Below are 116,917 nucleotides of genomic sequence, written 5' to 3'. Positions count from 1 at the left end.
GGTCTGCATTTAAAGTCACACCAGAGGTGTTCAGCTGGGATCAGGACTTTGCTTTATGCAGACCAGTCAAGTTCTTCCACACTGACTGAATAAATCATTTCTTTTTGAACCTTGCCTTATACACAGAGGCACTGTCATGTTAGAATAGAAAAGGGTTCTGTCCAAACTGTTGCAATAAAATTAGAAGCACACAATTCCCTAGAATATCATTAAATGCTTAAACATTAAGATTTGTACTCAAGGAAATTACTAAAGTAGTCAAACCTGTTCATTAGAAGGGGGTGACCCAATACTTTTGGCAACATAGTGTGTGTGTGTGTATATATATATATATATATATATATATATATATATACATTTAAATAATAAATGACCATTATTCTCTCTTTCACTCTATTTTACAGATCACAGTAAAAAGTCAGTCTAAAAAGACATTTCGAAATCTCGAGTCTGTACCTTTAAAGTTAAAGTGAGCTGTTATATCATTAGGGTCAAAGTCTAACTTGATTTCAAATACAGCTCTAAAAATATTTAAAAGGTGCAAGAAAAAACCCTAGAGCTGAAGAGCTGTAATCAATGGAAATTCCAGTATTTACTGTTGATGCTTTCACCAATGTGCCTTTTAAAGGTAATCCTGCTGCAGTATGTCTCATTGAGAATGTAAGTATTACACTACATAAATAAGACAGTCTTCTATATGTTATCTACACAGTGTATAAATAATTTATTCAAAATCTGAATGCACTAGCACTGTATAATATTATAAAATGTTTCTCTGTTATACATTTAGGAGCTACGAGATGATCTTTATCAGAGCATTGCTGCTGAGATGAATTTATCAGAGACTGCTTTCATTACAAGAAGGAATTCTATGGATTTTTCTTCAGGTCTGATTTACATGTCTGCTTTATGGCGTTATTTTACTGCAAATGTCGAGAGCGCATTTTTGTAGAGCGAAAGTAGATTAATATAATGCGCGAGCTCGAATCTTCCTTTGCTCTCGCACAAAACCGGACGCCCGCTCTCGGATATAGACCTGCTCTCGCGCAGAGAGAGTGCACGCACTTAAAACGTGTCTCCTCTCGCTCAAGTCAGAATCCGAATCAGAATTAGCTTAATTGCTAGGTATGTTTGCACATACGAGGAATTTGTTTTAGTGACAGTAGCTCCACAGTGCGACAGAATGATAGCAATACGACAGGACACAGATAGTAAAAAAAAATAAAATTTAAAATAAAATAATGTACAAATATACAAAAATGGACAATGTGCCAAATAGCACAAACACAATATACAAAATAGGCAATTCGGTAGGTACAGGTATGTTAGGTGCAAATTTGAAAAGTAATAGGCTAAGTATGTGTGTAAAATAAACATAAAAAAGTATGATAGTGTTATGAAACATTAACATAAATTATGATAGTATATTTCATGTTTATTGTTAAGAGTTCAAGTGTTCATGAGATGGATTGGCTGCGGGAAGAAGTGTGCGTGTTCAAACTTTGTCCTGTGCACTCGCACATCTCTCCGTGCTCATGCGCTAGATATTATTTTCACACCTGGATTAAACGTCAAAAGTCATCAACCAATCAGATTTTTCTACGACTGACCCGATGAAAATACTAGGCCTATGTGACGAGGGAACTGATCCTGGAATTTCTCTACAATTTAATAATATTTAGTCATATGAAATGTACGTATATTAGAAATTATGACAGTTATAAAGAAAATAATATCTAGCGCATGAGCACGGAGAGATGTGCGAGTGCACAGGACAAAGTTTGAGCGCGCACACGCACACTTGAGCAAGAGGAGAGACGCGTTTTAAGTGCGCGCACTGGAGCAGCGTATATCCGAGAGCGCGCGTCCGGTTTTGTGCGAGAGCAAAGGAAATCCGCGTGCGAGCGGGGAGATTCGCGCTCGCGCATTATATTAATCTACTTTCGCGCTACAAAAATGCGCTCTTGACATTTGGCAGTAAAATAACGCCATATGCTTTAGTATACTTATACGTACCATTTAGCATCTACAATAGTTCCACTTGGTGGAAAGCTATTTCTTTCTGTAATATACATGCAAAAAAAAAAAAAATTGATGTATTTTGAAAGGTGCAAGGTTTGGATTACGCTGGTTTACTCCCACATGTGAGGTTCCACTTTGTGGACATGCAACACTGGCCTCAGCAGCAGTGCTCTTTTACATGAAAAGTAAGAAACACTTGTTCTTACATTAATATGTAACCAAAGACAACCAAAGTGACTATTCTAAAAGCACAATATCATCACACAGAAAATGTCAACCCTGTACTGGTGTTTGAGACGTTGAGTGGGGAGCTTTATGTGCGTCAGCGTGAAGAATCTCTAATAATGGACTTTCCCTTAAACAAACCAAACCCCCAGGTATGACCAAAACACACCTTGACCCTTTCTTCAACAAAACTCATAGCCTCTCATGATAAATTAAGTAATTTTGTATGTTTTATTTGCAGGATCAACATGAAATCAAGGATCTTTTGAAAGTAAGTTAGCCAGTGAGTAAACTAACATTATCAGAATCAGAATCAGCTTTATTCGCCAAGTGTGCGCAAACACACAAGGAATTTGTTGTGGTTTTTAAGAAACTCTGGTACATACATGCATACATACATACATATCTGACATGAGAACAGAAACATTTAAATAAGACTTAATAATAATAATAATAATAATAATAATAATGTGTAAGAATCTGGAACAGAAGATTTATGTACAGATTTGTGCCTCATTTACTCTATATATACAGCGGTTTAGGAAAAAAATATGCATATATATTTACAAAGTACTAGGGAGAGAGTCAATAATTAGAGATGGGGAATGAATTACAGGCACCAGGTCCCAGGTAATAATTCCTGTGTTAGTTGTTTAGGCTGGAGATGGCATGGGGGAAAAAACTGTTTTTATGCCTAGATGTTCTAGTGCACAGAGATCTGTAGCGTCTGCCTGAGGGTAGAAGCACAAACAGTGTCCAGGGTGAGAAGGGTCTGTGATGATGTTACCTGCCCGTTTCTTCACTCTGGAGTAGTACAAGAAGGCTGGGCAGGTGGACACCAATGATCCTTTCTGCTGACCTAACAGTCTGCTGCAGTCTTCTTATATCTGATTTGTTGGCTGACCCAAACCATACAGTTATAGAAAATCACAGGACCAACTCAATAACAGCAGAGTAAAACTGTGTCATGTGCGCCTGTGGCAGGTTGAACTTTTTCAGTTGACAAAGAAAGTACAATTTCTGCAGAGCCTTTTTCACGATGGAGTCGATGTGAGTATCCCACTTCAGATCCTAGGAGATGGTGGCGCCCAGGAACCTGAATGACTCCACTGCAGTCACAGTGCTGTTCATGATGGTGAGTGGGGGGAGAGCAGGGGGGTTTCTCCTGAAGTCCATGATCATCTCTACAGTTTTGAGCATGTTGAGCTCCAGGTTGTTGTGACTGCACCAGACAGCTAGCTGATCAACCTTCTGTCTGTAAGCAGACTCGTCACCGTCCTGGATGAGGCCGATGACTGTAGTGTCATCTGCAAACTTCAGAAGTTTGACAGAGTGGTCTTTAGATGTGCAGTCGTTCGTGTAGAGGGAGAAGAGCAGTGGGGAGAGAACGCAGCCCTAAGGAGCTCCAGTGCTGATGGTGCGGGTGTTGGATGTGAGTTTTCCCAGCCTCATTAGCTGCTGCCTGTCTGTCAGGAAGCTGTTGATCCACTGACAGACAGAGGTGGGGACGGAGAGCTGTGTCAGTTTATTCTGAAAGGTGTCCGGGATGATGGTGTTGAAGGCGGAGCTGAAGTCCACAAACAGGATCCTTGCATAAGTCCCTGGTTTGTCCAGATGTTGGGGGATAAAGTGCAGTCCCATGTTGACTGCATCATCCACAGACCTGTTTGCTCGGTAAGCAAACTGCAGGGGGTCCAGCAAGGGACCAGTAAAGTCCTTCAGGTGAGCCAACACGAGCCTCTCAAATGACTTCATCACCACAGACGTTAAAGCAACAGGTCTGTAGTCATTAAGTCCTGTGATTTTTGGTTTCTTGGGTACAGGAATGATTGTGGAGCATTTGAAGCAGTAGGGGACTTCACACAGCTCCAGTGACCTGTTGAAGATCAATGTGAAGATGGATGATAGCTGGACAGCACAGGCTTTGAGGCAGGCTGGAGAGACACCATCTGGGCCTTTGGATTTCCTTATCTTCTGTTTCTTGAAGACTTTGCTTACATCTTCACAGATCTTGATTACAGGCTGAGAAACACTAGGGGGGAAGGAGGGGGAAGGTGTTGATGGCTGTGTTGTGAGACGGTCAGAGTGGGTGTGGGGTGTCAGACCAGGCTTTTGTATTTCAAATCTGCAATAAAACTTGTTCAAGTCTTCAGCCAGTTGTTGATTGGCCTCGGTGCTGGGGGGAGGGGCTTGTAACTGGTGATGGCTTTCAGGCCTTTCCACACTGATGTAGAGTCGTTGCTTGAAAGCGTCCTGGTGGGTACACACATGTCCTCACAGGAACCAATGTAGGACGTCACGGCGTCGGTGAGCTCATCCAGATCAGTAGCTGCAGCCTCAAAAACACTCCAATCAGTAAGTTCGAAGCAGGCCTGTAAATCCTGCTCTGCCTCAACAGTCCATCTCTTTACAGTTTTTTTTCTACAGGCTTAGCAGATTTAAGTTTCTGCCTGTAGGCTGGTAGAAGATGAACCAAACAGTGATCAGAGAGTCCCAGTGCTGCACGGGGGACAGAGTGATACAAGCATCCTTTAAAACAGTGTAGCAATGGTCCAGTATATTGCTGTCCCTGGTGGGGCACGTGATGTGTTGTCTATATTTAGGCAGTTCGCGGGTGAGATTAGCTTTATTAAAATCACAGAGAATGATAATGAAAGAGTCCGGGTAACGCTGTTCTGTGTGTGTGATTTGGTCGGCCAACAGTTCTAGCGTGGCACTCACGCGCGTCAAGAGGAATGTACACACTCACCAGAATAAAAGAGGAAAACTCACGCGGCGGAAAAAAAGGCTTGCAGTTAATAAAGAGAGCTTCCAGGTTTGGGCAGCACATCTTCTTTAAAACTGTCACGTCTGTACATCAGCCTTCATTGATATAAAAAACATAATCCATCGCCTCTCGTTTTCCCTGACGACTCTGTGATGCGGTCTGCTCTGAATAGCTGGAATCCATCTAGATGTAGCGCGCTGTCCGGGATAGAACCGTTCAGCCAGGTTTCCGTGAAACAAAGCGCAGAAGAGTTTAAAAAGTCCTTTTTTGTGCGGGTGAGGAGTTGTAGTTCGTCTGATTTATTTGCAAGGGAGCGGAGATTCGCCAGGTGAATACTCGGCAGCGGAGTCCTTAAACCGCGCTGTCTGGATTTCACGAGCGCACCAGCGCGCTTCCCTCGCTTGCGTCACCTGGAGCGCTTGTATAGAAACGCAGCTCCTCCAACTAAAATGTCCAGTAAAACATCCGAATGTTCAAACGTCGTCAAAAGGTTATCTGGTGTGCTATTTCTTATGTCCAAGTGTTTGTTTCTAGTGAAGCTGATTGGAAAAACGTTGCTTAAGACAGGACAGACAAACAAAAACAGAAAAAGTACCAAGGAGCAACAAACCGAAGCGGCCATGTTCGGCGCCAGTCAGATATAGGTTTTTATGTTAGGTTTTGTTATGTTAGGTTTTTAAAATGACAAAGAAAAACAAGCTTTTATGTGCATTATCAGGCCGTAGTAGGAGATGTACCCATTCAGGATGTGTGCTACAATCCAAGCACAAGGAACCTGATGATTCGTCTTGCTGACATATGCGACAGGTATTTCTGAAAATAACAAGGAAGAAAATTATATTAAGAATGGTCTTGTATTTGTGTATATTAAATTAGATGAAAAATGTCAAGAGAGAGAAGCTAATTTTGTGCCAAGTACATTTAAAACTTTTTTTTAAAAGCAACAGTCAAGAGACAACAATTCATAGTATGTTGGTAATATTGTCCAAAAAGGCAGTTGATTTTTGTATCTAAATCATCACGCAAGGTTGTTGACTGGTTGTTGTTTGTAGATCTGAACTTACATCTTTGAAGCCTGAAGCTGAAGCCCTGCTGAAAAATGAATCTACTGGGAAGTTTAATGGTGTTATTGTTACAATGAAGGGAGCTCCGACCGCACAACCTGGATACGACTTCTATTCCCGTTACTTTGCTCCTTGGTTAGGGGTCCCTGAAGATCCAGTCTGTGGTGAGCTGAAATAATCACATAATTCTCAAAATGCAGCAACCTACAAAACATGTGGAGAATTCTGTAGAAGCTTCCTCATGTGAATGTAAAGCCATGAATTCAAATAGGTTAGAAATGGAAATGTACAATTATAGTCACCATACATTTCATATGAATTCTCTTCATGCTTTAAAAGACTAATAATTATTTCTCAAAGGGTCTGCACATACAGTTCTTGCTGCCTACTGGTCTGAAAAGCTGAACAAAAAGAAAATGTTGGGTAAAGGACTTTTCTTTTTTTCCCCCTTTACTAAAAAGGACCCATTAGTTCACATAAATGGTTTAATTAAACAGTTCCCCCCAAAAAACTAAAACATTTAAATGCACAAAAAGGTTCTATTCTCTCCTGTTTGTTTTTCCAGCATACCAGTGCTCCAGTCGTGGGGGAGAGTTGGGGCTGGAGATTAGGGATGATGGTCGACTCAACATCATTGGTCGGGCACAAATCATTCTCCAGGGAACTTTTAAAGTCTAGACAACCTGCAAAACCTTCTCACTTAATGGAGCTTAATGGAAATAAGTCCAATTTCTTTCTCAAAGATCTGCAAACTGATGTTTCGCTCACTTAGTGGACTTATTGTATGTGCTAAAATAGAATAAAAAATTATTTGGTTTTAAAAGTCTGCAAATCCGAATGCATGTTTTATAAATTTATTGCAGAATATTAATACAATTGTCTGTTGGGCAGAGTAAGGCTAGATCTTCTGATATTGATTCAGGATGCAGCAAACCAGGGTTATAGTCATAGGGAGAAACTGAAGCGAGAGATCAGAGGTGATGGTTGACTGAACATCACTCATCATTTTCAAAGACAATAAAAGACATTTACAAAAAAAAAAATAACAGGTGAAATTGCAAATGCCATCAACAAAGAACAATATTGCAACTAGTTCATATGGGTAGATGACAAATAGGCAGTAAAAAAATGCTTTTTTGTAAAATACCTTTTTTGAAAAAGAAATACATATTTATGTAGTGTGAAGTCTGATCTTTGAGAAAATATAAATGGTCACGAACTTCGTCAATTCTTTCACTGCTTTTATTAACATTTAAAATGAACTGTACCATACATTTGTCCTATGGTGTGACATAGTAAAAAATAATGGGAAAAAAAAACCCCTTTTAATAATACACAAACTGAGTGAGAGAGATTTTCATATGTTATTTATTTAATATGCAGTTATAATTAACAATTTTTTTCCCTATGACTTGTTGGATCATTTCAAGACAAACTTTGACAACAAGACAAACGTTGCTGTCATCTGTTCAAAACTGCTAAAAATTATACCATTTTAAGTTGTGTGATATTTGTATCGCCCCTATTGCAATACACAATTGTTTTTTTAAGATATTTTGAGATAAAAACAAATCTGTGGTTCTTTTAAGTGCCACACCATAGGACATCACGTCACACTAAAGGACCGAAATGGTAGTTATTAAATTAGTTCTATTTAATTTTGAACATGTCAAAGGAAAAGAAAGTTTAATTTTGATACAAACGATATCACCATGTTTTTTAAACAAAACAAAAAGTAATTTTCATCAACAAAATTCAGTCTCTTAGTCAATCAGTATGCTACTGAAACTCTTCTAGCCTTTTCTCACTGCATCTTGAATAATTAAATGATTTTGATGGCGGATTGTAATCCAGAAAGGATTATGTGTTTATGAAACGCATGTGAATGAAATTAAATGATATTCCAATTTTAAATGTGCTTCTGATTACAGATAGCCTAGTAAAACACAAGGTTTGTATTTTAAAGAAAACCCGTTCGAAGGGAGCATAATTTGCTTTTTGGGTTAAAGGAATTTCTTAACATGAAATTCGAATGGTATGACAATTAGATTAGACTGTACAGAAATTTAAATCTACATGTTAATACACACTATACTCATAGTCACGCAATGCTGATGTTGTTAACATTAATAATTTGAGAATAAAAGTATAACAATAATAATAATTTGCACGGTTTGATGTGATATGAGCTAACAGATAGTTAGATTTAAATCACCATTGGTAGTGCAATTTACCGTAATGCTTTTTTCCTCAGTTGGTCAGAACAAACGTGGCAGACTTTTTACTTGTTCCGATGACAATATACGTAGGGTGACCATACAGGCCGTTTTTACAGGACGCGTTCTTGCCAGGATTTCTATATTGCCTAAAATATCCAGGTTTTGGCTGTTTGCACTGTGCAGGTAGATCGTTGTGTGACATTCAAGAGAGCTATAGAGAGCAGAGCAGATGGCTCCTTGTGCTTTCGATTCGAATCGCTCTCGTCTACCTGCGTGTAATTGGTCAAACTACGTGTTATTGGTTTTAGGCAATATTCAAATCCTGGCCAGGATGTGTCCCGTATATATGGCACATATGGCCACCCTAAATATACGGTGAAAATTCTTATTTGGGTCATATATTCCAAGATGTAGGCTAGAATCTGTGATTGCGATGTACAGTAAACATCCGCACCGGTGCGGTGACTGACAGCCACACATACTCCTCAAAACATTAGATTAATCCGCGCTGGAGTCGTGCCGGATCACATCTCATGCAAGGAAGATAATTCCGCAAGCAGCTGCAATTCCAGATTTTCAAACAGATATGGCGAAAAAGAGGCAAAACTATGTAATTATTGCATTTAAGAACACTGAAAATGATCAAAAAAGAATTGTGAAGTGACATACTGCCAAGTATGGTGACCCATACTCGGAATTCGTGCTCTGCATTTAACCCATCCAGCGTGCACACACACATCAGTGAACACACACACACCGTGAACACACACCCGGAGCAGTGGGCAGCCATTTATGCTGCGGCGCCCGGGGAGCAGTTGGGGGTTCGGTGCCTTGCTCAAGGGCACCTCAGTCGTGTTATTGAGGGTGAGCGCTCTCTCTTCGTGGAGAGAGCGCTGAACATTCACTCCCCCCACCTACAATCCCTGCCGGCCCGAGACTCGAACCCGCAACCTTTGGATTACAAGTCCGACTCTCTAACCATTAGTGTATATTCAAATAATTTAAGAATATAAATTATTTGAATAAATCTTACTTAATTATTTAAAATGCTTTTTAAAGAGACCTTGTCCTGTGGTGTGACAATACAGGCGTTACACCGGAGGACATTTTCTGTCACACCATAGGACATTTCAGCCTTTTTCTGTCAATTAATGACCTTGTTATTCAAAGCTAACCTGTCTTTAGCGGTAAGCAAGACACATTTGCATAATTTTCCATGATTATGTAGTTTAACATGCAGTTTTTAATTAATAAATATAATTTAGGGGTGTCACACCAAATGACAACAAAACGTAACATGTTAAACATGACCATGTCACGGGGTCCTTCAACTAATGAAAGTTTTCTCTGGAATTGGCCAATTTAAAACCAGGATATGGTGTTACACCAGAGGACATGGTTCCTACGCTTTCGGAAATATATGGATGAAAACAATTATTGCCATTTACTAAAATAGACACTTGTACAATTATGCCAGAGGTATTTATTAACATTTTTATGCTTTTCTTTTTCATTTATAAAAGTTGTAATTTATTAACGATGCTTGGCACAGTCACACCATAGGACAATTTTGAGATTTAGCTCAATTTAAAAAAAAAATTAATTACACTGCAGCTTTTACAACAACAGGTCCACGTAGGACAAAGAAATGTTTAACCATTTACTGCATTTTAAATAACGACAATATTAATTATATTTATTATAATTATAATTCATATTTGTCTTGTGGGACAGTGAAAATGCCATGTTACGTTCAACAAATATATACAGTATATATATATATATATATATATATATATATATATACACACACACACAAACACACTTATATGTCCATCCCTACAGTATAAATTCTGGCTATCGCTTGTTCTTTGAAACCACAATAATGGGGAAGACTGCTGACTTGGCAATGGTCCAGAAGACAATCATTGACACCCTCCACAAAGAGGGTAAGTCACTCTTAAGTGCCTCAGAGTAGCTCATAGTGCCTCAGCAGAGCCACAGGCTGATCGCTTCCATGCCACACCTCACTGATGCTGGAATTTGTGCTAAAGGAACCCCGACCAAGTATTGAGTGCATAAATGAACATACTTTAAAGAACTTGAACATTTTGGTTTTGCAAATCCTTTTTTTGATTGATTTTAGGAAATATTCTTATATTTTGAGATACTGAATTTTTGACTTTCATGAGCTGTAAGCTCTAATAAAAAAACAAAAAAAAAACCTTTGAAATTTTTTACTTTACATGTAATGAATATAGAATAAAGTTTCACTTTTTTAAACAAGTTAAAAAAAATAACTTTTCACGATATTCAAATTTTTTTGAGATGCACCTGTATATATTAGGGATGTGCATCTCCATAACATGCAATACGTGTCTCGATGCATAGCCAATGATACGATACATTGACGATACATATGAAGCAGCTAGCGATGCGATGTCGATTCGATTCAACACAATGCGATTCGATGCAATACGATCCAATGAAAAAAAATATGATCGCTTTTATTTCTTTGGTTCAGACAGACAGCAAATCATAAATTAACTTGTGTCTTTAATAAGGCCAGGCTTATTTCAGTTAGTCTTACTCACTGTCAAATTATTTGGTTCCATAAAGCAAATTTAACAAAGATCAACCTCAGCCACTGTGGCTACTTATGCTGGAAAGCTAACCTGGTTTTGGGCAGGCAAACTGTCAGGCTAAGCTGAGCTCCTCTACCACTGACCAATAGGAATGCAATAATATTTCCACTGACTCTCTCACATACTATCATAGCCATGCAGCCTTTCTCTCTGGTTTTATAACAGATGTGCCTTTTATAGTTCTGTATCTTTAAAGTGAGCTGTTATATCATTAGGGTCAAAGTCTAACTTGATTTCAAATACAGCTCTAAAAATACCTAAAAGGTGCAAGAAAAAAATCCCTTGAGAGCTGAAGAGCTGTAATCAATGGAAATTCCAGTATTTACTGTTGATGCTTTCACCAATGTGCCTTTTAAAGGTAATCCTGCTGCAGTATGTCTCATTGAGAATGTAAGTATTACACTACATAAATAAGACAGTCTTCTATATGTTATCTACACAGTGTATAAATAATTTATTCAAAATGTAAATGCACTAGCACTGTATAATATTATAAAATGTTTCTCTGTAATACATTTAGGAGCTACGAGATGATCTTTATCAGAGCATTGCTGCTGAGATGAATTTATCAGAGACTGCTTTCATTACAAGAAGGAATTCTATGGATTTTTCTTCAGGTCTGATTTACATGTCTGCTTTAGTACTTATACGTACCATTTAGTATCTACAATAGTTCCACTTGGTGGAAAGCTATTTCTTTCTTTATTATAAAAAACTATGGTTTGACAAAAAATGATTTGATATATTTTGAAAGGTGCAAGGTTTGGATTACGCTGGTTTTCCCCCAAAAATGAGGTCCCACTTTGTGGACATGCAACCCTTGCCACAGCAGCAGTGCTCTTTTATCTGAAAAGTAAGAAACACTAACATTAATATTTAACCAAAGACAACGGACTGTGACTATTCTAAAAGCACAATATCATCACACAGAAAATGTCAACCCTGTACTGGTGTTTGAGACGTTGAGTGGGGAGCTTTATGTGCGTCAGCGTGAAGAATCTCTAATAATGGACTTTCCCTTAAACAAACCAAACCCCCAGGTATGACCAAAACACACCTTGACCCTTTCTTCAACAAAACTCATAGAGCCTCTCATGATAAATCTAGTTGTCTGAATTTATTAAGGCAAGGCAAGTTTATTTATATAGCATATTTCATACACAGTGGTAATTCAAAGTGCTTTACACAGAAGAAAGTGAAATAGTCATTAAAAATAATAATCACAGCAATAAAAACAAGGAATTTATAATAATAATAAAAACAAGGAATTTTAAAATGATATAGAAATTGATTTAAAATTAATTTAAAACAGTTAAGAATAGAAAATGATTATACATAAAATACAGTGCAGTCAGTTCGGACATAACGGTGCTCATTCAACAAATGCACAGCTATACAGATGAATTTTGAGACTGGATTTAAATGTGGCTAATGTTTTAGCACATCTGATCTCTTCTGGAAGCTGGTTCCAACTGTGGGCTGCATAATAGCTAAAAGCGGACTCCCCTCGTTTTGTGTAAACCCTTGGTATTTCTAACCTTCTCGATCCTAATGATCTGAGTGATCTGTTAGGTTTATATTCAGTGAGCATATCAGCAATGTATTTAGGTCCTAGGCCATTGAACGACTTATAAACGAGTAAAAGTACTTTAAAATCAATCCTAAATGTAACTGGAAGCCAGTGTAAGGACCTGAGGACTGGTGTGATATGCTCAGATTTTCTGGTTCTAGTCAGAATCCTGGCAGCATTGTTCTGGATGAGCTGCAGTTGTCTAATGGTCTTCTTTGGAAGGCTGGTGAGGAGACCATTACAGTAATCCACCCTGCTGGTGATAAAGTTTCTCCAAATCTTGACTGGAAACAAAACATCTAATTCTTGCAATGTTTTTGAGATGATAGTATGCTGATTTAGTTACTGCTTTGACATGACTACTGAAACTAAGGTCTGTCTCCAGAATCACCCCAAGATTTCTGACTTGATTTTTAGTTGTTTGACCCCTAGAGTCAAGGTATGCATTCACCTTGAGAACTTCATCTTTGTTTCCAAATGCAATGACTTGCAAAATGACTTCCAAATGCACTTTTCTCCTTGTTTAACTGAAGAAAGTTTTGGCACATCCAACTGTTTATTTCATCAATGCATTGGCAGAGGGAGTCAATGGGGCTATAGTCATTTGGAGATTAAAGGTAAATCTGGGTCATCAGCATAGCTGTGATAGGCAATTTGGTTCTTCCTCATTATCTGACTTAGTGGGAGCATATACAAGCTAAACAAGAGCGGTGCAATAATTAAGCTTTGTATGTGTTATTTGCAGGACCAAAATGAAATCAAGGACCTTTTAAAGGTAACACTTCCATGTGCTAATTCTGGTTTTAGTATGACTAGTAGAAACTAGCATTTATTCATTTATTTTCTTCATTTTGTTTAAAATTTTCAGGCTGCTGTAGGAGACTTACCCATTCAGGATGTGTGTTACAGTCCAACCACAAAGAAACTGATGGTTCGTCTGGCTGACGCTTGTGACAGGTATGCTGCTGGACTTTTCTTAGGCATTTCTAAAAAATAACAAGAAAGAAAATTCTATTGATGATAGCAATGCGTTTATGGGCAATAGGAAAACAGCTTTGCAGAGAAAAAAAAAAAGAAAGAATAATCTATTGCAAATTGTATGTGAGGTACATTTAAAAAAAGACATTTTAGTACAACATTCAGTCGGAGAAAAAATAATTGTCAATATACTACCTATTTACAATGGTATTTTCCCTTTCATTCTGCAGTGTTAACTCTTAATTATTGGCAGGTCTGAATTTGTGTCTTTGAAGCAAGAGGCAGAGGCTCTTCTGAGAAATGAAACCACTGGTAAGATTAAGAGTCTTATCATTACACTGAAAGGAGCAGAGAGTACTCAGTCTGGATATGACTTTTACTCCCGTGTCTTTGCCCCATGGGTTGGGGTCCCTGAAGATCCAGTCACTGGTGAGAAGAACATTTAAAAGATGTTTGAAAAATGCATCATGTCAACTCAAAACATTTACATGCAGAGTAATCAATGCTCACTGGCAATCAAAGCATCATAATACAACTTCATTTCTAAAAGGGTCTGCACACACAGTTCTTGCTGGCTACTGGTCTGAAAAGCTGAAGAAAAAGAAAATGTTGGGTAAGGCCTCCTTATCTTTCCCTGCATCATGCCATCATACACAAATTGGAATAAAATACATCAGAATCCACATTAAAACGGAAGTTAAAAAGCAAATGTGTAAGGATGATTAACATAAGTTCTGATGACATGAACAAAGGCTCTTGGCTCAGAATAAATTAAGCATTCATCTTTGCAATATTTGTTTTTGCAGCTTACCAGTGCTCCAGTCGAGGAGGGGAGGTAAAGCTGGAGATAAGAAATGATGGTAGACTGGACATTATTGGTCAGGCACAGATCATTCTTCAGGGAACTCTTAAAATCTAGACAAACTCAGAGGTGTAAAGTATTTGAGTAAATGTAATTAATTACTGTACTTGCATATCTTTTCAGATACTTTGTAGTTTTACTGAGTATCAAAGGTATTAGCAACTTTTACTCTCTACTTCACTACATTTCTGAATGAATGTCTGTACTCTTTACTTCATGAATGTCAGTTATACACATTACATTCTGCATGGCACCAAGCTTTTCTGCAGCAGTTTATTTCTGCTACAAAAGACATGGTACTGTCTACAGGGCACCGGAAGTACTATATCTTATGACACTTACTCAACCAAACTCGTCAACAAGGCTACTTTATGTGAATGCGAGCTCCTTCGCTTACCACAGGTGTTTTACATGAGATGAGGACATGATGACTGCAGCCAGCAATGAGGCCCAACTCAGCACATGCAGTGCAAGAAGGCTTTGACTTTTTAATTTTACTTAACATTGCAGTGAAGAGGATGTGTTTTTGTTGTTGTTTTGCAATTTTAAGGTGCCCAGTTTTATTTTGGTTTTAGAAAATAAATGCGATTTCTCTCCTCACAAATCAACTCTGTTTTTGTTACATGCTCTCTGTGCCTTGTCTTGGACTTTTGTCACTTCCTGTCTCATGTGGTGTTTGTAGTCAGTTTGTAGTCCATTTGTTCATTGTTTCCCCTTGATTAGTCTCCCCAAGTGTGTCTTGTGATCTTGTTAGCCCCCTGTGTATATATATGACCCCCTTGTTTCTTTAGTTCCTTGTGAGATGTTGAATGTAATGGTTGTCTGTTTGCTCATCATTCCATTATTCCCTGTGGTTTTTGTTTCTAGTTTTTCCATCCTTGCCTCTACCTGTGTTTTCCCCAGATTCTACACAACGTTACATTTTTTCACTGGAATGTTTCTTTGACTAGTGCATCTTTGTGCATATAAAATCCTTAAGTACTGTTAAAATCAAATACTCTAAGACTTTTACTCAAGTTGTTTTGGAATTGGTGACTTGTAACATGTAGTGGACTAATTGTCACTGTACAGTATCTGAACTTTCACTCAAGTATGGGTTTCAGATAATCTTTACACCTCTGGACAAACTTGTGGTTTTGATGGAAATCAAGTGCATTTAATTGCTATTTAAATTAATGTGTAGGTGCAAGTTATGTGTCATTTAATAAAATCCAAGTTCACGGACCTCCAAACTGTTCTTTTTATTATATTTAATTTTAATTCAAAGAGAAAGTCAAAGAGAATGTAATATTTTTTATTATATTTAATTTTAATTCAAAGAGAAAGTCAAAGAGAATGTAATATTTGTTGCAACTTGTTATTAAACAAAACTTTAAAAAAAATTATAAAACATATACACAAAACCCTTACATGGATAAAACTGTATTGAATTTAAAAAATATGCAACATGAGGTAGGAATTAATTGAGTAAAGAAACTCATGAGTGTAATTATGTACTAGGGCCTGTCAGCACTGATTTATTATTATACTTCACATCTGTTATTAAAACAAAATAAAAGGCATCTATAGACATCTGAAGCATATGTATACAATTTCACTTAAATTTTCTTCAAGTAAAAGTTTCTCAGCATTATCTTTTATGTTCACTATGGATAAGAAGAGGTTTTTGTTTTTAATCACAAGTGGATTCCGGGTAGTGCCTCATGGGCAGCAGCAGGCAGCTGGAAGATGTGACTTAAATTAAGGAGAATTTCAAAAACACTGTTTCACAAAAAAAGGTTATTAATTTATTACTGATTTTATTAACTAATTTCAATGACAGAGTGATAAAAAGTCCCTGAATGAACCTGCAATAAGATTCTCATAGATAAACACAGTTGTAAAGGATATCATATCTTCCTTTTGAAGGTGGCAGAGAAGTTTCTCTAGCGGTGCGTATCGGCGAAGGGTGGGTGCTGAGCCCAGCATGACGAGCTTGTGTTTGGCTCGAGTGATGGCCACATTCAGTCTGCGCCAGTCTTGGAGCAACTCACCCAGCTGTAAAATGATTTTACACGACATGAAATAATCGAGCACATAATGGCCCATGCATCATAAACTCGATCACTGCAATAAGCAGTTAATTGGCTTAAATGTTAAATATTTAGTTTGTTTAAATTCAGGGGGGGAAGGACACTTACGTTGCCTTCAGTGTTGCTTCGAACAAAGGACACAATGATAACGCTCTTGTCACGTCCTTGGTATTTGTCCACAGTGTTGACTTCCAGAGCTTTAAAGGCATCTCCCTGCAGCAAACTGGAGATGGCTTTTAGCTGGTGTCGATATGGAGCAATGACCCCAATATCAGACGCTCTGCATCCAGCCTACAACACATTTAAAATTAAATATAATTTCAAGTACTACAGGGGGAAAAAAAATTCTGCGTGTTTCACAACAAATGGTATGTTCGGACCTTGAGCAGCAGAGTGACAATGGCTTGTACCAATCTGGCTTCCGTGTGGTTGCTGATACCACTTTTCTCCACCGTCTCAGGGGCGGGAACCTGAAGAAAGGTACAGTACATAATAAAATGTACGAAAAACTAATTTAGAAATTAGATGAAGACTACGAAAAAAAGGAAGTCAGACTGACCTCAGAGGTGTCCAGGAAACAGACAGGACTACTAGGCTCCAGTGTAGCCTGGACCCAAGTGCTATACTGCGGCTGACACAAAAACAGGTCCAGCACCTTCTCAACCTGAGCTCTACAGGGCAGCTGCAGCACTGCGCTTGCCGTCCTCTCAGAGCCACACTCCAGTCGGCCCTCATACATCAGAGCATTGCTCAGGGACATGATCGCACTGCAGGAAGGAAAATGGCAAGAGTAAGTCCGAGGCGTGTGCTTGTGATCGACTCAGCCGGAGCGTGGACGGGACGCGGCTCAACTTTGCTCACTACTGCGCAGATTCGGGTCCCGAGTTTATGACCTATATTGGGACCAGCCACCTGGGGGGCGATCGAGACGTGATGGCTTCACTTTTGAGGACTAGTGTAGCACACTTGTTCCAAACCTGTAAGACCTTTGTAAATTTTCGGAAAACAAAGAGAAGTTATTTTTTGATGAAATCTGAGAGCTTTCGGACCCTGCATAGATGGCAACACAACTACCACATTCAAGGCCCAGAAGTACATCGATGAAATAGTCCATGTGACATCAGTGTTTCAACTGTAATTTTATGAAGCCACGAAAATACTTTGTGTACAAAGAAAACAAAAATAATGACTTCCTTCAACTATTCTTCTCTTCCGTGTCAGTCACTGCCGCGCATTCACAAGAGTACCACGCATGCGTGTGGGCATACTGATGCACGGATCCGGATGCGCTGCAGCTTTTTTAATAGTGGAATGCACACGCATGCGTTGTGGTACTGTTGTGAACGTGTGTCAAAGTCTGACACAGAAGAGAAGAAATTGTTGAATAAAATTGTTATTTATGTTTTCTTTGCTCACAAAAGGTATTCTAATAGCTTCATAAAATTACGGTTGAAACACTGATGTCACGTGGACTATTTTAACAATGTCCTTACTATCTTTCAGGACCTTGAACATGGTAGTTGGTTGCTGTCTATGGAGGGTCATGCTCTTGGATTTCATTAAAAATATCTTAATTTGCGTTCCAAATATCGAAGGTCTTACGGGTTTGGAACGATATGAGGGTGAGTAATTAATGACAGAATTTTCATTTTTGGGTGAACTATCCCTTTAAAGATTTAGTCAAAATTTTTAACTCCTTATATCAAATTAGACTTATATATTGTTTTTTATTTCCATTTAACAAATCGCATATATCTTAGTCTGAATATCTGACTGGTGTAACTCCCACCTGTTCATTCGGTACTGCACATTCAGCTGAACAACTGCATCACTATGGTGCTCCAGACGTTTGAACAAACTCTCATCCATGCCCAGTGTTCTGATTAAAAATTAGAGCAATGGAGAAAAGAGAAAAAAATGGCTGAATGAGACGCAATTTCACTCTCTGACAGCAGGTGGCACTTATGGAACAGTGATACAGAATTTTCTTGGTTGCTACTGTAAACACAGCAGCGCTGCATTAACACTCATTTAAATGCATTATACAGAGGCAAGATGAAAAGAAAACGCCATGTAAACTTTTCTGAAAACAACCAGTTCCCTACAGAAACACATTCATATAAAATTCTATATTTAGGATTCCTATATTTCACGCATCATGAATCTTGTTCTGCCTCTTATGATATTTTCTCCTCTTAGCGTCCGTCTTCAGCATCTCTGGCCTCTGTTAATGGCTGTTTACAGACTAATTATAATAATAACGTAATATTTCCACAAATGGCATTTGGGAAAATGACTGCAGTGCAGTTTGTGTGCACAGAACAGAAGATGCTCTAAAATAAAACTCATATAGTCCACTTTAAAAATGTAATATTAATTAATTGTTCATTGTTAAAGCTACAAAGTTGCATGCCAAGACGGGTTTTTTATACTTTGCCCATTCAGGTGCAAGAAAGACGCTGAGAGAAACTCAATTCAGGGCTGTCTGTACACGCTGTTTACACAGAACACAGAATGCGAGTACTGAATGGAGTTGACGAACAAAAATTCCTGATATTCCATGATTTGGACAAAAAATATATAAAAATCCCTGACTTTCGATGTCTGGAATAGACCTTTTAAAATTCCACGATATTCCAGAATTTCCATGACAATCTTTCAAAAAGTTCTGAATGAGTATAGATGTGTACTACCTGGCTTCAGCATTCTGTACAATCGGAGGAAGTTGCTGGTGGTCTCCCACCAGGACAAAGCGCTGGGCGTAGAACAGCGGACCCAAACATACAGGTTGACTGATCTGAGATGCCTCATCCACGATGCAGAAGTCAAAGCGTCTACGGCTGAATATTGGGTGCTTTACACCCATACAGGTAGTGGCCACAATCAGCTACAAAGAAAATGGGGTAAGCTTTACAAAACAATTTGGATTTAAAAAATGTAGAGCAATCAATCAGAGTTTGAACATTATCACTTACATGTCATATTTGTTACAGTTCAAAAGTTTGTGGTCAGAAAGAAATCAAAACTTTTTAGATCAAAAGTGACAGTAAAGATTTCTGTAACCCAAAAATTTCAAATAAATGCTGTTTTGGATATTTTGGATATTAAGCAGCACAATATTTCAACATTAATAATAAATTATTCTTAAGCACCAAATCAGTATATTGGAATTACTTCTGATGGATCACGTGACACTGAAGACTGCAGTAATGACTGCTGAAAATGCAGCTTTGACACCACAAAAATAAAAACATTATAAAATACATTACAATAAAAAAAAAAACATTATTTTTAAATTGTAACAATATTTCACAATATTACTCTTTTACTGTATTTTTGATTAAATGCAGCCTTGGTGAGCCTAAGAAACTTCTTTCAAAAAGCATTAAAGACTAAATAACTGCATTTTTTATAAACTCTAAGATTTTAATTATTTTATATGATTAATATTTTAATTTATACTACGGGGCCGTTGAATGCTTGAATCTGATTGGCTGACGAACGTTCTGAGGTGTGCAATTATTTTCAGGGAAACGCACGGCGAACGTAGTTCCAGGCAGCTTTCTTGACCGCATTACAGTTCCATATCACTTCGCATCGTTGTCAGCGCTGCCCTGACGATTTTATCAGTTAGCCTAGTGTAGCAACTTAAAGGCTACACATGACATTTCTCACTAGCGAGGTAATAACAGCGCTGCATCTTAAAGCAGACTTACAGTTTAGAGACGGTGCTTCAGAACACTGTTGAGGGACACACAGAGGTAGCCTAATTCATACAAGCTCTCTCTCTCTCTCTCTCTCTCTCTCTCTCTCTCTCTCTCTCTCTCTCTCTCTGTTTCTCTTTCTCTGTGTCTCTGTCTCTCTCGCTCTCTTTCTAATAACTTCATTATTAACTGCATTAGTCTGCTATCAACGGCACAAGCCTCCATTGCCAGCTTTAAAATGACGTTTTGGAACTAGCAAAAGAGTCGTTGGATGAGATGCGGAAGAAATAATCCTACTCACAATAGCGATTTAAGTAGAAAAACCGGACGAATCCCTTGAAATATATAATCTGATCGATGTCTTGAGGTGTGGCAACCGTAGTATAAGCGGAATAATTGACTCCGGACCGTTGAATTATTAGAAAAATAATGCACACCCGAGGTGTAACGGCCACGACGCGACACCTCGGGTGTGCATTATTTTTCTAATAATTCAACGGCCCGTCGTCAATTATTCCTTACATATCTTACTTCTTTGTTATACAGTTGTTCCAGCTCTTCTAGTGTTTGGATGCCTTTGGCCCGACATGACTCCTCTGTGAAGGGCAGGATGTCATGGTGCACTTTTTGAGAACGACCCAGTCGCAGGAAGCCAATCTTAAACCTCTTTAGTTTCAGGAGGATGTTGTCCACAGCAGAGTGGGTGTAGCTAGTCAGAAGTACACTGAAGCCACAAGCATGGAGTATACGCACCTGTAAAAGGAGGAAGTGTAAAATAAATGTCAGATTAATATTCCTTTGTATATAGAAACCAGTAGCAAAAACAATTTCACTCGACAGGTCAGAAAAATAATGCATACAAAATTATGACAAGAAACTGATTACAGTTGTCCTAAAACTCAACTGGTTTTCAAAATTCATTTTTTCTTACCAGTGTACAGATGGTGGTAGTTTTCCCAGTACCTGGCATTCCCACAATAAGCGTGTAATCTTTGGATAGCAGCACTTTTTTCATGGCTTGTTTCTGGGGTTTGTTGAGTCCTAAAAGGCAACATGATTAAAACTCATCAAGTAGGAACAGAGAAGTTTTGTTATTCAAAGAACACATCAAGGGCATGTTTTAAAGCAACTCACTGCAGAAAGAGTGAGATTATGGTTCAATGTTATCAGGAGAAGGCAGCGTTTGAACACACCTTTCAGAATGTTGGCCACAGTGTCCTTGGAATCTCGTGGCAAAACACTGCTGAGGCTGTCAATGAACTGGGGAGGGCTGAATTCCACAATCAACTTCCTCAGTCTTTCACTGCAGAACAATATACATTTTATAGCTTTTAATATAGGTCAAAAAACACTATCAGCAAGACATTTAAAGTCAAAAGAACAACAAGAAAATTATGATCAGACCTGGTTGGAGTGTTTTCCATTAACATAGACAGGTTTCCTAAATGGGTGCCAAGACCACCTACACCTTCATCCTGGTCCAGTCGGAAAACTGTGTTTGAGGAATACTTAAAAAGGTTTCTGTAAATGATATGAATGTGGAATTAAGCTTTGAAATACCCTTGGACATTTCAGATTCAGTAATATTAAACAGCATTATGAAAAGCATCTGCAAGAGACTTACTTGTCCAAAGAGCAAGTCACTCCACTGACAGTTATTTCTGTGACATATCCTGTGGCAAGGCCTATAAGCACAGAGTCCTCATCACTGACCACAATCCTGTCACCCACTATAAGCCCAGTGATTGTCTGATCACCCTCCTTCCTCACAAAGCTGTGCTTATATACACCATCAGACAGGACGCTGACGTCTCCAGCTAACTGCATGTTTCCCACGCAGCCACCACTTTTCTCCCTGAGAATGACCAACATAAGAACAGTGATGCAACAAGGACATTCATTAAGGCCAAACGCATTCAATTAATTCAAACAAACACTGTTAATCTTTTATTTAGTTAGGCTTTTTACATATAATACAAAGTAAACGTGTCTCTTCAAAATTAATATAAAAATTGCTTGTTTTTTAAGTATTATGTCTATTTTTGGTGATACTGTCTCACAATGGAGGGACAAAAATCTCTAGACATTACAAATATCACCATTTGTGTTTGTTTTCGGAATGGGTTTGAAATGACATGAGGGGGAGTAAATGATGGGTGAATAACACAATTTACAGTAAAAGTCATATTTTATAAAACACCTACCTCTGCTGGGCAGTCTGAAGCCAGATATTGCGCCGACCTCCTTTGTTCTCCATGGTGAGAGCCTCCAGCTTGCAGAGCAGCAGCCAGTGGCTGAAGTACTGGAGGTGCACATGGCTGAGGTGCTCGCTTTCTGACTGCACAAAGGCCTGTGGATCTTCACTAAAGTTCTCCACAGGAGCTCTCTCTACCGCTCTATACAAAATGGTGCATTTCAGCTGAAGCTCAATAGAATTACAAAACTCTGTTTGAAGTTGTAATGGAAGATGATGCATGAAGAGAGAGAAAAAAAACAGTACCTGTTGTAAACTGCACAGTTCCTTTTCTGAGGACAGTACTTGCAAGTCTGCTGGTCAGATACAATGACAGGCAATGGGGCCATTTGACTTCTTCCATCCACCTTAATAAGTTTGTTGCCGATGTGATGGGCCAATGAGTTTCTTATTTTAATCAGCTCTGTGATAGAAAAATATATTAATCAGTACAGTCATAAGCAGGATGTAAGCCTATCTTAGATTTCAACATTACTCTGTTATGACTAAGTCAATTGGCTCTTGTTTGCAACATTTGTTTTTAAGCTACATGATTCAAAGCGATAGTTTCACCCAACAATGTAAATTCTGTCATTACTCACCCTCATGACACTCCCAACACATAAGCCCATTGCATTCATTTTTGACACACAAGTGAAGATATTTTTGATGAAACCTAAGGGATTTCGGTCTCTGCAGTCAACTACTTCAAATGTTTCATGCATCAAAATGTTCAGAAAGACATCTAAATGACATCCATAAAGTAATCCATGTGAATCAAGCAGCTTGATCCAAGTCTTCTGATCCTGAGCAGATTTAGTTTAGGCTTTTAATCGCAACAATAAACAATGAGCATTGTGCTTTGAGGACAGAAATCTCTCAGGTTCCATTAAAATAGCTTAAATTGTGTTTTGAAGATACATGAACTGAATGACTTGCGGGTGAGGAAATTATTACAGAATTTATTTTCTGGTGAACTATGCATTTAAAAAAAAAAAAAAACAACCAACCAACCAACCTCTCCTGTCCATGTGGTTGCCCACAACAGGATGTAGACTGACAGTTTTCAAGTAGACAAGGAAACCTGCCTCTGGGTCACAACGTCTAGCTGAGTTCATCAAAGTGTACAGAATAACCTTAAGAAAAAAAGGTCAAATAATAAGCAATATTCAGTAGTGACATAAATGGTAATATTTTTAACATGTGACATGTCTACACAGTTGCGTTTTGTACCTGACTGCGATGCTCAATGGAGTTGGACTCCTTGCCGGTTTTCAGCTCCAGTGGCACAATCCTCTCTGTGGGCTTTCTGCCTCTCCGATGAATCCTAACTCCAGCTGTGACATCTATCTTCCCCTTCAAGCCAAAACGTGGACACCAGATGTTCTCCTCGATGTCCAAAAAATCTGTGACTGTCACGCTACAGGTGGCATCTTGATTGCTCAGAGCCCCGTCACTAGGGCTGATGGTAAATAACCACACAAACCATTACATTTATTCACAGTATTAAAACTGAACCCACCATGTTCTTAATGTTCTTTGAATAAACACACACACACACACACACACACATATACATACACACACAGACACACACACACTTACAGTTTGAGAGTGATCTGCTTTTGTCCAGCCTGTGGTGAAGTGTGGAGGTAGTGTTTTGACCACTCAGATAAAGAGGGAAGATATTGTTCTACTTCCTGTTTCATGTCAGCCTGGGTCAGCTTTAGACTATACCTAAATAAAGTAAGTAAAAGACAAGCACAGTCCTTATAAGACACATAACAGATCTTTACCGCTGTCATCAAACACTGTATTGGAGGTTTAAGAAAACTAGAAAAAACAGAAAACTATGTAAAAACAGTTTATAAAGACAGTACAACTCTCTAAAAGTGGAGATGTTACAAGATAGCTCTTACATTTGTCCGAGGTAGTTTGGGTTTCTTAGGGCCTCTGCAGCAAATGTCTGTATCCTCTCTAGAGAGAAATCTGAGGACATGGCTGCTTTTTGGAAGATATCATGAACTATGGTACCATTTAACATCTGCTTAGATCCACCATCAAATGCCTGTTTAAAAGCCACACAAACAGTTTCGTAATTTTAAGCACAATTAAGAACACCAGAAAGGTTTGTATCATCAATTAAGGTAAAGACATAAATGCGTGACATAAAATCAGTGTTCTCCACTATTGAAAACATTAATATGAGCAATATACACTGTATGTACGTTCTGCATTTGATAGCTACTAGATATTGATTTGATATTGATAATTGTGCATTCTAATTAACACTGTTAAATATAATCAAGCAAATCTCAGAATGAATATTAATTTTCCATACTGTACATTATAATATATTACTACTCAAAAGTTTGGTCGGTAAGATTTTTTTTAATCTTATGCTCACCAAGGCTGCATTTATTTCAAAAATACTGTGGAAACACCTATACTGTGAAATACTGGTACATTTTAAAATAACCATTTTCTATTTAAATACATTTTAAAATGTAATGCATTTCTTTTGACAGCAAAGCTGAATTTTCAGCATTTTCTTGGTGCTCAACAAACATTTCTTATTGTTATCAATGATCAACGTAAACAGTGCCACGTAATATTTTTGTTGAAACATAGGATTCTTTGATGAATAGAAAGTTCAAAGACAGACATTATAAATGTCTTTACTGTCATTTTTGACCAATTGAATAACTGAAAAAAAATTACTGACCCCATAAACTTTGAACGACTTTGCACATTTTTATGCTTGAGGCACAACATTAAATTTCCACACCTTAAACATCTCTCCCAGCACCCCTCGCCTCATGCAGCGAATACTGTTGGCAATGCTGGTCCCCGATATCAGCAGGTCAGGCAGCAGAACCAGGAAACCAGAGTCTCTATCAATCGTCCACAAGCCAGAAACACACCTCCCTTCCAAGTGAATGACGTCCCCAACAGCAACTGGAGTGCTCTCCCTTTAGAAAAAAGTTTGGAAAGTTCAAAAACAAAAAGAAAGAACTCTCTCAAAAGACTTTTTCATACACCAAGTAACATTTTGTACCAGCCATCTTTGAGAATGCAGGTCTCTCTGGACTGTGTCGTCTTGGAGCAGGTGATGGTTAAGTGCTTCTCCATGCAACTTGATGAGATATCCCGTACATCCAATACCCAGTATCGGTTATGAAAACCAGAGGCCAGTATAACATGCTCTGGTATACATTTGTTTTTTCTAAAATTCAAAGAAACCAGTTATAAGCAGGGTTATTATTGTTAACTTAAACTAAATCTGATGAAATGAAGCTGAAACATAATATATTTATACAGAAATATAAAAAATATATTTATACAAAAACAAAATTAACAGCCAATTCAAAACATTAATAAAATTATAATATTATATAAATAATACTGGTTTTAATACACAAAAATCACCATACTATGAAATAAAACCAAAGCTCACTTATGTGCACATAAATAGATTGAATAAAACATTCATACTCATGAATGAACTTTTTGGGTTGTGGCGCCTCCGATTTTTGATCCATGCCATCATCAAACCAGTCGTCTATCAGATCAGCAAAATCATCTTCAAATGGAACTGGCAAAGTCTTTCCATCAGCAATTTTGTCTTTTGCTTGCAGATCAGCAGTACTCAAGGGTCTCTTTTTAGTAATTGGACAGTTGAGAAAAGTCTCTTTGTCTTCAGTAGATCCATTTTGTATCCATGAACTATATGACATCACAAGATCAAAGTCATTTGTTCCAGAAACCGTACTCATGTCCGGTTTCAGGTTTACACCAAGTGAATTTTCTTTTTCACTTGTACTAAAGCTCAGATGTTGAGAGGATTTTTTTGAGGGTTTTGAGAAACCATTTGTTTTTCCATTCATTATCACACAAGACCCAGTTGCCAATCGGCTACTCTCAAAACTGACAGAATCAGCTTTAATTTTTTTCTCAGGACTCTTTGAAAATGCTTTTTGATTGGCCCCTGGAGAGCTTGCATCACAATCAGGTAGTTTCTGAACTTGCATGGTCCTGGACCGTTTGGCACTCTGGATGTTCTCTGAGCTGTGCAACAACCTCTTCACAGAGCCAGAGCGACTTAGACCATTGTCAAGCTCAAAAGCTTCCTCTGGCTCTGGACTGCTGTTTTTCTGTGGCTGCATCAGCTTACGTGCCATCAGGCTAGGTTTACCCCTGACACCTTTAGTATGTAGGCCACGGGAGACAGGTGAGCAGTTCTCATGTGAAGTGTCTGAAGGGTTCTCTCTCCTCAGACTGTCAGGTGTCTCTGGAACAGCAGAAGGGATTGGAGAGCAGGGGACATTTTTATCCTCCACAAAACCAGTCTTCAATGAAACGGGGAATCTTGTAATCCCAGCTGCGATTTTTTTAGGTGACTTCGGTGAAACCTGATAAAACATAAAGGTGATGTTATGGTGTGAGGTGTGATGTCAAACTTATTTTTAACATAAGATCGGGTGGCCTTTACTTTTTAAACTGAATTTCAAAAATACAAAAAATTAAGAGGGTTCCAATGACTTTTATTGAACAACATAAATCAATATAAGGATCAAGAGTACATTTAAAGAGCATCACAAACATATATTAAATTAATTTAATGAAAACATTGTGGGTGGCTTTTAAAAAAATTCAAATTAAATCTTAAATGACATCCTCAGACCCCATTTACTTTCATTATTTGAAAATTAAAATGCATATTACATGTCATACAATCATAAATGTTTGGGAGAATAGATTCATTTGGAGTAGCTGTCACAGTTATGCCACTTGAAGCTGAACGCACATAGTGGTGGTAGAAAAACACTGGTAACAAGTGAAGGGAAACGGATAAAACTCATGGAATAAAAGAAAAAAATATGTTTGCACCTTTGGATGTCAGAATTGGAATGCAAATAATTTTTACAGAATAATGTCATCAAAGATGCCATTTGAAGCTAAACACAGATGTTTAAACAGAAATCTGCTATGATTACTCTACTTTAAAAGCATAAATTTGATTTAAACAATAGTTCTACATAATATTCACATATGCAGTTCATAGGGACGTACTGTATTAGCCCTACAGTTACAGCATGAAATATTATTTAAACCTATTATTATTAACATTTATTTTATCTCACAATTCTGACTTGTTTAACAGTGAGTTTGTTAATTCTGAGGAAAAAAAGCCAGAAGTCAGGATATAAACTCATGATTCTCAAAGAGTTTTTTCCTTATCAGAATTGTGAGATATCAGGTCTTGGAATTACGAGAATAAAGTCATACTTTTGAAATATGAACTCAAATTTACCTTTATATTACTCTTTTATTCCATGGCTTCCATAGACGGCTAACTTACTTGAAAACTAATTTTCTTCCACCAGATAGGCTCCGCCCACAAAATCATCATCATCATCATATATATATATATATATATATATATAAAATGTGAGTATATGACGACAACACGTTTTTTTTAGGTGAACTATCCCTTTAAGAGCAACTTAAAGAGTTCACTGTCTTATCTTACCTTTGAGACAAAAAAGGCAGAAATATTTGCCTGAACTCCAGTGACCATCTACAACAACAACCGAGAGTTAGTACACTTTCACAGCCGATAACATTTACATCTTCATAGTAAGATGAGGATGAATAAAGCATCAGCGATGAATATGAAATAAGTTACTTACGGAAGATTTTCTGGATTTACACTTAATCATCGTAGACCTTAAGTAAATAAATAAGTAATATTCGGAGAATCCAATAATATAAAGCAGCTCTACTGATATCAAAACTTAAAAACCCCTCACATCACTTTGACAACTGCATCTAAAGATAGCCACCGCTTTCAGGCTCAAATATAATTCGTCCAGAAGCAGATATTCTCCAGTAGCAACGGTTCTCACATATGCTTTCCCAGAAGATTAAAAATACACAAACAACTCTAGCTGCATCCCTGCAAAGTAAACACTGCGAGCTCAAAATTCCCGCGTACAACACCACCACATCAAAGCAAACATTTCCTCTTTGTGTTTTGTCTGCTGCATTCACGTCGCCATTATCCATACACTGCCCCCTAGCGTCAGAGAGATTATTGCTCGAATTTGTGTTACACACAGTTTGAAAACAAATCTACTCATTTATTATTAACACTCCGTTAGCCTCATGTCATATAATTAAAGTAAAAACGGTCAATATCGTTGTTTTCTGTGTAATAGAAAATAATTCTTTATAAACACAAGCAATGCTGGATTTTGCTGCACATTGTTGAATGTCAACATGGTAAGCACGTTTTGCTATATGAGTTTCAAACAGTTGTTTATGCTTCTTTAAGCTGCTTTAAATTAACAAAATACATGTTAGGTATAATAATAATTATATATTTGGGCTTTCAAGTGGTTTACAGATGACTGTCATTAATGCATGACAACGATTCGTTATGTAATGCATATTGTAATCCAAACCAAATAAAAATGGCATTTATATACGGACTGTTTAATACAGTACACAGCTATACATAAATTACAACAGCAGAAATACTGTAGATATGAAATTAACGGTGTAAATGTGAAATTATGCATAAATGAACATGAAAGGAATAAGAATATGGATATATATATATTTTTATTACATTTTACACTTTTTTAACTTAGCAATAAAGGCATTTGTTTGCCTTTTGGTGTGGTTTTCTTACATAGTTGAGGATAGACTTAAATAAACAAGATGGATTTGAATATCACTGCTTGTCAAAGTTGGTTTGAAATATTTTTGATATTGTTGTATTAGAAGCTATGCACACTGTATTGTAATTGAATACACTTATAACATAATGGCATTGAAATGTGAACCTCATCTTTGAAATATTAATGCCGGGCCACCACACACAGACTGTAGAAGCTCTGCTGACATGGACGCTCGAGAAGAAGAACTAAAATGTCCCGTTTGTGTAGAGCCTTTCACAGACCCTATACGTCTTCCATGTGGGCACAACTTCTGTCAAACCTGCATCCAAGTGGTCTGGAACATGGATAACCCAAAAACATCCAGAGAAGGGCCACTGTTCTGTCCGGAATGTCAGGTCCTCCTTCCTTCTGACCTTGAGCTTGAGATCAACTCAGATCTTCAAAGGAAAGTTCAGGATGCCTTTGCAAGAGAACCTCTGCTGGAAGAATCATCTCAAATGTCACCTTCTATTATCATGTGTGATCAGTGCATTGGGAAGACTGAGGTGGCTGTGAAGAGCTGCCTCACCTGCGATGCCTCTCTGTGCTCTGCTCACACCCTCCTGCACCAGCAGAGAGAGGCTTTAAGAGGGCACTCTATCATCGAAGTAACTGAAGACTTGATTTCCTTTAAGTGTAAGGAGCATGGGGAGGAGCTGAAACTCTTCTGTCAGGAGGACCAGATTGCTGTGTGTTGTCTGTGCATTGCAATTGGTTCACACAAAAACCATCAAGCTGTTACGCTGCAAGAGGCATGCACAGAGTTCAAGGTAGGATAGATTTAATTAATTAAATTTCAAATAATTTGAGTGAACAACATTATTTTGATAGATTGGCCTAGTAGTGATAGAAGTTTCCTATTGAAGGAAAATCATTAAAAAATGTTTACAGTTTTTTATTTTTTTATTAGAAGTGAAAATCTATAAATATTTTGCATATATAAATATATATTTATATATTTACACATTGTATATGCTTATATTGACATAATTGTAGTACATAAATGACATGCTCATCATAGAAGATATGTATTCAGGTAATTAATTTAGATTTTGACGTATTTTTTAATTAAATTTATAGATCTGGACAAAAAATTATTGACTCAGATATATTTTTATTAGATAAATACTCTTAAATTACTTAATGGGCCATTATTATGTCTAAAATTTTGTGGAAAGTAACAGTGTATTGAGAACTTATGGAAACATCTCTTGTTTTTAGAAGGTGTTGGAGACCAACAAATCACTTCTTCTACAAAGGAAGCATTTAGCTAAGTCTGCTTTGCAAGATTTGGAGCCATTATTTTCAGAGGTGTCGGTGGGTATTTCAATATGAGTCATATACTAACCAATTAAACCAAAGAAATGATTGTACACATCACAATGAATTTATTGCAGAAAGAGGTGTTCTGATATGCTGTAAGTTCATCAGGCTTTTTTGATATCTTGTGGTATGCAGAAAAATGCAGAAGCATATAGAGTCAGAATAGTTGAGAAATACAGCCAGATAAAAGCCCACATTGAGGAGGATCAGAAGCTGATGTTGGCCATTCTGGAAACAGAAGAGACTTATAACAACAAGTGGCTGAGATGGAGGAGTGAGTCACTAAAGTGTCATGTTAAAAATATGCATGCTGCCCTAAGATCAAGCCAAACTCTCCTCGAGGAAGAGAATGATGTCAAATTTCTCCAGGTGCATATATTAGAAGTTTATTTTTTTGTGCACATTTTCCTTTTCATCTGTATTTTGTCACTAACAGAAAACAAAATTGATTTTACAGCATTTCCAAAAACATGGACTAGGGTGAGTTCTTTCTGCATTTTCTTGAAATTGCACTTTATGAGAAACTATACTATAACAGTATTTTATGGGGATTGGAATGGCCAATCTATTTTTTTTTTCCTCATTTTTAAAAGTGTTTTTTCTCTACTATACCATGAGACACTGGTACCAAAATAAATATTTAATAGAATCCTTCATCTTCGCTCTAGTTCCCAGGTGGAATTGCCACTTGTGTCTGTGATAGAGCAAGAGTACAGCACTCTAGACAAAATGAAGACTGTTGAACAGCTGGTTGATAACTTAGATGAAGTTGTCCTTCAGAACACTCAGCGGCTGTGGTCTAGTAAGTGTGATGTTTCAATGCACAATGATAAAAGACATACTTAGACTTACATAGACTTAACAATAATATTACCTTATAATGTAACATATAATTTTTTTCCATCTGCAGGTCTCAGAGCAATAAGTTTAGACCCAGAAACAGCACACCCTGAGTTGGAGGTGTCAGCAGACAGGCTGGAGGTACACTGGAGTAAGAAACCAACCCCAGAGAGGAAACAGAAAACAAACATCAGCTCTCAGTACAGTGTCCGGGCCAAGGAGAGATTCTCCAGCGGCTCCCATTACTGGGAAGTGGCCGTCTGGAAGAAACCCTTCTGGTTGATTGGTCTGTCATATGGGTCAGCTACTGGAGATCAGGATTCAGAGCATTGTAACGGTGACTTTAACAATGCATTCTGCTACATCTATCATGGTAATGGAAATTATCTCATTTGTCAGGACTCAAATGAAAAGCTACTGGCAGTAAGGAAAACCATCCATAAACTTGGAGTTCGGGTAGATATCCAGAAAGGGAATGTGTCTTTCTATGATGGTGATACGCTGGCTTTGCTCCACTCATTCTGTGTTGAATTTTCTGGCCCAGTTCATCCCATCTTCAATCCCTGTATTGATATAAATTACCAAAATAGTCATTCTCTTGCCATTGTACATCTAAGAAACAAAAATATTCCTCAAAGCCCCTCACAAATTGCATGAATCCACCAATTTTCCAGGTACAGTGCATAAATAATAGATGATTCATTCTATAGTGTGTCTGTTTTATATGCTTGAATTTGGTGTAGTTAGCACAAGAAATATAAGATTTAAAACGTTGATTCTATTTTGTTATTCCAAACCATTGTGCTCTGGGTGTTTTAAACCTGAAAAGTGATAATTAAATAAACCACTTTTTTTTTCAAGGATAGTTCACCTTGAAAATCCTGTCATCAATTTTTGTTTTGTCCATACTGTGAAAGTCAGCTCTTATTGACTTTCATTCTATGAATAAAAACTTCTTTTATAAAAATTGTTCTTTTACAATATCCATTTTTTTTGTTGCACAGAAGAAAGAAAGATAAAGGTTTTGAATGCGAATTTTCATTTTTGACTGAACTATCCCTTTACCTAGGCATGTGCTAAATTTAAAATTTAAAAATTAAATTCAAACTGGCAAAGTAACTGCAAGATATATAGACACGTATAAAGATATAATTAGGCTATAGATTAGTTGTGTATATTGTGCAGAAAACCCAAGTTTATCCAGCTTTAGAAGATAGAAAGCACTTCTTGACAAAGTTGTAGTCCACCTTAAACTCAGATTGGCCTCCTGCCAGTGCTCTGTGAATGTGATATTGGCACTCCCTAAAGACACGGACACAAGTGTACTGACTGCTTTGTCTGCTGTAGGAGTTTTTCTAATTACAGCGGAGCTGTCCATTTCAGCACCACACACGCACAATGAAATCATGAAGCTTCAAATGTCTGCTGCATTTGCACCTCTTCATGGACCCATCAGGTATGTAAAGTTGCTTGTTCCTCTGTTTTTTTACTAATTCGCTAAGTAGGCATAGCAGCAAGCCTCTTGGCAATGTGGCATACATGTTATTTATATTCTGAATTTTATGAAATGGTATTGTTTATTGATTCTAGGCTTCTTGTGCTTTTTGTTTTTTACTTGCAATAGTAACTACTAGTGGAGACATTTGCTTATAGTGGTTGCAGAAAAAACATGTATAGTGTATTATGAAGGTATAATTGAACTCCTGTGCTTTAATTTTTGATCATAGATCTGTTGTATACCCTAGACGTCCATTGTAGTTATCAGTCACCTTAGAAGCTAATGTCTAAGAGCAGTCAGTCTGAGTAAACTATTCTTTCCAAAGCTCTCAGATAACATATTAGGTAATGCAGGACAGCACTACCCAGTGCCCAGTGTCTCTCTGTATACGCGAGAGATCAGCCGAGTTGTTCAATATTTGTACAGCATGCAATAATGCCCAAACTCTTACTCTTAATGTACTTTCACATTATGTACTCTGAAAAACATGAAACAATTTTCACTCTGAAATCGCTAGTACATTTCACATATAATTACAAAGAAATGGCATTGAATTAATCATGACATTTTGAAGTAAAACATATTCCAATAATCTTTTTATTTAAATTTATAAAAATAATTTTTCACAGTATAATGTGCCTTTTTGGTTTTTAAAATAATAAAAGAATTAATAGATACAAATATTAGATATGTCAATAGATTTTTTAAAACATCAGAATCCAAAGTCCACATTAAAAAACTGGGATTCAAAATTAAATTTTGAATTTAATACTAATTTAATAATAAAAATACTAAGAATATTTTTCACTAGTGTTCTCAGACTTTGGGACCCCACTGTTTGTAATCCTATCCCTTACCTACGGTATATTTTAACATGCAAATACAAATTACTTAGTTTTTTATGTAAAAATAGTTTATATAGTCTCTATTAGTATGAGGTTATAAAAATGTTGAGCATGATTACTTGATTAATGATTATACAGTATTAAAAAATGTAATAACGTCATGTCAGCTACTCAAATACTGACATACTGACAAATACTGACAATATCTAGTAAAGGGGGACAGGACATTGTAGAGAGTATGAATGAGAGCACTATGGCTCTCTGGAGCACATGCACTAACCACTAGACTATGGCTTTGACTCTTGAAGTTTTGCTGATTTATGTAACACAGTCCTCTTGAGGCAGCAAGCACAGCGCTGTTAGCCCATATACTGTGCTGAATGTATGAAATATTTGAGTGACTCATTAAAAGTGGCTAGTATATCACATTGCTGAGGCTGAGTCCTGCCAAGAGCTACATTAAGAGGCATGTGTCTTTTTATTCTAAATATCTCTCCTAATATTTTATTTAATAGAAAACAGTCTTTTGCTTTAATTTGATTTTCATCTGTTGGTGCCTAGTACAGTAAAATCACAGTCTTTATATAGGCATGCACAAAACATAGCGCAATATATGCTGAAAACAGTAGTCAATGCAGTGCTCAACAAGGTTAGGCTAATTTAAATGTTAAATTATATTTAATAAGCATCACAAATGATCTCCAACATTTAAAGCAGCAGTCGGGAACCTGTGGGCTCACAAGCCACATCTTCAACAAACAAAATAAATAAAAGCCATGCATTTTAAACAACAGCATAAGACAGTAAATAAAGTATAAAAAGAAAACAATAAGTTACATTTTTTCATGCCATAAAGCACCAACCTAGTGCTGTTTACACATACAGATAATCTGTAAGAAGCCAAGAGTTTGCGCTAATGCAAGCACAGCTAATCATTACAGTTCTGTCGCATCACAATCATCTCCTGTTCACTATGAAGTATAATTGTATTAGGCTGTAGAACTATTGTAAAAAATTACAGTAAAACAACAGCAGCTAGCAGGATTAATATACTTTAAATTCACAAAAGTGTCTGCAGAGACTCAGGACTGTTTCAGTTCAGATCACTAGTTGTAATCCCAGTGGCTTTTTCTTAACCCCTGTTCTCTATAAGTCTATTTACAAGGGGCTTTCCCTCTGGCTAGGCCCCCCTCTGCAGAGTGAGCTGAACCTTTTGCCATCTGTCACTCTGTTACTGCGAAAAATGCAGTACTTCACAGAAAAGACAGAGCTGGCGCACCTGATTGGCTTATTTCTAGAATGAGGTGGGTCTTAAGAACATGAGTGACAGGTTGAGTGCAGGAAGTCCTGTTGGGCTAAGACAGGTTTTCAGTGTGTGTGTGTGTGTGTGTGTGTGTGTGGGGGGGGGGAGAGAGAAGACGCACTAAGGGGGGGGGGGGAGAAGACGCACTAAGTCATGTGGGTGGCGTAAATCCAGTATGCGTGAGCCAGTAAGGCAGGCCAGAGCTGTTTTTATTTTCTGTGGAGAAGAGAGGGAGGCACAGAGGCTTCATACACATGAATAGCTTCTTTTTTTGAAGACTGTGAAGGAGGGGATTTACTGCGTTCCCACTGCTGCAGTGTAGCGGATGGGAAGGAGCGGTTGAGAGGGGAGTTAGCAGGTAAAGGGAGGGTTCGACTGTAATTGATTTCTGTGTGCCTGTTCATGTAACAGTTACAGGAGTGAGGACAGGAGGAGGGGTTGGAGGAATCCTATTAGCTACAGCAGAGGAAAAGTAGGTCTGCTTAACAGAAAGTAGCTATATTAAATATATGCGTTTGAACAACTTTCCTTAACTAATTTTGTCATTTTCAATGATTAAAGAAATACAATTGTACGCCAATGATTTAAATTGCTGGGAAAGTCAAAATAATTAATAAACATGTTGGATTTGCTTTGCAATGTAGGATTTATAATAATTTTTTTTTAAAACTTTAAATTACACCATATACCTCTTCTTACTCACTGGGAGAATTAAAGATATGAAAGCTCAATTGTTTTTTTTTTCTTAATTAAAATAAAACTGTAGGTTTAATCTCAAAGATTTTTGCAGTAGTTGCAAAGCAGAACTAATTAGTACTCATCATGAAAATGATCAAATTTGTGGATTAAAAAACAACAACAACAACAACTTGGTAACACTTTAGATTAGGGAACACTATTCACTACTAGCTGCTTATTATTAGTATAGCATATTGGCTGTTTATTAGTACCTCTTAGAACATATTAATGGCTTATTCTGCATGACCATATTCCAGATTCCTTAACCCTATACCCAATACCTAAACATAATTACTACAACAACTTGCTATCAATAAGCAGCAAATTACGCGTTTATTGAGGGAAAACTTTTAGTTAATAGTGAATATGTGTTCCCTAACCTAAACTGTTACCAAAAAAATTATTTTTATTATTTTAAAAATATATTAAAGTAGTACTATAAACAAAGTAATAGTCTTTCTGCATCTACATATATTTCTAGCTAATTTCTAACAAACATCTGACAGTATTTTGTCATGAATGTGGCGTGTTCTTTCAGTAAGGAATTTGATCCAACGAGTTAATTAAAGGGGGATCAATTTCAAGTTGTTACAGGTTACCTTGGAACATGTAACAGGTAAAGTTACTAGGCATACAGTATAATCAATACATTTCAGCTAAAGCACTGCAGGAAGACTGCAGGAAGTAAAGGCTTTGAATGTGAAAATCTACTATTCACATCCAAACGCTCTGTCATTCAGACTGACTGCAATTATGAGCTGAGAGTTATTTCAAGTATTAGTCACCCTACCTGTCTGTGTAGTTTGACTCTGTGGCATTATTAGTGTCTGGTTTGTGAATAGGATTAGTTTCAAGGATTTGTATAGTGTGTGTGTGTGTATGTTAGAGAAATAGAGAAGAGAACTTCCATAGATGTGAATAAGTACGTGTGTGTTTTCTGAGGGAAAACTATGTATTATCCTTCCCTGCCTCCTCCCCTATAACTGCAGTGGTGGTCATGATGCTGAGTGTGTACGACTCAATCAATTGAGCGCAACACCTCGCACACGTCCAAACACAGCCACACTTCCCCACTCTCACAAGAGCTGACAGAATACAAGCAGCTGTGTGAGACTAGCATGTGAGAGGTTAGACTGGCTTATGAGCATCAAAGAGAGCAAAGCCTCGAAGGCATTTTGTAATGATCAGCTTCGTCTCTCTTCTGAGCTATTAGGATGTGCAGTAGATTTACTTCTTTTAACGTGAACTGACTTTGAGGTTTTGTAAATGCGATTGCATAATTGCATTAGGTGATTGTCTAATGCAGTCGTTCTGAATGCATTACAGGAGAAAGATTTATATGGGGTTCTATGTGTATGGTCACAAGGATATATTATGTTTTGGATGCTGGTCCCATCTAACCTAACCAGCAAGGGTTTCCTCGGTAAGGATGGCCAGAAAGACTGTTCTAGTTAATATGTATTTGACTATGCAAGATAAGTACTTGATAGTATCTCTGTTTAGGTAATAATATTATACCTTACTCTGAGAGAGCTATAGTAGATTTTAGTTACCACTGTGTATATAATATGAAGAGGGAGTGAGGCAGAGACTGCAAGCAATGCCGAGGTGCTTACTTGTGTGGGGTTTGCTTTACAATCAGCATGTCACATTTAGATCCTCTTGCCCTCAGTAAACACACTCAGCTTGTTTTGGAGGAGTACAATATAAACAAAAGGAGCCAAGGTGGTTAGTTCTCTTAACACAAGATATTTTTTTTTGCTTTAGAGTTATTGTGAGAGTTATTTTTTATAAATATTGACTTAAATGAGAGTTCAGAATACTGTAGACTTATAACATATTGCTAGTTTTAACGTTAGAGTGAGTTATACTGGTCATTGTACTCATGTCATACTGAACCTGTTCTAAAAGTTGTTTATGTAATGTTAAAGTTGAAATACGTCTTGTTGTTTGTCTCTTATAGGTGATTTTGAGAATGAAATTAGAGTCCATCCAAACTCTCAGATGTGAATGGCAACAAACGTCTAGAGCATAAAAGATGACCAGTGTGATTAATCAATTGCAGAGAACAGGAGTTGTGCTATAGGACAGATCTGCAGGTTGCATTTGGTCGGTTATGTCTCAGTCAGGTAAAATCCTCCACCTGTATGTAGAGGTGAGATCTGTCACTGATGAAGAAGGAAAAGACCTGGGAGATGTGGAGAAAACAGACTCCCTCATGTTGACAGCACCAGACATCCTTCAGTCATCGCAGTATGGTGGCCCTAATGCACCACATGGCCGGATGTCCCCACGTGGAGTCCTGCATAAAGGTGGAAGCAGCACCCAGAGCTTGGCCTCTGGTAAATCAACATCTAGACACTCTGTAAGTTTTCAGCTACATCCAGGACATGGCTCAGACCAACTGGTGACCCAACACCAGAAAAGTTTACCTTATGATGAGATAAACCAGTTACTGTCTGCTCTTCAGACAGATCCCGCTGGAAATACATGTCATTTGGGTTGTGCTCCTTCTGAACGTGACCCCTTCTTTGGGAGGGAACATCACTTGTCAGGACGGTTTACTGCCCCTCCTACTCCCAGTGGAACTCGTAAAACTTTCAACCCAACTAAGATGAAGGGAGGAGATGAAGGAAGGCGATCTGTTGCCACTTTCAGTTACATTGAAAAAGCTAAAATTAAATCAGTAGAGGGTCAGTATAGCTCTTTGTGCCAAAGCGAGCCTCAGAATCCTTTCAACAGAAACATCAAGGAAAGAGCTACCCCTCTCCACCTCAGGAAAAGGCTCAGTGACCCAGTGTGGTTCAACAACTTGGATTCCATGAACAACTGTAATTCAAAACAGCCTAGTCAAGGTTTAGGGAACTCACATATGAGTACCCCCAGCTTTCGGAGGGCAACTCTAGACTCCATTGCCAGAGAAGCTACCCATCGAGCATTGGAGGAATTCGGTTCCCCACAACTAAGGCAAAAACTGGCAGGCAACTGTCCTGATAGAAGTCACGACGTCAGGACAGGAGAGCAGCGTCGCTGTCGGTCTTGGTCTGGATCACCGGTAATACCATGCAGTTCTAGAACCCTGCCCACTAAAGCAACAATAATGGACCATGAACGGAATAGTCAATTTAATAGAATTCCTAGGAGCCCTGCTACAGACCAACTGTCTAACCATGCCAAACAAGCATACTTTAACATGTCACACTCAACTGCAAACACTCAGGAGGTCTCAAACCAAAGAGTGCAAGGGTATAGATATCACCCAAATTTACCATCCGGTAAGCCTACAGCTATTCAACACGAACTACCAGCTATGATTGTAACTCAACCATCAAGCTATCAACAAATCAGTCATTCCATAAGTGATAGTCCATGGCAAGCTCACAGAGTTAATTTCAACCTGGCCAACTTCAAAAATAAGGTAGAAGAAGGAGCTAACCAACTTAGTGGAAGGGGCAGTGCATCCCCAGCCACAAGTCCCGAGATGGCTCGTAAACTAGCTGAAGAAGCCACCAAACTTTCCATACTTATGGAGGCCAGGAGGTCTCCATCCCCAACTCCATCATCAACAGACATAGTAAGATCTGACAGTCCCCAGTTGGGACATTCAAGGGAGCCTCAGCTCTATGCTAGCTTCCAGGGCCCTGGAACTCACTCTAATTGCAACCTTCCTGTTCAGGAGCACAACTGGAAACAAGAGTCTATCAAGACTGGTCACCACTCTGTTCAGACAACCCCTCTTTTGCCCCACATTGGAAGTACATCTCCAGCAGCTCCAGCAATGTTGAATCGATCAGATGTAATATCATCCTCTCCCATACGAGACCCTCGGATAGAGAGGACACAGTTGGTTGGGAAGGACAGCCCGACTTTGCATCGGCACCTGCCTTCCCAGTACACAAGGGACAATCATACACCTAGCTATGAGCGTAGGCAGTATGGGACACTCAGAGGTCACAAAGACAGCCCAGATAGCAACAGGAGACCTTTCACAAGGCCTAACCTAGAGACCACTCAGCAAAAGCATGTGATAGAGAAATGCGTAGCCAGAGAAAAGGGAAACTTGAGGGAGGTGAACAGTCATAAAAGGAGTAGTCCAACAGCACCAGTCTCCCAAGAGAAAAATTGTAGGGTCTCAATGCAGAAAAATGAGATGAAAGCTGACACTAGCACTAACAATGAGTGGAGTGGTACAGCATCAAAGAGCTCCAGTGGGGTCACAGGCAGCCTTATAGAGAGCACTCTACATGAGAAAGATTGCATATCCTCAGAGACATCTAGCAAAACCAGCCAGAAGAATGCTGACTCTGAAAACACAGCGATACAGGTGATCTTGGTACACATCTTTAGATTAATCTTATGCCTTGATTCACTGTTTGATTTTGCTGTCTGATAACTAAATTTTTGTTTGTAGTCTGAAAGTGGACCATTTTCACTAAAGGCTTCCTTGCACTCACAGAAGATTGCTCACGCCAAATGGGAGTTCCTGTTTGGGTCCCACACTGATCAACAAGATCAACATGAAACAAAAGGTGAGACTTTCTTTGAAATGACCAATTCAGACTTCCAGGAGACAGTTTTCTGAAATGTCATCCATATTTATTTAATTTGCCTTTCCCTGTAAACAAGCTGTTTGCCTCATAATGAATGCTTAATCCAATTATGTAACAAGCCTCATCCCTAAAGCATGACATTAGGATTTGCCTTCTCTGTTAAACCTGGCTCTTTGTTTTTTTTTCTCATAGCTTCTAAAGACTTACTCTTTACTTAAAATTACCTTTTAATTGATATATGTTTCAGCTTTGCTAGATTTTGTCTGTGGTTTTATGTTGTTGTGTATACATTTCTTGAAAAATAATGTATTTGTCTGTAATTCCTGTGGCCTTCAGGTGGATTATTTTTAGGTTCATTGAGTTCTGAATTTTCAATTCACTGTGTTTTCAATTTACTGTGTGTAGGTGTTTCCAATTCACTAATGTCAAAGAGAGAGGTTATAAGAGAATGAGTCACTTGAATTATTCATGAAAAATACTTGTTTTATGTGGCTATTCCTTTCCCTTACCTTGACATTTATACAGTTTGCAAATACCGTTATCCAAACCAATTTCGGACTATACATTTTTTAATCAGTATATGAATTTCTTGTGAATAAAACTCTTGTCCTAGGCATTGATAGTGCAGTACTCAAAACAATTTTTAATTTAATAGCTTATTTGTAAGCCTATTAAGATAATAAATTCTGCAAATAGAATTAAAACGTGGCCAAAACAATTTACTGTTTACTGTAAACAAACAGTTCTCAATCCTTTGGTTTTCCACATTCCAGGCTCCTCCACTGCACCCTCCAGTGGTTGTTCCAGTGAATCTCCGACACCCATTCCACCCTTGTCTACCCCCATTAGGCCTATAACAACACAATCAAGACACTGTAAATCAACTGGCTCTTCGAAATCCCCATACCACAATGTACAGCAAGTTGACGTGGAGTTGATAAACCATCATCCCACAGTGGGGTCCTCTAATAAGGCAGGCATCATCAAACGTAGTGTCAAATATTCAGAGACAGACATAGATGCGGTGCCCCTGCGCTGTTACAGGGAAACAGACCTTGATGAGGTGATGCTGGCAGAACAGGAGGAGGTGGACTCTGCGTTTAGTAGCAACCGCAGTGTGCTGGGAACCTCAGGCACCAGCAGCAGCAGCCCCCTGGAGGGAGTGCTGTGCCCACACACAGATGGAGAGGACGAGCTGCAAGATGAAGAGGTGGTGAGCTGGGCCAGTGTGAGGATGCAAGGTGACAAAAAGAGGCAAAATGCCACACCTGAGGGAGATGAAGTGTTTAGTCAACTGCTGAGAGGGTGAGTGTGGAATAGATTACAGTTAAGCATCATTGCATTTGTGAATTCAAACACATATCCACAATCCACATCATAGTGAATGCAACAGAGGACTTTCACTTGACCAAAAAAACAAACAAAATGGGCAAGAGCAGATAACTTTAAGATACAGTATATGTTTAAGATTACTCCATTTTGAGGACTTTGGGGTAAATTAACGAGGGTCTGTATTCTTGGGAATGCCCATGAGGGCAGTAATGGCGTGCGAGGGGGTCAGAAGTTAGAAAAATAGTATAAAAATTGTATAAATAAATAAAATTATAATATAAAATAAGCTCAAATGCACATATACAGTATAACTTTCATTCTGATTTCTAAAAACTTGTTGGAAATCTTCAGACTAATTACAGGTATTCTATTCTGTTGACACCCATCTTTTCAGTAGTTTCTCTTTATGTATTTTATGGTGGTTAGAAAAATAAAATAAAAAAGTTTTTTTTTTTTCAAATAATAATTTACATTTTGCAGTTTTAACTTGGTCTTTATTCATGAACATGTAAAACTGCCATTTAAATTTTAGGAAGGTACTGTGGCATCATTTTAATTTATTTTAAATGATATAGACGTACCACTCATAAGAACACATCTATGACTTATGTTCCTCTTGTAGTCCCCCAGATTGCCAGCCTGACAGCCACATGGCTTTGAAGTCTCCCATCTCTGTCACCAGCCCCTGTCGAATCTCATCAGATGGTTTGGACTCTTTTAGCAGACACTTTGAGAGCATTATGGAGTCACACCGTGCTAAGGGCACCTCTTATAGCAGCCTGGATAGTGAAGACATCACCCCTAGTGGCCCACCAGTCTTCACGTTTGACTTTCCGACCCTCACTCCTGAGATCCAGAGGCAGATCAGTGAAAATGTCAAGCAGATCATCGAATTGAACTTTGCTCCTCTAACGTCCCCCGAACCACCTGCTCCGTCTGATCCCACAGAGTGTGTGGCCTCCCAGGACCTGTACAGGGAGGACCAGAGCGGTGTCTATGAAGAAGAGAGTTCGTTCTGCAGTGAATCCTGCTCTGATAAAGCACATAGGCCTGATTCTGACGCTGATGCTGATGCTGCCATAAGGTTAGTTGCGGTCATGGTATATTTTACATAAATATCTCATCACTGCATGTTAACAGACATGTTAGTGTAGTGTAAACACCCCCAAACCCCCCTGGTGAAATAAAAACTCGGAAGAATAATAGTAATTATACACATTAGAAAAGGAACAGCTGGCAGCGCAGACTCACACATACAAAGACAAACTGATTCCTGCCTTAGTTGCTCTCAAAATGCAAACAGCTGTTTGATGACAGATGGTACCCATAGCTCTATGTAATTTTCTCATTTTGACATATTTGAGTTACCAGTTCACTGAAAATGGTTTTAATGGGCTTTCTGTTTTATGGTGGGTTTACAAAAAAGAATCTACAGTTGCGAATTTACCACTTGAGGGCAGTGCTGAGCTATGTGATTGTACTAAGATACCAGCTCACTTTGTCTTCTAGACGATCAGTTTTGGCTTGGAATGAGCTCCAAATACATTTTCTCTCACAGATGCCATTGATGAATGTAATGTCACGTGAACAATTTTAAATCAGAGAACTTGTTTTGATCAACTGTATGTAGCAAGCAGTCATGTAAGGATGAAGTTCCTAAAGTTCTCATGACTGCATAAGATCCTTCCGGTGCTGTGACTGACCCACAATCTCAGGGTCAGATTTGTGTTTAGGTCTATAATCTCTTGCTACTCCTTCCTGTCTGCTGTCAGAATAAATCAGAGTCTAGCTCTGAGTCTGTGGAATTATTTTGGTGCCGATAAAAATTTATGTAATTTTTTAAGAAACTTATGAAAATATAAATTGAAACTGAATAAAATGTATTTGAAAAATGGCAGACAAAATCTTTGGCATCATTTTTAATACACTGCATGTTTTGCTAACTGTTTTCGCCTCTTTCTTTTGCTGATATGTACTTACAAATGCACTTAACAATTTACACTTTTAAAGTTTCTTTTACGCTTTTGAAGTTTTTTTTTATCTGTATTTTCGACATGAGCTTTTAGGAGCGCGAGAGAAAGTGAAGGTGTATTGAGGTATAATTATAAGTATAATAATTAAAATATTGTATAATGTTCAATGTTCTTAAAGGATATTTGTTTGATGATTCTTTTGCATTGTAGGGTCTAATTAGGTTGTGCTGTTACGATTGAAAGAAAATACTCATATATGTGTGTGATATATTCAGATTCCAAATAGGCAATCAAGGTTGACAACCCTCGCCATAACGCATATGCACTTACTGTAGACATCACAATTAATGATCACCTAATTCTGAAGAATTCAAACAATATGAAAATTACATTTTGCCTGCATTTTTTTTTTTTTTTTTTTTTCAGTTTCAAAGACATTTTATTTAGTTTCAATTTATATTTTAATAAGTTTCTTGAAAAGTTACATTAATTTTTAAAGGCACAAAAATAATCAAATATGAGTCCACACTTGCAAATATCATCAGCATTTTCATCATGTTTTCCAATAAAAAAATGTAAACCTCCTTAAAAACAATGAATTTAAAATTATTGGGTTTATTCTGAAAGAAAATTTAGATAAAAAGGCTTGCTTATCAGGGAAAACAATTTGTCAATTTATATTGACTTAGAGCTGCAGTCAGTAAGTTTTGTCTCTTTGTCGCCGTCTATGTTTGAAAACCTGGAATTGCAGTTACTTGCAGAATTATCTTGCTTGGTTGTACTCTGGCACAACTCCAGCGTGGATGAATCTAATGTTATGAGGTGAATGTGTGTCAGTCAGTCACCGCACCGGTGTGGATATTTACTGTACTTTGCAATCACAGATTAGTCTATGTCTTGGAATATATGACCTAAATAAGAATTTTCACCTGATATTGTCATCTGAACAAGTAAGTTACAAGTCAGTCACATTTGTTCAAACCAACTGAGGAAAAAAGCATTACCATAAATCGTGCTACCATTGGTGATTTAATCTAAAGATCGGTTAGCTCATATCACATCAAACCGTGCAAATTATTATTATTGTTATACTTTATTCTCAAATTAACAACATCAGCATTGCGTGACTTTGAGTATAGTGTGTATTAGCGTGTAGATTTCAATTTCTGTACAGTTTAATCTAATTGTCATGCCATTCGAATTTCATAATAAGAAATTATTTTACGTTAACCCAAAAAGCAAACTATGCTCCCCTCCAACTGGTTTTCTTTAAAATACAAATCGTGTGTAAACTCAGGCAATCTGTAATCAGAAGCACATTTAAAACTGGAAAACGTGTTTCATAAACACATAATACTTTCTGGATTACAATCCGCCATCAGAATGGCATAAGGTTTTCAAGTCCCCTACAATAAGGAACATTGTCTGGATGTTTTATTGTGTTTTACTGTGGTTATTAAGAGGGCCTGAAAGCCGACACTGCCTGCTTTGATACCTGGTTCATCTGCTACATTCCTTCTCCTGCCGTGGGGCCAGATAGACCTGGAGCTTTGCCAGGCACGCTCGGTCTCCATGGTGAGAGCAGATTAACTTGTGGTGTGATTTCAGGGTTTTAAATAGAGAGAGTACTGTTTCAGCAGGGCTGTATCTGTCCAAAAGGCCACTCATATTGAAGAAACACAAAGCATTACTCTAACACATAAGTCTGGCCTTTACTTTTTCTTATAGACCTATACATAACAATCATTTGTTAATCAGACAAACTATGTATTCAGAACCATGTTGAGATTGACAGAGTTTAATGGGAGGGACGAAAGTAACAAGGCAAGGACAATGAGAGGAAGAGAGGGTTGGAAAGAGGGGAAAAGGGGGAGTAAACTGTTGTGAAAGGAAATACAGACCATATCCACCAGCGAAAAATAGATTAGCTGACAAGAGAGGAACAAGCATTCACATCCACAAACAGGCAAGCATAAGACGGGAACAGCCAGCGGGACGAGAAAGAATGAGAGAAAATAAAACACATGAACAGCTGTATCAAGCCTCTGACTTTGCTATGGGCACAAAAAGAGCTTGTAAAAGTTTGGAGTAGGATAAAAGAATCAGCAACATGGCAACTAACAGACTTCAATGAGAGTTCAAGGGACTTGCAGAAGCAGAGGGTCAGATTTCTTCTAAAGCCTCCTCAGGCTAGTTCTGGACAAAAGGAGGTTCAGGGAAGGGTAGAGAATGTGGAAGGCTGGATGCTGTGTTTATGAGCGAGCTCCTGTCATCTGGCTCTGTAAAGTGTGAAGGGGCAGGGCTAAGGTGATGGCACATTATGTGCTCTGCTGGAGGGGTGGGGCCTTGGAGGATAATTACCTGTATGCCCCCCACCTTGCAATATACCGGTGAGTGGAAAAATGTAGACTTCTTTTGAAACTTATTGTCTGTATCAGTGTTATTATAGTATCATATTATAGTATCATTGAGATTCTATTATAGATTTCTTAATGTTTTGAGATTTTGCAGTTTTTGAAGTTTTACTAATTTTGATGTGTTTTTGTTCTTTTTATTAGCACTCGTCAATTTTATCAATAATTTATTTTACTATTGTCATTATTATAATGTCTGTGTAGGGTTTATTTTAGTTTTCAGTTTTAGTGTTAGTTATCTAATCTCAATTGCTAAATGGTGTGTGGTGAATACCTGAGACAATTCACAGATTATCATACTATTAAACGCAGTGTTCAAGGTTTTTATGAGGACCATTATGATCTCGATTTAACGGCCAGAGTCTGAATTAAGTTTGGGTGGTCTGACTCCTCTAAATAAAATTTGTTGTCAAAACGAAAATTTCGGGGGAATTAAAACATATATGTTTTAGTCATGATTTATAATAAAAAGTAAAATAAAATGTAAAAAAAAAGTTTATTACAAGTTAGTTAGTTACCTGATGGTAAACATGCTCGCTGAAGAACAATTTTAAGTGCACACTCTTTTAAGCATGGTTTATTATTACCAGCATTTCAGCCAAACAAGTAGACTTTGTCAGAGTATGAATTTTTCTTTGTTTAGTTTCCTCCTTTAACTTGCACCACAAAAAGGTGTGTGTTTGTTTTGCTACTGTATTAAATAAATGCTCGCGAACAGTAATCATGTAAGCCTGAGGATTTAACCATAGTAACATCGTAATCTGACAGAGCATTGACAAAACATAAGCACTATCACTTTATTGTTGCTTAAAATATTACAAATATATCATAATTATATTTATCCCGAGTTGTGCGAGACCAAGGTATGTGATACTCTAAGGCTTATCAAGTCATGCAAAAACTGTTTAAATTATGCAGTCTTTTTCCTTCTTTGGTATGTAAATCTTGTCATCCATTGTTAAAAAGAGGTGTGTTAAAGGTTTTTCACAAAGCACTGGAATGTTGTAAAGCTTCAGCACATGTGAGGTGATTATTTGCCCATATACCTCCCTGTATTCACCTCGCCATTTATAGTGAGTGGGTGTGAACATGTCCACTAAGAAGCATTTCTTCGTACTATGTAGAAATATGTACTGGCATTGGTAACAATCATTGTCTTGCATTTTTCTACTTTAAGTGCCCTCACCAAACAAGTTACGATATGTGTGTCATTGTGTTATTGTTATTCAAACACATGTGTCTAAATATATCAGCCGATGTCTGACTTACAAAAAGATTTAGCAAAGGTTTGTCTGTTAGTGTCACTGTGCATCTCACATCCTATAAGCTCTCTATATTTCTTCCTGGTTTCCTCTGTCCATTGTTTGAAGAACTAACAATCTGCCCTCATCCCCTTCCTTCGAGTCTCCTCCCCTGCCTTTATTGTGAACCATCCGGTTGGAGTAGGTTGGCAATAGAGAACTTCGGAACAAACCAAAGACAGATGACAGGGGTGATCCGCATATGGCATGAACTTTTTGGTGCTTGTACATCTAACAGACTTTGGAATGCGGTGGTTTAAAAGCAGAGTTGGGTCACTGAGGTAGAGTAGATGCTTTTTTAAGCACTTTTTGGGTAGCTTCTCTTGTTTTAGTTTTTCTGACATTTTGTGTTATTATTAGAGTTTTATGCTTTAGTTTTTGATTCAAGACTGAATGGAATTTATTTAACATATATTTGACACTTTTGATATAAATGAAACTTCTTTCTGTCCTCTCACATGTAAATATATCATCTGAAGACCTTTATGTTTGTCTGTGTATGAATGTGACGCTTTTGTGCTTTTGAATAGTGTACAAAGGGCAAATATACAGGTTTATGCACTCAAAATAGTTTGTCAGTTGTGCTTTTTTAGTTACTAAATGCTGGTTTCTCTGTGAATGGTGGATTGAGTTGATCTGCTGGGAAAGAATCTGTATAGAGAGATCAGATAGGCTCTATTTACATCACACTGCTAGTGCTAAGAAAAACAGGTTCAGACATGAGAGATAGAAGGTAAACAAATTTAACCTCATGATTTGACTGCTTTAACGAATAGTCAGTATTGATATGTTCAGAATGCTTATATTGTGTAGTTGTCTATGATGGCTTATTTTAATCCCAAGCATATTTACATATCATTTCTGGGTTGCCTTTTTACAAATAAAATGTATACTTTTCCTTGTTAATGCTATAACTCATATTCAAATAAATGTGTGTCACCTTTCATGTAGATGTCATACATTTATTTTTCCTCCGTTCCAGAGAGAGGCCATCACGGCCGGTATCTGAATCCGATCCAGAGGTGGCTGAGCGATTGGCTGTGGGCAGCACTGAAACTCTGGCCAATGGCAACAAAACTGACCTCCAAGCTGCAAAACGGCTGGCCAAACGTTTGTACAATCTTGATGGATTTAAGAAGTCAGACGTGGCACGTCACCTGAACAAGAAGTGAGGATAGTTTTAACCATTAATAAATACTAAGACCCTTGTGTGTGCATTTAATTTAGTTCATTTCTCTTGCTTTGTTTTTTGAGCTTTTGTGAAGTTAAGTTCTCTTAAATAACAATAAATATGATGTTTTAAATCTACAGTGGGGACTGTGTTTTAAAAATGTAAGTTAAAAATGAATAATAAATATTTATTATTCTGAACTGTTTTTAGGTCATTTATTTGTGAAAATGACCATGTGAACTTCTTTGTATGAAAGGATTGACGTTTGGACCCCCACCCAGTATGAGGCCCAAAAATCGTATTTTCTTACGCTTTTGTCTTTTCATGACTTGTGCAGCAATGATTTCAGTCACATGGTGACGGAGGAGTATCTCAGTTATTTTAACTTCTCAGGGATGATGGTGGATCAGGCGTTAAGGTGAGCTTGCTATTCCTCCCATGTTTAGTTAAGTAAATATTTGCTCTCATTGCTCTCGTGTCCAACAGGTTTATTCAAATTCTCAGTCTGTTTTTCTCATTGTCTTTTGTCGTTCTTGTTTCTTAGAGTGTTTTTGAGAGAGTTTGCCTTGATGGGAGAGACACAAGAGAGGGAGCGAGTATTATCCCATTTCTCTAAAAGATACCTCCAGTGCAACCCGAACACTATCCTAAATGAAGGTAAACCATGCCATCATTGTGTGTGTGTGTGTGTGTGTGTGTGTGTGTGTGTGTGTGTGCATTTGTTGTGCATCTGATGTGTATTAATATAACTACCACTATGGTGTGCTCTTGCTCTAACTGTGTGAGCTTATGGAAGTTCTGTGCCTCTGTATTTCAGACAGTGTTCACACACTGACTTGTGCCCTGATGCTGCTCAACACTGATCTGCATGGTCATGTGAGTTTGAGATGTGTCTGATGTACCATAAACACATAAACAATGAAAAAAAAGGAATCATATTCAGGTTAAAATCCCAAGGTTATTTTAACTTGGAAAATATACATTGATACTTCATGAATTTATAATAATTCATGAATCTTTTTTTTTTCATTAGATTTTTGCAACAATTTTGCTGTTCAAAAGTTGACCTTCTAAAATTAATGTATCCATGTCTGTTTTGTGGAAAATAAAAAAATATATCCTGACTGTTAAAAACACTGGAAGCTATAATAAGGTGTTATTGTGAAATTACTACTGTTATTTTTTTTTACATGTATAAGATTTGAGTCTCTGTGAAGGGAGCTGGAACTGTGTTTTTAGGATGAATTTTATTATCTGAGCTGTTCACCACCCTGAGGGGATGAGGAGGAGTGTCGGTTTTACAGTTAGGAATAAAAATAGAAATTCATCCATAAATGTAATAGTAAAAACTTCTCAGGGGAGGCAGAATTATTTTTGCACAAAATATTAACACGTTTACTGCCTACTGCGTACTTGGTATTTTAAGTGTTGTTGAGTGCACAGGAACTGTGAAATAGGTCAGCGCATCAGCTGACAGTGAATTTATATGCTATCATCTCTCTCGCATTCAGAACATTGGGAAGAGGATGTCCTGCATGCAGTTCATTAGTAACCTGGAGGGGCTTAATGATGGCCAAAACTTCCCAAAAGATCTTCTCAAGGTTTGTTGGGTTTTCAAGCATTCGCACACATTCACACACTGACCGCTTTTGCATATTGAATTATCCCATGAAGGTCTAATTTTGTTTAAGCCGTAGAAGACTTTCACTTGCACCACAGCTAATGAAATAACCCTGTGTAATTAGCATATTCTAAATAAATTAAGGCATGCACATTCTTTCACTGCTACTCTCTTCTGGAAAAATCTTGGTATTTAATATGATGCATTTAAGTAATTTTGAACAGTAAATAATCAGCTCATTATTGCTCATAGTAGAATAGTTTTAATTTTCATACACTACAAACTTCAAAAGTTTGGGAATGATAATATTGTTTTAAATGTTTTTGAAAAAAGTCTCTTATGCTCACCAATACTGCATTTATTTGATAAAAAAATAGTATGTAATATGCTTTGATATACGTAGAGTTGATTAAAAATTACATCCTAAAATTACAGGCATATCTCAAATGCCTTATTTAAATGTATAGAATCTGCAATAATCATAATAATCTGATTCATATCTCAATATTCTTCTGCATGTAAAATTATAATGAGAATATTTTTGAGCATGTAAATGTCCATATAAAAGGCACTTTTTATTTGAGATATTTTTGGAGTTGTGGTAGAACCATTCTCACAGATCATAGCTACAAGATTAATTTTTGCATTATAATGCTGCACTGGATGCACGCTGTGCCTGAAATTATTGATTTATTGTCGTTTTATTGTTTACCATGTCTGAAGTTGAGTGTTGTTACTAAAATCAGACATGTGGGGGTTTCTGTCGCAGCTGATGTCAATGAACTTCCTGTGCTCCAATGTTCTGGTGCTCAGGGTTTGTCTATTTTAGTCCCTTCTCTTGGATTACAGGCCACGCTGCACAAGAATAATAGCCACATGATGACCGCACCTGAACCACTCTGCTAATATGTGCTTTAAAATCACAGGGAGCCTTTCAAACGTTTGGTCCTCCCACTCTATCTCTATCTCTCTCTCTCTCTCTCTCCTCTGGCCATCTCTCACTCTGTGTCTCGCTCTATTCCATCACCTCTAACCCCCTCACTCTCTTCACAGCTTTCTGCGCTCTCTCGTTCTAGCCATTTAACTATCTGCCATCTTGCACTTTGCTTCACCCTATAATCTGCAAAAATTTACTCTGCTGAACTGTACTTAGCCCTGCCTGTCTAGATTATTTACACACACTGCCCTCCAAAAGTTTGGAAACACCCCTGGCAAAGTGTGGTTTTGGACGATATCAGCATAAATCCTTATAATTTTTTGGTTCAAATACATTAAAGTAACTTGACATTATCATTGAAGACCTGCAATAAAACATAAAAATGGCAATATATACATGTTAAAGTCAGACATGCCCCTTTGCCAGCTGTGATGCCTGGTTACTTGTTTAAACTTGGCCCAGGTTTTTAAAAGATTTTTGGGTCAGCACACCTTAATACTGTAGCTTCAACAATTGATTGCCAATTCAAAGTCAATGTTTGAATGAACTGACAGCTCGGATGTCCAGATTATGCAGAGCTGTTATAGCTGCTAATGGTGGATATTTTGATGAATCCAAAATTTTATTTTTTTCTATGTATAAACTGTTTATGTAATAAAATATGTTTTCGTAGTTTGTGTTGTCCCTTATCAGTGCAAAATTATCACAAATTAAAAAGGATCCATGCCAATATTGACCAAAACCCCACTTTTCTAGGGCGTTTCCAAACTTTTGGAGGGCAGTGTATCTTTATGATCCTCCTTATCTCAGGCCTCGGCTGATGAATGGCATCCTTCTTCTCTCTTCTTCTCAGCTCTGGTCTTCTTTCTCCCCGTTTCTCTCCTCCTACCACCATATGAGGGTGTGAAGGCCACACAGTTGCAGAGTAAAGACAGTTAGTCTGGATAACTAGGCTCTGAGAGTGAAGCGTTTAGCTGTTTGGATATTCCTTCCCATAATTTTAGTCTCTTGACCCTCTTTTTCATCTGTCTGCCTTATATTACAACAGCTTTTAGGGTTAAATATAGCGCAGATAGAGATGGCAAGAGGTTAGGCTCTCAGTGCCTGTGTGGTTCATGACAGTTAACGGCCGTGAAAAACCTGTGTGATGTCTGTCTTCATGCCAGCAACAGCAGGGGTGGCAGGGAGGACAAGATGGGAATTTGGCTGCCACACGGCTTCTCACTGAAATGAGGGTTTTGTCATGGTATTATCATAAATGCGTTACAAATTGCTCATTCTCTCTCTCTCCTGTCCCTCTTTCTCTCTTTTGTTCCCTTTTTTCAATTTTCAAATTATGGTTTTGTTTTTTCACTCAGTTGTGTGAACAGCGTAATTCTTGTTATGTCCCAGGTTGAGATTAATGAATATACATATACATCATTGCATTATGTATTAGGCTCCTCCCACTGGTCACTATACAGTTTACAGCATCAAACTGTGAAAATTCTGTTTTGACAATTGATCTTTACATTTTTGGTAACATTTCAATAAGGTTCAATTCTTCAATTCAGTTCTTTAATTTCAATAGTTAATGCATGAACTGATTCTTCAAAAATCATTTTAATATGCTGATTTAGTGCTCAAGAAACAATTTTTATATTTATCTATGTTGAAAACAGTTGTGCTGCTTTATATTTATCTGGAAACCATGATTTTTCATCCTTGCAGAAAAAATAAATCGGTCACACTTTATTTTAAGGTTCTGGCTGTTAACACAATTAACTACAACTTTTGCCTCAATAAACTCCTTATTTGCTGCTTATTAATAGTTAGTAAGGTAGTTGTTAAGTTTAGGTATTGGGTAGGATTAGGAATCTAGAATATGGTCATGGAGAATATGTGCTTTATAAACACTAACAAACAGCCAATATGTTAATAATAGGCATAATAATAAGTATTATACTAGTTAATAGTAATAACTAGTTAATAGTGAGAAATGGTCCTTATACAATATTGTATGTAAATCATCATTAACTTAGATTAAAAAAATGCTTTAAAAGTAATTTTTATTCTTAGTTCATGCATCATTAATATTAATGTGTATTTTATCACAGATGGAATGCTGTATTGATAATTTACCATCCAGGACTGGAACTATATTGTTTAAAATTTAACAAAGTTTGAACTTTTTCATTATAGTTCTTCAGGCATCTATGATGCAGCAGTTACTGCACAACACACATGGATGTAATACATTTCCAAGATGTGTTTACTTTTCAATTTAGGCTTTACTGCTTTTACAATCTCAACTGCTAGCGTCTCAGTCTGCTTTGCTGAACACATGGAGTCCTTCTTGTGCTCTAAGCGAGCAGATAAAACCTGCCTATGCCCAGCTCACTGCTGGCTGCCTGGTGACAGTGGCCAAATAAAAGCAGGTCATGTTTGAATAAAGTTAGACTCAGATTATGGTATGACCAGTGTCCCAGAGCTGTCTGTGACAGAGAGAGAAAGAGAGAGATAGAGAGCAGGCTGCATCAGTGAGCAGAGTGCCAAAAGAAAAGCACACCAACCAAAATAATTCATTGCTTCTACAATATCCCCAGTGACTTCTTATGTTATCAATAAGAATTACGCAATATAAGTCGACTGTTCATTGGCTGCTCTCGTGTATGAACAGTATTTGGCAACTCATTTGGCAAATGGCTAAAGCATTTGGCTGATGGATATAAAGCAATTTGTACTAGCTTTATGTAATAACTGTAAAACTGATTTTTTGGAGTTGTAAATAAAACACAAGATTATTGGGGCATGTTTCACAAGAAATTGTCAAATTTCACGTTAAATTCAGCATGTTACTTGCCAATTCTTTAAAACAGTTTTCACTCAGAAATGGCTGGTAAATTTTACAATTACAAAGAACTTTTTATTTATTTATTTAAAATGATTTATCAGTTAATTATTTATTGTAGCATTTTTAATAAAAAAATTTAATGGTTTAAATAAACATTTTAAATCAGTCTATTTATCAATTTAAAAAGTGATTGATTTATTTACATTTTTTATTAATATGTAATTTGATTCTTTAATGCCATTCCTAGCCAATAAAATAAACTCAATATCAAATAACTCAAAGGTTAATGCTGATTTTGAGTGCCAGCATACTTAGCTGTCATAATTTACATTATAATAAATTAGAGTAACAGGTTCATTATAATTATACATTACAACAGAACTTTTCTACATTATGTGTATTGAAAACGAGAGTATGGCAATAACGTGCTGTGAGGATTTGCACGTTTGAGAGCCTGGAAACTGATTGACATTCACAGGAGGGTGGGATCATGGAACATTCAAGTGCTGTGATTTGTCAGTCATGCTGGGAGACGGGTACATCATTTGAGAAGCAGAGCGCGAGAGAGACTGTGAAAGAGATCGGGCGAGATTGTGAATGCAAGAGAGAGATGGGATGGATGGTGAACACTCCTCCCTCACAATATCTCATTCTCACCGCACAGCCCATTTTTTTATCTGCATCACTAAGGAGGAAAAAGACTAAGGAGAAGAAGAAAAAGAGCGCAGGACTCAGATGCCAAACCTCTATTGTTCCTACGGCCGTGCAGCAGAGCTGTGTTTTGTGAAAAGGAAAAAAATCTGCTGTGAAAGAATCTTAATACAAGCTTGAAGAGAAAGAAAGGGAAAGAATGAAAAAGAATGAAAGAGAATTCTGGAAAACTTCTAATGCATTCAACCGACTGACATTGAATGGAGAAAACTGCACAAAGCAACAGGATTGTCTCGTTTCTTTGCTGATTTCCTGCTCCAGTCTGGTCCTTCTGTCTCTCACACATCTGATGTCTATTTTTCCATCCCAGAGGGGGACGGTAGGTGACATCACAGTTTTGGGATGCCAGTTTGAGAGTGGGCGGAAGTCAGAGCGTCTCAGTCTGTTCCCTGCATGAGCCCATGTGTGTTTATCTCATGCATTTGCTTCAATGATGTTCGCATTCATCCGTCTGTCCTCTTCTCCAATTATCTCCTTCCTCCATCACGGTGCTCGCAAGCCATCTGCACCGCACCTGTGAGCGTGTCAGCATGCGTCGGTGAGCGCGTGTAGGTGTGATGAACACGAGGGATGTATACAAGGAAACAACTGGATGTTGGCCGCAGATCCTCAGCCTTGATCGTCTCTGGTGTTTCAGTCAAAGCTGAAAGTTTGGTGGATGGCGCTGGTGGATTTGCAGTGGCCCGGCAATGTTTTTACATGCAAAATGAATAGGAATTGATCCATAATGCAAGAATTGGAATCACTACGGAAAGCCTGATGCCAATGTGACACCCTCAAGGATCTCCCAAAGAGCTTCGCCACTGCCAAAGAATTTGAGTTTGTCACTGTGTCATTTGATGTGCTCTTTGAACTCATTTCTACTCACCGCTCTGGATTCTACTCGTGGAAAAAAGATAAGTGAATGAAGACTCCGTCAAGTTTAATTAGGATTGCTTGATTTTAAAGCCTTCATTTCCTCATCTGTGGATCCTGTATCTAGAAAAATCATGATTGGTGTAAACAGTATTCACTCCACTGGTCGTCTCCGCTCTCGCTCCCTGTGCTCGGTGCGATGTGGACGGGACTTCAGCGTGATGGACCCGTTCCGTTACACCAAAGCACCTCGCTCGCGTTCCTTAAAGCCCCTGGCCTTCCCTGATCTTCTCGGCAAGGTTCAGGATGGCCAAAATCACCCACAAACCCGGAAAAAAAAGCAAAAGGTAACACTTGTTAACTGCAGGATCTGCTCATGGAAATTTGTATCTTCTTTTTATTCCTTCTGCTTCTAATGATGTTTGGGTTGATTTTTTCCATGATGAAAAGTGTTGTCTGCAACCTGTGTCTGGTTCATACTGTTAACTTTCAGTTGCTATTTTTAGACACGTCAAAGGGCAAAACTGTTGATGGGGTTGTGTGCTTTAACACTGTTGTTTTCCTCTTTTAACAGGCTCTCTACCACTCTATCAAAAATGAAAAGCTGCAGTGGACAATGTAAGTCTAATGTTTTCCCTATAGTGGCTCCTTTTCACTACATCAGATTCAAGAGCACCATCCTCCTCATCCACTGTCACCCAAAACATCAGAAAATCATTCAATGCCTCTAGAAGTGTTATTGATTTAAAAATGGTGTAAGCTCATTATAGAATCCTTCAGCTGGAAAGGCCTTTTATTTCTTCAGTGAGATAAGTTTATTAGGTGCACTTTTAGGGAAAATAAAGCAAACCGAATCCATAAAACTCTAAAAAGGTTCTGTTTTTATTTAGAACCTTTTCACCAGGCTACAAAGAATCCAGTAGGTTTTCTTTTTATTAAGCCCCAATTAAGGAATATTTTAGGGGTTCCAAATATGAAGACTAAACCCTTTAAGGTTCTATATAGAACCATACACTCTTAAAAATAAAGGTTATTTATTGATGGTTCCATGAAGAGGTTCTTTGGAAAAGGTTTCCAAAGGTTCTTTGGAAAAGCTTCTTTAGGTTATTAAAATGTTCTTTTAAGAACTGTTCACTGAAAGGTTCTTTGGAGAACCAAAAATGGTTCCTCTGTGGCATCGTTGCAAAAACCCCCTTTTGGAATCTTTTTTTAAAAGAGTGAATGTACTGTATCTGTGTATTTATGACCTGGCTAGAGCCGTATGATGCTCTAAGCCCTTACTTTCGACTTTGGCTTCCCAGATTTTGTTGCCATGGTTACCGGAAGTTGCCTCTCCATAATTACAGGTTGAAATCTTTGACTGGCTAATGTGCAGACTTGAACACAGCCCTCTCTCTTTGTCTCTCACACACACATACTAACTCTCATGTGCACTGCGTTTGCTCTTTGAGGGGTTCTGCAGTACCCTTGTTTATGTATGAAGGAGAAAAGCATGAGTGATTGTTTTATTCTCTTTCATTCAGCAGCAGGTCTTTGATCTTCATCTACCCCAGCGTCCCTCCCCTCCTTTCGTCTCTCTGTTTCACACTCCCTCCATTTCTGAGTTTGATTCACTTCATTGCACTTTCATTTATTTAGCATTGTGTGATTCTCAGCTAAAGGCCATCATTCACTGTATGAATCAATGCACGTCAGTCACCATTTTTATGTGGCTGCTCTTTCTGCCTCCCTCTCTCTCTCTCTCTCTCTCTCTCTCTCTCTCCCTCTCCCATGGTGCTCCATCTTCTGAGCTGGTTCTCTTGGTTACTAGTGTGGAGGCCAGCAGTTACTAAGCAACAGATGAGAGCATTATCATGTGAAGGCAAAGGCTATGTGCTGTACTTCGTAGCTGTTAGAGAGGAATGTTTAGCGATCCAGACCTCAGGGGCTCTCCAGGGTGTCTGACTGCACTCCCTCCACAGCTGTCACTCAGCTGGATATATGTACTGTAGATAAAATACAACTGTGCCAAGCACTAGGCAATAAAGATGCAGTTTCAGTCCTTATCGGTGACTCTAAATGCACAATAAAAATGCCTGTAATTGAGGTGGGATGGAGCTTTATGCTACCTCGCTGCCTGAATCATTACCTGTGTGTCTGTGTGTGTTTAAGGTCCAAAGCTAAAGCAGCAATTAAAGGTAAATGTTGAAAGTCAGGGAATTTGCCTGTATGTAAAGTATGTAAAATGCCTTGTGGGTAAAGGTGAGAATGCAGAATATTGTTCATAATAAAGCTCTTGTTTGTGTATTCTACAGCGATGAGGAGGAACTGCGGAAGTCTTTCTCTGAGCTGGACGGCAGAAAAGACTCCACATCGCACACTATGAAGCGGATCAGCAGCGGTGGAAACCCCCTCGTCAGTGTTGCACAGCAGTCCAGCGCTCAGGTCTACATGAACGGCTTTCTCGTGCGGAAAGTTCACGCCGATTCTGATGGCAAGAGAAGTAAGCCGTTCCTCAGATGCAGCCTTTTATTTGATCTAGTAATGTTTTCATCTGTTTTATACAGCCTGAATTAATTGTAGTTGAAATGACAGAAGAATATTCTTGTTTTGTTTTCCAGTAAAAATATCAAAGATCTAAATATCTCAAAACAACATGCATTTAACTAAGATGCAATTCAGTCTTTTTTTTCTTTCTTGTTTTAATCATAAATCTTAAATTAAGATTTTTGTCAATGGGGTTAGAAAAAAAATAAAATAAATTAAATCTCCTTAAACAAGTTTGATCTCAGAGTTTTGCTAATTTAGTAAATGTATCATGTTTTAAGATTTTTGTTATATTTTACTGGGATAGAAATACTGATTATCAGTAAAAGGATTATTTGAGAGTATTTGTTTTTTAAATAATCACCTATTTATCGAATATTTAACTGTACCTGTGTGTTTAAAAGTTTGACGGTGTTGTTCTTTTAGCTCCACGAGGTAAAAGAGGATGGAAGACTTTTTATGCCATCCTAAAAGGACTGATTCTTTATCTTCAAAAGGTACATTTTAGTCATTAATGTTTTGTGCTATATGGACCATATTTTCTTGTGGTTATTAACTGTAAAAAAAGATTTGTGATTTGCCTCTACTTTGCGATTGGTCTGCAGGATAAATATTGTCTGGATAAGCAGCTGTCTGATGAGGACTTGAAGAATGCAGTATCAATCCATCATTCTTTAGCCATGCGGGCAGCAGACTATAGCAAAAGACCCAATGTGTTTTACCTTCGCACTGCTGACTGGAGGGTCTTTCTTTTCCAGGCCCCGTAAGTCTTGTCTTATTTGTACTATAAGAGTGATTCACTTCAAAATCAGAAACAGAATTTCATATCTTCAAGCTTTTTTAGTACCATTAAGGTTTTAATTTTTTGAAAATTAAGTATTTTTTAACCCCTTTCTCCAATTCTCAGTAGCCTACTGTAATGCGAAAATCCAGCATTGTCATTAGAGTAATACATTACAGTTTAAAATATATTAAATAGAAAATGGCTTTTAAATTGTAATAATATTTCACATCATTACTGTTTTGATTAAATAAATACAGCCAGGGTGAGCATAAGAGACTTCAAAAACATAAAAATATTATACCGATAGTAAACATTTCAACTGTAGTGGATAAATGAAAGGCAATCAATCAGTTTTTAGCATTTTATAGAACTTTTTGCAACTTTTGCATAATTTGGACACATTGTAACTTTTATAAGTGACAACAAGAATTATTCAGCAGAAGGCTCATGGACAGCTCATGTTGCTTTGTCTTTTGGAAACAGGACAGCACAAAAATACACAATGACTTTCGTTCAAACACACACACACACACACACACACACACCTGAGTGCACCTGCTGGTTGTTCATTACATGCAGGGCTGGTAACGCCCTTGTCAAAATGTTCTCATCTCAGATGAATGACTCAAAGTGTATCTCCCAAGAGGATGGATCCTTCTCAGCTATTCTGTCTGTCCCAGATACACATACTAAAACTCTCTCCCTCTCATTCTGCTCCATCTGTTCCACTCCATCTCTTCTGCTAACAGCTGCCTGCTAATTGCTCAGTTTTCAAGACTGCGCTAGTTGTATTAAACCCAAAGTGCACAGTTTCTTTGAGCAGATAAAATTTTGACGTTTTTTATTCCATCTACTGAATTCTCTTATTTTGCTGCCCTCTGGTTGACCTGAGCTTGCATTTCACCACCAGCAACGCAGAGCAAATGCAGTCCTGGATAACCCGCATCAACACGGTGGCAGCCATGTTCTCTGCCCCTCCCTTCCCAGCAGCCATTGGCTCCCAAAATAAGTTCAGCCGCCCTCTTCTGCCAGGCTCAAACACCAAGCTCTCACAGGTAACCAACACTTCTCTCTATTAAGGGGCACCACACTACAGTTTTCCTTCCATTCACCACTATTCATATGCATGAGGATGCCGGAGACCAGAAACGCAAGCTCATGTGAAGAAGTTCAGGTCACACTTAAAGGTCCAGTTCCTGCTATTAACAAAATATTAACTATGACGTTTGCCTCAATAAACTTCTAATTTGCTGTTTATTAATAGTTAGTAAATTATTTGTTAAGTTTAGGTATTGGGTAGGATTAGGGATGTAGAATATGGTCATGCAGAAGAATATGTGCTTTATAAGTACTAACAAACAGACAATATGTTAATAATAGGCATGTTAATAAGCAACTAGTAGTTTATAGTGAGAATTGGTTCCTATACTAAAGTGTTAACAAAATTTAAAACGTGTATATGTGAAAGTTCATTATTTTCATAAACATTTTTAAATACATTTATCAAGGTTTTAACAAATAGCACAAATTATCAATTCATAATAATAATTGATTTAATTGTTTTTGAGTGGATGTACCATATTAATTTTTTTTCTTAAATATTTTTGCATATCGGTTCACCACAAATTTGATTTGCCGAACAAATGTTTTCCAATATTTATATTTTTACAAAGCTGCTTTACTGCATAATTATTATACCTTTTTAACAATATATTTACTGACATTTTAGGAAATTACAAATGAACAAAAAAATTATCATCCTCAAATCAGGCTTTTTTTGTCATTGCTGGCTCTAAACTAACATTTCAAACTTTTTAACAATATATTTATTGACTTATACGTTATTTTTTCTTCATTATGATATAAGGAGGAGCAGCTTAAGTCTCAAGAGACACGGTTTCGAGCCATTTCTGTTGAGCTCCAGGAACTGCGCTCTATGCCCCAAGACCGCAAGACCAAAAGCAGGGACCAAGAAGAGTACAAGCAAAGGGAAGAGTATCTGGACTTTGAGGTAAAAACATTTTTTTACTATACTCTTCCTTCCTTCACTCTTCACTCCATTTATACATCTTCCTAAATGTATCTCATAGAAAACACGCTACGGAACATATGCAATGCTGCTGAGAGCTAAGATCCGCGTAGGGGATACGGACCTGGAGGCGTTTGAGGCCCGTTTGTTTGACAACGGCGGCCTGCAAAGGGCTCACTCCAGCCCCACATTACCCCAGGACAACAGTCATACAAGCAGCACCAAAGAGTCGAGCAGGAGCAGCGGCAGCAGCAAGAGGACCAAACGCTCAGACAGTCAGAGACACAGCTACAGACAGGCTGTCAAACAGTGAAAGAACCCAAGCGGAAGGGGTTGTTTATCTTCATTCAGGGGCTGAATCTAGAGCGCTACCAGGACGGCTGCAGTTTACGTTGATGGCTGTTCTCAAGTCGTCATGATTACGAAACTGTGGTTAGGGTTGCTGTGCCCCACGTGACCGCTGGTAAAGCATGCTTTTCTGGCCAGTAACCGCAAAACCAAATCTGCCAGTGGGCAGATGAGGAGGAGTACCAGCCTCACTTTGTCTTATTTCTGTCAGTCTGTGTTTTCACCACAAACCTGTTTGGTTTATCTGTGTATTATGCTTGTTGATCGTCAGTTTAAACACTCGTGGCTTAAAGCACGTCTAAGATGTTTGAAGACAATCAGTTCCTCATTTGGTACAATTACTAAGAATATGAATGCATTATTTCTCTTTGTACCATGACAGCAGACTAGTGATAATGGCAGTGCAAATAGCACATTCCTTGTGAAAAATAGGTGTGCTTAAGAATGTGCACTTGTAGTGTACTTCAAATCTTAAAAGTGTATTTTTAAGAAACTGTACTTGAGGATAATATAATATTAATGAAATTAAGGTCACTTATGTGTACTTAGAGTACTCTTTCTTGACTGTTTCGTAACTCTTTGTAATGATGTCAGATTTAAAGTTACATTTTAAATCATTATGTTTAAATAATATACTGTTGTGCTTTAAAGTAGTACATGTATTTCGATGTGTTGACTAACATAATAAAGCACATGTAAAGCATTTTATATAAATATAAAGTAATTATATTTTAAATTTACTAAATTGCAACTTTATTATAAATGTGTAATTAGAAAAATGTTTAAAATATATGATATACAAGTTTCAGCAGAACATTAAAGTGTATTTTAGTCTACCATAAATGCTTGTCAGTATATTTGAACCATATTTTAAAGGTAAAGTTATGAAATTACAGATAAAGATTGAAATGCAATTAATCGTATTTAATATAATAATACATTATCTGCAAATAACATGCAATTAGGTGTCCAATAAGTACTCTTTTTAAAAGTATGCTAAAGTGCACCTCTTTTTCACAAGGGATTACCTTACATGCTGTCATCATTTCAACAGGAACGTCTGAATGACTTTACTCAGTGCACAATGACAAAATGACCAATGACCATGTGCAACGGATGTTAAAATCCATCACAATAATCGACTCCATCGTATTATGTAGTGTAATGTGTATTTAAAATACGTATTGAGCTTGAGAATGACATGATGCAAAATCTGTGTCGAAACCCTTTGGATATGGCCGAGCCATTGAATTCTCAGGCACTCATTTTCAAATTTTTGATCCATTCAGTGCTGTGGTAAAACACGAGGCACTATAAGCTGGTAACCAAGTCTAATACCTCAATTGCACTGAGAGACCTGCTCAAGGGAGTGTCATTTGTTCGGAAATAATTCTACCTGTTTACAAACTGGTGTGTTCTTATGTTCAAATGAATTTGTGTGAAGTATTGCTTTATAGGAGAGTGAAGGTAAGCTTCTATGCTGCTTATCATAACCTCATGAATTGTCCTATTGATATCAGAAAGATGATGGATCCAAGAAATTGTAAAACAATACTCTAATGCAAATCCAGGTCACGAAGATCTAAACTGACTGTTAACACTGCCAGCATATAGATCAGACATTAAGGACACAAAATACAAAATAACATGAGATCTTGACATGATCTGGGACCCAAATTTCATCAAACGGCACTTCAGTTATGCTTCACTGCACTATGAATAATAGGTGTATTTAATGAAGAGTTATTTATATATTTTGAACATTTATTATCTGTCTTGAGTATTTGTTTATGAATGAAGCATATTGGCAAAAATTTATATACAAGTTTTTATAGGGAACACTCGACCACTACAAGTAGGTTGGGGTCACCCAAAGATTTTGCTGTAAATGTAACTTATTTCTTAAAACGTAATTTTTGTGTGTTTGGTGTGTTATCCATTCTAGCTGTATATAATGTAAATATTATGTTTCAGCCGCTCAGTAAAAAAAAATGCTAAAATGTTTGTATGTTTTGAAGGCATAGGCAAAATAAATCTGTTTTGAAAGTTTAACTATTTCATTTAATATTTAAATATAAAAATGTGGGTTTTTGAAAATACAATTTTTATTATATTCTTATGTGTTGAGTCTCTCAAGGCTGCATATTGAGTAAAAACAGTACTATTGTGAAATACTGTTACACTTTAAAATAACTGCTTTGTTTTTAAATATATTAAAATACAGTTTATTACTGTGACGGCAACGCTAAATTTTCAGCAGCCATTACTAGTCTTCAGTGTCACGCAATCCTTCAGAAATCATTCTAATATGCAGATTTCTTATTATTACTATATACAGTCAACATATAAGGCACAGAATAATGAAATAACTTTTAAATACAAACATATTTACTCTGAACAAGCATATAACTGCAACCAAACATTAACATAAATAAACAGTATTAGATGTATACAGATGTATCAGAAAATCAACCAATGTGATTTAAATTGCATTACATCTTTGCAATTTCCTAAGGTTGCATATATCTCAAAACACAGCTTACTAGAAACATTCAGATCACAATATTCTGCAGAAATATTCCAAGATTAGAGATGGGGTTGTGAAATGACAGTTGCATCACTGTAAAATTAGATAACAGCTTCACTCAATCACACCATGGAGATTTGTGTATCTTAAGGCAACTGATTTCTGTCTTGTTGTCTTACTGTTATGTAATACCAGCGAGGGCTTTTGACCTCAAAACGATCCTTTTCAATTTCTCCCGTGCTGTGTCGTATTTCCACTTTATTGAGATGAACAGTCCACCAGTTCGCACCTGAAAAACCAGTCAAATAAAGTGCCAAGTTGTCCTTAAAGAATAGATGCTGATAATCAGCGATTGGCCACTGCAGGATTTCCCATTTCCTCTTCAATGGACTGACTCCCAAAGCCACTGTCCTCTTTAGAATCTGGAAGAAAGGAAAAAAAAAAATATTCACAATCTACTGATTAAAGATTTTTGTGTCAGAAGTGAGAGGTTTCTCTGTCAGAGTATGAACCTGTACCTGTGCTCTGCTTGTCCTCTCTGGGTTGGCTGTCTCTCAGCAATCTCACTCCTTCACTCACACCCAGAGACTGCAGCGCCTCCACCAGGCCGTCCACAGGACCACCACTCAACTGGATATGCAAATAAACATGCTTAATAAATCATTCATGAAGGATGCCAACTTGATGCACAAATACAATATGCAAGCCAGACAGATACAATCTAAAACTCTTCTTCTTAAATAAAAATGTATTTAATGCATATATATATATAAACATTAACTCCATTTGTAAGATGAAATATTTAATATATACTAGTAAATACTAAATAAATTTAGTAATGTATTTGCTTTACATTATTTGTGTAAGTAGCAATCCATTCTATATTTAATATTATTTTGTTAATAGTATTTTGTTAAGTCTTATTTACAGTTAAATAAATAGTAAAAAAAAAAAAAAAAAAAAGTTAAATCCACAGAACTTTTTAGCCCTCTAGCGGTTGAAGCATAAAATTAAAATTTCTTTGCGGATTCTTTGTATTCGCTCATTGTTTCAATTGTGTTTATTTCAAAGGACAAAAGTAACAGTGTAGCTTTAAAAAAATCTTTACTTCCAGTTGATTAGTCACATGCAATATATTGTGAGATATGACAAGGAGCTATACAGTGTATTGCACATTTTGGCAAATAAAATCATCATCAAACTCATCCATGCATATAGAAAATTTGCATAATGTGCCATAAATACACTAGAGATAAATGTCATCAGTATGCTAGTATGCTGTTCCAAACAGCAATGTGCCAATTTCATATTTAACATTATAACAGAATCTGCCAATTTGTGAGAACAATGACAATCTCTTACCTGGTAGTTCTCGAGAAGCTTCTGGCAGGGTGAGGCACTATCCTGGTACAGGTGAGTGAGTGTGAGCATGCCAAGTTTTTCCGCCAGCTCTCTCCAGGGCACGTGGTCTTCAATGAGAATACTACACAGTTTTGTGAGCACCTCACTGTCCAAATCTTGGTTCACTGTAGGAGGACGAATACAGATCAGTCACATGCTAGAAGCATGAGTTTGTGAGAACATAAAGCATGCATCTAAGTCTCATTACCTTCTTCGGTGCTTATTTTGGTCCTCTTGGGGGCGAGTGAACTGGGTTTTGGGCCTTTCCTGCCATCTAAAAGATCTCTAACCTGAGGAAGAAGGTGGGGTTTCATAAAGTTAAGTCAATTACATGTATTTATTCCTCCACCTTGAAATGTTCACACATTATACTTGGATATTACAGATACAAAAGCTCAAACCTTTTGGCATTTGGCCAGATCAAATGGTGTGTGTCCCGCAGCAGGTCTCTTGCGTGGATTAAACGTTCCTCTTTCAGATGATATCGACATGCAGTGAACTTGTTGAACCATGAGATCTGGAAGCTGCCTGTCGACTTCAGTCTTCTCGCTCTCGTCATCTTCATCTGAGGAAGACGAGCTCTGGAAAAAAAGAGGCTCGTCGTTCTCCATGCATTTATCAGCACCTAAAAAAGAAGACAAACATCATTAATCAAACAGTTCAAACGTCATTTCTTATGAGTGACATAATGAATGTCATACATTATGAAAATGTGGACAAAGACCTTACTAAAATCACATGCTATGCAGTAACTGCTAAGCAGCTTGACCGTGTTCTTAATGACTTTTTATTATGGTTTCTAGGCCTTCACAGATGTTTAAGTACCTCATATTTGTATTAAATTGGTAGGAAAGGAGGTTTCTCAGTTACCTGCAGCTATCAGCATGGAGCAGAGAGGTGGGGAGCCCTGACTGGCAGCAAAGTGAAGAGGACTGTTGCCCCCGTAGGTACACACATTCACGTCAGCCTTCAGCTGTAACAGAAATAACAAACATAAAACTTTGTAGTGGCTGTATGCTGAAGAAGTGTTAAATCAGAGTGAAACTGCTCCAGTATTTCATCACAGTGATATTTGAGAATGACAGCAGAACTATTCATGTTTGTTTATGGTGTTGTAAAATACACTTCTTCAAAAGTTTTGTCAGAAATCAATACTATTATTCAGTAAGGATACATTAAATTTATCAAAAGTGAAATGCCATGCTTTTAAACATTTAATTCATCAAAGAATCCTGAAAACATTTATGTAAAAAAAATACATTTTAAATTACAAGTTTATTTAGTTTAGTTATTACAAGTTCTCTAAAAAAACAACAACAAAAACTTACAGATCTCAAACTTTTGAACAATAATGTGGGTCATCTGTATCAGTCTAGGGCTGCAACAAACGATTATTTTGATAATTGATTAATCTAACGATTATTAGAACGATTAATGGACTAATCGTAGATTATTTCACTAAATAATCAGTAGACATTGACTGATTATTCAGCTTTTGCAATTAGTTACAATGTTGAGTTACGCAGATTCTAACAAATATATAACGGTAATCACTTCAGCTTTTGAAAGTCATATTATGTAATTAATTACAAATATTATGCAATTAATTTATGCAAATATATATTTGGCACACAAAATAGATGACCAACAGAGAAACTCTCTCAATCACCATGTAATTATGGTCATGTAGTCTCGAGTAGCCAGACCTTCAGACTGACGGCTGAAGGTCTGGAATCTATGGCAGGTTTTATTGGCCAAGGCCCGCCCATGATGCCGTTTGACCAACATGTCAAACAACCACTAACAGACTGGTGTGTGAAACGTATTTTAAAGATTCTATGCCGCGAACTTTAAATATTTCACATACTTTTGAAAATCCAGCGTTTATTTGTCGCCACAGTTGTAAACTTTACTGAACTAAACTGAAACTATGACCACAGAAGAACTAAGAAATCTGAACTGTTCAACCCTTTAGCACTCCACAGGTCCTTTACCTCGGTAATGAGATAACAGGCCAGTTTTAAAAGGTTGTCCCTCACTGCCAGGTGTAGTGCTGTGGAGCCACTTTTCTGCTCTGGCATGTTAATCTTTGCTCCTGCCTCCACCAACAATCGAAGACAGTGCTCTCCATCTTTCTTCAATGCGAGATGGACTGGATATTGACCTAAGAAAGAGGAAAAGAAAATGTTCACAGCATATTCACATATGTGATGCAACCTTAAGCGCCATTTCAATGAAGACTGAGAGACAATACCATTTGTATGTGTATATCTCACCTGAGAAGTCAGCAGAGTTTATTAAATGGGCATGGCGCTCTCCCAGCAAACCCAGGATCACTCGTAGTATGGCCTCATCACCGGTGTGAGCGGCCAAGTGAAGTGCTGTCCGGCCCTCTTGGTCCAGCAGGCTTGGGTCTGCACCTGTTTTCATCAGCATCTCAACTAAGTTGGCCTGCTTTGTGATCACAGCCAGATGCAGTGGAGCCTAGAGAAGAAAGATAAACTTAATAAATAAAAATCACTTAATAAAGAACTTAATAATAAATACAAATCAACTAAACATTAAAATCAAATAAATAACAATCTGTTAAATGACCTGATTGAGGTTGTTGAGTTTGTTGATAAACTTCTGCTGTGGAGTGTTGTTCAGGGCCTGAATAAGCTGTTGTACCACAACAGGTTGATGATGGATAATGGCCAAGTGCAAAGGCCTATGGGAAATTAAATACAATACAGATTAGAATGTCAAGTTTGATCAATTCAATGCTATTGTATCTGTGTACCATTGTTAAATGTAATAAAAAAAGTCACTACAATGCTATTTACATTTATTCATTTAGCAGATAATTTCATCCAAAGTAACTTACAATACACTAACTATACTAGAAAGGTTTAAAGGTAGTTGACACACAACCTAGTATTTAATTAAGTATAGTTGACATGTGTTAAGATAGAGATGTGAAAAGACATACGTGTCTCCGTTCTCATCTTGCACTCCACACAGATGTCTTTGAAGAACCAGCAGAGGGCGCACATCCCCTGTGCTGCAGTACTGTAACAAAGCACGAGCAGAGAACTTTGCCATCAAAGTGGCACGACTCTGCAGAGCTGTGGCTGGAAACAATACAGGAAGGAAATATACATCACTGAACGCATATGCACCTAAAATCTCAATGTCTTGAATTTAGCTGGCATAATTCTACTCACCAATCTGAAAGAGCTGCTGTTGCATTTGTGAGCCAGACTGAGTTTGTGTGTTTGTCGACTGATTCTGAGATCTGTCAGTCTGTGGGGTGGAGCCTGACATTTGTGCCCCGCCGGTAAATCCACTACATCCACCAATATAAAACCCTGAACTATCCATCGGATGATTAAATTGAAAACCTATGGGTGAAATTGACTGCGTTACATATATGAACGGTCTTGTGTACACATGAATAATTGAACTGGCAATCTACACAGTAAGCCTCTGTGTTTAGGAATATAACATGCTATACCTCCTCCCAGTCCTCCTCCTCCTGTTCCAGATCCAGGACCTCCAAAGGCCCCTGCTCCTCCTTGAGGTCCTCCCCGCCAGTGATCATAGGGTTGAGGAAGTGCCTTCATCCTCTTCCTCTGAACCTCTTCTTTGTCTGTGGGGAAACAGGAGCCAACATGTCATCAAATGTGAGAAATGCATCTGATGGATCAAAACTACTTTTTGGGGTTAGTAAGTTTTTTATTTTTTAAAGAAATTAACATGTTCAATACTGTTTACCAGGATGGATTAAATTGATAAAAAAAATGAGAGCAAGATATTTGCAATGATACAAAAATGTGGCTATTCTATTATATTTCAGATAAACACTGTTCTTCTGAACTTTCTCTTCAAAGTATTCTGAAAACAAATATACAAGCGTTTCCACAAAAATATTAAACAGCACAACTGTTTTCAACTTGGATATTAAAAACTGTTTCTGAATGATTTCTGAAGGATCATGTGACATTGGGTTACATAACCACAGATGTTACATAATGCCAAACAGGAAGTGAAATAATTAAAACTACTGAATGAGACATAAACGATCCCCATATGCATTTTAGAACATTTTGTCTTAATCTGTTGGTTTAAATGCTTTATTCAGTCTTAAGGACCGATAATATAGCACTACTAACCTTGATTGTGAGGAATATACGTGAATTGCTTGGGTTCGCTGCAGTCGCCTCCCTTCTTCCTCCTGAGCTGCAGGAAGACTGTGACAGGACGTGCGATATCTGTGCAGCGGTATGGTGGGGTCTTAAACACGATCGCATACTGATGGGAATAAAAACAATGCTATTAAACATTTGTTGTAAAAGGCTAAACTGCCTCTGATGACAAAATCTGGAATAGTCAACCATTTTATGCACGTGTCAATTTATAACAAACCTGTTTGTGGACATCAGTAGGGGAGAAGTCTCCAAATGCCTCCCATCCTCCATCATCTTCCTCCTCATAAAAACGAATGTCAATATCATCTGGAAATGAAGGGGAATATACATCATTTGATCTAAAAGGATGGGAAGGACTGTCAATCCTTTTTGAAATGAGAAAATCATAATAACCTTTTTGAACTTTATCACAGAGCAGAAAGACCTCTTCTCCTCCCAGCACTGATCCAGAGGTTTTGTCCATGCGGGAGATCTTCAGATTTGAAGCATTTGGTGATTCTGGGCAAAGATCAGCACATTTTACTTTAGTTATAACAAGATTATATAACAACACGTACTTTTCTAATATACACTGCCGTTCAAAAGTTTGGGAGGGTAAAATTTTTTAGAAAGAAGTGCTGCATAATGTTTTTGTGGAAACATTGATAGATTTTTTTCAGGATTCTTTAACGGATAGAAAGTTCAGAAGAACAGCATTTATTTCAAATAGAAATCTTCAGTAACAATGTAAAAGTTTCTACTGTTATTTTTGATCAATTGAATGCATCCCTGCAGAATAAATGTAATTTCTTTCTAAAAAAGTGACAATTACATTTAAACAGAGGAAATTAATTATAGAACAATTTTACAGTAAAAGGAAATTGTATAATAAAAGATGCTAAACTAATTAAACTCATAAACAATTAAAAAGGGAAAAAAAATTATCAGGTATTTGATTAATTCAAACTAACTATGAGTAAAATCTCATTTTCGTTTAAATCATAGTGCTCATACATATTTTAGTTTAATTGGGTAGATATGACCTCTCAACTTTGAGGCAAGTCCTTATTAAAAGTTAATTGAATTTCATTAATTCTCTTATGTTGTTTGGCAGGACTTACTACTATCATAGATAGGGTTGGAGACGACTGGCTTCAAGGCTCGTGTGAAACTCCCATTGCTGTCCTGCAAGTAAGCAGTGAACTTTAATCTCACAATGTTTAGGTCCATGTTTCTGCCCAGTTCTTTGGCCTCTTGCAAAATAGCCTGTTCCTCTGCATCTGAATGAGAGTAAAAGAGAAAGCTTGTCAAATGAAGAAAGTAAACAGTAGAGAGTTACTATATGTCCAGTTGAATAATGAAATCACAGATTTACCAGTAAATTTATATCCAGGCTCTTTTATCCTCCTCTTCTCTTCTCTCAACCTTCTCGTTAATACTTCAGCCACTCCTCTCTTAGTGACATGGAGGATGCCTAAATTACTGAATCTAGACATAGAGGATGAATTAAGATTGAGCAACTACACACAAACATTACTCAAAAGCCACCATCGTCACATGATACACACACAATGCCTTACGCAATTGACTTTAATCATAATAACAAAGAAAGAGATCATATGAGTATGATGAACAGTAATAGTGTTCACTCACTGTGCTGTGAGATCATTAGGCCCAACATCAATGGTGCATATCCCGCTGTCATTACAATGGCGACCCACAAGGCTGTGCGCGTGAACACGTGGGGGGTCTGTGTGCGTCACTAGCTGAACCTCTACGCGAGCGTGACCCACATAGTTTGATACCTGTAGAGGGAGAAAGAGTGTGTTAATAAATGTGCTGTTAATTTAAAAACTTAATCGCTATATTTACATGTGGTATAACCCACCTTGACTGTGGGATACGTCCTTCTGTTCCTCTCACTGGAGGCCCCTGGCAGACCACCATGGGATGGGCCCTCACATTCATAACGAAATCTGAATCCTCTCTGTAACGCACACATACAGTGTTATTCACGTAACACCTTACTCACTGATAAAACCCAGTTTTTGGGGAATTCCAGTGTATAAGTTTTGGAATTATCCCACATTGCCTGCGCATTCAGTGCAGCACATTACAAATGTGCGCAAAATTACTTGTTAGTATTGTCAAATACAGTGGAAATGAAGCAAATAAAACAAGCATATGAAGACTTCTGTACCTGCTTTGGCTCCTCGATTATCTGTAGGTAAGGCCCATGAACTGGAATAAAGATCAGATCATATACAGTAAATTATCCTTATTTTCAAATGGTATACGAACAACAAATGAAAAATATCATTAAATACATTCACAGACATTGTTAACTTACCGGTCTCTGGCACAAAGGGTTCAGGCTTCACCTCAAAAGGTTCATGCAGATACTGAAAGTCCGCCATAAACTGTAAGGACAAAATGTTGGTGTTTATATATTAAGTATATTTTTATGTGTATTATAAACCCAAACCTTTAGCACAAATCACAATGTGTCCGAGTATGAAAATTAAGGATGAACCAATTAAACAATTCTGGCTATTACCAATAAGCCAATAATTATTTTTATGTTGTGATAACTAATAATATGCCCTGATATAAAAATGTAGACTATTTTGTTTAAATAAATGTATTAAAAATAACACACTACAAGTGAATTTAAGCATTAAAACATTATAATGTACAGTGTGGCTATACATTTTGAGATCTGTAAAATTACATTTAACAGTCTTATTAAATTTTTAAAAACTAGCTTTCAAAGTTGTTTTTCAAAGTGTTTGATAATGGTAAAGGTAATTTACATGTAAAAATATGAGAAATGAGCATTAAAATGAAATATGCAATATCAGCTAATACGAGAGATAACCGATATGGTACCAATATATTGTATATATTAGTACCATACACACACACACACAAAAATCTAGAATTCGTCACCCTAAATCAAACATCTGTTGTAAGATAGCAAACTACAGCAGTAATATTGACAACATGTGGCTCACCTCGTTGTTAAACTTCATGGGATACTGTGCATCATCCATCCTGTAATGTAGAAGAAACAGAGAAGCTGTTATTGAGACCGTTTCACACAGAGACAAACCCAGAACTCCAAAAAACCCAAGAGGTAAGGTGCTCTAATACAGTCATGCTGAATCAAAACATCAACTGAGCTGCAAACCCCTACAGAAGAATTTAATTTCCCCAGTTTTTCCCCCACAGCAGTCCTCTGACCTACACACAAGAAGGCGTACACTTAGCCTACCTGACAAACAAAACGCAGAGAAAAAGGCTCTCAGATTTACGCAAAGAACTCACACAAATCCGTTTCACTTTCAGTGTCAGAACAAGGATATGTGCACCGGATTTTTTTTACACTGCCTCCCTCCTTCTGTCTGGTTGACTTGCGTTACTTCCAGGAAGTAAGGCAGTGAAAAAAAACAGAGGAAAGCCCCCAGAATACCAGCTCACTGCTGCCACTGATGTCAAATCCTGAGAAATGCAGGTACAAGCATATGCACACTCTGACATCAAGCCTGCTCATATCTGAATTTCCTCAACTTTCCAAAGGCTTTTTTGAATTCCCTTCTCTTTTTTTTTGAGGTACTTTTGAAACTAAATTCCTATGTTTCCTTTTTAAAACAAAATGTAGATTAAATTCTGTGAAAAAAAAAAATTCCACCTGTGTAATTTACTCAAAATGTATTTCTGAGTCTGTGTAACTGAATTAGTCAGATATCTTCATAGTGCCGTCAATACTATTGCCATGAGAACAGCCCTGAAAGATGGGGATTGCCCCCCATCTGTTGGTCTGCCCTTGCAGCCAAATCTTTAAACCCATTAACACTTCCACAGTAAACCAAACAGGAAATGGAGCTGAAGATCTCTAAATGATATAACTACTACAGTAATTGGAGAAATTGTAATGTTTTATTTCATTTATAGCATTATTATTATTATTTTCATTGGCTATGTTTGGCTACACTGGATGATAGGATTGCACAAGAGTTGCCACTGACAGGAATAAGGAAGCATTGTACTGTTCAGGATGCGCTGTACTAAGATTGCTCTAAAGTAGCAGATATTCTTAAACCCATGGGACAACTAGCAGAGTAAACTGTGAATTTTCTTTCTGAGGTGTCAGGGCTCACTGAAGTCACAGAAGAGAGAGTAAAACTCTTCTGGATGACAACCACATCCTGTCCTTCTTCTGTGAAATGATAACATCATTTCAGTCAAACAAGCCCTACATCTAAAGAATGTCAAATATAGACAAAAAGATTCATTAAGAAAATGCAAAAGAAAGACTGTTTTAGACTGAAAACCATTTTCACAATGGATGTAAAACAGGGGCCTGGGGACCGCCAGGAGGCCACATAAACATCCAAAAGTGTGAAATTACTGTAAATGATTTATAAAAGTTATTTTAACATAATCCAATTTAATTAAAATACTAACAACACAAAATATATTACTGACATGTCTTTCAGTATGTTCATATATTTTAATGAAATACATCTCTTTAAACAGCACCACAAACGGTCAACTAATTAATTTTATTGACACTCATGATTGCTCTCGATAATAATATTAAAATCAAGCAACTATGCCTCACAGACAACACATTATAAAGTTCTTTAAAGACTAACCACAAGAAGATAAACCTTGCTCTTTTCAAAGGAACAAAGCAATTTTGATGTAGAAAAATCACACTAAATTTGATTTTAAGAGTTTCAACTCTTCCGTACGCATATTGAGTTAAATAAACTATTGTATATAAACTCTAATTATTGACATATAGGTTTATTAGTATCAGTATGCAAATTTGACTGATTACAAGTCTAGATGCTCCATGTAAATCACATCCAAACCTTTTGGAGTACATTTATATTCACAAGTGTGCACAGTCTCATAACTAAGTGAACTGCATATCAGGACAGTCTAAATTCTGTACGTGCCAATAATGATGTCCAATGAAAAAAAGGCTGCATATGTAGACAGCTCACTAAGATGCATGAGACAGCAATGGTGGATAAAACTGTACCTTAGTGCTCCAGCCATTCTGTGCTCTGCAGGGTCATCCGAAGCGACTCTGGACCCCTGTCAGATTGAAAATGATGGAAATGATGAGTGAGTACACGGTGTTCAATGGGGATGTGATTCCCCTGCACATGCGAGTCACATCCAAAAAGTACTGACTTTTGATGGGAATTTCCCACATTCTCGCGCGAGCAGCAGCAAAACACACGGGACAAAACTTGTACACTATCGATAACCCACATTGATGAACATTGCTCAAATTTTCGTTATGTTTTGTTATTAATATGCAGCGGTACTGTATGCACGCGAGGGCACATCATCTCTGTAATGTTTTCAAAACAAGCTTAAAATAGATTTCTCTATGTTACTTACTAAGTAACAGAGTCATTTCTAAATAAGAAAGCAGAGTAGCATTCTTTACTATTTAAATACCCACATTACTGATCTCGGTAGTAATGATAATTTCGTTTTTACTAAGTTAACGTTACATGAGTAATGTTACTTATCAAACCTACCTTACAACTGTGATGTTTGCCTGTTCTCGTATAGTTTCTGTTAGACGTCAACTTAACTAAACCACTGATAAAATCTTAGCAAACGCCTGAAAAACATAAACAAAATGCACCATCCACCAAACGAATCTGTTCCAGTTTATTTAATAAATATTGAGCGAACAACTCTCTGAATCTGCTGCTGGAAAGCCCCGACTCGAGGGGAATTCTGCAATCACGTGGCGCGATGGGAGACTTCTGATTGGTTCTTAGACCAGTCATGATTTGTATGTTCTCCAAAACTTCCGCTCATATAGTTTTATTTCAGTTGCTAATAAAACATGAATCATCCCATAATTAAATCTTATAGCAAAATTAAACTATGAACTGTGCAAATCTGATAACAACTATGAAATAATGCAACAGACAGAACTGTTTTAGAAGGTATATTTAATACATTCATGTTGCATAAGAAAACAACATACACCCAATATTTATTTTTTCCACTATGGACCATACTGAGGGTAGACACTACGTTTTTATTTACAATTTTTATTTAATACATTTTAAATTATAGCTGTTAAAAATACATCTTTCAAAGAATATCCAGGATGCAAAAATACTCATGTGCTGTGAAAATTAGACATGATATAAGACCTTAAGACAGTTTAATCATAGACTATAAAAAATACATGGCATCATCTTAAATATGCATGAATATTCTTCACGACTCTAGTGAGCTGAAGTCTAATAATAAAAAGTTCTGAATGACAGGAATGCTGTTGTCATCACACTGGAAATGGCTTTGGACGGTCAGGAGAAATGTGTTGTTCATGGGGGTTAATATGGAACTAATCCTGTTAGCTACTACCTGGATGAACCTCACCTCTGATGCTGGGGCTAAAGACACACACACACACACACACACACACACACACACAAGCACAACTTTTAAGGAAGCAATATTTAAACAAATCATGTATATGTATCATGATACAAATAAACAGGGGTGTCATGCACTCATTATTTTTGAGGGGGCACGGGTGAGGGCTCGTCATTATTGTCACATGACACAGGAGCCACGATAGCAGTGTATAACTGATAATGATAATAATATGTTTAATTTATATAGTGCCTTTCCCAGGCTCAAGGACGCTTTACAAGGTACACCAATACAACAAATACGCATTAAAAAGAAACTATTTAAGTGGACATTGGACATTTTCCCAATTCAGTAACAAATAATGCAGTTGCATATAACAGATATTATGTAATAAATACAAAGAAAAAGAAAACAAATGGGACAAATACACAAAGCTATGTTATAAGCTTTATAGGCTTTGATATAGGCTTATGTTTTATTTATTTTTTCCTTTTTATTCGAAATATTCCCAAACGTGTTAACTATATTATGAAATATCTCGTTTCTCAAATATGTTTAGGTAAATACATTCTGCACCTTTATAGATTATGTTAGTTTAACTATGCATAAAAACTAGCTTTTTACTTAAGTACCAGATATGGGTAAAAAAAAAAAAACTTTGCTACGTGTACTGCATTAGGCTAACCGAGATTTGTCATAGCACTGGCATATTATTGCTCTTTTGTTGGTTTTGATTGCTTCTATTGTCATCATTTGTAAGTCACTTTGGATAAAAGCATCTGCTAAATGACTAAATTTACATTTAGTCATTTAGCAGATGCTTTTATCCAAAGTGACTTACACTTACATACAAAGTATGTAATGTGAATTTTATAAAAACAGTGTAAGTTACTAACTATAACACTTTCATTGTACAGAAAGAGAGCAAAGAACATTTATATTTTCAAAGGATATTGTCATTGACTTCAGTCTAATGTTCAAGCACTCTCAAAAACTCCCATTAAAATCACTGCAGCTCTTTACACTGTGAAATGAATATCTCAAATATATTCATATTCACATCTGCACTTTGTTGTTTCTGGTAAGTTTCTGAAGCTGCATTTAAAATCCACTTGGCTCAAAAATCTGAGGGGGCATGAAATGGGCATGACACCTCTGAAATAAAGGTAAACACTGGAGAAGGGGGAAAACAAGGAAGTACCTCACCTATGGTCTTATGTAGCTTATCTGGGGGAGTGTTCAGGAGGATCTTCTGCACTAGAGCAGGAGGAACTTGCACACAGATTTGATCATCTCCAGCTCGCACAGTTAATACAACTGGCCTACAAAGACAAGTCAGTATAAGAATGTAGATAACTGGGTAACTTCAGTTTCACTTTAATTATGCAGTATTTAATTACATTATATAATTTTTATTTATAAATATAAATACTTATTTATTTCTCTGATATTTGTATATAATGACCACTAAATTGTATAATTGACCATTGTCCCTGGCAGTCAGTTTTTTATGCTGTGCTAGTTCCATGTGTCTCTTTGCTGTCTCTTTCTTTTAAATAATTTTTATTCACTTTTTTGCTACTTATTATTTTTGTGGAATCCATGATACACTAATATTTGGGGTCAGTAAGATTAAGAAAGAAAGTTATTACTCTATATTGCATAGAGATCAGATTTAAGCGCACGCCACCCATGCAGGCGCAGGAGCGCGCGGGCAGATTAATGTGGGATTTGAGCGCTTGACGGGGTACTGCTGAACACTGGAATAACGCGTATTTTTGGGGCAGTTGTGGCCTAATGGATAGAGAGTTGGACTTGTAACCTGAAGGTCGTGGGTTCAAGTCTCAGGTCCGGCAGGGATTGTAGGTGGGGGAGTGAATAACCAACACTCTCTCCACCCTCAATACCACGACTGAGGTGAGACCCTTGAGCAAGGCACCGAACCCCCAACTGCTACCCGAGCGCCGCAGCATTTGCTGCCCACTGCTCAGGGTGTATGTTCACTACTGTGTGTACACTTGGATGGGTTAAATGCAGAGCACAAATTCCGAATATGGGTCACCATACTTGGCCACACACCACTTCCCCCCCTCCCCCTCCCCCTCCCTTTATTCAACTAGTATGGATTAAATCGATCAAATGTGACAGTAAAGACAAAATAATGTTACAAAATATTTCTAGTTTAAATAAATTATTTTCTATTCATTTCTGTTAATCAAAGAATAAAAATAAATAAATCACAGTTTCTACAAAATTATTTACTGGAAAAAAAAATATTTTCATTATTGATGATAATAAGAATCATTATCAATAATTAAGGAATAATAATAAATAAGCAACACATCAGCATTATTAGAATGATTTCTGAAGGATCATGTGACACTAGAGTAATGACTGTTGAAAAGTCAGCTTTGCCATTTCAGGAATAAATTACATTTAAAAATATATTTTAAATTGCAATAATGTTTCAAATTATTACTGTTTTACTATATTCTTGATCAAATAAAAGCACTCTTGGTGACCAAAAGAGGGGAAAAAATGAAAAGGAATATTACCCTAAACATTTGATCGGTGGTGTGTGTATGTATATTAATATATAAAGACACGCACACACTTTGGTTGAGACAGACCTATAGTAGCGACGCACTCCTGTGTGTGGCAGACATGGGTAGCAGGGTCTGTATATGCTATTCTCATCTGTTTCCAGTTCTGCAGAGCACTGACCACATCCAGCAAAGATGATGTCACCAGAGACTACGTCCAAGATCGTCTCCAAGGGCGTGTTGCCATCTATTACCAGCGAGGCCTCCTGGGATGGACTGCTCTGGAACTGGAACGCTGTGATTTTAACTCTCAGATCCACATCACCTAATGAGTACATAAACAAGAGTATTAATGTAACCATAATTAATTATACCACACAAATGCATTGTTAGCATCAACAAATAGCTCTACCTGAGTATTTCTGGGACAGGAGTGTGCTGAGATCAATCTCAAAGCTGCTAGCGGTCCTCTGTGAGCGTACAGTGTTGTAAAACTCCTTGCATCGATTGTCATCAGGAAAGAGAGGTTGACAGCTGCTCCATGGAGTAGAATGCAGCTCTAGCAAACCTGAAGTCACATCTTGTCTGACTAACAGCAACTTGAACTCCCACACAGCATCTGTAACAAGCATTAGCAATACAAATTATGTACTATATCAAAAAACACTCAAACTTCATTGCTTTATTAAAGTGGTTGTTCAACAACATTTGAAAGCCACAAAAATTAATTTTGTGATTACAGAAGTTAAATACTATATGTTCTTCAAAAAAATTGCATTTTGCTTTTGCAAAACACAATTTTTAACATTTTATTATATTAATATTTATATATTTTAATATATTACTAATGTTAATATTAAATAATAAATTAAATAAACATTATTTAAGTCATCCTGTGGCCACTCTTTAAGGTTGCTGAGGCCCCCTACTGGGCCCCGGCCCCTTTGGTTGAACCATTGAATTATAAAACACCTTTGTTCCTCTCCAAACGCTGCAGCCAAGAGAGAGCAGCTCCCCAAAGTATAACAGCACCTCGGTGACCATCCCCTTGCTCCACATTCAAAATAGCTTTTAGTACACCTCCTGATCTGGACGTCCCCTCTGCTTCATCACGCCAGGCTAAAATCAAGCAAAACCGCATTATGAATACAAAAATGTCTTTTAATTGCCTTTGAGATTTGATTGTTTAGTATGTGAGGTGAATGTGAAGTACAAGGCACATATAAACCAATTTATTAAATCTCTCTCCGGAATACTCGATTCTGATTGGTCAACGGTGTCATCCAGTGGTCTATAAGACCGCTCACCTGTGTAATTGCAACCGGTGCTACTTTCATGTTATGACATAGCAATATCATCTGAAACAGTGGATTATAATGCAGTTCTATACCTGTGATTAATTTCCAGTGTTTAACCCTAAGCAGAGCGTGAACCAGTGTGTCAGGACGTAATGCTCCAAGGCGGATAAATGGGATGGAGTGCAAATCCTGAGGCTTCTGAGGAGGCAGAGACACCAACAGGTGGCGCTTCTCACACAGATGAGTGCACAGCGTTCTCAATGTATGACCGTTCAAATTCTGTGGGGCTAGACAAGATCAACATTACAAAAGAAGGGAATAACCTATACAGTAAAATACATAACAGTTACATTACATAATCTGTTTACAAAATTTAAATGTAAACAGACATTGCAATATGGAAACTTGGTTAGGTTAAAATGCTTAGGATAAGCCTCGGTAGTAATTATGTTTCTGTTACCTGGTGGAATACGTTCCCTTGTGACCTGTCCCAAATTGAGCAGCTTACTGGTGAAGGACGACTGCAGGACAGTCTCAGTCTTCCACTTGTCTATGTGCACTGTCACATCTGCCAAAGCAAAGACAGAAAGACAACTGTGAGTGATGCATGAGGACATTACATTAGAGTGCATATCTCACGGGTATTTTTTTCAACCACACATCCATTTTGACCACTTTATTTTAAGATGATTCATGGTTGTTCTGGATATATACACTGAACGAGCGTCACTGTTTGTTGGACTGACAGGTCTTGATTTTCGAGGATCATCCTGATATTCTTGTTTTGTTGCTTAGTTGTACATTTCCTATGTTCACACCCATTCTGTTGACAAAGATTCATTCAAATGCATGCTTAAAATACATTCCTACAAAAACAGTAAACAATACTGTAAAGTAACAGAGTAACATGCTGCATGACCTTAAAATCAGGATTTTTAAATAGAAGATGTGGTCTAAATAATTCTGAGTTTCAGAGTATGTTGTGTGTATAAATACAACCCGAATTCTGGAAATGTTGGCACGTTTTTTAAATTTGAATAAAATGAAAACTAAAAGACTTTCAAATCACATGAGCCACTATTTTATTCACAATAGAGCATAGAGAACATAACAAATGTTTAAACAGAGAAATGTTACACTTTTATCCACTAAATGAGCTCATTTCAAATTTGATGCCTTCTACAGGTCACAAAAAAGTTGGCACAGGGACTGAAAAAGCAAGACATTTTGAAAAGATTCAGCTGGGAGAACATCTAGCAATTAATTAAGTTAACTGACATAAAAGGGATGTCTTAGAGAGGCAGAGTCTCTCAGAAGTAAAGATGGGCAGAGGCTCTCCAATCTGTGAAATATTGCGTAAAAAGATTGTGGAATACTTTAAAAACAACGTTCCTCAACTTCAAATTCCAAAGGCTTTGCAAATCTCATCATCTACAGAGCATAATATCATCAAAAGATTCAGAGAAACTGGAGAAATCTCTGTGTGTAAGGGACAAGGCCGAAGACCTTTGTTGGATGCCCGTGGTCTTCGGGCCCTCAGACGACACTGCATCACTCATCGGCATGATTCTGTCATTGACATTACTAAATGGGCCCAGGAATACTTCCAGAAACCACTGTCGGTAAACACAATCCGCCGTGCCATCTGTAGATGACAACTAAAGCTCTATCATGCAAAAAGGAAGCCATATGTGCACATGGTCCAGAAGCGCCGTCGTGTCCTGTGGGCCAAGGCTCATTTAAAATGGACTGTTTCAAAGTGGAAAAGTGTTATATGGTCTAATGAGTCCAAATTTGACATTCTTGTTGGAAATCACGAACGCCGTGTCCTCCAGGCTAAAGAGGAGGGAGACCTTCCAGCGTGTTATCAGCATTCAGTTCAAAAGCCAGCATCTCTGATGGTTTGGGGGTGCATAAGTGCATACAGTATGGGCAGCTTGCATGTTTTGGAAGGCACTATGAATGCTGAAAGGTATATAAAGGTTTTAGAGCAACATGTGCTCCCCCTCCAGACGACGTCTATTTCAGGAAAGGCCTTGTGTATTTCAGCAGTACAATGCAAAACCACATACTGCAGCTATTACAACAACATGGCTTCATAGTAGAAGAGTCCGGGTGCTCAATTGGCCTGCCTGCAGTCCAGATCTTTCACCTATAGAGAACATTTGGCGCATCAATACGTCAAAGACGACCACGAACTCTTCAGCAGCTGGAAACCTATATCAGGCAAGAATGGGACCAAATTCCAACACCTAAACTCCAGAAACTCACAACCTCGATGCCCAGACGTCTGTTTTGAAAAGAAGAGGAAATGCTACACCATGGTAAACATGCCCCCCTCCCAACTATTTTGAGACCTGTAGCAGGCATCAAATTTGAAATGAGCCCATTTTGTGCAGAAAATATTGGCTTCTAAAATAAGTCTTAATAAGACTAAAATAAGTCTTTAAATGTAATTTATTTCTATTATGGCACAGCATTTGCTTTACAATTTCAAATAATTTATTTCTATTTTAATATATATTAAAATGTAATTTATTTCTATTATGGCACAGCTGAATTTTCAGCAGTCTTTACTCCTGTCTTCAGTGTCACATGATCCTGCAGAAATCATTCCAATATGCTGATTTGCTGCTCCTTAAACATGTCTTATTATACATTTCAATATTGAAAATGATTGCCTGCTTAATATTTTTGTGGAAATCATGACACATTTTTTGAGTATTCTTGATTTAATTCTTGAATTAATTTGAAATATAAATATTTTGTAACATTATAAATGTCTTTACTGTCACTTTTGATCAATTTAATGCATTCTTAATGGGAAATAAAAAAAATAATTTCTTAAAACAAACTACAGATATTACAATTATAACTTAATTGGTCAATAAACATGAATTCTGATTTATTCTTGAAGAGACTATTAATTGAGAGATCGCACAGTATTTAACATCAATCACGTTTATGAATTAACATAAAATGTGATTTTTTTGGATACTTGGCAATGATATTTGCCTGACATAATATAAAAAGTGTTAATTCATAGATCTAATGAGGAGGTCTCAGTGGTTTCACCTGTTATGAGCAGAATTTCTCCTGGAAAAACTGTTAGAGCCCAGAAAGCCGCTGTCCTCCATAGCACCACCTTCATCTCCACGTCTGATTGATCTGTAACAATCAGTGTTGCTAAAGGTACACTGGTTCCAGCCGATGCTCCAGTTTTCACTTTGACTTCTTTTAAGTGGCATGGATGCACTACAGCAACCAAGATGGCGTATCGTACACCATGTGTCTTACACCTGGCCAGTAGGGTTGTAGGGCCACAGAGGGGGGCAGCAGTTGTTCCGGCCCTCTGCTTAGTTTCTTTAGCTTTACTTACAGACTGAGACAACTTCATCCTTTTAGAAGTAGTGGAACTAGGTGAAGTCTGTGCAATTGTAGATGGTGAGTCAATATTAAGCCCAACTTCCTCATGATCCACAGATTTTTCAGCCATAGCATTGCCCTGAGAACAGAGTATGCCATCAATTGTGATTTCCAGGATCACCCCTCTCTCCTGCTGTCTTTGGCTTAGACTCTCATTATGCCACTCTCCTGAGCTTTGCAAGGTTCCCCCCAAGCCCCTCTCTTCAGGGCTGACCACAGGACTGTACAATTCTGGGGAACTTATAGAAGATGAGGGCGTTTGTTTGGGAGGGGTGTGTGGAGAACCTAGAAGAAAGTCATCAGGAAAGTCAGAAGTTGGACATTGGGCCACTTTACCTCGAAGAAGCAAGGCTTGGGACTTTGTCCATGTACTCAGATAATCAGTCTCTGTGGAAACAGGTGATGTAGGCCTTCCATCTCTGCCGTGTCTACTCAAACTATGCGAAAAGAAGCAACTATCTAGGTATTCTGTCACTAATACAGGACACAATTCCTCTTCTTCAACGGACTCTGCCTTGGATTGAGAGCACTGCCTGCCCGATGGAGTGCAGTCATCCTGTGATGTTTCCATTTTGTCCTCTGTACTCTTAGATACTTTGCCAGAGGTAACAGCAGGTTGCATTCTACCACTAACCATCGCAACACACTCATCATCTGTTTGGGCTTCTTTAATGGTGTTTTTGGGAATCAACCTGCCTTGACTCCAAGTGAGGTCCATTGTCTTCCAGGCTGGGGCTGCTCTCTCCTGCACGTCTTCAGTGAGTGCTTGGGGACATGGGGCACCCAAAAAAACATGAATCTTTGGTTTGTGTGCCATTTTCCTGTACTTAGAAGTTGCACCGATATTGGCCCAGTCATAAGATTGCCAGGGCTTCTACTATATTTGCAGATAAATTATGTGGCCATCTGTAAGAAAACAGAAATGCATACTGTTAGTTAAAACATAGACAAAAGTCCACAAAATGATAAAGGATTGGTTCACTTCCAGAATAAAAAAATCCTGATAATTTACTCATCTCCATGTCATCCAAGATGTTCATGTCTGTCTTTCTTCAGTCGCAAATAATTATTTTTTCTTTAGTCATTTTTTGAGAAAAACATTCCAGGATTTTTCTCCATGTAGTGGACTTCTATGGTTCCCAACGTTTTGAACTTCCAAATTGCAGTTTCAAAGGGCTCTATACAATCCCAGCCGAGGAATAAGGGTCATATCTAGCGAAACAGTTGTCATTTATATACTTTTTTTTAACCACAAATACTCGTCTTGCACTAGCTCTGTGATGTGCATGCGCGACTTGACGCATTATGTAGTCACGTTGGAAATGTCACGCACGGTTAGTTCTTTGTCTGTGTACTCCAGTACAAAAGGTTAGGGTAGGGTGAAAAACTAATTTTCTTCTCCTACTTCAAAATCATCCAACATCATTGTTTTACCTTTTTTTTTGTAAAGGGCGATTAACTTTCTTTGCACGTTCGCTTTGTGAACACTGGGTCGGTACTTCCGTCGACATCACATGTGACCTTTTCAACGTGATTACGTAATGTGTGAGGTTGGGCTAGCTAGTGCATGATGAGCATTTGTGTTTAAAAACTATATGAATTTTTGTTTTTAAGAAAATTACCGTTTGTTTGACTATATTCATCGGCTGGGATCGTGTAGAGCCCTTTGAAGCTGCATTGAAACTGCAATTTGGAAGTTCAAACCATAGGGAACCATAGAAGTCCATTATATGGAGAAAAGTCCTGGATTGTTTTCCTCAAAAACTTTAATTTCTTTGCGACTGAAGAAAGAAAAACATGAACATCTTGGATGACATGGGGGTGAGTAAATTATCAGGAAATTTTTGTTCTGGAAGTGAACTAATCCTTTAAAGGCATAGTTCAGCCACAAATGAAAATTCTGTCATTTACGCACCCTCATGATTTTCTTCTGCAAAGACAAAAGAAGACATTTTGAAGAATGTTTGGAATGTATTTGTCCATACAAGAAAATCAATGATGTCCAAAACAACATTGGATCCAACTGACTTTCATTATATGAACAAAGGGACATAAACTTTTCCAAAATATCTTCTTTTGTATTCCACAAATTAAAAATTCATCCAGGTTTGTAATGACACGAGTGGGAATAAATGACAGAATTTTCAGTACAGGGCAAATTATCCCCAGTGTTGTTATATTGTTAACTAAAACTAAAACTATTAAAAAATTATTTTAATTAATTGAAATAAAGCTGAAACAAAATATAAATATTAGTTTAAAAAAGGCTGAAGTACTAAAATTACTCAAACTGAAATAAAAATAAAGCTAAATAGAAATATTAAAATAAAAAAAGACAAAACAACAAAATTACTAACATAAAAAGTAAAATGAAAACTGAATGTATAAAAATAAAAGCTAATCAAAAATGCTAATAATATTATCAGAATATATAAATAATAAAACTACACTGGCCTTTAAATATAATCAAAAGCCACACAGCTGAAAATGTTAAATTACAGTAAAGGAAAATTCCAAGCAAGTTCATTGAGGAAGAAAAGAATGAAACTACTAAAAACCTCCACAGCTGGTGGGAATAACAGAGCATTTTAATGTGTCTGTGCAATTGTGCAGAGCAGTACAGGCTTCTTTCAAACTAGTGTGATTTATTGCAGGCAGAATTTGTAGACTGAGATGGAGCGGTGGTAGACTAAAAAGAAGAAAAATAGACAGATTTTTTTGCTTTAGCTGATTCTCACGTGCATTCAAGGTGTAAGGAAACCATGTGAAACAAACATGGATACAAATATTTGAAAACTTGGCATGTGTTTTAAACAATTTACTTGTCTTGATCATGGACACTTTTACTGTATATGAAAAAAAGGAATCCATTGCTGCTGTCCACATATATGATCCTCTGAGGCAATGGATCATGTACACATTGAGACATACCCTGGGAGACTGCAAAAAACAAGCACAAATTCTTCCCTGGAAAACAATCAAAGAGACACTGCAAGAGCTGATCTCCAGAGCAGGATGTATTTCAGGCAGGAACAAATTACAGCAGACACTAAGAAGATATGACATAACTCATGTCACTGTAACCGCAGGTGAAATAAAGGAGTACATCTGGTTTTGCTACATTTTAGCAAAGGAAAAATAGTAATAAGGCACTTTTTTGGGCCTTATTTAAGTCATATCTGTTTTTGTGTGCAGAAAGAGAGAGCACAGAACACAGGGTCATTGGCCTTTATTATCCTTCTGTGCACATGCTATAGAAGATAAACAACATTCACAGAAGATAAAAAAACAAAAACAAACATATTTACTGAACAAATGCTAATACTACACTGTAAGACCCAACGAGTTAAGGTAACACAAACCATTTGAGGAAAATGATTGCTTTAAATATTCAAGTTAAAAAGTAAATTAATTCGAGTCCACAAAAAGAGAATAAAAATCAGTATAAAACCATGTATAAATCCGCTCAAATTTCTGTAGCCAAGGCTTAACTAAATTGCATAAACTTCACCTTAATGCCTTGCAGTTAACTGTTAGCTAGATAGCTAATTATATAATTACACTAAGAATATATGCTGCACACAGCAGCTTAGTAATAGTCATAATGTCATTTGTCCCATCCTTGAACTAGTCACATGCTCTACCCACAAATTATTATTATTATTATTAGTTTTTTAAATCAGTTTTAGTTATGCTAAATATACTCAGTTCATGCTGTTTTTTTCTAGTAAGTACAATGAACTTTCAGTAGTATTTAACTAAAATTAACTTGCTTCATTTAGTAAATTGTTCTGTATGGTTTCAGGTAGGAAGCAGACACTACAATGATTTATGAGACTGGAGATATGAAGCTACTTCATCATGGGCTGGAAAAGGCCAATAACCCTGACACTAACTAATCACAGTCAGCAGGGCCTCTGCTGACCTCACATGACCTCAGCTGCGCGGAAACAGAATAAACCCCTGCCCTTTATCCCAGAAATAACTATATTTAAATACTGTTAACATGCACTGAGTATATGAATCTGCTGTGTGTTTGTTTGGCTTCTAACAAGTTACTAGATAAGCACTACAATTACCAAAGTTGAGTTATGAAAACTCTTAACTTAAAAATCACGTTCAAGATATGACTGTAACTTGAAAGTCTCTTAACGTAACATTAAGCACAAACCTTATTTTACTCATAAATCTTCGCAATGCTAAAACACAGAAAATATTCCAGGAGGGAATCATGGCTCAAAAAGCAAATTCTTTATAAGAGCACATCGTTAGACAAAAATAATTTAAAAAAGTAGGTTAATTATGTTATTTAAAGACATCTATCTGTTTTGAAAGCTTTTTCAGGTGGCATTCCTTGCTATAAAAAAGAAAGAAATCGGTTACACTATTTCTTAAACCCTCCTCTGTTCTAGTCTGTAAAAAAACATGACATTTACAGTACCTCAAAGAACAAAAAAATGTAAAACATTTTAAAGAGGTATTACGTTTAGCCAATACATTTATTTCATGGACAGCAGCAACTTTATACTTGTAAGTTGTACATATTATAATACTGTCCCCCTAAGTTCAAAGCGCAGTGTTTGTTTATGGGTTCCTGCTCTTTGAGCGCCTCCCAGCTCGAGGTGGAGACCTACGGCACAAACCAGTCCTCAAGCTGACACTTTATTGAGTGGAGAAAAAGGAGGAGCCCTGGTGTCGTTTATTCACCCGTCCCTCCAACCTTTGACACTGTCTTAGTTTATTCTCTTTGTAGATACTGTTAGTTAGTGTTTTACTTCAAAATCATGTATAGGTATCTGGGGGAGCTCGTTACCCGCGCAGCTGCCAACAGCGCGCTAGCCTCGGGATGCGTCGAGTCCGCTTTGCCTGCTTCCGCGTCTCTCCTGCGCGTCCGCCGTTACAGCGAAGCCGTGGGAGAGAAAGACGATGACCCTAACTTCTTTAGGATGGTCGAGGGTTTCTTCGACCGCGGAGCTTCTATCGTGGAGGACAAACTCGTGCACGATCTCAAGACGAGAGAAACGCCCGAGCAGAAGCGGCACCGAGTGCGTGGGATCCTCAAAATCATCAAGCCCTGCAACCACGTCCTGTCCGTGTCGTTCCCCATCAAGAGAGACAACGGGGAGTGGGAGATGATCGATGGCTACCGAGCTCAACACAGCCAGCACAGGACTCCGTGTAAAGGAGGCAAGTTCATGCGTTCATAGGAAAATGAAGTTAATAGGAAGCAGACGCGCTCTCGAGAGAAAGCATATCACTTACCTGTCTAAGCATCTTCTGAGGTTTGCATTGTGATGACGTGATTCTGCGTGTGTGCAACACATTAATTTACACGCATTATCTTTGTAATTTGACAGAGTATGATAAATAGGCCTTGCGTGCCATGAATTTGGAAAAAAGCCTGCGTCGCGGTTGCGCAGCAGCGACACTCTGCGACTGTTTGCGTGCAAGCGTTTCATGCTACACAATCAATATGCAGTGTACTGTAGCTGGTAATAAAGCGGCAAATATATAGGTGTTATCAGTAGGTAATAGTGGAACAGAGTAACAGGGGCCCTAGCAAAGTCAGTGCACAGGGCCCAGAATTCCCAGCGACGCCCCTGGGTGTTATATCGGAATAAACTAGCTTCATTTATTTATCTGGTCTAATGTGTGCATTAGGTGATATGGTCAGTTGCTGATTTGTTGCAGTTAAATGACCAGCTTGTGTCCTTCTTAGAACATTAAAACACAGTTTGACCAGCTTAAGCTGATTTGAAGACAAGTTAGTTTCTGGTACAAGATGTTATACAATCTAATGACCAATTTAGACCAGCTAGAATCTAGGTGCATATTCCAAAATACAGCTTGAAATGGGGTTTCCAACATAAAACCATCTATGCATTCCACACAATATGCATTGCATTTATTACTTTATATGTAGGAGAGAGGAAAGGCTTATACTTAAAACATATCCTGCATTGCTTCAACAGGAATGCTGCCTGTCCTGTTCATTTGTTTATTTTGTTGGGTAGTTCTGCTTTCTTTCTTTTTTTTTTTATCTCAGCCCCCCAAATCATATAAATTAAAGTTTTATCTTTACAGATATATTTGTGTACTTTTTGGAAGTTGTGAACTCCTTTATTATCAGTGGAATGTGCTTGTGTAAGAGCTGTTTCCATCAAGCATGACCTATTCTGGAGTTGTTTGTTAGACCATTAGATTTTGCTTCGTCAGGACTGACTGTGCAATGCTTTATTAAGGAAGGGAGGTGGAAGCCCCCCAGGGCAGTTTAATCTCTCTGCAGTTTCCTTGAATAGAAGCTTCATCCTATCAGTTTTATCAGTTTTTTCAGACTATTTCTATGGAGTCAATTTAATGTCACATATATATATATATATATATATATATATATATATATGTATGTGTGTGTAAAAGAATAAAGTTTTGCAAATGAAAAATCAAGTATTGAGCAAAGAAAAATTGTTTTACAAACAAAAATAAAGATTGCAAAAATGAAGATAATCATTGATGGGGTACATTAGCTTGCTACTAGGGTGACCAGACGTCTCAGTGTTCTGTCAATTAAAAAAAAAAATTCAATAATTTCCCGGTTTTAGCTGTTTGAAGAGACACAATATAACATATTTTGCATACTTTGTAGTGTAAAAATATCCTAATCAATAAAAGTAAACATAATCCATCAACAGTATAAACGGGTGCATATTGATATAATAATTAGCAGATGCTATGTGCGAGTAAATGATCTCTAACTTCTTAAACTTTGGCAAACAACGTTAATACAGGAAAATAGTGTGTTGATAATGCGAGAGGATAATAGTAAAAAAATTATTTTCCAGTTAAAGTCAGTTCATCATTGATTCAGTGATGTCATCGTCCAGCTCAGTTCAAATAGCGTCTGTGCAATCAAGTCGACAATATTGCAAGAAATTTAAAGGGGTCATATGACGTTGCTAAAAAGAACATTATTTTGTGCATTTGGTGTAATGCAATGTGTTTATGCAGTTTAAGGTAAAAAAAAACACATTATTTTCCACATACTGTACATTATTGTTGCTCCTCTATGCCCCGCCTTTCTGAAACGTGTCGATTTTTACAAAGCTCATCGTTCTGAGAAGCAAGGCGTGCTCTGATTGGCCAGCTATCCAGTACGATGTGATTGAGCGAATACCTGAAGCGTGAGATGGAAATGTTACGCTCCTCACCGTATTGTGATGCCGTGTCCCGGTGCGACGACACAAAAAACAATAAAACCCATTATAAACGAGTCATTTGTTGCATCCAGTGGGGACATAATTACTGATTATAATGACTTATACTGTCTTTTTACGCATCTGCATTTGTGATCGGAGAACTGACAAACAACAAGCACTACTCTACACAGCTCAAAACTCTTGTTTGAATAGTCAGTAGCTAAAACATACTTACAGGCTGGGAGTCAGAAGCGTCAGACTGTCCTTGCAAAGTTGGAATTGCCCCACTTTATAGAAACAGCCTTTGTGCAAGCCAGCATTGTAGGCTACTCTTCCAGGTTCAGGAAATAGTCCTCCGTAAAATGCGCTGCACAGTGCACACACTCGAATATTTGGGTTGAACTGTCCTGGAACAGTGTTGTAAATATAATTTAACCACTGAATTTCTAGTTGTGTCCTCTTTTGGAAGCCCAAACAAAGTACTTTCACAACGAAACACAGTGTCTCCACGACATGGCGCTGGCGGCAGCAACAATACTACAGCGAGAATAAAAATCACGGCCCTTTCTTTGCGTATACATTTGGGCGGTGTTTTGCAAGTCTTTCCACACCGTGACAGACATGTAGGGGCGTGTTTAAATAAGCCTTAACTTTTATAAAGAATATCTCTTCAGTTTTGAGACTTTAGTCTTTGCAACTTCAGGGATCTTATCTATGCACAAACAGCTTGTAACAAACACTCCAAAGAGAAAGGAAAACTTGAAATCGTATTATATGACCCCTTTAAGTGTCCCAACTAAGCAAGCCAAATGCAACAGTGGCAGGGATCCAATGAAAAGACAAAAAAACAAAACAAAAACAGGGTCAGTCAAGAGAAGTCAAAAGATATTATGAAGAATGTTAGTAACCAAAAAGTTGCGGCTAGCCATTGGATTCCATAGTACTTTTTCCATACTATGGAAGTGAATGCCTAACATCAACTGTTGAGAGTGAGTAAATGATGACAAAAATGTATTTTTTGTGTGAACTATCCCTTTAAATCTCCACTAATAACATTTATTTTATGTTAGTAGTAATTTGAAATAAATTACTAGCTCATCGTCCATGAATTCAAGAACTTGCCATTGCTGTTCAAGCAATGCTTTTGAGGCCGATTGAAAACAGATGTTTAGTTTGGGGTAGTCACACTGGCTTTAACCACACCCAGTGTGGGCCCTGCCTAGATTTTCTTCCCTTGTACTTCAGTGGAGAGAGTGAGTCATCACCTGCCACAAAAAAATTCCCTTCTTAGAACTGTAGACCTATTTTTTTAGGCTAGGCCGTTAGAGCATTTGAAGTTTCCAGACCTCCTACTCTAAACAGCATATTGCCTGGATCATCAATGCTATTTTATCTGACATACAAGGCTCACCTTTGCAGCCGACAAATATTTGGCAGCTTTCATTCTATTATTTATTATTTTTTTCCCAAACCCCCTAAAATGTCCTGAATTATATAAGCACTCAAGTAATATAAAAAGGGTTATCAAAGTGTTGTAGTCTGTAAGCTTTAATCGATAGAGAATATCCTGTTTTAGCATCATAAAACAAAGGCTATAATGCATGTGATTTATTGTGATGCTTGTTTAATGACTTGAGTGATCTACAGACATTATTTGCATAGACCTAAAGTCTCATAGATGATAAGGGTTTCTGCTTCTGTTTCTCCAGGTATCCGTTACAGCACAGAAGTGTCCGTGGATGAGGTGAAAGCCCTTGCCTCACTAATGACATACAAATGTGCAGTTGTAGGTAAGATCTTGCTTAAGTTTGCTTATGTCTAAATTTATTTTGTTGTGGTTGTTAGTGTGAACATTTAATCATTCACACGAACTGTGTTCTCAACAGATGTGCCTTTTGGAGGAGCTAAAGCGGGGGTGAAAATTAACCCAAAGAATTACTCTGTGAGTGTTTTCTTCAGATTCTCTGACTAAATATAATTTTGGAAGATGGTAAGAGACATTAACTTCAGCAAATTTATGTCTAGATATGTATTTGCATTGTCTAGAGTCCATCCTCTTTAGATGATGTTAAAGATTTATGACATTGTTCTAGAAAAAACAGTGAGATTGCTAGTATTGGACAGATGTTCAGAAACTCTGGAACCAACCAGATTCAGAATGGTGTTTATTTCTTGACATGCAAAGTATAATCCTATAGGGTTTTATGACTGTCCTTTGTTTGTAATTAATCATTGGTGAATTAAACATGCAATTTTGTGTTTAGTGTTCTGATAACAGACTCCCCCGTCTACAGCTGGAACAACGAATGCTCAAGCATTGCTTTCTTAATGTATACTATCATGTTGTTAATCACATTATAGTCACTGATGTCCTGCCATCTTTTGTTTTCTTTACACAGGACACAGAGCTGGAGAAGATCACTAGAAGGTTTACTATTGAGTTAGCTAAAAAGGGCTTCATTGGTGAGATATGGGCAGGCACATACTGAATCTGTTCCCGAGTTCTGCAAAAGCTCAGCAGAATTGATATTTATTGATCCCAAATGACATCAGTTTAGCATATTTTACAATTTAGACAAAAATGAAACAGGAATTCTTTGGCAGATTAAACTGCAACACAATAACACTCCTTGACAATTGTCATGTTATACTTATCATCAGATGGCACAGTTAAGATTAACAGTAAGGCTGCTATTGACACCACTTCTACATTATAATTTATTTAACCTGTAGTTCAAAAGCCTAGATAAGCTGTATTCATATTACAATAGTCTGTAAATAGCTTGTAATAGAGCCAACTTTCCTTAGGTAGTTGGTATTTTTGAGTCTGTGCAGGATTCCCACAATGTACTGTAGCTTCTCTCATAAAATTATGCAGTGACACAGTTGCCAACAATGTGACAATAATCACATAATACATTGTATGGATAATGTATTTTATGATTGCCATTAATTGTGTCCAGATATTTAAGTTAAATATCTTAGCCATGGCCATTAAGAAGGGTGGATGAGTAGCACACTCATTTCTGTTTCCTGTGTCAGGGCCTGGCATTGACGTCCCAGCCCCGGACATGAGCACAGGAGAAAGAGAAATGTCCTGGATTGCTGACACATATGCTAACACAATGGGCTATAATGTAAGTTGAGGAACCTGACCAAGTGTTCATATAGTTTACAACAGGTTTGCTGAAATTAATTTAATCCAAACCACTTAACATATAAAGTACAAGACTGTTTTGTATGTAAACTACAGCTATGGTAGTTTTATCTACTTTTAGCATTCAAAATGCATCTAAAAGCAATGTTGTTGTAATAATTGCAATTGTCCTGTTTCTTAAATCTCTTTGCATAGCAAATGGTGATTGATTTAGTCTTCCATGCATTTCCATGTAACTATTTATACCTGTCTTACATGTTGATGCTTCTGTCTAGCTGATTATAAACAAGGCATACTTACTCTGGTTTTGTGTAAATAATATACTCTCTGTTTTGCTGCCTTGCAAACACTTCCTTCAGGGAATTCAGATCTAGATTCCCCCATTTCATAGCATAATATGGTAGATAAATACAGCGAGCACATACAGGATATTGGATGCATGCATTACCATAAAGTGGTGCAATGATTTCAGTTATGCTTTTACCCATATTGTAGCTATGTTGAAAATCGCACAGGGTATCTGTAAGAAGTAAGAACTGACAAACAGATTGTGGCTGACTGTGCTGGTGACTCAGTGCCCAGAGCCTTTACTGTCCCTGACAAAGAGTGTGGTGTTTATAGGACCAAGAGAACAAAGCACCCCTGTGTTTTTCCACCCTCTACTGACAGACTCTTTCAATACAGTCTGTCCTCCCATGGCAGTCATTTGCTTAGTCTAGGTAGCCGTGATGTTCTGTCCTATTTGTGAGCTGCCCTGGAGCGAGATAAGTGAAAGGACATGAGAGATATGCTGTAACATCAACTGGACCTTATACTGAATAGTCGTAACACAGTAACACAGTCCTCGTAGCTTTGTGCCTCATTATTAGAGTTAAAGTTACTCCGTTTGAATGCAAACAACATTCTTCTAATGCGAAGAATATAATTCTTAAATATCATTCTTCTTTATCAGGATATCAGTGCTTATGCCTGTGTTACCGGTAAGCCCATCAGCCAGGGTGGAATCCACGGGCGTATATCTGCCACTGGCCGTGGTGTCTTCCATGGCATTGAAAACTTTGTCAATGAGGCTGCTTACATGAGCCAGCTGGGCCTGACCCCAGGGTTTGGAGACAAGAAATTTGTTGTTCAGGTTTGTGCATGTCAATAACACTTCAACCACACATCAACAGTACTAGTGTATTTTCTGTTTTCTTTCCTGGTGGAACTTACAGGCATGTTATCCATTATCTCATGACTCTGTTCCAGCAGGTAGTGTACGCTGACATGGACCATTCTGACTTTGCTTATCTAAGGACTTTAAATATTTAGACTGTGCTTTTAGATGCCCAATCAATATTTAGTAAGAATGTTTAAAAGGGTGCAAGACCTTCAAATGTTACACTTCCGACATAAATGATTAAAAACTCATTAATTTTACTACATGTTTTGTCACTTCTTTGTAATGTCAGAGAAATACAAATATATTGTAAATATGAACATAATTTAGAAGTAATTGGGACAGGATGTAGGATTTTTCATGTGGTACAGTATCTCACAGAAGTGAATACACCCCTCACATTTTTGTAAATATTTTATTATATCTTTTCATGTGACAACAGTATTTATACAGTATTTATCCTGATAAATACTGTATATTTAATGCAATAATAATAATGAAATATTGTGCCTTTTTTTTTCTTCAAAGACAATGCCAAGAACTAATATTGCGCTTTTTGCAGCATGAGCATGGTTTAACTCATTCATCTGGTGCTAAATACAAGTAGAAATAAGCTATTTTATTTGTGTGTTTGTGGCTAAGTATGCGTAAACATATTTCAAACCCAAATTCACTAAGATACCTTAGAATAAAATGTATCTTTTTATAATGAATATATCTTAAATTAAGTTTTTGTACTGTTGGTTTTTATCCCCATTTTAAGCATGAATCTAAAAATATAGTTAGATTATGATTAGACTATTTGTCAGAAGGGTAAGAAAATGTGTTATTTCAAGCTATGTCCTCTGAAAACAATTCTTCAATCTTTAACTTGAACTTGTGTATTTTGTTTTAGTGAGGTTTAGCTATTTTAATTTTAACACAAATACTGACTTTGTTTTGCAGTGTATTTAGATGTTTAGCAATGTTCATGCACTAAATTAGTATCACTTTTTATTTCTCCTCTTTCCTACTAGTACTTGTTTCACTTCTGTTTTTCAGAACAATGTGTAAATAAGTTGTGTTTTTTTTAGCATACGTGTTTGGCAGTGTTATTTTTAAGGGTTACTGAAACTACTGTCGTTTGATTTGTATTTATTTATTTTAATTTTAGTTAAATTATATCTGAATTTATTATGTCTGTATAGGTCTTTTATTAAGTTTTAGTTTTATTTAATTTGAGTTATTTTAATACTTCAACAAACTAAATGGAAATGAAATTATATATATATATATATATATATATATATATATATATATATATATATATTGAAATTTTGTTGTATGCATTTGACATATTTTATTTAATTTCTTTATTTTTAAAATTCTTTATGTGTATAGGTAGTATTTATGAAGTATAAAAAATATTTAATGCGTTCTCCTGATTTTTGTGGTAGGGTTTTGGTAATGTGGGCCTGCACTCCATGCGTTATCTGCATCGTAACGGAGCAAAGTGTGTGGGTGTCGGAGAGCTGGATGGAAGCATCTGGAACCCTAACGGCATCGATCCCAAAGAACTGGAAGACTATAAGCTGGTGAGTATCAACAGATCATTTCCTTTGGAGTGACATTCAGTGCAGTGTAAGGATATTCACTGTAAGGCAGCCACCTTGTGGCCAATTAGCAGTACTACATATATTAAATACAACTCTATAAACACTCTATAATCCATATGTATTAATATAGCAAATATTCACATTTTCCAGGCCAATGGCACTATTGTTGGCTTTCCTGATGCCACCCCCTATGAAGGCAGCATCTTGGAAGCTGAGTGTGATATCCTGATCCCTGCTGCAAGTGAAAAACAACTTACAAAAAAAAATGCCAACAATATCAAGGCCAAGGTTAGAGGTCAACAAAGTCAACCATAACAATAGTCATTTTAATATAGATGAGTTATTAATTGTATTATGCCACTCCAGAGAAGCTGTAATGAGAATATAAAAGAAAAGTGAGTTACACATTATTTTCGCAGATCATTGCTGAAGGAGCCAACGGTCCTACTACCCCTGAAGCTGACAAGATATTCCTAGAGAGGAATATCATGGTGATCCCTGTACGTTTTCCAATCCTAAATGTTATTTTAATATTAAATCTAAATTTACCAGCCTATAATACTTTTTTTGTTTGTTTTATATGCATATACAGGCAATTTAATCTATTCACCTTTATTTAGATTTTATTTACAGGAGATTTTTATAAAGGTTTTATTGTATTATTGTAATACAATTTGAGTTTTTTTTCACCCTTTTTTAAACTAGTTTGATCTTGCCTTGAAAATAGCCTTTGATGCCAATAGGATACTAAACATAAATAAATAATTATGTATATATAGGACATGTACCTGAATGCTGGAGGTGTGACGGTCTCCTACTTTGAGTGGCTGAAGAACCTAAACCACGTCAGTTATGGCAGACTGACCTTCAAATACGAAAGGGACTCGAACTACCATCTCCTTAGTAAGTCCAAAATTTGTTTTCCAGAATATGTGATGTATAGTCATGTAGTAAAACTGTAATGCTACATACATAGTCAACATACTGAAGTGTTTGCTGATAGAAATCTCCCTAGCCATGGTGTGATTGTTTGCAAATCAATTCCCAGTCTTGTTGTTCAGCTGATTTAGCTCTCTGGAAGGGCTTGTTTTCCATTTTCTAATTGCTCTAGATTATGTTGGTGTTCAGGCGGGCTAGAATAGGTCATGTGGTATTTTTGTTCACTCTGTTTATTCTGCTCCCACAAACAAATATAGTGGGATTGGTGTCCCCTTGAGAGTATCTGGGCATGCTTGCATGTATACACAAAAACACAAATGTGTGCTCTGTCCTGCCTTTCATCTGACTGGCCTAAAATGACCTCACTTCACTGATAATCACATGGTAAAAACAGACAGACAGAAGAAGAATGGTATAACGTTCATTTTAGCATATTCGTGCACTAAAACATACTTTATTGCACCCTTCGTAAAATATTTAACTAAATCACAGATTTGGGCCTCAGAGAAGTTTTAAGAGATTATAAGCATTGTTTTGGGAAGATTAGCATTTGACCATTACTATCTTAAATCCATGAGTCAGTTTGCTCATTGCTAATGGGGGTCTACTGTGTTGTTTGACAGTGTCTGTCCAGGAGAGTCTGGAAAGGAAGTTTGGGAAACATGGTGGAGCCATACCTGTTGTTCCCACATCTGAATTTCAAGAGAGGATTGCTGTGAGTATAAATGCAGAAGCTCTTGGCACATACAATTAGCATTTAAAAAAAAAAAAAAAGTTTTAAAATGGACTGCTAGAGTTTTATATGCTTGATTTGCTCATCTGTTAGGGAGCTTCTGAAAAGGACATTGTGCATTCTGGATTGGCTTACACAATGGAGCGATCAGCCAGAGTAAGTGGATATATATACTGTAAATATATAATAATCTTTTACATTTATTTATATAATTCTATACAAATATATTATGCCTTTATTTATATATGCTGCTGTATATAAGCTTTACTTTGAAAATATTTTATATTTTTTGTATTTTGTTACTGTATTAGCATTGTTAATAAAAATAGTAATAATAATTATTATTATTTATTTTGTGGATCTTTTTCAAATTTTTAAAAAGTGAAATAGTAAATGTAGCATTCTGCTACACCAGTCTTATTCATGGCATCAGACACTGATAGACCTATTACAGATTATGGTTAAGGACAATGAATCCATAGTCGATGAACCATTACCAGTTTACGGTTCTGTTAGATGGCATCTAACATCTCTCCATCAACATTTAATGTCATACTGCATCAGTGGCCCTTCTGAACATGCAAACAAACAGATACTCTTACTTGTGACAAACCCTGCTACAGCTTTTGTGTGAAACTGGGATCTGGTAACCAGAGAAAAGCATTTTGTTCATGTGTTATTGTTTGCTGTCAGTCGTTTGTTTCTGAATTGGAAATGAGATCCAGCCCATTTTATGGATTCTTAAATCATTCACCACACCCAAAGATGTGTGGATCATTGAAACCATTAGCTAGAGGATCTGCTCAGCCCAGTATGTTGGGTAAAATGATCTATTACACTGTTTAATTAAGCTATTTTTATTGATATTTTTTAGTGTTAAACAGGAAGATTTTCGATACACATCTTGTATTTATTTTCTCACTGAGCTCATTATAGTGTATTCCTATATTGACTTCTCCGCAAAGGACAAATGCCATGCTGCACTAGAATTTGACCAAAATTGGTAGCATAATTAAGATTCATTTTACAGCAATATTCACTTTAAGTACAGGTACATCTAAAAAAATTAGAATATTGTGAAAAAGGTCAATATTTTTTGTCACTCATTTCAGAAAGTGAAGCCCATATATTATATAGATTCATTACACATAGAGTGAAATATTTCAAGCCTTTATTTCTTGAAATTTTGGTGATTATGGCTTACAGATAATGAAAACCCAAAATTCAGTGTCTCATAAAATTAGAATATTACATAAGATCAATAAAAAAGGATATTTTAAACAGAAATGTCAGGCTTCTGGAAAGTATGTTCATTTCTATGCACTCAATACTTGGTTGGGCCTCCTTTTGCATGAATTACTGCATCAATGCGGCGTGGCATGGAGGCAATCAGCCTGTGGCACTGCTCAGGTGTAATGGAAGCCCAGGTTGCTTTGATAGCAGCCTTCAGGTCATCTGCATTGTTGGGTCTGGTGTCTCACATCTTCCTCTTGACAATACCCCATAGATTCTCTATGGGGTTCAGGTCAGGCGAGTTTGCTGGCCAATCAAGCACAGTAACACCATGGTCATTGAACCAGCTTTTGGTACCTTTGGCAGTGTGGGCAGGTGCCAAGTCCTGCTGGAAAATAAAATCAGCATCTCCATAAAGCTTGTCAGCAGAAAGAAGCATGAAGTGCTCTAAAATTTCCTGGTAGATGACTGCGTTGACTGTGGACTTCAGAAAACACAATGGACCAACACCAGCAGATGACATGGCAGCCCAAATCATCACTGACTGACTTTGGACCACTGAGCAACAGTCAAGTTCTTTTTCTCCACAGCCCAGTTAAAACGCTTCTGACATTGTCTCTGGTTCAGAAGTGGCTTGGTAGCCCTTTTCCTGAAGATGTCTGAGCGTGGTGACTCTTGATGCACTGACTCCAGCTTCAGTCCACTCCTTGTGAAGCTCTCCCAAGTGTTTGAATCAGCTTTGCTTGACAGTATTCTCAAGCTTGCGGCCTTTTCCTACCCAAATTCTTCCTTCCAGCCAGCTTTGCATTTAATATGCTTTGACACAGCACTCTGTAAACAGCCACACCTTTCAGTAATGACCCCCTGTCACTTACCCTCTTTGTGGAGGGCGTCAGTGATCTTCTGGATCATTGCCAAGTCAGCAGTCTTCCTCATTATTGTGGTTTCAAAGAACAAGAGATACCCGGAATTTATTCTGTAGTCATTAATTGAAACTCAAATGTAAATATTCTAATATTTTGAGATACAAATTTTTGACTTTCATGAGCTGTAAGCTCTAATCATCAAAATTAAAACAAAAAAACTTTTGAAATGTTTTACTTTACATGTAATAAATCTAAAATATATAAAAGTTTCACTTTTTGAAATGTTACAAGAAAAAATGAACTTTCACGATATTCTAATTTTTTGAGATGTACCTGTATGTGTATGATGGATTAAATACGTAGTACTCTGTCTGTGTTTAAGCTAGTTTGATGATTTATGAAGAGCCTCTGTGATGTAAAATACTGTGTCAGGAAGGCTTCATTTGTTCACACAATTCCTCTCTCCTCTTTTAGCAAATCATGCGCACAGCCAACAGGTATAACCTTGGGCTAGACCTGAGGACAGCAGCCTACGTCAACGCCATTGAGAAAGTCTTCAAAGTGTACCATGAGGCTGGTCTTACCTTCACATAGACGGTTGTATTATTCACCTGACTCTATATCTGAGTCTGTTTATCTGCACAGACCCGAGGTATATCATTTAACCCCTCAGCTTGTCACGTTTACATTTTATACATCCAAATATATATGTCATATCATTTATGCATGCGTTTACCAATATGCACCTTTAGAATCCTCTGGTCTTTTCTAGTTTATCATCCTTTCAAATGTTAATGGATTTTAGAAAAGCTTCAATGCCAAAGTCCCTTTAATGCACTCTCCTTGCCATGTTTCACAGCATAGCGGGAATGTCTCGACAGGAAACACCAATCAATTTTACAGCAATTTTGTAATGTTTTCTTCAAGGTCATGTGTTAATGAAGTCGCTGCATATTGAAAACACATTAAGTCTTAGTCACAGCCGCACATTATTGTTTCTAAAACCAGTTTCTAGAATTTCTAGATGGTTACTTTTTTTTCCCCCACCCATTTTGACAATTATGGTCAAGTGGGAAAGGGATGCAGGATGAATCTCAGGCTTTTTTTATATCTGTTACCAAAATGTTGCACACAAATATCTGGCTTTGCTGCTCCTTGGGACAGTTTTCAGTGATAACCCAAAGCTTCCTTTGTTTTTAAAAGTGTCCTTGTCCTTACTGGTCAGTGTTTAATTTCTTAATAACTGGCAAATGTTAGGGCATATATTTGGGAGCAAATGTTTATTTTCATCATATTAGCATTTAATATGAAACCCTTTAAAAACAGACTTTGTATTGCCTTTTTAAAATGAATAAAATGTAAATGAAAATGTACAGTGTGTCAGCTGATTTACTGGGTTATTTGTATTTATACTTTGAAATGTTTTAAAATATTGACCAAAGAAAAAAATGTGATTTCACAAAACAACAAGATTATACTCGATGCTCATGTACTGTAAGTGGATAAAATGAGACCTTTTTCATTCAGTAATAAACTTTTTTTTTTTTTAGCTTTATTCAGTCACACAGTTTTGAAAACACAAGCATGCTAAATAAACTTATTTAAACAATACCTGATATGAATGTAATAGGCATAATTTCTACTATTTTTTTTTTTCTAGTGGGTACATAAGATATTAAAGAGACATATGTTTCAAATATTTACATTAGTAACAAATGAATATCTTCTAATTGTTTTAGTCCATGACACTTGGTGCTGATGTAAGAGAGGTCTCCAGCTGAAGAACTCAGCCAAAGAGATTTTTCCTAGTTGTCAGAACATCATTTCTCACAGAAGTCATTAGCAAGGTCATCCAGTGCATCGTTGAAACCTAATCAAACACGAAATATGAATGAATTATTATTATATTATGCATGGTGGATTTACATTATTGCTAGACCCATCAGGTTTTGACTTTGTGTGTGTGTGTGTATGTATTTGTTTATTACTCACTGCTGTCTGCACCACTGTTGTCTACTGCATTGCTGCCTCTAGCACCAAAGGCTCCTCCGCCGCTGTTTTCCCCTGGTCCCTCTGCTTTAAGGAGGCCACCAAAAAGTCCTCCTCCTGATTTTTCCTTTGGTTTCTTTTCCTTCTCCCCGCTACTTGGGAAAAGACCTCCCATGCCACCGGTCTTATCAGTTTGCTGTTTCTTTCCAGTAAGTGTTTCCTTCACTTTTCTTTTAGCTGCGGAAGCTAGGAAAATTTGAACAGCAACATTATAGACAGGTAACACATGGCAGTCTACTTTCACATGATACAGGTTCTCTTTCCCATCAGATTTGACCCAAAATAATGCTTCTTATAAACATTAAATAAAAAGACTATTGGGTAGCTTTACTGGCACTGCATTCATATGGAGTGGGGTGACTACTGGACTGACTGCATAAAAAAAAAATTCATCTAGCTCTTTCAAAGAGAATAAACAGGAGCAGGATTGAAACAAGTACCAATTTAAAAGCAATTAAAAAGGCAATATGAAAGGGATGGAAATTTGCCTAGTCCTGATTTTATGGAATAATTGATTTAAAGTAAATGTTAATCATTTAATTCAGTTAAATGAATCATGGTATCACTACATTAACTATTACATTTTTCAGTTAGGAGTTTCTGAAAATTAAAAAGATTAGAAATAAATTATTTATAAGTTGTTGTCGTCTTGCTTATTTTTTTTTTAATTATACCTAAAAGTTATGATTGTTTGTATACTTTGTCCATTATTTTGAGGTAAAATGCATAAAAATACTAAATATTTTTTGTAATCTTGGAAAAAAAATCTAATCTATATTTTTGTGCCCTAAAAATTAATATACAAGTTAAAAAATAGCTTATAAGTTTGATTATAATTGATTTATTATAATACTTAATAACTGGCTGGCTAAACGAGTGTCTCAGTATAAAAAGTCTTGCACAGAACAATTCTCACACATTAGAGACTCACCTGCTTTGTCCACAGCCTGGTTGACAAATGACTCTGCTGTTTTATTACCCAAAAGTCCTGAAAGGAAAGACATGTTTGTAGAGTCCTCGGTTGTTGATGTTTGCAAAAGCGTGTGTATGTGTCAGTGTTTTGAGACCGAAGATTCATGCAGTTTTATAGGCTGGTGCTCCATCAAAGTACGTCAGGGATATGTGTGCCTATTGGCTACTACAGCCTGGGTTGAGTAAAAAGATGTCAACAGAGAGAACGGCAAGCTTGCTAGACTGGGTTACCTGGTTGCCTGTATCATCATCAGTCAGGGTTTTGGCATAACTCATAATTTGTTAAATAAGAGCATATAGTTATTATATTTTATTTTTTAGGTTAAGTTAGGTAGTTTGAGGGTATACATGATTAATATTCCTTTTGATTCTTGTAGTAATTTTGATTCTTGTCCTATTTTATTTATTTTTTTCATTAAGGGGAAGGTGAGATAGTTTGGTGTTATACAGGGTTGATAGTCTTTTTGATCCTTGTCCTAATTTTATGGACATTTTCTAACATTTTATTTTACTTTTTTATATGTATTTATTTTATTTTTTATTTTTATCATTTAGGGGAAGCTGAGATATGAGGTATACAGGGTTAATAGTCCTTTTGATTCTTGTCTTTTGTTGTTTTGTTTTGTTTTTTGTTGTGTTGTGTTTTGTTTTGTTTTTATTTTGTGGAAGTTGAGGGTTTCAGGGATATGCAGTGTTTGATTCTTGTTCTAATTTTGTTTTGGACATTTCTAACATCAGTTGCATTGTTTATGTTTTGGTGTAAATGACTTTCCTCTGAGCAAGAGGAAAATGATGGGCTGATAGACTGCTATCATATGTCCTCCCATAGCTGGAATGTGGAAAAAGCTGAAGGACTGTGATTTCAAACAGGAATTTCACAGACTATGAAAACTTCATAATCATTGACATTCTGCCAGAGGCATAGTGCTTTGGGTTGGTATTGTAATGGCCGATTGGGATTTCAGGTCTTTGTCGATGAAATGCATATTTAATTTGATGTGCGGGTGTGCCAGGAACAGGGAGGGGAAGAGCAGGAGGGGTGTCCTGATCTCAAGGGTGTGTGTCTTGATGCTTTCAATGTTCTTAAATTAGTTTTCATAGTTTCACTGAATATTTAAAGGGAGTGCTTGCCCTGCCTCTTTCGTATAGCATGTAGTCTGTTATTGACGTAAACACAACCATATTTAGTACACAAATAGGCTACTTTGCAATGTTACTTGCTACTTTATACTTCAAATATTGTGCAAATAAGACTTGTTAGCTTTCTTAGTAATATTCTGTTCTAAAAGTAAGGATAAAAAATGAGAACAGATTTATTTTTCACAAAACTGAATTTATTACAGATTGTATATTGAAAAAATGTGCTTTTTTCAGACTTCATGGGAAACAATAAGTCAAGTACATGAATAGCATCAGTTAGTGTAGTCGTGAGGCAGCATGCATGGCTTCCACAAACAAATCATGTAACCAAGCAACTGCTCTGACGTCATTTGCAGATTTTGTGAGTGGTTTATAAAGGCTGCTATAGCAAACTACATATAAGAGCATTACTAAAACCCCATCACTCTATAACCACACTTTAAGATAATACTGAAATACCAATTTACCCAGCCATCTTCATGCTTTACAGACATCAGTTGCTGTGTTTGGACTGGAATGTTTTAAAAATCTTTTCTCGCACTGATTGTGTGAGAATCATCTAGCTTACCTCATTGCGTTGGGTGGAGGAAAACTGGTTTTAGGGCAGGTAAGCCAAGTTCACACTACAGGACTTTACACGTCGGCAGATCGCTGTGCCGTTCAGACTACATGACTTGATTGTCTGTCTTTTAGTCCTTGTGGTGTTCACACTACATGACTCTTATGTAAATTATCTGCAACCAGGGGTTACACACTACACCAGCTGACAACAACCCTGCCACCCAACTACTCGATTCGGTCCCTAAACCACGTTTTGTCATGAAAACACGCGAGAATTGACCGTTCGCAAAGAGCTTGATTGAGAGGTGATCTGACCAATCAGAACCGCTGCTATCCGCCATCTTGCCCGAGTCCGACAGCTGGCCAGTCTTCATAGAAATACGTGTTAAAACGGGGTGAAAAATATCGACTGAATTGCAACTTTTTCAATATAACTAAATATAAATATGTGCTGAGGGTTAAGCTGTGCTGTTGTTGGCTGCCATGGTAACGGCAATAAACTGAGGTATTTAAAAGTGCTTGTTTTGCTTACCAGAAAATCTGCTCATGCACTGTATGCTTGCAGCGCTAAAGTTAAATGCTGAGTGTTAAATAATAAAATAATATGTTAAAAAAGTGTGCTCCTATCATTCTGTGGACAAAATCCCGTGAACTTCGCCTCGAATGGGATGAGCTGTATATGCACATGTGCGCTCATCTGTTTCAATGCAGGTTAACCGCGAGCTTCATGTCATCTTCCACTCATTAAACTATGACAGGTCCTTTACTGCAAAAAGACGGTCACTGCGACATTGGCAAAGTGATGAAACTATGGCGCTATGTGCTTTTTAAAACAATTTTCACGTAATATTGTGGGCTCGGAAAATATGTAAATGCGCATGCCCAGTAGCCGCAGCTGTATCCCTTCTAGCCTTAACCACAAATCAGACAGAAGAGCAGATTAACTTCGGTGGACTTAAAATGGCGTGTTCCGCGGTTGAAATTAAACACCTTCTGATGTTTATTCATGTTCATTTCGTGCATTAAGTAAATATGAAAAGACGATCGGTTCACGTGTTTGAACTGAGGCAATACAGTGATCTGTCACTACACATTGAAGAGCCACAAAAAGGTATTTATTGTTTGAATTTCTTTAAAAATGACTCTATTTAAAAGCTGAGGGTCCTGAGAACTTGTTTCATATCAGCAGTAACCTGCTCTGTCTTCTCTGTCGGTGTGTGGTCAGTTTCCTCTTTGCTCTGAGATGTGTTTTTCACTGAGTGAGAGAGAGTGCAGCGTGAGTGTTTGCCGATCATGGCAACAGTAACTATTGGTGGTTAATAAAAAATATAGCAGCCAAAAGCCTGTGAAAGATGCTTATGTGCAAAAATATAAGTTGCTGCTGTTTTTCTTCCGGTGACCTCAACCCATGCCTTGTTCTTTCATTGGCTGTAGCTCGTCACTACACCTGACACCACGTGATGTCGAGTCGGCCGACCGGTCCAGATATTTGGCATGCTAGATATTTGTTTGGCGTCAGCGAGCGTCTTTGATGCATCGTTGTATAGTTCACACATAAAGATCGCGGAGCGCCGATCACCCGCAGATTTTCCCCCGATTACAGCCCGACCAGTCAGCGAGCTCATTAATTTGCAAATCGGGCTTAAATCGGTCTTAAAATCCTGTAGTGTGAACTAGCCTTAAGAAAGACAGACATTGCCTATATAAAAATGTCCATAGCACATGCATGTAATATTTGCACAAATTTGATGTCACACACTGCACAGTATATGTGAATATTGCATAGCTAAATAATAGTGTTGTTACATGAGCTTTTTTTCTTTTTCTTGTGAATAGGATAGGTGTACGTGAAGAAAAGTGGTAAACTGAGGTAAGTAGAAGTTGTTTGTGAGGACAAAGCAAGAGAGAGACGTGGGTGTCTTTTTTTTTTTTGTGTGTGTGTGAAGTTGGATATTATTTAGCGTCCATCAGAGGTTTAGTATGATAATATTCAGCCATGCTAATGAACTCTCTCTTCTTAAGCAAGAAGCATTCAGTGCGACATCACCCTGAAAACGAAACAGAAGGATGTTATGTTGGTTCGATGCACATACTGTGAAGATGATTCTTCAGAATTTGTAAAATAGCCTATCATTTTTTAAACAACTGGGAAACTTGCTACACGTGAAACACTGAGGTATGTTTTGAAGCACATGTGCTGTGTTGTAATGGGCTGTAGATTTAAACCTGTCTAAGACTGTAAACTACAAAAGCTACTAAATGTCACAGGACACTGAGATTTAACTGTCAAATGACTGCCCTGAATAAGTTCAGTAAAAGATCATTAAATAATGATGGAATTTTCTTCAGCGTTTAAAGAAAGTCGCCAATAAATGTTTTGATTTAAAAAGCTTTGCATTTTCAGTAATAATCACATGCACCGAGTCAGATATCTCTTACTAGTACTTAATCTGCTTAAATTTATTTGTGAAGAAAAACTTTCAGAGAATATAGGCCTACTATGACTTAAATTTAGGCAACATTAAGTAGACTAATACATTCCTTGAAAACAAGTGTCATTTTACACTACCTTACGACTTTATTTTTTTTAAAGGTTTGCTATTTTGCTGTAAACCCCATCTGAAGAAAAGCTCCCCGTCTGCTCTCTCACCTACTGCCCAGCGTCTGTAGGCTGCTCTCCAGCTCCCTCCTGCTTCGACAGCTCCCCCTGCAGGCAGAAACACATCAACACATCTCAGAAATGAACGGTTCTTTATTGCTGTTTATCATGTTTTCACCTCTTCAGGTATTTATTTACACAACAGAAAAACACTACTGTCATTTTTAAATGATGAAATACCTCTGTTTTGTTGTTATTGCTCTCTGGAAGATTTCAGACTCATGTGCATGAATTATTTTGTTGCTGCACATCGACTGATAATGGTCGCGTGGTTATGGCTTGTTTCTTCATGAGATTTTAAATGAATAAAAACAATTTTGTAACTCGAATGAAAGGAACTAGGATGCGTTTTAAAAATGCAGAGCAATATTTAGAAAGCAGAAATGAGTTATTTATGAAGAACATCACTCTTGCTGAGCACTGTGAGTCAAGTGCAGAGAAGACATTTTAACTGCAGGGCTTAGTTGCTCCTAAACTGAGTGTGAAAATATGGAAATAGATCTTGATAATTTGATGTATTGGTAATGGCTTTGAGGAAAATGCGATCTTTTATTGTATGCATGCATTTATTGAGTTCCTAAAAGCACCTCAGTGTTCTCCAGCTCATCCTGTCCATGTTAACCTTTTTAAAATACAATCGCGGTCCTGGACAGCGAGTGACCTTATATATGCAGGTAAAATCGGATTTTCTCCAATTATTATTATCACTTCATAGCTAGCGTCAGAGGATTTCTGCCTCCAGCTAAGCTCCGCCCACAGAAAACGTCACTATGTTTACTAACTTTAACTTTATGACCGAACAGTGCATTAAGCAATTTGCAGCTGTACTGAAATATGACCAAATAATAATACTGCGCAACTAAAGACACCAATGCAACTGACTTCCATATTTGGAGTTTTACATATACGTTTTAAAAAAAATTTTTCCAGTTAATTGACCTCATGCTAATTGAATCCTTACCGGTTTAACGAGGCCAGTGGATGCAACCACACTCTCCAGCCCCTCCACTGCCTTTTCTGACACCTGATTGGCTCCAGCCACGGTGGTCTCGCTCACAAGATTCGCCTGCTCAGTCGTTTTCTGGGCAGCTAGGACAGATGAAAATGTGTTCTTATATTTTGTTTTGAGACTTTCCGTAGATTAGGGTATTTATGAAAATGACATATTGAGTGTTGTTTAGTTAAGACCTGTTTTATCAATTCTTTTACCTGTGTTTACACTTGTCACAACACCTTCCTTTGTCTTTGCGCCTGTCAGAAAAATAAAAATAAAAGTTTATTGTGAAGTAATGTAGCTCAAAATAATTCACCCAAAAAAGGAAAAAAAAAACGTTATTTCTGTAATGTCATTCCAAACCTGTATGACTTTTACAGTGGAACACAAAAGAAGACCTTTTTTTTCTCCATACAGTGAAAGTCTTTGGGGTCCAAAACAACATGTACAACAAACACTGCCATTTCTTCAAAACCATCTTCTTTTCTGTTCTACAGAAGGAAGAAATGTATAGTTTTGGAATGAACAAATTATGTTAGTAATGAAAGAATCTCAGTCGAACTGTCCCTTTAAGCTCTCAGACATACATTCCTGTGAACAAATGCTTTTTCCACAAACTTGTACCTAATTTGATCTTATTTTTAGACATATGTCTGATCCTCGACTGATGCTTTCAGCGCTTGCTCCTGTTCTGTTCTGGGATCCATACACTTAGTCTCCTCTGGCAGTGCAGCTAAAGGTCCAGCTTTCTCTAGTACCCAGGAGACTCTACAAAATCATGGCAATTAAAATGCTCCTGATCCAAAGTCAGTGTACAGGCTGTTGATTGGCATCACTAAGTGCTATTAAGCATTACAGATCGAGAAACATCCTTTCTACTGAGATGCTTCCTGCATGTTAACAGTGGAAAAACCCACTTCGGCCACTGAAAGGCCCTGGCATCTCTAGTTCTGAATATGCGTTGCACGAATGGCCCGTAGAACAAGTGTAAGCTCTGTTTCTTTCCCAGAACCTTTGAGCCCACAGCAATGTGTCTGTGAAAGTTGCTCCTCCTTCCCAACATGCACACGCACAGCACAACAAATACACCCCTCAAGAGCGACGTGACATTGTCCTTGTTGTTCTGGACAAAGAGCTGATTTACTATCAAGACATGCACATTCTTCAGGGCTTAGCCTCTGCTTGCAACACAAACGCAAGCCTGAAATCCTATATTATTTATGTTATAATCAATAAAGATTGAGAATATTGTCGCCACCTGACCACTGCTGCAATATGATGTCACTTCCACAGCATCTCGGATTACGTGACGAAGCATAAAATGTCTCTACTGCTGCAGCTTGCTGCTACGATTAAGAGGAGGAGACTGCGTTATACCAAATATAGTTGAGCATAATTATAGAGGAAGATATTAGATATTATTTCTTTATCATGTAACACAAAGACGACACAGCACTTTTTCAGATAATAATGTTAATATATAATGATGATAATGCTAGCAGGATCTATATTTAAAAGTACAGATCAGAGATGCAGGGCAAAATTTAATCTTCATTTATATTCTATACATTAGTCTGAATGACATCACCTCTCTCTCTAGTCCAATCCCAAAGATTTAATTTCTGATCCGTATTAGACTTAATGGAATTAAGTCTTCAAAATAATTAAGCTGGGCTGTGCTCACACAGTTATATAATGTAACAGAAATTAAAGTGACAGGTTTATGTGAGCTCAGCCTGGTCTACAGTAGGGCTCCAAACGTCTGATACCACTAGTAAAAGTTCTTCTTTATTTTCATTTTTTTTAATTGTATCTATTATCATTTTAGTTATATTTTTGTTTCTTATGCATTATCATAATAATTTGAGTGAAAATGAACATGTATTTGACTTTTTGACAGCAGCACTCGAGCATCATGAGCTTCTCAAGTTTGTGTCAAACCTGATGAACATGTTCTCCAGCATGATTTGAGATGATACTAAGAGTATCTAAGATACTAAGCTCATCTGACTGTCTGTATAAAAAGCCACATGATTAATGTCACAAATCTACTTACTGTATAGCAGTGCAGAATCTCAAGTATTTTTTATTCATTCAACATTATAATGTTAGCTAAAACTAAAACAATAAAAAAAGTCATTACTTGAACATTAACCGAAATAACTAAATAAATAAATAAAATTTGAGAATAACTAAAAACTATAAAAGTATATTATCAAAAACTGCCATAGTATGTCAATGAACCTAAAGCAACACTGCCACAAAATACAACTTAATGAAACTAAATAGACAAAAACTAAAAGCTATATATAAAATCTAAAAACCATACAGTAATTAAACTATGTATATAATCAAATATAAATTATACTAAAATAACACTGGCATTAAATAAGATAATAAAAGATAGATTTGAGAATCTATCTATATTCAATCTGTATTATTAAGATGCATATGCAGGCATATAAATTATCTGTACTGTATATAACAGATGTCTATGTGTATACAGTAGTTGAGTCTCTAGGGTGGCAAGGGAGGTGTGTATGTGTTGGCAATTTGTCACAGTTCAGTGCAAAGTGACCTCGCTTTTCTTTGAGAGGCTTGAGATTTCTCTGATTAAAGTAGATCGTCTGTGTGGTGCAGAGGAAAGCTTTTACCTCCAGCTACAACACACACACTTCATCCTGGCTCATACACACTTCCTTCTCCTCCTCTCCAACATAATTCAAAGCTCCTTGAAATAGCAAGCACATTGTTCTTTCCCTTCTCTGATGTGGAGGACAGGTTATGCTCTTAAAAAAAACAAAAGCATACAGTGACAGGCTCCTGTGACTGGTGTGTGCACACTGAGAGCCATTATAATCATCAAAGATTGTGTACTGACCCGGGCAGACCCTGGTCTCTGTGGACCGGGATATGAAGTGGACCGGAAGGGAATGGAATTACAGTACAGTGTGCTCCTGTCGGCATAGTAGCATAACCAGGAAGATACACATAATGCTTGTGCCTAAAGTCATGTACAATATGCAGTGGTTTACAGTAACACCTTAATGTGCTGTAAAATGTTACCCATATAGCATGCCAGTATAATAAGCCCTACAATATGACAGTTACTTACAATGTAAATGTTCAGCATATTTAAGCATACTTATGTAATCAGACTGCAATATCATCATCATCAAGAGACAGTATGTTAACTACTGTATCTTTTAGTTTACACATTCTTTTAACACGCAAAATAAATGGAGTTCAATTAGGCTCTTCTCTTCATAACGTATCTGCCACTCATAGCTCATAGATTGATTGCATCCTGAAGTTATTGAAAACACAAAGTGCTTCCTTTCTTCTTCTTGTCCTGTCTTTCTTTATCTCTGTCTATCTCCCTTCTCATTCCCCACCCACTCCTGACAGTAGAAACGTGCTCAGAACAAATTAGCATGGTACTAGTAACCATGTTAAGTTCTAATAAGAAACTACAGGCAGGTGGATAATGCTGGTTTGTCTTTTGCTCACTTGTAGTGACGAAGCACAACAGTCACATGTAATAATGGGCTCATGTCCCACATTTATCTTCATTGCCCTGGATTTCATTTTCAGGACTCTTATCATCAGTGGCTAATAATTCAGTTGTCTAATACTGAAAGTGAAATATATATATAATATAATTTGATAAAAAAAATACATCATAAATTGTAAGCAAAAATGTACTACTTAGATTATGGTGAAGATGATAAAATTAATGTATCATAAAAAAGGAAACACTTCCTGACAGGTTTCTTTTCTTGAATATATTTGGTTAAGATATGAATGAATTTAATTGATTAAAATGCATTTTTGTATAGATTATTTGATATAGAGATAAATTATGTCAGTAAAATTGCCTTTAAATATGCTTTTATAATTTTACAATTGGTTGGTAAATTGGCATTGTTTTTTAAATATGAAAATGGAACACCATAACATTTTAACTAGTTTTATATATCCACTACACTTTACTGAAGAAAAAATAAAGAAATATATACAAAATATATTTTTAGATAGTACAAAAAGCACTTTAATTCTCTCACTTTTCTCTCCTCAGTTGAATTTGTACATACCTACATACATGACCCCCTCTTTGGTTTTGGCAGCTGCTTCCTCCACCCCGGCCTTAGTTTTCTCGGCAGCAGCCACCACTCCCTCCTTAGCCATGGAGAATCCCTTCTTGAACGCATCCATACTGAAGCTCAGAGCTGTATGTCCTTTAACTGGAAGTGGCTCTCGTCTTATAACCGGTGGATGGAGCTGTGTGTGCTCTGACTGCCAGTGTGGTAAGTGTGTTTGTCAGAGTGTGTGTGCAGCTCCTTTGAGAGTGGGTTGGGCACTCAGTGCTCAGACAGATTGGGAAACCCTTAACAAGAGGAGTAGTCAAGCGGATGGGGAGAAGAAGGCACGAAGAGACAGAGAGAGATGGGGGTATGATAACAAGTGGGTGAGAGGAATGACGAGAAATGGATTCCACAAGAAGAAAGCTTTTTCAGTTTAGCCTGTTTTCTCCAGCCACCTATAATAAATGAGATTCACATACTGGAAGATTAAATTGTTAATGCTCAAATCCAGCATCAGCGCACAGCTTCATAAATCTATTAAACAATCTCTTCCCTTAATCCTGCCATGGCGTATGCATGCAAGCCATAACACACACTTACATGATTGCCAAAACCAATGTCATAAACCGTCTACATCCCAACTATAGATTCCTACCCGTTTTATTTTAGTACTTTATATACTGTTATACTATTTATGTATTCATATTTTGAATTAGCTTTTATTTTTTGGTTTTCAGTTTTAATTTTAGTAAATTTAATAATTCAACTTAAACATTTATTTTAGCTAGGTGTCAAAAAATTCACATTTTCATTTAAGCTTAAGTTTATTTAGGCAAAATTTTTTGTTTATTTCAGTTTTTAACACTGATTCCTAGTCTATTTGAAGTCATAATTAAATTTAATTTAACATTAATATGTGGCTAGATTATGTGATTAATAATGCATATCAAACTGCGCAGGCTGCACTGACTTCCGCATCAGTGGCAACAGTCCTCAGCCTCATAGAGCCTGTCATATTCATAAAATAATCATTTCAGTCTGACATGAGTGTATAAATATATGTTTGCTGTAATTTAATATGGATCCTCTTTGTGTGGACCATCTCTGTGAAGCTGATGTGAAGCCTCTGATATGCAACAGTGAAGTTAAGCAAGAACCTCATAAACATAATTAGATTATTTTATGATTCATGCAGTACGTGAAAGACTAATCTCAATGAATAATCTTTCTCTTTGTATGTTATACAAGCAGTTCTATAAATAGCAAAAACTGTCTTGATAAGTGCTTAATAAAATCACACTGGGACACAGTACAGAAGGAAATTAGTTTTTTTATTGGCTAATCCAACATGAACAAGGCAAATTATGTATTGTCCTTTATATATTTAAATTAAATCCCTAGGGCAATCTGAGCCACTGCACTTCTCTGAACAGAAATAGCAATTGCGAGTTTATATTTCACAATTCAAAACTTCAACTTTGTATCTTCCTATAAACTCGCAATAAGATTGGATTGGCTTAGATTCCAGTCACAAGGAGAGATTTGATACAAATACCTCACTAGTTCATGAAAGTACAAATGCAGTGGTTTTGTCATCATTCATCCTGGCAGAAATACAGTAATTTATTCTCTCAGCTGTGCCTGATAGATACAAAACTGCTCCTGATATGTTGCAGGTGGATCTCTCTGAGCAGAAATCGCGTCTGGTCACCAGTAGCCATGTGACCTTATTATCCACCTCCATGATGATGCTCAGCCCAGGCTAACTAAATGACCACCTCTGTATGTCTAAATATAACTCCTTGCATTTCCCAGGACAGTGAGAGAATGTAATCTAATAGCGGCTGCTCAGAACTCAGCGCTATTGGGTCGATATGTAGCCATCACGTGGCAAACATCGAGACCATGGGAGAACAGCATGATCAGTACTGAACTAATCATCAACATGATGACAGAACAGTGTGAAATATCTCATCCAAACTTTCTCAAATCACCTTTTAATTTAATAGAATTCATCAGTGGACAGAAAGGCCCTTTATGCTGAAAAGCTGGAGTGTGATACTACATGAAAAAATGAACAAAACTACATGAACTACATGAAAAATGAACAAAAAGTTGAATGTTTACTTCATAGGAGCAAACACAACTTACACAAGTCTGCATCTTACAGCATTTACCATCAGTGCTGCAATATGAAAACATTCCATTCATTATGAAAGTCAGTTTTCTATGTTCATATTCATATTTCTGCTTATGCTCTTCAGTTGTCTGACATTAAGTCTCCTTTTCTCTCTCTCTGTCTCTCGTTCAGTCTTCTGCCTGTAACAGGAGTTATTGTGGTTGACCAAACGGATCATCTGACTGCGGTTTCTGTAAGGGTGTGATGAAGCAACTGGCATCCTAATGTTCCTAGTTTCAGGGCAGCCTGAGAACTGCTTTGAGAATGGGATTCAAGGAAAGATCCGGCCTGTGATCATACCACATACCACATCCCTGCTGTCACTGAGGAGAAAGGGTGAGGCTTGCAACAAAAGTACCAAATTTTGTATTGCATAGTGCCACTGGCAGACCTTTGATGACACTTAAAAACAATGACAGTGTTCTCCTAGAGATCTCTATGGTGACGCTCACATGTTTTCAAACTTTAGGACTAAAGGCTAAAACTTTGGACATAGTCATTTCATTAGTTCAGTGGTATTTATTTTGAAACCATATTGAACTCAATTTCAAAGTATTCATTATTCAAAATTTCATTAACTAAAAATGGATAATTACATTTCTTAAGGATCATGTGACACTGAAGACTGGACTAATGGCTGCTGAAAATTCAACTTTGACATCACAGTGTATTAGAATAAAAATGGGTTTTAAGTGAAATACCACTGCCCAACAAAATATTGTGTGTATACAAAACTCAACTCTTGAAATTAGTTTGCCGTGTATCCAAATAAATGGATTACATGCCGAGATACTAGCAATCTTCTTTATTCTTATAAAGTGCAAAAAAGTGCTCAGTGCATGTTAAAATCAACAGATGTTTCGGTCACGCAGGACCTTCCTCAGTTGAAACGGTTCATTTTTATATTCGATTCCTCACATATCAACACACATATATCTAATCAATTCAATTAATGGGTCAGTGACAGACCAGTTACTTCAGCGGCAATTTACAAATATATCCAGAGGAGATACAGAAGAGAAAAAAAAAATCAATCAAAATCAAAAAAGAAATGCATTATAAAAAACTAGACAGATTGAAATATTCATTCAGACCATTTGGTTGTACAGTGTTAAGGCGAAAAATCCATTTACTTTCAGTTTATAATAATTTCCGTTCCAAATTCGTGTAACAATGTAACGGAAGTACCATATCTATTCCACAAAATGACAGTTCATTAACTGAATGATTTAACTCAGTGAAATTTCAGGCAACGGGTGATTTACTATCAGCTCTATTTATGACACTTCTGTGTTTTTATACATATATAGACACACAAATACATTTATATGTCCCAATAAATAAATAAACAATAAGAAACACAGAGCATGTAGCTATTGTTGCGAAATAAAAGTGTGTTAGTTATAGTTGCATTGTATTTAAAGCAAGTTAAGTGTTTAATACTTTCTTTAAAAGCCTTGCAGTTTCTCTCTCTCTGTCACACACACACACACACACACAGTTTTGACTGTTTTAGTGACTTTGAAAAGCCATTGCAACAGCTTATGTTGCCTGGAAACAAAATGTTTTCACCCTCATTGAATCTGGGTCTAAAGAATTAGTTCAAAGGTGAGAGCTGTGAAAGACACTTTCTCTACACATGTCTAAGTAGCTCTTTAAGCACCGTGGGTCAAAGGTAGTTCACCACTAGAGGTCATTCTCATTATGACAACAAAATGCATAAAGTAGCTAAAAGGCTTTCTGATTGGTTGCTGAAATATAGGCTACCAAATTTGCACAGTGATGCTAAATGACACAAGTTGGAGACGGTCACAAGCCTTGCTCAAATACCTGTGTATGTTATTGGCAACTGTACCAACAAAAACAGCTGACGCTCAGGTCTCATTAGTGCATACTGTGGAATCAGCCATTGCTCCTGACCGCACTGGAGTGAATGCACTGCTAGTGGAAGCTTTTCTCAGCCACAACATATTCTCTACTTTACAGCCCAAGTCTCTCTCTGCCCACAGCTTAAGATCATTATATACCATGCCAGGCGTAAGTCATAGATTACTGACATTTGCAAATGCACATTACTGGTAATAAATAATCAAGCTGTGCGTCAGCATTTTAAATATTTTAATATCAGCACAGTTTTCAAAACAAAAATACTTTATTGGTGTTTATATGAATATGTTTAAATTAATAATTATTTCTCAGATGATTTTGGAAGGCAGTATAATACTACATAATATCATAGTAATTACATATTCACTTGGTGAGCGCTACAGTTAACTTGAATCAGTTCTTGATTGTTATGTGTGACATTAGGGTGTCTGAAAGGCAGTGTGTTCTCATCAGCAAGGCAAGCAATATATCAATAGTACTTCAGGAATTCAACATGCTGTACTGGCTTTCACTTTTGTTTTACAGCACTGACATCTACTGGTGACTCGAAGAGAGCGTCTTGCATGAGGCTTGATCATTAATCATAGTTTATATTCCCTGATTCAAAAATGACAAAATTTTGATCTCTTCTCAGCAATACAATCTCTATTTCTAAGCTCATATTTGAACACTATATTAACACAAAAATGGTTGTGTTCCCCTCCAGACTGC

The 116,917-nt window shown here is 37.2% G+C and overlaps 10 protein-coding genes across 11 annotated transcripts; 5 read left to right on the top strand and 5 right to left on the bottom strand.

Moving 5' to 3' along the window:
* Positions 1–523: 523 nt before the first annotated feature.
* LOC306882303 (phenazine biosynthesis-like domain-containing protein) lies at positions 524–7,991 on the top strand. The gene is made up of 9 exons (XM_079436841.1): positions 524–660; positions 791–887; positions 2,109–2,207; positions 2,290–2,399; positions 2,489–2,518; positions 5,733–5,821; positions 6,067–6,242; positions 6,439–6,501; positions 6,644–7,991. Exons 1-9 carry the CDS (start codon positions 577–579, stop codon positions 6,754–6,756), a joined length of 861 nt encoding a protein of 286 aa, XP_079292967.1. The 5' UTR covers positions 524–576; the 3' UTR covers positions 6,757–7,991.
* A 2,926-nt stretch (positions 7,992–10,917) lies between these two features.
* LOC306882346 (phenazine biosynthesis-like domain-containing protein) lies at positions 10,918–15,561 on the top strand. Its single transcript, XM_079436900.1, has 9 exons — positions 10,918–11,332; positions 11,463–11,559; positions 11,697–11,795; positions 11,873–11,982; positions 13,258–13,287; positions 13,381–13,469; positions 13,744–13,919; positions 14,041–14,103; positions 14,297–15,561. The coding sequence occupies exons 1-9, from the start codon at positions 11,249–11,251 to the stop codon at positions 14,407–14,409; spliced, it is 861 nt and encodes a 286-aa protein (XP_079293026.1). The 5' UTR covers positions 10,918–11,248; the 3' UTR covers positions 14,410–15,561.
* A 71-nt stretch (positions 15,562–15,632) lies between these two features.
* Positions 15,633–28,395, bottom strand: LOC306882018 (DNA replication ATP-dependent helicase/nuclease DNA2-like). The gene is made up of 23 exons (XM_079436445.1): positions 28,055–28,395; positions 27,895–27,942; positions 25,857–26,773; positions 25,420–25,587; positions 25,150–25,333; positions 24,281–24,429; positions 23,967–24,098; positions 23,595–23,823; positions 23,380–23,497; positions 22,629–22,785; positions 22,333–22,524; positions 21,753–21,983; positions 21,533–21,649; positions 21,322–21,431; positions 21,060–21,169; positions 20,660–20,881; positions 19,118–19,311; positions 18,214–18,303; positions 16,984–17,191; positions 16,805–16,894; positions 16,533–16,715; positions 16,243–16,389; positions 15,633–16,082 (listed from the first exon to the last, which is right to left on the bottom strand). Exons 1-23 carry the CDS (start codon positions 28,082–28,084, stop codon positions 16,029–16,031), a joined length of 4,080 nt encoding a protein of 1,359 aa, XP_079292571.1. The 5' UTR covers positions 28,085–28,395; the 3' UTR covers positions 15,633–16,028.
* Positions 28,396–29,257: 862 nt separating this feature from the next.
* On the top strand, positions 29,258–32,705 carry LOC306882866 (tripartite motif-containing protein 75-like). The gene is made up of 6 exons (XM_079437844.1): positions 29,258–29,856; positions 30,308–30,403; positions 30,545–30,778; positions 30,867–30,889; positions 31,078–31,211; positions 31,320–32,705. Exons 1-6 carry the CDS (start codon positions 29,272–29,274, stop codon positions 31,904–31,906), a joined length of 1,659 nt encoding a protein of 552 aa, XP_079293970.1. The 5' UTR covers positions 29,258–29,271; the 3' UTR covers positions 31,907–32,705.
* Positions 32,706–37,749: 5,044 nt separating this feature from the next.
* On the top strand, positions 37,750–63,062 carry LOC306882175 (uncharacterized protein; the record flags this gene model as incomplete). Its single annotated transcript, XM_079436648.1, has 16 exons — positions 37,750–39,966; positions 40,045–40,162; positions 40,957–41,488; positions 42,138–42,599; positions 48,186–48,371; positions 48,712–48,792; positions 48,919–49,031; positions 49,192–49,250; positions 49,886–49,975; positions 55,906–55,949; positions 57,626–57,813; positions 58,284–58,354; positions 58,463–58,620; positions 59,552–59,696; positions 60,509–60,652; positions 60,732–63,062. 16 exons carry the CDS (start codon positions 37,750–37,752, stop codon positions 60,981–60,983), a joined length of 4,860 nt encoding a protein of 1,619 aa, XP_079292774.1. The 3' UTR covers positions 60,984–63,062.
* LOC306882715 (nuclear factor NF-kappa-B p100 subunit-like) lies at positions 62,562–74,896 on the bottom strand. 2 transcript variants are annotated; one of them, XM_079437556.1, is made up of 24 exons: positions 74,680–74,896; positions 74,169–74,224; positions 72,130–72,169; positions 71,466–71,535; positions 71,316–71,356; positions 71,004–71,102; positions 70,769–70,920; positions 70,491–70,603; positions 70,237–70,395; positions 69,530–69,634; positions 69,354–69,442; positions 69,101–69,239; positions 68,443–68,577; positions 68,153–68,329; positions 67,918–68,059; positions 67,542–67,656; positions 67,223–67,430; positions 66,941–67,110; positions 65,817–65,919; positions 65,348–65,571; positions 65,155–65,236; positions 64,908–65,071; positions 64,064–64,175; positions 62,562–63,967 (listed from the first exon to the last, which is right to left on the bottom strand). In XM_079437556.1, the coding sequence occupies exons 2-24, from the start codon at positions 74,183–74,185 to the stop codon at positions 63,891–63,893; spliced, it is 2,733 nt and encodes a 910-aa protein (XP_079293682.1). In that variant the 5' UTR covers positions 74,186–74,224; positions 74,680–74,896; the 3' UTR covers positions 62,562–63,890. The 2 variants fall into 2 exon arrangements, with proteins under 2 accessions (XP_079293682.1, XP_079293683.1); XM_079437557.1 differs by lacking the exons at positions 74,169–74,224; positions 74,680–74,896 and adding an exon at positions 72,390–72,521.
* Positions 74,897–75,094: 198 nt separating this feature from the next.
* On the bottom strand, positions 75,095–88,237 carry LOC306882716 (shieldin complex subunit 2-like). Its single transcript, XM_079437558.1, has 9 exons — positions 88,068–88,237; positions 82,455–83,711; positions 79,840–79,947; positions 79,472–79,666; positions 79,054–79,200; positions 78,494–78,700; positions 78,169–78,406; positions 76,745–76,860; positions 75,095–75,555 (listed from the first exon to the last, which is right to left on the bottom strand). Exons 2-9 carry the CDS (start codon positions 83,620–83,622, stop codon positions 75,380–75,382), a joined length of 2,355 nt encoding a protein of 784 aa, XP_079293684.1. The 5' UTR covers positions 83,623–83,711; positions 88,068–88,237; the 3' UTR covers positions 75,095–75,379.
* Positions 87,409–101,053, top strand: LOC306882717 (glutamate dehydrogenase, mitochondrial-like). The gene is made up of 13 exons (XM_079437559.1): positions 87,409–87,992; positions 91,708–91,788; positions 91,885–91,940; positions 92,398–92,461; positions 93,041–93,135; positions 94,108–94,287; positions 95,751–95,888; positions 96,060–96,197; positions 96,329–96,409; positions 96,689–96,812; positions 97,472–97,563; positions 97,675–97,737; positions 100,155–101,053. The coding sequence occupies exons 1-13, from the start codon at positions 87,590–87,592 to the stop codon at positions 100,272–100,274; spliced, it is 1,635 nt and encodes a 544-aa protein (XP_079293685.1). The 5' UTR covers positions 87,409–87,589; the 3' UTR covers positions 100,275–101,053.
* Positions 101,054–101,200: 147 nt separating this feature from the next.
* On the bottom strand, positions 101,201–103,678 carry LOC306882718 (uncharacterized protein). The gene is made up of 3 exons (XM_079437560.1): positions 102,661–103,678; positions 101,673–101,915; positions 101,201–101,550 (listed from the first exon to the last, which is right to left on the bottom strand). The coding sequence occupies exons 1-3, from the start codon at positions 102,731–102,733 to the stop codon at positions 101,501–101,503; spliced, it is 366 nt and encodes a 121-aa protein (XP_079293686.1). The 5' UTR covers positions 102,734–103,678; the 3' UTR covers positions 101,201–101,500.
* Positions 103,679–103,991: 313 nt separating this feature from the next.
* LOC306882714 (uncharacterized protein) lies at positions 103,992–112,620 on the bottom strand. Its single transcript, XM_079437555.1, has 5 exons — positions 112,150–112,620; positions 108,271–108,312; positions 108,023–108,150; positions 107,053–107,109; positions 103,992–106,450 (listed from the first exon to the last, which is right to left on the bottom strand). Exons 1-4 carry the CDS (start codon positions 112,268–112,270, stop codon positions 107,053–107,055), a joined length of 348 nt encoding a protein of 115 aa, XP_079293681.1. The 5' UTR covers positions 112,271–112,620; the 3' UTR covers positions 103,992–106,450.
* Between the last annotated feature and the right edge of the window lie 4,297 nt (positions 112,621–116,917).

This window comes from Barbus barbus (genome assembly GCF_936440315.1).
Source record: "Barbus barbus genome assembly, chromosome: 16".
NCBI classification, from domain to species: Eukaryota; Metazoa; Chordata; class Actinopteri; order Cypriniformes; family Cyprinidae; genus Barbus; species Barbus barbus.
This window is presented reverse-complemented; position numbering and strand designations above follow the sequence as displayed.

Coding starts and splice junctions, on each gene's coding strand:
- LOC306882303 (XM_079436841.1), top strand. CDS start 577: ATGGAAATTCCAGTATTTACTGTTGATGCTTTCACCAATGTGCCTTTT. Junction 2,208..2,289: donor AGTGCTCTTTTACATGAAAA/GTAAGAAACACT, acceptor ATCATCACACAG/AAAATGTCAACCCTGTACTG. Junction 6,243..6,438: donor CCCTGAAGATCCAGTCTGTG/GTGAGCTGAAAT, acceptor TATTTCTCAAAG/GGTCTGCACATACAGTTCTT.
- LOC306882346 (XM_079436900.1), top strand. CDS start 11,249: ATGGAAATTCCAGTATTTACTGTTGATGCTTTCACCAATGTGCCTTTT. Junction 11,560..11,696: donor TTCTATGGATTTTTCTTCAG/GTCTGATTTACA, acceptor ATATTTTGAAAG/GTGCAAGGTTTGGATTACGC. Junction 13,288..13,380: donor AAATCAAGGACCTTTTAAAG/GTAACACTTCCA, acceptor TAAAATTTTCAG/GCTGCTGTAGGAGACTTACC.
- LOC306882018 (XM_079436445.1), bottom strand. CDS start 28,084: ATGATTAAGTGTAAATCCAGAAAATCTTCC. Junction 26,774..27,894: donor CTGCCTTTTTTGTCTCAAAG/GTAAGATAAGAC, acceptor ATGTTTTATCAG/GTTTCACCGAAGTCACCTAA. Junction 21,432..21,532: donor ATGGAAAACACTCCAACCAG/GTCTGATCATAA, acceptor ATTGTTCTGCAG/TGAAAGACTGAGGAAGTTGA.
- LOC306882866 (XM_079437844.1), top strand. CDS start 29,272: ATGGACGCTCGAGAAGAAGAACTAAAATGTCCCGTTTGTGTAGAGCCT. Junction 30,779..30,866: donor ATGATGTCAAATTTCTCCAG/GTGCATATATTA, acceptor TTGATTTTACAG/CATTTCCAAAAACATGGACT. Junction 30,890..31,077: donor TTCCAAAAACATGGACTAGG/GTGAGTTCTTTC, acceptor TCTTCGCTCTAG/TTCCCAGGTGGAATTGCCAC.
- LOC306882715 (XM_079437556.1), bottom strand. Junction 71,536..72,129: donor CCATGAAGTTTAACAACGAG/GTGAGCCACATG, acceptor TTGTCCTTACAG/TTTATGGCGGACTTTCAGTA. Junction 63,968..64,063: donor AGAGGACAAGCAGAGCACAG/GTACAGGTTCAT, acceptor CCTTTCTTCCAG/ATTCTAAAGAGGACAGTGGC.
- LOC306882716 (XM_079437558.1), bottom strand. CDS start 83,622: ATGGCACACAAACCAAAGATTCATGTTTTTTTGGGTGCCCCATGTCCC. Junction 79,667..79,839: donor AAGGGAACGTATTCCACCAG/GTAACAGAAACA, acceptor GATCTTGTCTAG/CCCCACAGAATTTGAACGGT. Junction 79,201..79,471: donor ACACTGGAAATTAATCACAG/GTATAGAACTGC, acceptor GCTTGATTTTAG/CCTGGCGTGATGAAGCAGAG.
- LOC306882717 (XM_079437559.1), top strand. CDS start 87,590: ATGTATAGGTATCTGGGGGAGCTCGTTACCCGCGCAGCTGCCAACAGC. Junction 91,941..92,397: donor TTAACCCAAAGAATTACTCT/GTGAGTGTTTTC, acceptor TTCTTTACACAG/GACACAGAGCTGGAGAAGAT. Junction 97,564..97,674: donor AATTTCAAGAGAGGATTGCT/GTGAGTATAAAT, acceptor CTCATCTGTTAG/GGAGCTTCTGAAAAGGACAT.
- LOC306882718 (XM_079437560.1), bottom strand. CDS start 102,733: ATGTCTTTCCTTTCAGGACTTTTGGGTAATAAAACAGCAGAGTCATTT. Junction 101,916..102,660: donor CCAGGCTGTGGACAAAGCAG/GTGAGTCTCTAA, acceptor AAATTTTCCTAG/CTTCCGCAGCTAAAAGAAAA. Junction 101,551..101,672: donor CAACAGTGGTGCAGACAGCA/GTGAGTAATAAA, acceptor GTGTTTGATTAG/GTTTCAACGATGCACTGGAT.
- LOC306882714 (XM_079437555.1), bottom strand. CDS start 112,270: ATGGATGCGTTCAAGAAGGGATTCTCCATGGCTAAGGAGGGAGTGGTG. Junction 108,151..108,270: donor TGTGACAAGTGTAAACACAG/GTAAAAGAATTG, acceptor CATCTGTCCTAG/CTGCCCAGAAAACGACTGAG. Junction 107,110..108,022: donor CCACTGGCCTCGTTAAACCG/GTAAGGATTCAA, acceptor TTCTGCCTGCAG/GGGGAGCTGTCGAAGCAGGA.